Source organism: Heloderma suspectum, chromosome 1 (assembly GCF_057233095.1).
Source record: "Heloderma suspectum isolate Gila_16-S chromosome 1, 16-S_ref, whole genome shotgun sequence".
NCBI lineage: Eukaryota > Metazoa > Chordata > Lepidosauria > Squamata > Helodermatidae > Heloderma > Heloderma suspectum.
In genome coordinates this window covers 320,298,723-320,442,901 of record NC_139458.1, presented here as the reverse complement: position 1 = coordinate 320,442,901, position 144,179 = coordinate 320,298,723, and the positions used below count along the sequence as shown (strand labels likewise).

At 43.4% G+C, this 144,179-nt stretch overlaps 1 protein-coding gene and 1 pseudogene across 1 annotated transcript; one reads left to right on the top strand and one right to left on the bottom strand.

Moving 5' to 3' along the window:
* Positions 1–57,561: 57,561 nt before the first annotated feature.
* LOC146359394 (uncharacterized) lies at positions 57,562–58,690 on the bottom strand (annotated as a pseudogene).
* A 1,491-nt stretch (positions 58,691–60,181) lies between these two features.
* Positions 60,182–125,828, top strand: SCML4 (Scm polycomb group protein like 4). Its single transcript, XM_084827221.1, has 7 exons — positions 60,182–60,387; positions 77,975–78,104; positions 84,118–84,318; positions 93,364–93,555; positions 101,624–101,890; positions 114,698–114,843; positions 123,113–125,828. Exons 1-7 carry the CDS (start codon positions 60,187–60,189, stop codon positions 123,236–123,238), a joined length of 1,263 nt encoding a protein of 420 aa, XP_084683347.1. The 5' UTR covers positions 60,182–60,186; the 3' UTR covers positions 123,239–125,828.
* The last annotated feature ends 18,351 nt before the right edge of the window (positions 125,829–144,179 follow it).

Here is a 144,179-nt window from a genome sequence, read left to right as displayed (position 1 = left end):
AAGGAAAGAGAAGCCGTTTAACTGTTTCACTGCTCCAACTTGCTGCACACCAACTTCTTCCACCCCCCACCCCCACATGAGTTTCAGATGCATATTTGTGTTGAGAGGCTTGCAGGGAAGGTAGTGGGACAGAAAATGGAGATGGGAATGCAGCCCTTGAGAGAGAGAGAAATGTTCCCCAGCCCTGCTTTACATGTACACAAACCTGTGTGGTTGCTGCCTCCTCCAAAGTTGCTCCCACACAGGTTGGAGTCCATGAAAAGGCTTCCGGCATCTGCCCATGATTCCTCTAAAAGCATGTTTAGTTTAGTACACTACATCAGTAAACTGTAAGGATTAAATTCAGATTGAACTTTAATTGATTTAAATCTACCCTTCTTAAGCATGCAAGCCATCTACTGAAATTACGGGAGGTGGTCTATAAGAGTTGAAACTTGAATTAAAACAGTGAGCGGTGGGGCAGGGGCGGGGGCGTTTAGAAAAAATGTAATTTCTCTCTGCCACCTTAAAAAACAAACAAAATCAGGCTGAGGCTAATGCCATACTGCAATGCTGCTGCTGTGTCAGCCAGCTCATGTTACATGACACTGGTACCCTCGTGTGACATGACTGACATAACTGGACATGACAAGCCACAGCAATGCCACATCTGCTGAGGAAATGCAGAAAGACAGAGATGGCAGGAAAACATAGCCAGAAACTTTAACGGAATCGAAGGAAGAGAAAAACAACCTCTTTGCAAGATTCTGCTGAGGAATGTTTTTGCATGTTTGTCACTATGCTGATCTCGGAGAAGAGGAGAGGGGGGTTGTGGAGACCCCCACCCCCTGGTCCGGGCAGTCTGAGCAGGGACTGGTTGGTACAGCACAATGCACATTGTGGTGTTAAATAGGTAGTAATTGATTAAGCAAAGTTAACCCTTATGTACAATTAAAAGTACAATCAATCAATGTACAATAAATAAATAACTTGAGCACCTGGCACCTTTTGTTTGTTTAAGATAAAAGCCATAAGATTTGAAATGCACGTTCTTCACATTATTTTAATTTCAAGTTTGAATATGGAGTCAGTTGGGTGAATTGGCTCAGGAAAATAGTCTTACATTTACACCATCAGGTTTGTGTGACACCATGACAGTTGTAGAATGTAATTAAAATCTTTTGGTGGCATCATTGTTTCAGATACACTCACCACACAGACAGGCTGTTCTCAGTGGCATCCCTGTAGCCACGGTAATGAATGCTCCAGCCCTAGGAGCAGGTCTCTAGGGGAACAGTAGATGGGAGGAGACAGAGGTCTGAGGATACCAGCACAGTCATGAAGAATGGAGCAGCTAACAGGAGAGAGACCTGAGAGAAAATATCACAGGGGCTAAAGCAGCCTTCCTCAATGTGGTGACCTCCAGATGTTTTGGACTACAACTCCCGTCTGCCATGACCAATTGTCAAGGATAATGGGAGCTGTCAACCAAAACAGCTGAAGTGAAGTGCACCATCTTTGGAAAGGCTTATCTAAAGGTGGGGAAAATGATATATGGCTGATTAAGGAAAGGTGAGTGGGTAGAGAAGCGAGTGCTGGATAGGCACCATAATATATACAGGGACATTTTATCGGAAATAAAATTCTCCAGCCAGCATAGGAAGAGGCTTAAGTGCTATTCTGTCAGCAGAGAGCGAGGCCTGTCAGCAGGATTGTACTGCCTGAGGCCCCCTGGAATACCCACAGAAAGCTACACAGGTGTGAAAGTCCCACCAATGGTAGGGCCAAAACAGCGCATGTTTGGGGTGTTGGTGAGGATGGTCAAGGATCCCCACATTTCCCTGACCCCCACCCCTAAATTCCCAAAACTCTGTCAGCCATTTGGCTGACATAGTAATTTCCCTCCCATTGAAGTCAACGGGAGAGGGAAAAAAACTCACCTTCCCACTTTAGCAACAGTGAACCAGCAGGGGGGTGTCTCCACGGGGAATTTGCTTCGAGCTGGCTGCGTTTGGAGGTCGTTTGGGGCACATGACGTTGTAGCCATCCCATAGCCATCTTTGAGATTTTTGCAGAAAATATGGTTTTTCTGAGACTACTTTTAGTCTGATTGTATTCCTTAATTCAGCTTGTCTGCACTTCTGTTGCAGTGTGTACCAACCCTCCACACTTAATTCAGCATGATAGCCCTGCCCAGGGGTGTCTTTCACCTGGCACTGACCTCACTGACCCCTGTCAAGGGGTGTTCCCCCAATGTTACCCCGTCCAGTGTTTCCCCGATGTTTCTGCCATTTTGCAGCTGGCCCTTGAGGAGTTCTGAGCTACCTCTTGGTACTTCACCTTGTCTGCCACTAACCTCTGGCGGCCATCCCTCCAAGAATATAGGTGTGATCCACTTGGCGGCCTCTAACTTTAAAAAAAATCTTCTTAAAACAATACTGCATAAAAGCGCAATGTTGAAATACCACATTGCCGCTACTTTGTGAACCTGAAGTAAGCGCTCCAGTTTCACCAACCACAGCTGCCTGGGGAGAGTGGGGTTATTTACAAGTGGTGTATGGGGTGGGTGGACATAGAGAAGAAAAGGTGGGGAGACCAATGAGTAGTTTGTTTCCCACCCCCTTTCTCCTTTCCCCTGTTCGCTATGAGAAGTTACTGCGATAAAGCAATAAAGCAGAGAAGGGATTTTACATAACAGAGAACTACAGAACATCAAAGATGCACAACCTCGCAATAGCGATCTAAAAATGCATCAGAGAAGCGAAAGAGCACTTTACGGCGAGTTACCACAGTTAACCTTTAACCCTTTCACTGCAGGGGAGTGAGGTTTATTTCTTACTTTTGAGTAAACATGCACAGAAGGGCGGGGATGTTAAAGATTGAATGCAGGCTACCTAGAATGATTGAATGTCCCCACTACTGCGGCAATGTGAGGGGTCGCTGCTGCACTCCTGCGTTTTTCTCAGTGGGAATGGAAAAACTACTTCCACTGGGGAAACAAGGGGGAATGGGGCATAGCAGGACACTGCCAGATCAAAGAGGCACTGCCAGGATCCTAAAAGCTTCCCTTTTTTTTTTTTTTCATGCAAGCATTACCATCCTCAATGTCCAGACCTTCTGGGATCAAATGGAGGCTGTGGGGGAAGAAGAGAACTCAGGAGCAAAGCTGAGCTTCTGTTATTTCATTTATTGTTATATTTATATCCCATCTTTTTCCCCCTTGCAAGGAAACCAAGGTGTCTTACATGGTCCTCTTCTCCATTTTATCTTGACAACAACCCTGTGAGGCAGGTTAAGCTAAGAATCAGTGATTGACCCAAAGTCACCCAGTGAGCTTCATGGCTGACTGCAGACTGGAAGCCGGGTCTCCCAAGCGCCAGTCCAACACTCTAACCACTTCACCACACTGGCTGTCTTGGCAGACTGCCAAATGATAGTGAGATGTGCAGAACCAAACGTAGGCCCCCACTGAACAAAGAGGACGGAACTAGCCTCATGAGGTTCCTAATGGCACCCCAAAGATCAGCTCTCATTGCCAGGCACTGCTCCCTTCTGCAGTGGCCCCAGTTCCATAGAATGCCAGCCAGCACTTTAATTCCTCACACATACATGCACCTTTAGTGAGCACAAGGCAGCTTACACTGTTTGTGTCCCCCTTTTTATCCACACAACAACTCTGTGAGGTAGGTTTGGCTGAGAGGTAGTGAGTAGCTGAGGCTCAGCCAGAGAGCTTCCTGTCAGGGTGGGGATTTGAATGTGGGTCTCCCTGGTTTTAGTACGAGACTCTAACCACTGCGCCATGTCAGTGTTGCCAGTCCGAGCTTTCTGTGCCTTGCAAGCCCTAACCTTTGTAACTCGAGGTAGGTGGGGAGCTGATTGTGGTGATGCTCTGGTGGTGGGGAAAAGGCACTCTGCACATGTTCAAAGGCACCCCTTCCTCTTTAAGATAACATCGCATCATGTTCTATAAGCTGAGCCCTAGCACAAATTGCTGATACAAGGGTGCTAGTAAGGATTTCCTCAGCGCCTATAGCACCCTTGATGGTGGTGGACCCCCTTCCCAAATTTTCATTCTTTCTGCATGAGGAAAGAGGGTCTGGGTGCCTGGATGCCTGGGTTCTATAACCCCTCGAAAGCTAACAATGCATTGAAATGCTTGCATTCCAGAATGGTGCATCTTCCATTAGCAGACTGTCAGGGGATAGAGAGATGTGCAGAACTAAAGGGAGGCTCTCACCGGAAGAAGAGGAGGCTGACAGCTCTTGCTCATTTCAGTGTGGTTTGCACAGGAGGAGAACTCACCCCATGAGGACCTAATGGCACCCCAAATCTGCCCCCTGATAGGTACACCACATCTTGCCTTATGGTAGAATTGTGTCTATGACCACCACCCCATTCCAGTCCTTCCCTCCCTCAAATCTGCTCATCCCATCTGCTTATTTATATATTTGTCAGTCCAATAAATAACTCTGAATTGGGGGGTACCCACCCCCCACCCCTCTTAGCAGAGCTTCTGTGTCTTTAATTGCTGCAGGACAGGCATACATTCAACAAGTGAAGATGGCATTCTCCCTTCTCTGATTCGGGAAAGCACAAGGTGAATGCCTGCCTGTCCTAACAAGAACCACTGAGCCTTGCCAAAGAGAGCTGGGTGCAGTGGTTTGAGTCAAAATGCTGTGTCCTGAGGGGTCGCTTGAAGGAAATCAGGCTGTTTAATGGCTAAACAGAAGAGTGGGACTTCTTGGCAGCTTCTGGGGGTCCCAAGAAGGGAAGACGTGAGATACTACATGCCTGGGTTCAATTCTCTTTTTTTTTTGGCAGAGATGGTGCTACTTTGCTATCTTAGAGTATGGCAGCAAGTGTGGGGAGGGGAACTTTATGAGTCTCCAACTCAGTCTCCAACTCAGACAGAAGTGTGTGTGTGTGTGGGGGGGGGTATTGGGGGCTGGAAGCCAGGACTCATGAGTCCTTTCTAGCCTTTGTCCTGTGGAAACCATTTCCCCACTTGGCTCTGCCCCAAGCTAAGTGGGTGAGAGAGCAAGTGTGCAGCATGGGGGTTGGGGTGGTGGTGGTGGTACAGGACACTGAGTTCCTTCTTCCTTCCTTTTCTGGGGGTGGAGGAAGCTATCTTCTCACTCTACTCCCCTTGATCCAAACTGTTCATTTCAACTGTGGTGCAATTAAGTAATTTTATGCTGGATCTGAACTGCCCCCCACCACTTTATAAGGCTCCTGAAAGCTCCCCCCACCCCAGTTTTGCCACATCCCAGCAATCTGCTGCAGATTTATTGCTCTCACCCCATTTCCCCCATGTGTGCACTTTTGCCTATTGCTTCCCCCCCCCTTTGCCCCCTCTCTCCTTCCCCTTGCTCGCAATGAGCAAATATCATTACTGCGATAAAGTGATAAAGTAACTAAAAATGCACCGAAGCGGGGCGGGGGGTATGTTAAAGACCAAAAGCAGGCTATCTAAAGTGATGGAGTGTCCCCACTGCTGTGGTAATGTGAGGGGTCGCTGCTGCGCTCCTGGGGATTGTCTCAATGGGAATGGGAAAAACTACTTCCACCAGGGAAACAAGGGGGAACGGGCAAAAGCCCCCAGGAAAGAACTATTCCACCTGATGCTTCCAGCACCCCAAGTAAAATGAAATCAATGGGTCTGCGCATTTAGTCCTGTTGCTATTGCGCTATTTCAGTTTTAGAGGGAAAATAAATTTTTAAAAATTGGTTGGGGAGGGTCGGACATGTGAGGGTGCTAACACACACACTGGCCAAAGAAAGCAGAAAGGTTGGAACAAGGTGAGAGCGGGAGGGAGGGAAAAGGCTCTCTAAATGATGATGTGGACAAGACTCCACCTGGTAGCCACCCAAAGAATTCGCAGTAAACTACCGTGTGACCTGCCGAGAGCCCCAGACTAGCTTTGGGATAATCCGGGTTTTCAAGTTCCGTGTGTCCCCAGATGGAGCAGATTCAACTCCTGTAAAAAAAGTGCAGCAAAGTGGAGAGCAAACTAAACCTGTCGCTGTGGAGATCCCCCCCTCCCCCAGGACTTCAGAAGTGCTAGTAACACCATAGTATTGCTAATAACACCATTACAGATTGTTCTGTAAATTAAATTTGAGCTAAGTCCTCTTGAACTGTGCAATTTTTTTATTAGGAGCAGTCAGCGTTATCCATGTTTTTCCTGCTGGCCCAACCAAGTGACAAAGAAAATCTGGGTGGAAGCAGGTGAAGGAAGTTTAGTTTAATTTCAGGATGATTAATTAAAAGGAAGCTGAAAGGCAGAGTCAGGCAAGTCAAATCCCTCCAGGAAGCTTGGAGGTTTTTTTAAAAATAAGATAGGTACAAATCAAATAAGTTTTTTAAAAATAAGATAGGTACAAATCAAATAAGTTTTTTAAAAATAAGATAGGTACAAATCAAAAAATGATATTCCATGGATTAGAAAAAGCACAAACCAGCCCAGAAATATACCAACATGGTTGACTAGCAGAATCAAGGGCTGCTTCCAGGAGGGGGCAACCAAGGGCTAATAAATCATTGCTCTTCTTTGTAAGCTACAAGAGGAATTGCAATTGACTTTCCATGCTATCGGAGATATTGCACTTTTTCTGTTTGATCATCCTGCTATGTTATGTCTGCACCAGTGGGTGTGACATAGGGCATCTCTACATTAAGGAAAAAACCCGCACGCTTTCCAGGCGTTCTTCTTCTGGAGTCTTTCTGTGTTCACTACGGGCTCCTTTAGATGGTGACCAACAATGACCACATGATTTGTAATTGAAAACTTCCCCACTCGGCAATGCTCCATAAGGTTCAATGAAACAGTGCCATCTAATGGCTGTATTATAGTGCAACACTGACTTTACGCAGTGGGGATATCTCATGATATCCTGTGATAATTTTAAATAGTGCATTATCTCTGATCTTTTTAAAAGTGAGATTACTGGAGGAAGGCTCAGGAGATGTCCTGGAGGTTGTCCACATCATGTAAAGGAACACAAACTTCTGTGAGTGGCCAAAATCACAAGATCAGCCATTTGACAAAAAGATTTTTGACCAATTCTCTTTTAAAAAATAAAATCAATTATTTATTTAATGCAAGCACAAATTCATTTAAGCATGATTGCGCACTGCTATCTATAAAATGTCAAAAAAATGTCAAAAGTGTTTAATGTTTGTTTTGAATTGGAAGTGTAGATTTGAATATTTAATTAGGGAAAAAACATGTAGCTAAAATAGTGGTGACCGGAAGCTTTTTTAAAAATTGCAATATAGTGTTATAGCACTAAAACACTCTTTCATTTAAGTAGTGTTTTGTTAATATTTTTTAAAAAGTATAGCCAGAAAAGAATTTTAGCACTAATTAAAAGTTCTATTTTTAAAAAAATCTCAGATCAAGTATGGCAGTTTGTCATTACTAAAGGTCCAGCAATAACTTGCTGCTTAATTATATGAGAAAACAATTGCAAAAGTCTTTATCATTGGTATCCAAGTCCATCAAGATTGTACAATATTTATAAACATTTATAACATATCAACATTAGATGTGAGCAAAATTAAATGCAGATTTTTATCATATATGTTGGACTTGTCCAAAGAATACCTGAACTTGGAAAAAGTTTAGGTAAATGATTGAATTGATCTTAGGGTATAAGATACCTTTTAAATTCTCTCATAATGCTTTTAGGTTATGTTAAAGATTGTGTTAAGTCATTACAAATTGATCTGGAATCTTTAAAATGCCACAAAAATTATGGAGAAGTGATCAGACACCAACATTATATTATGGTTACCAATATATGGAACAGTGTAAAAATGGTTACTGAATATATTAAATTGTGAGTTGGAAATAAAAAGATGGGTTTTTAAAAATTACAGTTGGGTAAATTTATTCTGTTTATAAAGTTTAGTTATAATATGGACATTAATCAATAAATTCATCTGGAATGATATAATGAAATAATAATTTAAGCACAGTTCCGACAAACAGTGCACATATTGATAAGTGTTAGGTTTCTTAAGAAAATAGATTAGCTTTTTTCATACTTAATGGTAATCTCTGTACACTTTAAAATAACTGTAGATATTTATGTTTTGATTTATTCATGAAATATTACACACACACATCCACATATACACACATATATAACATTGATTAATTTTATATGTGTATTGCTAATTAGATTAATAATTTAGTAATCTAATTTAGTAATCTTATCTAAATTTTCCATTGTCAACGTAAGATAATAGGTTTTGTATTACATTGGCGTTGAATTGAAAGTCTTCAATTTCAAATAAAAGAAGAAGAAAATGCCCCTTAGCCTGTCCTACATCGTAGGAAAAGTCAGACTGCATGTATGTGTTTTTGTCACAACTCCTGATCAGGGTTCCAACCAGTAAGCCATGCTCTTTTGCAATCTTTTGCAAAAATAATCCATTCAAGACCACTGCCTGACAAGCATACTCTGTCTGTCCTCACTGAGCTGTTTTGGGGGGATTCTCCCCCCAAATGTTTTTCTACAAACCTTGGCATTTGCCCAAGCCTGCTCATATCTTCCTCTTCTTCACTGATGGTGCTGTTTTGGTTACGCAGTTGATAATTTACTTCACAGAGGATAGTTCTTCCAAAGTCTGTTATTCAAGGTAATCAGATGGAACTTCCATGTTCAGAGGCAGTTTACCTCTCGTTACCAGAAGACACGGGCAAATAACATGAAATTGCTATCACCATGATGTGCTTGCAAGCTTCTCGGGGATGGTTGGCTGGGCCACTAAGGTAAACAGTATATAGCATATTTTCATCTAAGGGGGCACACATTACAGGGGGCACCTTTGAACTGATAATATATCCAATGCAGGCAGCACAAGTATCTATATAAGCCTATGGAGTGGGAGGTGTGTGTAGCACTTTTGAAAAGAGACACAGTAAAACCTGAACTGCCACAGACATCAGAACAGTCCGTGGAAGGATGATCGTGGTTTAATTTTATTTGCTGTAGGCTTTCCTGTTCTGTGCCTTGCCAGGTGAATGGAGATAAGATCTCCCCTTCATTGAGGGAGACTGTGACGTAGATGGAACAGGGAGGCCCCCCCCCCCGTTTTGCTCACTGCTTTACTCTGCCCAGGCTCACCTGCTATCATTTTAATGGACTCAGTCTGTGGAGAATGTTTTGTGCTCACCACGGTTGCACTGTATGTACCCGAAACACTCTAGATCTGTGCACAAGCACTAGTGCATAAAACCGTGAGCCTGCATATACCGTGCCAATAACTGATGACAATATTTGTGGCGTCAAAAGCCGTTGCCGTCTGCTGTCGCTTGTCATGAGTCAAAAACGACAGATCCGTCATGTCGCTCATGTCGTCTGAGGCGCAATACTGGGCCACATTGCTGCATGACTGGGACAAAGAGATGATGATACAGTCTCGTTGCCATGGCAACAAAGGAGGGATAGTTTAAAAAGAGAGGTTCCAAACACCCATTCTCATCATTGTAAAAGAATTCTTGTTGCTGTAAGGAACATTGTTTTAAAAACCCTAAAGTGCAAATGCTTTTATACAGACTTTCTAGCATGACACCTTTTTTCTTAGTTTAGCTGCAGAGAGAGGAAGAAAACATAGCGCGCGCGCACCCGCGTGCACACACACGCACACACACGGGCCTCGTTGTCTGCATGTAAAATGTGTGTGTGTGTTCTTTAAAAGGCAGTGGTTGGCTGGTTTTCCGGACATGATGTGGTTGAAGCTGTCATCGTAATGGAAATTCATTGCTGTAGCTATGGTAAATCGAGTTTTCTGCCTGTGCTGAATGCATTAGTCTAATGAGATGTTTGCAGCTGGAGAGCGGAGCTGCTGGAGATGTACGGTGTGCTAACAGACAGGGAAAAGATGGCTTGTGCAATGGTCTGTGTGCACGTGCTCCGAGTCCTCTACTCTTTGGGCCAAAATACCTGGTGTCTGTAAAGAAGCTGATCCATCATTAAACATAAGCAATAGGTAAGGGGAGAGGGGTTGTGTGTGTTTTTTCTGTGCTTTGTGGCTGCTGTTGAGTCACCCTGTTATTAAAAATCAGCTGTCATTATATCTGCATGCACTGCTATAGACTTCAGTAATTCTAAAGAGCACTGTATCTTTATGTGATTCCTGCATGCATACATGCATACATACATGCATTCAAGTGTACAATTTCAGTGAACACTAAAGCCACATCTTAACTGTCTTAATGTTAATTAATAGTGCATTCTTTGGAACAGCTCAGTATGGAAAGACACGTCTTATTAAAGTCTTCTTTTTTATGTGTGCATGTGACTGACAGTCTCTCTGTGTAGTTGCTTCTGTGTGTTTGATGATAAATTTGAGTGTCTTGAAGATTTTTCATATGTCTGTCAAAGTGGACTTTCCCCATTTCTGACGAGTAGAGAGGTGTGTATATCTTTTGAAAGCTGCTTATTGCAGAATATAAACGGTGTGTTCATGTCATGTCATAGATTTTCTATTCGACTATAAATCCCTTTAAACATTCTGTCCAAAAATGATCTAGCTATACCTGAAAATTTATGCCGATTTACCCTGACTGAAATGTTCCAGGAGCTCTGTATGTCTGCATTTTTAAGCATAGCAATTTTAACTTGGATAGCATGAAGCATGTAACTTACAGAGAATACATTTTTTAAGTTTAGGATGTGTTTGCCACCCTTTATTCTTTTGCCTCTCTGAAATGTATTTTTCCTGTCTATTTAGTTATGCATCCAGAAACAAAAAGGGGTTTTCAACAGTCTTTATACAAGCCAGGTGAAAAGCATCTGTCGCTTGATAAAGCTATTTCAATATCACTAACACCATTACCTGCCACCTTAGACCAAGAGGATTATCAATGACAAAATGAACAATGAACATCTTTGGAAGTTGCTTTTTCTCTCCCCCCACCCCACAAATACTTTGTAAATAAGAGACTATGAATGGGGTTTAGGTGAATTGGTTCATCTCATTAAGGAGAGATATTATGGAGTTTTATGTTCACGTGTGACATTTTCCTGAAATTCTAAATTTATGTTTAAACAGAATGGCTGTGGATTTGTGGTCAAGTAGCTTCTGAGTGGTGCATGCTTTTTAAAAGAAAAAGGGAGGGGGGAAATCTTACTGTTCTCGGCTTCTAAGGCTCGATCCACAGGAAGGAGGGAAAAAAAGGACACAAACAGGAGTGAATGAATAGAACAGTGTGTTTGTGTGTGGATATAGACCTGCAGCCTGAATAGCAGCTGTACTGAAATGCTTGTGCCTTTCTCTCATAAGCAGTCATGACTATCCTGAGTTTAGGATAAGCCTTTAGGACAAATCCAAAGCTTATGTGAATTGGTGGCTGTGATCCTCAAACTAATAAAGCCAGAGAAGTTGGATTTAGGATGATTTTATGTCCAATAAATTCAGTGGGTTTGTATTGGCTTATATCTCACTATTTGGTATAACCTGTGTGTAAATCAGCCTGAGAGGCTTCAGAAGCATATGCCAACTTTAATCAGCCAAGGATCTGTTGATCTTTAGAATATCTGCTTTTAGAGATCTTTTACCAGTGTTAGATTCAATATATTTCTGTCTTATCCACTCATGTGTGTTGTAAATAACATTCTTCTGGTGGTTGTTTTCCCTATACATTTTTTTAAAAAATATTAAAGCAGTTTAGTCCAGTGTTGCTAGGGGGTGGAACGGGTGGTTGGTTTTATTTGCACTTATGGAGAAAAACGAATGGGACCATGTCCTGAGCTAGATCAAAAATTCAAAACAAATCTCTTGTCAGAATCAATCTTGACATGTAGCCTTGCACAAATGTGACAGCTGGATAAGTTTGATATCTTCAGAGCATCTTCAGAGACCTGTTTGAAGCATTTGTAAGCAGAATGCCTTGTAACACAAAGGTGAGTGCTATGGGGGAGCAGAATTAACATTACAAGCCGATATGTGAGTTTCAACAGCCTTCAGCAACAGTTTACATTGTAAATTCACAGTGACCACATAGCCTATAAATGAGCATTTTTCTTGGGCACTTACCAAGACAGCTGAACTATCACATTTACCTAAAACATGTCCCCTGTTAATTTAAACACCCTCCCTTCACTGTCTTCACATAGAGAGGATATTTGAGAGGTGACAATGTCCTTTCATGCAACTCCCTCCCTTGCAACTCCAGAAATGGTGTTTGCTGAACACTCTGCTTTAAGCTGGGATAAGGAAAATCCAGAAAGTGACCCTCCCCTCCTTTCGCATTATTTTGCTTGAAGCCTGTTTTGTTCAACTACATTTTAAACTGCTCTGTACTCGAGATTTTAGATATATTGGACTAGGAAGATACTATGATCGTTAGCTTCTGGATATCAAAAGTTCTGCCTCTGTCTTCTCACCAGTACCCATGTGAATTAATTTCACCCATGCAGATCTCTTTTGCTTTTTATTCTTTTTATACCTAAATTAATAGTAGGACTTGCTTACTTATTTATTTATTACATTTCTATACCTCCCAATAGCCGAAGCTCTCTGGGCGGTTCACAACAATTAATTGTTGCATCTGTATTGGTAGTATCATAGTGGCCTTTACCAACCTGAAGTCATCCAGATGTTTTGGGCTACAACTTCCATCATTCCTGACCATTTGACATGCTGTCTGGGGATAATGGGAGTTCCAAAACATGTGAAGGGCAACAGACTGGGGCAGGCTGTCCCATAGAATAGCACTAAGTCTTTCCGCCTCCTCTCCCCAATGCAATGTGCATTTAGGTTTAAAGGAGTTAGGTTATCTACAGCCATGGGCCATGTTAGCTAAATAGAATCGCCATGTTTGAAGGTAGTATACTGGGTGACAAAGAACAGGTAAGGGCTACTGTCTTCATGAGCTTTTCTACACGTGGTGTTTATTGTGTGTTTGTCATTCACTACTCACACAGTTGTTTACAGGTTCTGTAGACAATGTTGTGATCTCCCAGTTTAGCTTCTGTTTTTAAACAGCACTTTTGGCAAGGTTTTTTAGAGCAAGGAAAGTGCGGTATTATTTGTGACAGAGAAAGAAAACGCCTTTTCCACTTATGTAATTGCACTGTTCCACTATACTACAGTGCCACCTAGAGGTTATGTTGTGGAAAAGCAGGAAAGGAAATGCTGTTTGTGTAGTGCTCGGATCTCAATTCTGTGAGGAAACTGAAAGTCGATACAGCAGATTAAGAACCTTGTGTAGAAAAGCTCTTCACATCCTGTTTAGATGGCTTCCTGGAAGCACCTGGTTGGTCTCTATCGGAAGTGGGATGCTGGTCTAGATTGGCCTTTGGTCTGATCTAGCAGACTTTTCTTTTGTATGTCTCTTTCTTGTTTTGTCTTATGAAACAGAATTTTTCCTTTGTTTTGTTGAATGAATCTGGGTGGTTAAGGCAATTGGAAGACCAAGGTTACAACAAGAAGAGTCCAGTGACAAGACACTTTGCTCTTAAATGATATTCTTTTGTCATAGATGAGCCCATCACTGGTCGTAATATGTGTGTATCTACTCCAGTACAATTTGTTTGTTTTTTTAATAATAAACCAGAAGACAGACCTTGCAAACTTGATTCAGACTGAAAAAATGTTTGTATCTTTCAAGCAGTTAGTCAGATGTACAGTAAGAGAAAGTATTGTGTAGTGGCTAAGTGGCTGGGCTGTGAAGGAGCAAGTCCCTAGGTCAAGTCTCAGGTTTGCCATCATTTCACTAGCCTTAGGCAAGCCACTCTCTCTCAGCCTCCACCCTGGCCTTCTCCCAAACCTCTTACACATGTATAATAATAACTTTCTCTCACAGAATAGTAAGAATTGCTGAGAGAATGTGCTTTAAACTCTCTAGCGCTGCATTCCTATACACACTTGCCTGGGAGAAAGTCCCATAGAATTTAATGGACCTTACTTCTGAGTCGACATGTATAGGATTGCACTGTAAATTGCTATATAAAGTTGAAGTTGTTGTTATTACATTTCTAAAAACTGATGCTGGAGTTGAGCACAGCGCTCCACATTTCTCCACAAGCTGGAGCAGTGGTGCACTTTGTGGAGGAGGGGAGCTCATGGTGCTATACTTGAGTTTTTGGGTTGGACTGGTTCTGTTAAAGAAGGGAGATGATAAATAATGGTCCCAGTCCATCTCTCTCTCTCTCTCTCTCTCTCTCTCTCTCTCTCACACACACACACACACACACACACAAACACAAACACAAACACACACACAAAGTTTAGTAGGAAAATATGGATGGTGCTGGCTTCTGTGAAGATATTGTGAATACAGGTTCCTCTCCCTATTAGCCACCACTCTTTCCAACTGGCACTCAAAAAAGCATCCCCCAAAGATGGTCCCTTTTGACTTCAGTAGTATTGTATTTCTTTCCTTGGTACATTTAAACCTTGTTTTTCCTCCAGTGAGAAGCTCATGCTTCTCTGTCCCACCCGTATTGTCACAACAATCCTGTGAGGTAGGTTAGGTCAAGAGAGAGCCACTGGCCCGAGGTCACCAAGTAAGCTTCAGAGGTGAGTGAGGTCTCCCCAGCCTTAGTCTCTAATACATAATTCCCCAATCTAGTGCCTCCCAGATGTGTTGGACTACAATTTCCATCATTTCCATGCTGACTACAACTTCTACCATTCCCACAAGGTTGGGGAAGGCTGCTCTAACCACTGTACCACACTGACTATTGGTTAAAAAAATATTTTTTTTAAAAAAAATCATAACAGGGAAAATCCCAAGTGTTCAGTTAGTGGGCAGAAAATAAAACATTTAGAAAATAAAACAAATAAAACAATCCTATGGATTGAGCCTTTAAGGATTTCTGAAAAGGATTTCTGTGCAACTTCATTAACCCTAACACTGTTCAATTTTTTCAGAATTATTTTAAATTTAGTTACAGCAGTACAATGCATACTTAGAATATTCCACACAGATTCTTCCTCTGTCCAACAATGACCCTGAGAATTCTCTCTAAGATGCTAGCTCACTAGCAACAGCATCTGCTTTATACAATCTCGACTATGAATACTGAAAAACTACAGTGTTCTGCAATTCAGTCCAATAATTCAAAGCTCTGCCTTTACTCTTTCTTCCATAACATGAACATGGCATGTAGAACATCCTCAACGTCAGTTAATTATGCCTTAACAGATATAAAGATCCCTCTATAAGCTGAGTACTATGATGCTAAATGTGGGTGGAGTTGCAATGTAAAGCAAGCAAGCATACAACTGTTTCAGCAGCACACAATGGGCTTGACAGAGCCTCTCAACTTCCATGATCAAGGAGTTATTTGGGGGACAGGGGTCAAATTAATTTGTCTTGAAATGGGGCTTCTTGAAAGATGCACACTGCACCATGCATTCGTATGGCTATCTAGTTACATTACAGTAGGTGAATTACATTACAGAATTTAGCTCTTGAAATGGGACTTCCCCTTCCTCTCCTCCCCCTGGCACCTTCCTGTGCTGGCGGTAGCAGGGAGGCTGCAGGGGAGAGCGGAATTGGTTCCATTGGCCGGTGGACACAGTCAACCCAGTGTCCTACGATGAGTATTCAACTGCATTACAGTATACTGAAAACAAGGAATGTGTAGCAAAATGTCCACAGGGATTTTACCAAAGCAGAATGCTACTAATTATTACACAGTATTTCTACATGTCTAAATGGGAGATTTTATTCATTCATTTATACTCCACTCTTCAAACTTGAAGGGTTCTCAGAATGGCTAACAATTATCATCACTTAAACTAACCAAGTAAAAATACAGGTATATCAGGTAGATTTTTTTTCCAAATAATATTTCATAATATCTCCATTCCACTCCAAAAAATGGGAATAAAGAGAACAGAAAACATCTACTCCATTTGCCCAAGTGAAGTTAGGTACTGTTAATATATAGGAACAATAATAACTGCAGAGAAGAGCTGTGCTGATCACTGAAATCCCCCCCCACACACACACACACTCAGGACAAATGTTTAAAAAGACTTTTCCATGTGCATAGAAAATTCCCTCAAAATACAAATATCTCAATAATACAGAACAAGATAGCTTGGTGTATAATTTTTTGAGAATACAGACTGAACATAAATGTAGAAACAAAATCCCCCTGGAACTTTTTGGATGTACGTGCAGAGCGGGTCAATTAAAACATTACAGGCCTTTTGATGATGAAAACTGTAACATAGGGTAATTTAGGGTGTATCCATTAGTCTGTTATTAATTAATGATACAGTGACCACAAACAGTAGAACAATGTAATATAAATAAACATTTGTTACATAAAATGTAAACATGACAACAGTAGATATTCTTATATTACAAAACAAAAGAAATCATAGATGGTCTAGGTGATATCACTGCATTTTTATTTTATTTTTTGCAATTTGTACTGTAATTAAAATATTGGAGCCCAAGTCAATAGAAATTCTGAAGAAGAAATTGGAAAAAGTAGCGTAAGAATGTATAATTTGCTGTGTGTATATAAATCTGCCCCTCCCCATAATTCTGCTGTTTGTGAAGCAACTGTAGTTATAAGTATCTTGTCTGTTCACCTTTTTCTAGGCAAGTGGGTAATATCAGTGGACCTTCAGAATGAATCAAAAGGTTGCAAATGAAGGGTGAGAAAACCATCTTTTGAAATACTATTTTTGAAAGATAATTTCTTATTTAAAAGGATAGCAAGGCATCTCCTACAGAATCTGAAAGAGAATATAATATTTAGTACATGCACATATCCTATTGCATTGTATACTAGGATTATATTTGTTAAAGTTCTTATAAAATATATAGGAAATGGCCATTTTTCAGCAGCAGCTCTAGGAATTTCCCTCAGGATAATTGCGATGCGAGAGAAAAATAGCCAAGTCTATACCCGTGTGCCACAAGTGGACTTGCAGCATTGGAAAATGCTAATGTGAGGAATCTTCTCATCACAGGTATTACCTAGGTAACCAGAGATTGTGAAGGAACTTTAGAAAGATTAGCTATTGCAATGTTCATTGTTTCATGAAAGATGATGGACATCTCTTTATTACACACAAAAGCATACAAGATATGCGGACGGGTCCTGTGACTATATCGCAGAATGCTGGTCATCACATGGTTTCCTGTCTGTTATTAATTTTATGGTTTTTCCCAGCCTGCATACACAATTCCCACCAGATGCATTCAATCAGGAAGGCTGCCTGTTTGTGATTCCCAACACACTTATGGGGTGTGGAATTGAAATCTTCTGCTGTCTATTTGAGGGGAACACCCCTTCTTCCCTCAAAGGGCCAAAAGTGGAGCTAGAAGCTGTAAATAGCCTTGGCACATGCATATGGTAATTCCTATTATCACCTTCAATAGTGGCAACGCTTCCCTAAAGAGCTCTATCTGGCATTCCTCCTCACATACAGTAGGTCTACAGATGTGCTCCCCAACATATGGATGGTAGGGCGCAATGGAATTGCTGGGCCCAGCAGATATAGCTCTGCCTTCCCCTCCACATGATTGTTAATAACTTGAAGGGGAATGCCAAAAGAGGGCTAAAGTATGTCCAGGCTGGCAGATTTCTGAGTAAATGGCTACTGATGTTCACATTAGGAACAGATGCACTCTACTCTACATAACATCCTATCAATGGTCTCTGCCTGGACACCATTTTCTGGTTTTTCATACACTGTACCTCACGAATGAAGTAAAACTTCTATATGATTGGCATGCTATCCTCTTTTGGGGATTTTTTCATTTTTCACACATGAGGCTTAAATAACCTTTGAGCCTGTTTTCATCTATTTATGATGATGTCTGATCATTGTTTATGTGGAACTATAAGTGAAAGAAAAGCAGAGGTATTTGTAATGCAAAGTAATATTCTGGCCAATGTAGGTTTTACCTTCACATTACAAATGCCTTAAGCCTCATGTGTAAAAACATTCTTCCTAGCCAGCTTCTTTCCCCCCCCATATCTCAGTATTTTCCTCCCCCAAAGCCTGTTTTGACAATGGACTTGTGCCATTGGTCTTGTTCATCAGTTACCCAGACATCTGAACTTCCCATTTTCTTTGTCATAAGCTAAACCTGGCTACCTCATGATCCCAGAGCTTAGCCACGCTGCGCATCTTTTTCCAGGAAATGGCATCAATATATATATTTGGATGGGTATGGGGGGAATTCAATAATGAAACTATAGTAAGGGGTGCAGAGATATAAAGTATAAGCCTACAATTCCAGGAAGAGGAGGCATGTGTATGTGTGTGTATGAAATTAATAACATATCTGAGAGCCAGTGTGGTATAGTGGTTAGAGTGTTAGACTGGGACTTGGGAGATCTGGGGTCTAGTTGCCACTCAGCCATGAAGCTCATTGGGTGACTTTGGGCCAGTCACTGACTCTCAGCCTAACCTACCTCACAGGGTTGTTGTGAGGATAAAATGGAGACGAGGAGGACCATATAAGCTGCCTCGGGTTCCTGCAAGAGTAAAAAAGGTGGGGTATAAATGTAGTAAAGAAATACATAAATTGCATGCTTCTTTCCCCAAAATCACAATAAATATAACCTATATCAAAGTTCAAACCAGAGGTGCAGAACCTCAGGCCCAGGGGCCAAATCTGGCCCTCCTGGGATCCCAATCCAGCCCTCCAGGGTTCCACAGATAGCCACCTCACCTTCCCCTGGTCCCACCCCTTTCTTCCCAACCACCAATCATTTAGTGGTTTCCCACCTTAAGCGCAGTCCGTCCACCTCCCAGGTTGAAATGCCTCTTCTAAGGCTTATATGCTGGCAGTAAGAGCTTTAAGCTAAAATATGCTGGCATTTAAAAATATTTTTGGTCCTGACTCCTGAGCCTTTTGTCTTTGGCCCCACCTACCACTGGGATGTGGCCACGGACAGCTTCTCCAAAATGGAATTTGGCCCTCAGGCTGAAAAAGGTTCAACACCCTTGCTTTAAACACTATGGGTGGATCTAGTGTTTGTTCCCACCAGTGGGAGCACTTTTTAAGCAAAGTTCTGGCCAGGATGTTCCAGCTGGCAGGAAGGGTGGGCAATTTTCACCAATTTCCCCTCCCCCTGTAGCCCCTAGCATCACCTCGCACACTATTCTGGAGAGTCGCCCCATCCTGCTGTAGCAAAATGGGAGGAGAGGTCATAGGAGGATGACAAAAGAGTGGGGAATCAGCTAAAATGGCCTCCCTCCATTCTGCCAGTGGAAATGCTCTGCTGTATCCAAAGCCTTCTGTCGATGGAAAGAGCCCCCCTGTCCAGACGAGGCAAATTCGGGGTGGTGGTGGTGGCTCTGCAGCAGTGGAAGGAGACGGAAGGAGAAGCCAAGCATGGCTTACCCAGATTTTTCAAGGAGCCAGCTTTGCTCCGCACAGGGCTCCACAAGGGAGTGTATCATATCAGTAGAAGTCTCTTCACAGAACATACTTCCTGGGGGGAGGGGGTTGGAGTGAACGTCATCTGACTGGCAGGGGCTGCTCAACCAATAAGAGAGGCTCCCCCCCTCCAGGCTCCCCCCTTTTCCTTTGAGAATAAGAGATGCTCCCCCGCATTCAGAGGGCAAGCCTCATTGACCACAATGGGAGTTACTTCTGAGTAGACACTAATTGGTTTGTGTTGGGAAACACAGGGGAGACAGGAACAATCTCCTTCGCTCTCTCGCTCTCTCACCCCCTGCCCACTTTCTTCCTTAAATAAACAATCCCTTCCAAAACACAGTGTTCTTGCTACCCTGCTGCGATCAATTGAAGCTTCGAAGATTCACCATGAAGGCTTTATTCTAAATGCGTTATTTCTATTCAGGGAAATCTCTATGGGCATTTCAGGAACAAGCCTCATTGACCACAATGGGAGTTACTTCTGAGTACACACACATATGTTTGTGCTGGGAAACACAGGGACAGGAAACACCCCTTGGCCAGGGTCATGGTGAAAGGCACACCCCTGGGCAGGGCTAGCATACCCGAGGTAAATGCAGGGCTTAGGGCACACAACAGCTATACCGCAGAGAACCCAACTTACGGAAAGGAATCAAACTTTAAGCAGTCTCAGGAAATCTGGTTTTTCCCTGATAAGCTCCAGCATGGCTGCTGGATGGCCATGACTTTATATATCCCTAATGACCTCCAAACGCAGCCAGATCAATCACTCACGGAGACACCCCTGGATCCAACCCTATAAAACTAACACATTACAGAAGTCACTCAAGATTGCTAGTAAATACGCAATGGTCAGACAGATTCTATATGAAATAAATAGGGCCATACAAGCCTTACACAGAGCAAAAGAGAGGAAAAACCTCTGACCTCTGTGGTCAGAGGACCATTTCAGGACCATGCCATGAAGGTCCTGTCACTTTCCACTAATGATCATACTTCATAATAACAAAGGTATACAGAGAAAGGCCTGCCCAGTCAAATGCAGACAGCATGGAGGCAAATGCATGAAAATCTGTACCAAAACAGTGATGGACAGAATTAGTAGTGATCAGCGAGTGCTGGTCTTGATATACCCTGAGATCATTTGGGCCAGTATTCTATACCCCTTGTCCATCATCTGTTTATGAAGAGGCCTGTTTAGGTGTCAAAGGGTCATGCCCACCTGCATAGGCTGTAAATTGACAATGGATGCCCGCAAAGCTGCAATATTTGCCACCCAGTGGGGGAGAGGGCTTCCGAATGCATAAGCCTGCTCAATATGACCAGGCTCCAGCTATGCAATGCTGTGAGGTAAATGAGGAAACCTACATGAACTGCAGTGTGTCAGGAGGAGGGGAGGAAAACATCTGCATAACAAACCAACCCAGGCGACTAGATGTGCTTAGGGACACTACTGAAGGTGACAGAGGAGGTGTAGTTTGCAGCACAGAAGCTAAGTGAGTTTTAAAGAATTCCCTCAGGATAAATGCTGAGTGCCAGTGTGATGCTGTAGTGGTTAGAGTGTCAGACTTGGCCTGGCGAGATGGGGGTCCACCCCCTGTCACTCCGCCCGAGCCATGAAGGGGACTGGGTGAGTGTGCGACAGTGAATCTCTCTCTGCCTAATGTACCTCCTTAAGTTGTTGGAAAGTTAAATGGGTAATTCTCATATATGAAGGCTTGAGGGCCAAAACAGATGTGACCAATAAACACAGCTGCTAGCTATATCTTTAAAAAAAATTATATTCAGCTATTGGGCGGTATAGAAATGAAATAAATAAATACATATTTTTACCCCTGATCTGGAATAGGACCCCAGTGTTGGGGCAGGAGGGCTTTAACCCTTCTCCTCTCCTGCTTTGGACCCTATCTGGATCCGGTCCTTCGCAAATAATGATCATACTTCTTTATGAGTTATTATTTTGCTATAAAAAGGTACAGGTGAGCCCCACACCCCAATCTGGATTGGGCCCATTGTGAGAGAAAAAGGTAAAATCCCCTGTGACCCCACACTAGGGTCCCAATCACGATTGCCCCCTTGTGCCTACTCTGGAGTAAAAATGAAAGAAAAATTGCTTCAAAGTAACATTTGTCTTGGCCCTGAATTTCTTGAAGGAAGCATGGTTGGGATATAAATGTAAAGGGTGGGGAACAATTATGTTAGGCACAAATAACAACTTTATTTAAACACTGTCCTCTAAGTGTAATGTCAAAACACATTCTGGAGAAAAGCAAACAAAAAGTGAGATGTTCTTTCTTTTGTCTTTTCCATCATCAAATGTGTTAGTGAATACAGTTTAAGTCTGGAGTTGCAGATCCAAAGCATTAAAGGAAACAACTCAACTTGCTAGTAGAAGCAAGCTTCATTCATGCAGGTGGGGCAGCTGACTAGTAAATTGCCAAGCAAATCAGGAATCATCACTATTAGGGCTGTTGGAGAAATCAGTTTGGGTGTGTGTGTGGAGCTTGATGAGCTTTCATCGGCTTGGCCCCCTAGACTTCGTTCCATCTTCTGCTAACTGGGCCGACTCGGCCAGCAGTGAAACAGGCCAGCTAGCAGGTTTTTGGTGTTTTTTACTTGATGCAAATTACAGCCACGATTTGCACAATTATACATAATCTGCGTACATTCTGCAATGTATGTCCACATTTTGTGCATGGACACCTCCAAAATACATTAAAAGTCCCTGGAGTTCAGCCAAAACCCGTGGCTTGGCTCACAAATGCAAGCCAAGTCGGGTGAACTGCAGAACTCCGGCAAGCCCCCAAAGGGCTAGATTTCCCAGCAACAGACATCCCTAACCACTATACAATGGGGAACTCAGACAATTCTTCAGTTGTTGGTCCTTATATAGCCAAAATGGCATCACCCAGGGAGGAAAGAATCATAGGCTTGAGAGAACCCCAAGGTTTGCAGAAGTGAAAGGAATCTTTGGGAAGCGGAAAATGTTAAAGGGGAACCCCAAAACGGACTGAGCATGCTCCTTTGACACAGAATGCTGGCTGACTGTTAGGGGTGGAAACCTGGGAGGGAAGAAGCCATGGCTAACTGGTTGGAACTTGGAAATCTGAACAAGAACACTCCACACTGTAGCATTTTGAAACAGCTCCCACTCATAAATATTTAACTGAAATTATAGAGCACTGTTATGAAATTCTCCGGAGCTGGATGGGGAGGCTGTCCAGTAAATTTGCAATACAAGTGACTATATGATCTGAAAACAGTGCATCTCATAACTGTGTGTGCACACAGTGATAAATAAATCTGCATAAGAGTCTATCATGAAGAATCTATTTATCACTGATGTTACTGCAACTGCGTACTTTGCCATTGCAACAGAGAAATATTTTGCATACATCATATCTCCTGATTCCATTTGGTAGCCTCCCATCTATTTTCCTATCAGTGATGAATGAGAGATGTGCCTAGTAGCGCTCTCTCATGGCTCAGTAAATATTCAAATTCATTTGCATATTAAGTGAGCTGCACAGCTAAGTGTAGCGTTTTAAAATACTTCACAATGGGCCTAGTTCAACTGTAATGTGTGTACACTTTATGTTTTCAAGGCCCTTTAACATTTACAGAAGATAACAATATGCATTCAAGGAACTGGGCCATCATGTACATAAATATTAGTTTTATTGAGTCACTGATCCAAGGGGTTCTTAAGTCAAATGTGGTTAGTCAGTCAGTTCACTGCTGAAGAACCTTAACTGAATGACTGGGAAACATATCCAGAGAAAATAAGTACACTTGATTTCAGTAGAGTGGAGTTTCCATCATCTTGGCACCCATGAAGGCAAGAAAATTATTCTTTCCTTAAAAAAAAAAAAGGGCAAGCAGAGACTAACAATTCTGCTGCAAACTTTACAAAATGATACACACAGAAGATTAGGCTGTGAAACAAACTGGACCATGCTGTGTAATGGGTTTTGTGATTAACTTTGTTCGTACAAATGAACATTGAATGAACAACAAAATGGCTGCTCTAGGTTTCTTTTTCTTATTGAATGTCACCTAGAACTTGTTCCCTCAGTGCAACAACTCACAGGACTCATCAGTGCTTTATGTCACTATTACTGTGCAATGAGATTGATGACAAATATAATATAAAACAGAGCTCAGAGTGTATTTGTCAGCTGTGAGATCCGTATGGTTCTTCCTGGCTTCACAACTGAAATGACAAACTTACAAACCTGCCTGAAGAACTCGCCCTGCCATTAGGCAGTGCGAGGCTGCCACCTCAGTCAGCAGATGCTGGGGAGAAGAGAAGGGGGGCACAGGAGGTGTTGGAGAAGAGAACTGTGTGTGCACATGGCTTGCCCCTTGCCCCTAAGCTAGCCTGTTGCCATCAAGGGCAGGAGGATGCTGTCCTGTCTCCAGTGCTGAAGTAAGATTCAACTGCCAGTCCAGTCAGCTTCTGAACATGAAATTGGTGGTGGTGGTGATGATCTTGATGGTTCAGGAGAGCTGTCCAAGCTGCATGAATGTTCATGATTCATCTCTTCACTCACTGAGTACACTCCAACATAAATCCTACTTAGAGTAGACCCACTGAAATGAATGGGACTTGCGTTAGTCACGACTAATGTAAGTCCCATTCATTTCAGTGGGTCTACTCTAAGTAGGACTTACGTTGGAGTCTACTCATTACCTTGTTTTTTTTAAAGCTTTTTAAAAATGCAAAACTGCTGTGGGGATAGGGAGCAGTTTTACAGTGAGTTCACAGGGGGGCAGTTCATAGAATCATAGAATAGTATCATAGAATAGTAGGGTTGGAAGGGGCCTACAAGGCCATTGAGTTCAACCCCCTGCTCAATGCAGGAATCCAAGTCAGAGCATCCCTGACAGATGGCTGTCCAGCCTCGGCTTGAATGCCTCCAGTGTGGGAGAGCCCACCACCTCCCTAGGTAATTGGTTCTATTGTCGTATTGCTCTAACAGTCAGGAAGTTTTTCCTGATGTTCAGCCAGAATCTGGCTTCCTGTAACTTGAGCCCATGATTCCGTGTCCTGCACTCTGGGATGATCAAGAAGAGATCCTGGCCTTCCTCTCTGTGACAACCTTTCAAGTACTTGAAGAGCGCTATCATATCTCCCCTCAGTCTTCTCTTCTCAAGACTAAACATGCCCAGTTCTTTCAGTCTCTCTTCATAGGGCTTTGTTTCCAGTCCCCTGATCATCTTTGTTGCCCTCCTCTGAATCCTCTCCAGTTTGTCTGCATCCTTCTTCAAGTGTGGTGCCCAGAACTGGACACAGTACTCCAGATGAGGCCTAACCAGTGCTGAGTAGAGGGGAACTAGTACTTCCCGGGATTTGGAAGCTATGCTTCTATGCATGCAGCCCAAAAGAGCATTGGCCTTTTTTGCAGCCACATCACATTGCTGGCTCATATTCAGCTTGTGATCGACAACAATTCCAAGATCCTTCTCTCTTGTAGTGTTGTTGAGCCACGTATCCCCCATCTTGTAACTGTGCATTTGGTTTCTTTTTCCTAGGTGCAGAACTTGGCATTGATCCCTATTAAATGTCATTCTGTTGTTTTCTGCCCAGCTCTCCAGTCTATCCAGATCACTTTGAATTTTGTTGCTGTCTTCCAAAGTATTAGCTATCCTGCCCAATTTTGTGTCATCTGCAAATTTTATCAGCATTCCCTGCACCTCCTCCTCCAAGTCATTAATACAAATGTTGAAGAGAACTGGGCCCAGGACTGAGCCCTGCAGTACCCCACTCATTACTTCTCCCCAGTTTGAGAAGGTCCAATTGATAAGCACTCTTTGAGTCCGATTCTGTAGCCAATTGTGGATCCACCGGATCGTTGTTTCATCTAGCCCACTTCGAGCTAGTTTGCTCATCAGGATATCATGGGGAATTTTGTCAAAAGCCTTGCTGAAGTCGAGGTATATGATGTCTACAGCATTCCCACGGTCTACAAGGGAGGTGACTTGATCAAAAAATGAGATCAGATTTGTCTGGCAGGACTTGTTTTTGACAAATCCATGTTGGCTTCGAGTAATCACGGCATTGTTGTCAAGGTGCTTCCAGATGGATTGCTTTGTCATCTGCTCCAGAATTTTTCCCAGGGATTGATGTCAGACTGACTGGTCTGTAGTTCCCAGGTTCCTCCTTTTTACCCTTTTTGAAGATAGGGACAACGTTAGCCCTCCTCCAGTCATCTGGCACTTCCCCCGTCCTCCATGATTTCTCAGAGAGAACAGACAGCGGTTCTGAGAGCTGATCAGCACCATGCACAGGTGGCTTCTGCTTCAAACTTACAGAGTACCATTCCCTCCCCAAAGCTTGAACCCCCTCTAAAGGACAAGCATACTTGGACCGAACTTAGTGTGGGCACTTCCAGATCAGCCCACTGCTCTAAAAATGTTACCTGTGTAGTCATCCTTAGAATTCTGTACTGAAAGCCAGAGTTTACAATTACTGATGTGATTGTAGACATACAATGGTTTTCGTAATGCTTGCCCAAAATTACCTTCTCTATTTTGTGTTTACTTCATGTGCCCTGGCTTCATTTCTCTATAAAAACAAAAATGAATATGGTGCATACTTAAATTATGCACTTCAGATAGGGATGTTCACATGACACAATGTGAGCCTGCAGTGTGTGTGACTGCCATTTTAGATATGCTGTGTTGTCGGGTTGTGTGAGCCCAGTGAACATGGGTTATGTAAGGGTTAAACAAGCCTCGCATAACCTATGGCTGCAATCCTACGCACTGCCTCACTGACATCTTTGTTTAATCCTCGCATAACCCACACTCACCCAGTTTGCACAACACAACAACCCCTGAGTGGGGGTTGCATATTTAACCTGGCACTCAAATCTGGTCTGTTACTCTCTTTTTGAAGAAGCACAAAGTGACAGGAGTGCTCATAGTACACTACTTTGCACTGCAATAAAAACACTGCATTATAAAGCAAATTTAATATGATTTTATGCAACTTTCAGCGAAATCACAAGAATCATTTTGTGGTCCAGTCTTGTAAGAATTGCTTCATTAACCAAGTCACAGATGTGCAAAAAGCTGGTTTAAATTTCCAAGCTTCCATGTTTAAGGCTTGCCCACTTGCTGAGTTTAGAGACCTTCCCCTCCCCTTCCCCCCTTATAATGGTAATTACAATGGTTGTTTCAGGAGCATTCTCATGCTTGAAAGGATTTGTCATGTATTTGTAACAAGAGGCTTTTGTGATTTACCTTATTTGTTTTTCCCTCTGGCAGTTAGTTGGATTGCATCTGAATTAATCCCATGACTTTTCAAAGTGACAGGAATGTATTAATTGTCATGGATGTTACCCTTCTGAAGTAAAACAAAACCCCAGCACCATCCACTGAAAGTCAGTGCTGTGTAATAGATAAGACTTCGGACTGGAACTGAAGTATTGGATAAGGATTCTATTCTTAACATTGCTACTGAGTTGTTCTATGACCTTGGAAATGTCCTTGGAAATGCTGCTTACCTCCTTCTCTCACCATTTTGCCAATCTTAAATAGCTATTAAACAGCTCAATCTAAAGTAAGACAGCAGGGAACAGTAATTATACATCCTATGGAGACATTCTGTTTTGTTAAGATTTTGCTCTGATATTTAATTTAGGTTTTGAGTTTGACCATGTAGAGTGACATATAGGAAAAATGGGTGACCCTTAGGATTTTTGGTCTGTGTTTGAGAATGCACTGTCAACATACTGCATGAATCCATCATGAAATAATCACTTAAAAAAGAAATCTGACAGTCACGGTATAATCAAAGCAGTGGTGTTTGTCACAAAGTTGCATCTAGTCTGACGTTTTCCCCATTGGTCTTGCTCTTTTTAAAATTGAATTTCCTTAGCAAATGCATCGTAGACATCAGTGACAGAAGGATCAAAGTCCCTTGAATGTATCCCTAAGATGATTTTGCTAGTAAAGTGAATTGTCCACATTCCAAGCTTTCTTGGAGTTTGCTCTTCTTTTTACTAGTCCAGCTATATTAGTAAAAATATTTCAGAAGACATTGTTTTCTTTAGCAACTCAGCAGATACTGGTGGATACATTGATTTTCTTGCATCAGCATGTGTTACAACATGGCTTTCTTCTGGTATGAAAAGTTTTATAAAATAGATTACAAACAGAAAAATTAAAGGCTATATTTTACTTTGTCTATTGAGGGACGCCTGTTTATTGCCTGATCTTTTAATCAAATTTGTGGCCTGGCCTATACATACAGCAGAATGAGGTAGTAAAGTGAACTGTACTGCTGCAGGCTGCAGGTGTGTGAATGTATGTGACATTTTGGAATACTAAAAAACCACAACAAAACTGTGTGCAAGAAAAATCTAGAGCATCTTGGAGAAAGGTTCTGGTGTAGCTAGTGCTGGTTTTCTATTAACAGGGAGGTTTTTGATTGTAAGGCCATGTTAAAAGAATATGATTACCTACCTGCAATCTAAACTGGTACAACCCATTTTATCAGTTCAGAACCACCTTATTTTGCAGCATGTGTAGACCAGGCCTGCAGTGCAATTAAATAAGGAAAAGATTATTTGTATAGCATGGTTAAGATGAAAGCCGTATTCCTTGTTCCTCTAGGTTTGTACTACCAGTCCCTTCAGCCTCTCCTTGGGTTACATACCTTCTAGACCTCTTTACCCACTTAGCCCATCAACCAAACACATGCATTAAGGAAGGCCTCAACTGGGATTCAATTTATCCTTGCCATAAGTAGATTTAATTTAAATAACTTCAATAAAGCAGGGCTCATCCGAGAAGACTCTCTGGTTAGCAGTTCCTGTTCTATTTTTTAGCTGAACAGGTTCCCAGGAGGTTTAAGATGAAGTTGCCCTTGTAGCAAGCAAGCAGCTGGACACTGACTTAGTGTTAACAGGGTTTTTAACAGGTGTTTTATCCTGGCTTTTTTCTTTCTTTTTTATTAACAGGAATACTACAGATGGAACATTTTTGCAAAGTCAGGTATTTAGAGTGCCTGTATTAAATCTAGCTTCTCTGCTTGCCATGCATGATTCCTAGTTAACTAAGGTTGCTCAACCTGAAGACAATATTGTAAAAGGAAACAAAACACATAAACCTGTAGCATTAGCTAGTAATTTTTACATAGTTAGTAATGGCTGTTGCTGTTTATGACATGGAGCCAACATGCTGTATGGTGCTAGCAAGAAGACTATATTATTTGTCACAGCTAAAAAGCATGTCCAGGCAACCGTGCTTCAAATAACATCAGTATGTCAGGCCTTTAATCCTTGTAACATTTTAAAAAGACTACTTGTTTGCCAGAGCATTCAAAAAAGAGAATTCATATTTGTTTTCCTCCCTTATTTATTTTTATAAGGATGAGATATTTTCTTACTCTTAGGGGGCAATCCTATGGCTGCTAGACAGCGGCTAGACGGCCATAGGATATCCTGTTTTCTGGGAACTGACCTCCCCCCACTTCACACCCCATCCTCCGTGCTCACAAGAGGAGCGTGGAGTGGCCGGAAAGGGGCGTGTCTGGGGGCATTCTGGGGCAGGGAGGGTGGAAATGCCTGTACAACACATCCTATTGGCCGTCTAGCTGAAAATGCAGGGCACGAGAAGCACGGAGGGAATGATCACCTCCATGCTGCTCCTGCCCTGCTTTGGATAGGCAGTCACCTCCGAGTTCAGAGGCTGCCTATCTGGATAGGATTGTGCCCTTAGTAAAACAATTGCTGAAGATATACTGCAAACCCGTCCTGGGTTTGCACACATCTTCTCCCTATCCACATAAAAGGTATTTTCCATGTAACAGAGATTCACATATGATTTGGTAGCTGCAATCCAAAATCCATGCTATTAACTTTATGCCTCTTTCATCATTTATCAGCCAGTACTGAAAGGGCAAAACAAAAAACAAAACCCCTTTCTCTTCTGTTCAGGAATGGGTAAGCTAAAACAGAGATACAGTTTATCATTCTGCTTTAACTCTGGTTATATTTGGATAGTATTAGTAGCACTAGGAGATGTATCTAAAGGTACAGGGTTTTTTTTTTTTTTTTAAAGAAGCAAATCAAGAAATTTTGCATAATTCTTTATTTCCCTAATATGGAAAATGTGAGATTCCTGCTTTCAAGATTTTGGAATTCTGTTTCTGCAAGACCCCCTGGGTGGTTCCTACTTTCACCATTAAACTTTTTAAAGTTTTGTGCTGTACGCTTGCCCGTTTCAACAGCAGTGGATTTGCTGACCTGCTGAGCAAAGCACTTCTGCCTGTCTGATATCCCAGGCAGGCACTGTGCCCTCATGAAGGGAATAAACCAGTTTGTCCTTACAATGAACCGGTAAGCAAGGTAATAAATGTCACATCACACAGATGTTTCATCAAGTGCTCAGTAGGTAACATGTACTGGATATGTCCTCATCACATCTGTTTGTAGGCAACTCTGCAAACTAAGATTTGCCATTTCAGCAGTCATTATTTTCATTAGCATCTTTCCTTGTAGTGAGAACACCAGTGCTTTTAACATTTACTTTTAAATTTTATTTATTTATTTATTTGTGGCATTTATATACTGCTGAATATAATAAAATCTCTCAGCGGTTCACAACATTAAAATACAATATTAAAACACAGCATTAAAAACACTTCCAACTACAGTAAAAATCGAGGAGCAGTGAAATGTAGCAGCATAATTAATTTACTTACAGTCCAGGGAAAGCCTGGGTGAACAAGTGTGTTTCAGGAGGCGTTTGGAAGATGTCACATTTTCTGCCTCCCGAACTCCATGAGGGAGGGTTTTCCAGATGGTGGGTGCCACTACAGAGAAGGCCTTCTGTGTGGGTATTTCACGGTGACATTCCGTTTGTTTTGGAATGACCAGCAAAGGTGGTGTTGGTTCTTCAAAAGCAGAAGTCAACAACTGCTCTGTGGCAACAGTAAACGATAAAATATACTGTACTGCAGCGAGGGCCACGTGATTCTATGTAGGATGGCCATGTGTCTACTTTATAGAGGACACACCTCTATTTGAAGGGGCCAAGTTCAGTTTAAAGATAACCATAAGGAGAGAAAAGAGGGGACTTCAAGTCACCCATCAATAGTTAGCATCTGGACAGCAGACTAAGGTCACCTGGTCACAGTTGTTCCCTGCTGTGGTGAGATGGCCTGTTTCTATTGAAATTATAGTAATTATGTCTAAATTTGCATCTAGACATCAATTAGCATATTCAGATTTTATGCAAATCTGTGTCTTCTTTGTGGTTTTGTTGTGATTATGCATTTCCTCTTTTTTAGCAATGTGTAAGTGGCCATCTTAACAGTGTGAGAGTTCAATTGCATAGAGTTGAACCACTGGAAACATGATGGGTCTTACTGACCTTTCTACAAAGGTAGAAATGACTACTAATATACTGTCATCAGAATAAAGCAGTTTGAGTTCTAGGCTGAAGTAACCCATGCAATCACAGAACTATAAATATCCTTTTTTGTACAATAGTTTTAAAAAAACAAACAACCCTGAATAGAGTCAAAAGTTATGCTTTCTGGGTTTTAAGCCAATGCTTCTTTTCTGAATGTAAATGGAAATCATTCTCCCCTGTCCTGGATCTTTCACCACTGCATGCAAACTTTCCTATAGAAACATCCAAGTCATGTTTAGGAGAGAGCTGTAACTCAGTGGTACAGCACATGCCTTGTATGCAGAAGGTCCAACATTTAATGCCCAGCCAGCATCGCCAGCAGTGCTGCGAAAAACTTCTGTATGAAACCCTGGAGAACTGCTGCCAGTCCATGTAGACAATACTAAACTGGATGGGCCAAAAGAGTGACTCAGTACAAGGTAGCATCCTCTGTTTTTTCCTATAATCATAATTGTCTTAATAAGATTCTTAGCCATTTTACTGCTCTCAGTGTTCTTCAAAGTTTAAGCATTTAACAGCAAATGAGACTATTTTTAACTTGAAAACTTCACAAGACTCTAAGAGCATTTCTACACCAATGCAAAATCCCGCATTTAAAATGGGGCTTTCTGCTTCCATTTTAAATGCAGGATCAAGACAGACTCCTTTGGCACACGCTTTCTTTCCCCCCCTTTCCCCCCTTACCTGAGTCTTCAATATGTTTAATTATACAGTCACTAGATGGCGCTGTGGTCTAGCTCCTCTTATTGCCGGTTTTCTTCTTTTCAGAGGGAACTCAAGCAGAACTCAAGTGCTGTAATTTGATAGCTCATTATCTCCAATCTTTTAAAAAATGGAATAAAGGTCATTTAGTGCGGGAGTCGCCCTGGAGGTTCATGATGTCATCTAAAGAGCATGCAAATTTCCGTGAGTAACCAATCTCAGTAGCAGGATAAAAGCTCCATGTGAAGAAGCCCTAAATATTTCACATGGGATTGTGACAAATCTCTGTTTAAGAGGATGCTTGGAAAAAGAAAATGTTCAGTTGCTCAATGCCCCTCCCTTCACCTGCTGGTTTTTGCCTGCTGAAACAGACACAACATTGCTTTTCAAGAATAATGGAGGTAAATGTGGACTCTTGACTTCTCACTTCCTATTGTATCCTAAGTTCTCATTTTTAGCAGTGGTTGCTGTCTTATTATCATGCCTCAGTAATATCCATAAATAATAAATAATTTCTCTATTTTTTCTTAATATATCTTACTTTGCTTGATAGCTCTTTGTTGGTCCTTAAGTTGTTCAGACTCCTTGCTACCCACAAAGAATTAAAATCATATAATACAGAGTTACAAGTATTTCAGGGTTCTCTTATGAACTGGTAGCCAGTTAAAAACACACGAAGCAGAGGGTAGGAATAAATGGATAGTTCTCATGAAGGAGGGATGTAAGAAGTGGTGTCCCCCAAGAATCTGTTTTGAGACTGTTGCTTTTTAACTTGTTTACAAATGAGGGGATAGCAGTGAGGTGGCCACATTTACTGAACATACCAAATTATTCAGGGTTGTACAAACAATCAAATGGATTGCAAAGAACTTCAAATGAATCCCTCTAAACTGAGCGAATGGGAATGAAATGGCAAAAGTGATTCAATGTAAGTAAGTATAAAGTGATGCACATGACACAAAAGGTTACAAAGGCTAGGGCTTTTTAGTTTAGAAAAATGGTGAGTAAGGGGGGGACATGCTATAGGTGTATAAAATTATATACATGGTGTGGAGAAAGTGATAGAGGAGTTTTCCCCCACTCTCATAATGATGAACCTGGGTTATCTCATAAAGCTGACTGGCAGAGATTCAGGACAGACAATAGGAAGTACTTCTTCACAGAGCGCGTCGTTAAACTGTGGAATTTGCTACCACAAAATGTGATTATGGCCACCAACTTAGATGTCTTTAAAAGGGGATTAGACAAATTCATGAAGGATATCAAAGGCAAGGAGTTGTGATGGCTCTATGCTTTCTCCAGGATCAGAGGCAGCATGCCTCTGAATACCAGTTGCTGGGGAATAACAGTGGGAGAAGGCTGTTGATTTGCTTGTGCACTACCCGTAGCCATGTGGTTGGCCATTGTGGGAAACAAGATGCTGGACTACAGAGGCCAGTTTTCCCCCAACCTGGTACCCTCCAGATGCTTTATATTACAACTGCCATCACCCCTCACCATTGGCTAGGCTGGCTGGGCTGAGAGGAGGGAAAGCTAGGATAAGCTTTTGCTCTAATCCAGCAGGTTATCCACCAGGACTGGCTTCAACTTTGGGGTGGGGGAGCTTTGGGCAACGTTGTCTAATAGTGTCCCATAAGTGTCTGAGAGGAGCAAGGGCAGGGCTGGTGGGAGTACAAAGAGGAGCAGTATGTACAAATGAAGAGAAGGGGGCAGAGACCTTAGCATTGTCACAGGCGATTAATCCATGGGACACATAAAAACACATAAGAACATAAGAAGAGCCATGGTGGATCAGACCAAGGGTCCATCTAGTCCAGCATACTGTTCACACAGCTGTCAACCAGGAATGTACAAGCAGGGCATGAGCACCCTTCCACCCACCTTCCCCAACAACTGGTGTACATAGGCTCACTGCCGTTGGTGCTGGAGGTAGCACATAGCCATCAGGACTAATAGCCACTGATAGCCTTTTCCTCCAGGAAATTGTCCAACCCCCTTTTAAAGCCATCCAAATTGGTGGCCATCACTACTTCCTGTGGTAGCGAATTCTATAGTTTAACTATGCGCTGTGTGAATCATAGAATCATAGAATAGTTAGGTTGAAAGGGGCCTACGTATAAGACCATCGAGTCCAACCCCCTGCTCAGTGCAGGAATCTAAGTCAAAGCATCCCTGACAGATGGCTGTCCAGCTTCATCTTGAATGCCTCCAGTTTGAAAGAGCCCACCACCTCCCCAGGTAATTGGTTCCACTGTCGTATTGTTCTAACAGTCAGGAAGTTTTTCCTGATGTTCAGGCGGAATCTGGCTTCCTGTAACTTGAGCCCATTATTCCATGTCCTGCGCTCTGGGATGATTGAGAAGAGATCCTGGCCTTCCTCTCTGTGACAACCTTTCAAGTACTTGAAGAGCGCTATCGTGTCCCCCCTCAGTCTTCTCTTCTCAAGGCTAAACATGCCCAGTTCTTTCAGTCTCTCTTCATAGGGCTTTGTTTCCAGTCCCCTAATCATCTTCGTTGCCCTCCTCTGAACCCTCTCCAGCTTGTCTGTCTCCTTCTTAAAGTGTGGTGCCCAGAACTGGACACAGTACTCCAGATGAGGCCTAACCAGTGCTGAGTAGAGGGAAACTAGTACTTCATGTGATTTGGAAGCTGTGTTTCTATGAACGCAGCCCAAAAGAGCATTGGCCTTTTTTGCAGCCACATCACATTGTTGGCTCATATCCAAGATCCTTCTCGCTTGTAGTGTTGTTGAGCCACATATCCCCCATCTTGTAACTGCATTTGGTTTCTTTTTCCTAGGTGCAGAACTTGGCATTGATCCCTATTAAATGTCATTCTGTTGTTTTCTGCCCAGCGCTCCAGTCTATCCAGATCACTTTGAATTTTGTTTCTGTCTTCCAAGGTATTAGCTATCCCACCCAATTTTGTGTCATCTGCAGATCTGATAAGAATTCCCTGCATCTCCTCACCCAAGTCATTAATAAAGATGTTGAAGAGCACAGGGCCCAGAACTGAGCCCTGTGGTACCCTGCTAGTTACCTCTCCCCAGTTTTAGAAGATCCCGTTGGTAAGCACTCTTTGAGTCTGATTCTGTAGCCAACTGTGGATCCACCTAATAGTTGTTTCATCTAGCCCACCTTTAGCTAGTTTGCTAATCAGGATATAATGGGGCATTTTGTCGAAAGCTCTGCTGAAGTCGAGGTATATTATGTCCACAGCATTCCCACAGTCCACAAGGGGACCTGATCAAAAAATGAGATCAGATTCGTCTGGCAGGATTTGTTCTTGACAAATCCATGTTGGCTTTGAGTGATCACTGCATTGTTTTCAAGGTGCTTACATACAGTTCGCTTTATAATCTGCTCCAGAATTTCCCAGGGATTGATGTCAGACTGACTGGTCTGTAATTCCCAGGTTCCTCCCTACTGTCATAGATGGAAGTGGGAAGAGAGGATCAGGACCGGCCCAAGACATTTTTCTGCCTGAGACAAAGGACAAGATGGCACCCCATCCCCATTTCACATGCAGAAACTAGTCTGACAGGCAGATTAATCTTATTGTAACACTGGAAACAGGACAGCATGCTCCACCACACCTGAGGGCAACACCTTACGGGAGGCCACATGGCATACACAGCTCTGTCCTTCGTGGCTACTCTCTGTCCACCCCTAGCATCTCCTGCCAGAGGTGGCCGCCTCACTTTGCCTAATGGTAGAGCTGGCTCTGGAGAGAATATAATCTAATGAATATTGCTAAAGCCAAGGGCAATGTGGTATGGGTTAACCCAGTGCTAACACCGATTGTGAGAGTTCAGGCAGACTGAGAAGCCACACAGGACTTAGCGGTTGCAGAATAATGCAAAATTAACAAGTTTATGGACTTACTGGAATAGTGTATAATTGCACCAGGAATTCTTTACCATTGAAACAAACACAAATAGTCCCACTCAGACTAGGTCCTTTTTCAGACATTCTGTGTACTTGGCTAGCCATTTCTATTCCAGCCTGAATTATTTCTGCTGGTTTGCTGGGCAAGAGAAATACTTCCTATATAACTACTTGTAATGCGCAAAACAACACTAGTTTTCTGCCTTGAATGTGAACTTTTAATAAACACAAGTCATGAGTAAAAGTTATTCACAAACATGTTAGAACATAATTTCCCAGACCTTTTGAAGGTGTGTCCCTATTCTGCATCTATCCACTCACATTCAACCTAGAAACCTCATCGGGCACACACTTGGTCTCTTCTTATACACCTGCATCTTCCCAATCCATAGCTCCTATACTATCCCGGGTTCAATTCTGTTCCAGTTTCTAGGTACACCATTATCCCCGGTCTGAGGTAAATGAGTCCATAATAGTGAGGGCCTTCTGACCACACTCCTTTGTTTCAGTAATCCCGGTGGTATTATGAAGCACACCTGAAGAAAACATAAGCCTTGACTATTCGCAGTTCTGTTACCCTCCTCCTATATATATTTTTTGGTCATCTGAGGAAAAAAAAAACCTTCAAAGACGCTCATGGGAGGGTGCGCATTCCATAGCAAGCTATGTAATTTAACAAAACCTTTCTCGAGAGAGTACAGTATGTACTGAAACCTCAAACTACCAAATCTTCCCTCATATGCAGTATACTATTATTCAGGAGAATGGCTCCATCCATTAACATCACTGGGATAGGTCATTTCTGTCGGAAGTCAGTCATCGTGATGAATTAAGACATGTCCCATTGTGTAAACGCTTAGTCCGTAACTGACTTCTGCAGCTGAACCATAGCCCTTGCCTGCTGTACATACATTTCATTCTGAATCTGACCCTTACATTTTAGTGCCATTCAGGAACATACAGAGGAGAAAAAAATTCAGTACAGTATTATCACAATGATACATGAAGGGTAGCTGAGAGCAGGTTTGAAACAAAGTTTTGTCTACATCTAAACCCTGCAAAACGTGAATACATTTTTCCTGAAAATCACCTATTTTGCATTGCAACTCAGTACCTTTCCAGATAATGTGAGAATGTGGATAGGGAGACATTTTTCTCCCTCTCTCAAAATACTAGAACCTGGGGTCATTCTATGCAGCTGATTGGTGGGATTCAGGACAGATAAAAGGAAACATTTCTTCACACAATGCCAGATGACTGGGGGAAGGCTAATGTTGTCCCTGTCTTCAAAAAGGGCAAAAAGCCTGTAGGGTCAGTCTAACAAATATGCCAGTTCATACATACAAGCAGTGGTTCAAAAACTGAGAGAATATTTCCTTGGCATAAAGGGAAAAATATAAGGTGAGTGAAGACAGGATTGTTGTAGTCCTAAAACCTCTTATAGTTCCAGCTACTGTGTGTGGTAGTTGGCAAAAGGAAACTGATCTGTGATCACAATATGTTATGTCTCCCCTCCCATTCACCACTAGCAAAAGTAGGGAGAGAAGAAGCTATTCCTGGGAGTGGCTCAGAATTAATTCAGAGATATTTCTACTCCCTAGGTGAGCAGGTGTATTCTGTTAACCTGTGGTGGGAAGTGTAGTTTATTAAAACAATATACTACAGTAGACTAACCTGAATGGGATGGCTTGTGTGTTTGTTTTGCATTTTTAGCACATCATATTTCCAATCACTTTCTCTGAGAAGACTGAGGGGTGTCTCCACAAGCATTTACTCCAAGCTGGCTGCATGTTGAGGTCATTAGGGATACATGACATCGTGACCATCCAGCAGCCACCCAGGAGCTTATCGGGGGAAAACCAGGTTTCCTGAGACTGCTTAAAGTCTGATTCTTTTCCTTAAGTTGGGTTCTCCGTGGTATAGTTGCTGTGTCCCCCAACCCCCGCATTGACCTCAGGTATGCTAGCCCTGCCCAGGGGGGTACCTTTTACCATGACCCCAGTCAAGGGGTGTTTCCTGTGTGTTTCCCGTCCCTGCACAAACCAATTAGTGTCTACTCAGAAGTAATTCCCATTGTGCTCAATGAGGCTTGTCCCCTGAATGCCCACATCAGAATTTACAGAGATCCCCCTCAACTGAAATGGCACAGTTTAAAGCACATTCCCTAAATGCTCTAAAGTGTGATCTCGAGGCTCCGATTCTCTGTTGTTTGGTTTATTGCCTTAGGCAGTAACTACTTCACAGCTTCGTTACAGAGATCCTGCACAATATTGGTTTGGTTAGAAAGGGGGCTGGTTTCCCATCCCTGTGTTCTTCCCCCACCCTTTCCCAAGTATATGTGTGTCTACTTGGAAGTAACTCCCACTGTGGTCATTGAGGCTTGCTCCTGAAGTGCAGGTTCATCTGGAATTTCAGGGGAAAGCAGAAAGGCAGGGAGAGGGAGGAAGCCTCTCTTATGGGTTGAGCAGCCCCTGCCAGTCAGTTTACTCCAACCCCTGCCCTACAAGGAAGTAGTTCTGTGAAGCTATTTTTACTGGTGCGGAGCACTCACTCATGGAGCCCTGCATGGACCAAAGTGCAGCAAAGCTGATTCCTAAAAAAAACAACCCCAGTACTCCTCCATTCACTTCTCCTTCCATTGTCATGGAGACACGATCCTGGAGACAAAGTCCATATCAGAACACAGAATATTTTATGTGTGCATATAGAAGGAAACTGGTTGAATTGACAAACAGGTAGCAGGTGTGATAGCTAACTATAAATGGCCCAAATGGAGATTCCTCTATTATGTTTCATTCTCTTTCTCTGAAATACTGTGTAAACTCATTCAACTTGTAGTATGTTCTTGAAGGTTTTAGACAAGTATTTATCTCCTGGAATTTCTCTCCCTTCATCTGAGGCGGGGGAAGGAACCAGCACAGCTAAGCCTGTGGAGCAGCCAATAAGAATGGGGAACTGGATTCTGCCCTGTGAAGTGCAACTAACAGGAAGTCATGAGGTTTTTAGCGCAGTTTGCTATCCTCCCTGAATGGTCTCCAGGTGATGGTGGCAATCCACCTTCCCTGCCAGATTATGTCAATGTGAGAATTAGCTAGTCGCTTCAGGGCTGAATAAGATATTTTCCCTTCCTGATCTGAATTAGCAGTTGGTCAAAGGTGTTGTTGTTGTTTTTGCTAACCTACTCTGCAGAGTCAATCTGAAATAGCCTCTAAATAGGTAATTTACTTTAGAAATCACAGTGGGCAGGGCTGAGGAAAAGCAATCAAGGGATAATAATGAATATCTGAGACATCGTAAAGGGGTGGGAGTTGCTTCCTAAATCAGACTGTCATGGCTTATCACTCGAAGGGGAGGGGTGGGAAACAAGTGGAACAGGAAGGAACCTTATTGAGACCTGTCAGATTCTCCTCCCCAGGACTTCTGAGCTTGAGGAAGGTGGGATTGGGGCATTGGCAGGCTCTCGTTGACACTCCATTTGTGGACTATAAGTGCCTATGAGCAGCATGCATTAGGAAGGCTGTCTTCCACAACCTGGTTCTGGCCAGAGGATGCTGGGAGTTGTAGTCCAACACCTCCAGAAGGCATCAGGCTTGGAGCCAGGGTGGGTTTGCTCAAGCAAGGGAACCAGTAATTACATGGCAGCTCCACTAGTTCACCAGGGGATAGTAGGTACCTGTACTGGTTAAACGGATGTCCTTATTTAAACTCAGGCTATGTCTCCTGTGTCTTCATCCCAGGATCTGAGGGGAAAGAAACCTGTTGCAATGCACACCATTTGAGAAGTGAAATAGAATTGTATCCCCCTTTTTTATTTCTATAAAGCAAGACCAGCATGTATTCGGTCTCCTTACTAATAAAGACTGAGCTTATGTTGGTCAGACAAAGAATGAAAAGGAAGGTGCCCTCTGGGTTACTGTTATATCAAAGGCTGATTTAAGCGTCTCCAGTTCCAGCAGTGTTTCTTCAGAGCACTGTGTTTCCAGATTAGATTAAACACTTAATCTTGTTTTCAAGGTCAAGCAGGGTTTGATTAAGTTTTCTGGTTCAACTCTATGAGATTGAAGCCCACTATTGCTCCTTCGCTCCCAGTTCAGAAAATCATTGCCTATATCTCCCCTGCTAACAGAATGGAGTGATTCTGATGGAGTGGTTTGAACTATGTGAAGACAAGAGCTATGGGCGCTATCTGGTTTTTTTTTTAATGGTGGCTGTGGTGGCTTTAATTTTGTCCTAGAAAATGTTTAAAATTTATTTTTCAAAGTCACCTCTGGAGAAAACCTCTTTAGAAAATAATGTAACTTTGATTTTCTTTCTACTTCAGTAATGTAGTTTAACTTTAGCTAGGATCTAAAGAACTGTGCAACTTATTCTGTGCTGTAGAACTATCCAGTCCGGAATCTCCTTGGATCCATATAATTTATGCACTCAAGGAGATTCTGGGCTTGAGTTCTCAAAACAACTGTTCCACATTGTGGTGTTGGATGGGAGTCTGCTTTTCAAAAGTGTGTGTGTGCACGTGCGTGCGTGCGTGTGATGGGGTAGATTTCAAATAGGTCTTGAGATCCCGGCCTTCAATTAATCTGATGCTGAATCTGTAGCAGGGCAATACCTTCATTAAGGGATCAAGTAAAATAGCACAAAATAGTGAGCAAGCTATTACATTATGTTGTTCTTAATAAAGGTATCTCTCTACTGTAGAATTTGAATATTTTTCTATGGACCAAAATGACGATGCCTTTTTTATGCTGAAGTAAATTTGCTCAAAAATCCAGGGGTGTTAAACTTACTGACAGAGCTGGCCCAATAAGGGGAAGGGCTTTGCCTCAGTGGTTGAGCACATGCATTGCATACAGAAGGTCCCGGGTTCAATCCCCAGCATTTCCAGGTAGGGCTAGGAAAGAATCCTGCCTGAAACCCTGGAGAGCTGCAGCCAGTCAGTGTTGACAATACTGGGATAGGTTGACCAATGTTCTGATGCAGTATAAGGCAGCTTCCCCTGTTCCTAATATATTTTGCTGCCCAAACAGCTATGTCATATGATCCAAGAATTGTGTGCCAAGCTCTCTTTCAACGTGGCAGAGGAGGGTGCTAGACTAGGATACAACATAGCTATGCACAGTCTGAAAGCTGCACCCCAGAATCCACTGCCCCATTGCGAGGGACCCCCAAGGTGCATGTCTCAGACAGCACCTTATAGTGGCTCAGCATGCTGCATGCTCCCTTCTGTGGCTCAAACTGAAAAGGGGTTTATGTATTGCTAGATGCTGAAGTGCTGCCATTTAAGTTTATTAATACAAATCATGGGGATGATCAATGTATGCAGGTGGGAAGGGGCAGCAATGCGCTAGTGCACATTAGCGCTAATGTGCATTTGCAAAAACGAAATTCCCCCAGCCTATGTGTGTTTGTTTCCATCTCTGAAATGAGCCTACATGCATACAATTAGGGATATATGGATTTCGTTATATCCTTCTGTCTATGTTTCATGGATTGTTAGGCGTCTTTCGTTTTGTCATCTGCTCATTGCCAGATTTTTTTTAAGGGCTGTATAAGAATTTTGTTCCAGCTTGCAAATGCACATTAGCGCTAATGTGCACCAAGACAAATGTCTACTTCTGCAAATGTGCATTTGTGCACACACACACCCGCCCAAAATAAAAAACTGGTTCATAAGTCCACAAAATCTGCTTGACTTGGAAAAAGCCGGTCCGCTGTGGAATCCGTAGGCTGAATTCATAGAAATCTGAACACATTTGAATACGTTGCAGTATACACATAGGCCCAGTTCTCATGATTATGGTTGGGGAAATACGCCCCCACTGCATGTGCTGGGAGATTTGTATAATTACCCGTGCTGCCACAGCTTGCCATATCATGTGAGCCCCGCGAGGGTGGCTTGTTGCCATGGTTAACAAGCCACCCAGAACCCATGGCCTGTTTTAGGGTTCTGGGGTGGCTTGTTAACCATGGCAACAAGCCACCCTTGCCAGATTCCCCAACATGGCAAGCCACATTGGCAAGGGTAATTATGAAAATCCCCCAATATATGACAGGCACATGGTGGGGGAAATAAGCCTCCGTGGCTTACTTCCCCTGCCATGATCCTGCAAACTGGGTTACTGTCTCATTTCATACATGGAAATGAATGTGCATAGATTGGAAGTGGAGCCTACTGCTGTGAGGTCGCCCCTACTGCACCAGCTACCTACACATAAATTGATAATCCATTCAATTCACTTCTGAAAAGTGCTCTCACAAACAAGAAAGCTTATGCCATAACAGAATCTGTTAGTCTTCAAGGTGCTGCAAGATTCTTTGTTCTTTTTTGGATAAAGAGATATTTCTCATGCCTCTTCATTCTCACCATTATTTTGGGAAGGGTACTGTGATGCTATTGTGGATTTTTTGTTACGTTCACCCCACTTTATGGTGAGGAGTTCCAGGGGCACTTGGCACTTACCTAGGTTTGGTTTCCTTTGGAAGGAGGTCACTGCAGGCTTATTGGTGTTTTTAATATTTGTGTTTGTTTGCAAATATACTGGATGAGCATAAGTGGAGGCACAATGGACACACACAAAGCCCACTGCTCCACATTCCATCTTTAGAGAGGCAGCCAGCACCCTAAGATGTTTTCAGAGGCCAGACTCAGTTCTATGTATCTCTTTCTCAGACACAAAAGTGCAGCCTGACCGCTGGGTTTCCAGAACAAAACACCTAGATTACAAAATCTCCAGCCAGGAGTGTGTGTGTTGCATATTGGTATCCTCCTTTCAGGTAATTCCTGGCCATTGTGAAGGCCAACTAGTCCACTAGGACTATTAAGACAGTTGTCATCAGCACACCACCTTCATGGATCACTGCCTTGTTGTGGCGAAGGGGCTTGCATAACTCAGTGAAGCCATAAGCTATGCCATGCAGGGCCACCCAAGATGGACAGGTCATGGCGGAGAGTTCTGACAAAATGTGGTCCGCTGGAGAAGGAAATGGCAACCCACTCCAGTATTCTTGCCAAGAAAACCCCATGGAATGTATCACAAGGCTAAAAGAGATGATGCCGGAAGATGAGCCCCTCAGGTCGGAAGGTGTCCAATATACTACTGGGGAAGAGCAGAGGATATTTCCAAGTAGCACCAGAAAGAGTGAAGCGGCTGGGCCAAAGCCGAAAGGACACTCAGCTCTGGATGTGTCTGGTGGTGAAACGAAGATCTGATGCTGTAAAGAACAATATTGTTTAGGAACCTGGAATGTAAGGTCAATGAATCAAGGTAAGCTGGAGGTGGTCAAACATGAGATGGCAAGATTGAACATCGACAACTTGGGAATCAGCGAACTAAAATGGACAGGCATGGGCGAATTTAATTCAGGTGACCATTATATCTACTACTGTGGGCAAGAATCCCTTAGAAGAAATGGAGTAGCACTCATAGTCAATAAAAGGGTGGGAAAAGCAGTACTGGGGTACAATCTCAAAAACGATAGAATGATCTCAGTACGAATCCAACGCAAACCATTCAACATCACAGTAATTCAAGTCTATGCCCCAACCACTGAGGCCGAAGAAGCTGAGATTGATCTGTTCTACGAAGACCTACAACACCTTCTAGAACTCACACCAAAAAAAGATGTCCTTTTCATCATAGGCGATTGGAATACTAAAGTAGGAAGTCAAGAAATCACCGGGATAACAGGCAAGCATGGCCTTGGTGTACAAAATGAAGCAGGACAAAGGCTAATAGAGTTTTGCCAAGAGAACACACTGATCATAGTAAACACTGTTTTCCAACAGCACAAGAGGCGACTCTACATATGGACATCACCAGATGGTCAATATCGAACTCAGATTGATTATGTACTTTGCAGCCAAAGATGGAGAAGCTCTATACAGTCAGTAAAAACAAGACCTGGAGCTGACTGTGGCTCAGATCATGAGCTGCTGCTTGCAAAATTTCGGCTTAAATTGAAGAACATAGGGAAAACCACTAAACCATTCAGGTATGACCTAAATCATATCCCTTATGAATATACAGTGGAGGTGAGGAATAGATTTAAAGGATTAGACCTGATAGACAGAGTGCCTGAGGAACTATGGACGGAGGTCCATAACACTGTTGAGGAGGCAGCAACTCAATCCATCCCAAAGAAAAAGAAATGCAAGAAAGCAAAGTGGCTGTCTGAGGAGGCTTTACAAGTAGCTGAGGAAAGAAGGGAAGCGAAAAGCAAGGGAGAAAGGGGAAGATATACCCAGCTGAATGCAGAGTTCCAGAGAATAACAAGGAGAGACAAGAAGGCCTTCTTAAATGAACAATGCAAAGAAATTGAGGAAAACAACAGAATGGGAAAGACTGGAGATCTCTTCAAGAAAATCGGAGATCTCAAGAGAACGTTTTGTGCAAAGATGGGAATGATAAAGGACAAAGAAGGCAGGGACCTAACAGAAGCAGAGGAGATTAAGAAGAGGTGGAAAGAATACACAGAAGAACTATACAGGAAAGATCTGAATGTCCCTGAGAGCCATGATAGTGCAGTCACTGAACTTGAGCCAGACATCCTAGAGAGTGAAGTCAAGTGGGCCTTAGGAAGCATTACTAACAACAAAGCTAGTGGAGATGACAGTATTCCAGCTGAGCTATTTAAAATCCTAAAAGATGATGCTGTTAAAGTGCTGCATTCAATATGCCAACAAATTTGGAACACTCAGCAGTGGCCACAAGACTGGAAAAGGTCAGTTTACATTCCAATTCCAAAGAAGGGCAACACTGAAGGGTGTTCAAACTACCGTACAATTGCGCTGATTTCACATGCCAGCAAGGTGATGCTCAAACTCCTACAAGCTAGGCTTCAGCAGCATGTGAACCGAGAACTACCGGAAGTACAAGCTGGGTTTCGAAGAGGCAGAGGAACTAGAGATCAAATTGCCAACATTCGCTGGATCATGGAGAAAGCAAGAGAATTCCAGAAAAACGTCTATTTCTGCTTCATTGACTACACTAAAGCCTTTGATTGTGTGGATCACAACAAACTGTGGCAAATTCTTAAAGAGATGGGGGTACCAGACCACCTTACCTGTCTCCTGAGAAACCTGTACGAGGGCTAAGAAGCAACAGTAGGAACCGGACATGGAACAACCGATTGGTTCAAAATTGGGAAAGGAGTACAACAAGGCTGCATATTGTCACCCTGCTTATTTAACTTATATGCAGAGTACATCATGAGAAACGCCGGGTTGGATGAATCACAGGCCGGAATTAAGATTGCCAGGAGAATTATCAACAACCTCAGATACGCAGACGATACCACCCTAATGGCAGAAAGCAAAGAGGATCTAAAGAGCCTCTTGCTGAGGGTGAAAGTGGAGAGTGCAAAAGCTGGTTTGAAACTCCACATTAAAAAAACTAAGATCATGGCATCTGGCCCCATCACTTCCTGGCATATAGAAGGGGAAGAAATGGAAGCAGTGACAGATTTTATTTTCTTGGGCTCCAACATCACCACAGACGGTGACTGTAGCCATGAAATTAAAAGATGCTTGCTCCTTGGGAGGAAAGGTATGGCAAACCTAGACAGCATAGTAAGAAGCAGAGACAACACCTTGCCGATAAAGGTCCGTATAATCAAAGCTATGGTTTTCCCACTACTAACGTATGGCTGGACTATAAGGAAGGCTGAGCATCGAAGAATCAATGCTTTCGAACTGTGGTGCTGGAGAAGACTCTTACGAGTCCCCTGGACTGCAAGGAGGTCAAATCAGTCAATCCTAAAGGAAATCAACCCTGACTGTTCATTGGAAGGACAGATACTGAAGCTGAAGCTCAAATATTTTGGCCACCTAATGCGAAGAGAAAACTCCCTGGAAAAGACCCTGATGCTGGGAAAGACTGAAGGCAAAAGGAGAAGGGGACAGCAGAGGATGAGATGGCTAGATAGCATCACCGATGCAATGAATATGAACCTGAGCACACTCCGGGAGTGAGCGGAGGACAGGAAGGCCTGGCGTGCTATGGTCCATGGGGTCACGAAGAGTCGGACACGACTTAACGACTGAACAACAACATCAGCACACCTGTTTCTGTTAACCCTCTCCTATCCAATCCCCAGTGTTACAATTTTATGTTGAAAACATATGTATTTCCTGACATAATCAGACCAAAACTCCATCTAGTTTGGCAACCTGTCTTCACAAGCCAAGCAAATAAATGCTTCTAGGAAGATCACAAGCAGGATATAATGCTCATGGGATGTCCCATCCCTTGCTGTTTTTCATCAGCATCTGGAAATCTAAAGTATATTATCTCTATTAGTTTAGGGATAATTATAAAACAAGTGCCATTCAGCCTGTTCCTCCGATGCTTTACAGAGCTTTCTGCAGAAGCAATAATGTGTGGCTTGGCTTTATACGGGAAACACAATGAGAAGCACATAGCCAATAGAATTGATATCGATAGATAGATAGATAGATAGATAGATGAGAGAGAGAGATATGATTTCAGAAATAAGTAGGAGGCATTCCATCATGAAAATAAAATGGACAGAATAAAATCCATCCAGATATTTGCACAATTCAATCTCTTGTTGGTGACTCACCAAACCACAGATCCTGCAGACTTGCTTGTGTTTTTTTGCAAGCATGGAGGACGTGTCTGAATGAGGTACGAAGAATTGATTAAAATCTTTCCTCTACCCTTCCCAAGGGTGATAAAAGAGCTAAGAAATCTTTGTTGAGTGGAGGAATGATAAACTGTGTGAGGGAAGAGAAAAGGAGATAGCTTTAAATAACAAATTTGGGATATAAATATGACTGTGTATAAATACGATTCACAGTGATACCCAATAAATCGTTTTTTGGAAAATCAGCATGATACAAATTGATTTCTTGGAGTTGGATCCTCTGTTCAGTTTAGTGACAACCTCCCCTTTGACTGTAATGGTTCAGGATAGATTCATAGCATGGACTTCAGGGGAACAGCACTTCTTCTCCACAGGATGGAGACAAAGCAAAATAAAGATGCAAAATAAAGTGTGAGTGTGCGTGTGTGTAGAAAATGAAAGTTATTTTTTATTTGTTTTAAATATTACCAACAGTATAATCTAACTATAATTAGGGATGTTAAAAATCTGCAATGAACTCAAATGAGTTTGGATTTCTTTGACACTGACCTATGGATTCTGAAGTGGACCAGCTTTTCCTGAGTCACACAGATTCCACAGACCAGGTTTTTTACTTTCCAGAATTTTATGCAAATTTAGTCGTAGAAAATTACATAAAATAAAAAAATCCAGCCAACAATGTGCATTTCCCCCATAGGCTAAATCATGAAAATGCACATATAGGGGGGGATTTGTACATTGGGGCTGTTGGTTTTTTGCACATTTGGGGGAATTTGTGCATTTTCAGAAGTGAGAATTTGCACAAATTCAGGAAATTGGGAAAAATCCCATTTCATCAACAAACGGAAGGCAGAATGAAAGGCACCTGACAATCTGCGAAACGCTGATGGAACAGATTTTACCAACTCCGTACATCCCTATCTATAATCATAGTTTGTCTGTTATTTGCCTTCTTTTTGTAACACACACATACATTTGGCTCAGTCCTGTCAAGCAGTGTCCACCTGCTATGGAGTGCCACAAGGCTCAATAGAGCTCAATAGCACATGCAGGTGGTGTGAGGAGAGTGGCAGGGAATGGGAGGCTTTTGTGTATTTCTTACATCTTTATTCATCCCTCTGTTTCTGGGTCATGCAAGCTGCTTATGCTTAGGAACATGACTGGATCAAACCCATATTCAATACAATATTAATTTTATTTTAAAGGCATACAGTCTGCTCCCTTTCTTGTTTTACATATTTCTTGTGATGCCATATTTTGGAGGCTTTTAGATTGTGCAGGTCCTAACCTAACCTAAGATTGTGCTCACCAAAGAGTGCAGTTAACTGAGACATGAATTGTGATGTCCTCAAAAAAGGAGTGAGAAAAAGAGGAAAGGAAGCCAGTGGTTACTGAAGGAGACAAAAACATGTAGCCTTTATGTGTATATCGTCATTCATTGATGCTTTTGCTTTTATGTCATCAGTGATGTTCTTTATAGAGGACCAAACTACATATTACATTATTCATGTGGTTTGCCCTTGAGGGCAGGATTTTTCTTTCACCAGAAGTCAGCATGGGAAGCCTGACACAGATTAGGTCCCTTGAGTGGGGAGGAAAGGGTCTTTAACACACACCCCCCCACAGTCTTTATCCAGATCATTCCCCGCCAGGCTATTTGTGAAAGAAAAATACTGCCCTCAAGGGCAAACCACATGATTAACTTAGCATGTAGTTTGCCCTTCATTGAGCACAGTATTGATATTGGTACATGCTCCCTGCTTCTCTAAGAGATGGGAAATGTAGGGATTATTGAAATTTTTGAATTTGCACTTGTCAGTTTGACCCATCCCCCAATGTATTTAACATTTCCTATTGAATTCTTGAAATAAACCAGTGATCATGGATCTAATAATTCTGTAACTAGTGGTTTGTTCAGATAATTTTTAATCACCTTGCATGTTTAGTACCACAGAGCCAAAATGTTGTTAATCTAGGATAGAAGGGGAAAGAAATACATATTTAAATTAAATATCTGTTCTTGCCAGTAGAGCCATTAGACAATATGACAAGTATTGCAAGAAGAATTGCAGAATTACATCATTGTCAGGATGTTTGACTTTTATCCCAGTGGGACTTGGATTCAAATTCCCTCTGGGTTACCATCGGCCAGCTACCATCTCACACCCTAACTGTTATCCCCTGACATTGCTGTTGTGAGCGGAGAGAAACAAGATAAGGAAGAGCAAGTACAAATGTACAGCGGTGCAACCAGGCCTGGATCATGAGGCCAAAGTCCAGGGCCCTGCAGCATGCCCCCACCCCGTGACTACCCAGAGAACAGTAGGTGATGGGAGTGGCAGCAAACAGGCTTGGCCTTGGCACCATGGCCAACATGGCCATGCTGGGTCCCACTGGGGCTGATGCTGCTCACTGCAGCATCCTTCTGTTCTTTAAAAAAAACAAAAAAAAAACAAAACACACGTTCACATGTCATGCTAAGCCACCACAGGTGTATTAACCCTCAAGGCTTTGCAGTGCATGCAGGTGGCCATTTTGAATATTCAAGCCGCAACCACAGTTTGTTCTGTCATTCGAACATAGTGAAGCTGAGTTGTTGGTGTGGTTAACAAATAAGAACCCATGTTTTAGGATTGTGGGTGGTTTGAAAATGTCACCAGCAACCCACCCTTCCTGGTTTCGCACAACACAACAAGCTGTGGCTGGGGCCTGAATAGGCAACCTGGTGCCTGCAGTTGCTGTGGCTCATCATGAGGCAAACAAACCATGACAAGTCATGGTGATCATGCGAACCTGGTCAACAGGTATAATCATCTGAGCATGTACATGGTTACAGATGCTTATTTTATTATTTTTTACGTTAAATACATATTATCCTTTTCCACAACAGAATGGTGCTTATTCCCAAACAAGTGTGTTTAGCATCAGGGTTCTAGATTCATAATTCATGTTCACATAGGCAAAGAAAAATCCCAGCATTCTGCAGGTATATCTTCAGCCATTTACTTTTCTGTGCTTGGAGAAAGAGACTTTCAAAATAGCGCTTACCAGCACATGCTTACATTTGTTTCACTGAAAGCAATGAAAATGTTTAACAGTGTTTGGATCATATCAACACACTTCTTCCATGCCACCTAAATTATTCAGCCCCATTCCTCGCTATCCAGAATGGGGAAGGCTTCTCATAGCAATTTTATTTTATAGAACTTTAGGACAGAGACCACTTGTTCTGTGAACACTATTAGTCACTGTATTGCTTAGGGACAAGACTAAGATTTGCCGTTCAAAGCACAAAAAAGCCCTACATTTCAATCAATCCAGGAAGGAAAATACTTTCTTCTATGGGTTGAAAAACTTGACTAGCAATCTCTTTTTGTCATTTCACAGTTATTTTGGTGTTCGTTTTGTGCTTGTCTTTTTTGCAATATGGAGAAGGTGCTGTATTTTTTTAAAGTATGAAACCTGAATTCTGCCTTTTCTTTTTCTATGTACTCACTCTGCTTATTTATTTATTTATTTATTTATTGCATTTATACCCCACCTTTTTTCCTCTTGCAAGGAACCCAAGACGGCTTACATTATCCTCCTCCTCTCCATTTTATCCTCACAACAACAACAACAACAACAACAACATGCTTGGCAAACACGTGCCCTTGTCAGCTACATTTTACATATATTTACTTTTTTAAAAGAAATGTCTGCATCTTTCTTGTCTTATACCATCAATTCATTGCCGAAGGCTGCTAGTCTTCAACAAAAATGTCAGACCAAATGAAGAAAGGTAAGACTGAAGTAGTGGAAGTTGGTCACTTCTACCCCTTTGGGTCCCATTCTCTCAAAGACTCTTTCAGGTTCTTCTGGCTCATTAACCCAAACTGAGTTAGCAGCATATTCAGCTACTGCTCTTCTTTCTGTCACTAGAGTGTCATACTTCAAAGAAACATCTCCTGAAGGACAGCAAAGTGTCGCTGCTGGTGAATTCAGTTTTAAAAAAATGTACTGTGAAATGACACCAAGGACCCATTTGCCTCCATTCTCCTTCGTCCCTGAAGTGAGGAAAAGAGCAGAGGCAATCAGTACTAATTCTGAAGTCCTGATGGATTTAGGGAGAATTCCTCCTCAGATAGCTATGACTCCATTGAGGTGCAACCAATGACTGTAAGAAAAACATAATTGTGAAACTCTGGGTTAAGCTTCAGTACAAATACAGCCAAGATAATTAATGACCTGTGAAATGGTGACCATGAAAAGCTAGTAATCTGAGCATGGGCCAGGTGTGCGCAGAGTTAGAAGAGCAGTATGGTGTCAATTTGTGAATTAACCCTCTTGCTCTCTGTCATTGCCATCCAGTCGACAGTTAATAACATGAAGCAGCTCCTTTTGCTTTGCAATGATATAAGTAATTGAAATGTTGTTCATGTCTGCCTTTTGCCCACTGTGACAATATGCTGCTGCTTTTATTTTTTTTATTCTTTCCAAAACAAACAAACAAACAAACAAACAGATAAATGTGTGAACAAAAATAGCTAGTCCCAGTAGGAGACATTTTCTCTCGGTGAATTATTCATGATGGCCTCGTCTACATGTTTTGCACTTCACTATTCTACACTAATTTGCAGGGAACCATGCGCATGCAGGAACGTTAAGATCTGAAGTCATCCATATGGCATCAAGATGTGTGTAAATTGCCAGTCAAGCATGCAAACGTAATGTGTGTCGGCTATTTAGCATTGCCTTCGGATTTCAACTCTGCTCATTTCATTGTGCACAAGCCCCATGTTACTCAGCGGAGGATGGTGGTGGCTCTGATGTCTGTGTGGAGGTGAATCTGCTCTGGTTTTCAGTCAGAACCAGTCAGAATTCCAAAGCTCCTTTGGAGTTCTGACTGGTTCAGACTGAAACTCAGAGCAGATTCACCGCCACACTGACATCGGAGCCTCCAGCCTCCACTGATGTTACTTAGATTAGAAGAAGTAAAAATAACAATGATAAATAAGGAGAAGCCCACTGAAGGTGCATTTTCTCCATCTATAAATTGCTAACATCATATTCTCATTTGCCATGTTTGTACTGTGAATTTTCTGTGAATAGATTTAGATGAACAGCTGAAGTGGTGGGTGATGTGTGCTAAAAACACCTGTGAAATGAAATTCCAAGTGTGGAGACAAGTCATTTGAGTGCCCTGACATTTCAGAGATGTGCGGTAAAATCAAAGTCACCACCTCCTGGGAAACGTATGAAATCTGCCTTGCACCAGGAGGCGGCAAGTCACAATCTCACAGTGGCTGCACATCTGTCACATATCAAAACAATCCATTACATCATGCTGAAACAAGGAAAACATCACCAGTTTCATCATTCCTTCTATCCATTCAGTTGACCCTTTGAATTCACCAATGGAAAATTCATAGTACAAAGGAGAAGAATGCATGTAAGATGCTATTAATGACAGAACAGGAGCAAATGTACTCAAATCTATCCATCATACAGTGTGAGATTTTATAGGAAAAGATGGTGATTTCAATTACTACTTCAAAATTAATTTTCTGAAAAAATGACACAAAATAAAGAAAATCTGCATCTACAATAGCCACAAAATATCCCTTTATAGCCAAACTATATGCACTTTTCTTATACACAAGTATAACCTTACAAGTATAACCTTTTTTTACTTGCTAGTATGATGCAGGAAGCAAAATGGCAGCCACAAGCAGATTTCTTTAAATTTCCCCCTCTAGTGTTATCTCCACTCAGTAACCAGTTAACAGGCTGTAATGCAGATAATTTTATTTTATTTATTTATTTATTTATTTCATTTCTATACCGCCCAATAGCCGAAGCTCTCTGGGCGGCTCACAGGGTATTTTTCCAGTTCTACCACAAGCACTGATGTGGAGAAAATCCACTCTGTCTGACATAGGGCTTCTTCACACGGAGCTTTTATCCTGCGATTGAGATTGCTCCTTCATGGAAGTTTGCAGGCTCTTTACATGATGCAGTGACCCTGCCGTGACCCTCCTGCACTAAATGCCCTTTGCTCCGTTTTTAAATAGATCGCAGATAAGGAGCTATCAAATTACCCTGTTGTGTTCCACTTCAGTTTCCTCTGTCAAAAGAGTTAAAGCGGGAAGAAGAGGAGCGAGATCAATGAAAGATAATGGAAGATTCAGATATGGGGAGAAGAAGGGGGAAAGGGGAGTGGGGAAAGGGAGCATGTGTAAAGGGAGTCAGTTGTGATCCTGCATTTAAAATGGAAGCAGAAAGCCCCGTTTTAAATGCAGGATTTTAGGCTGGTGTAGAAATGCCCATAGTGAGCCCTGCCCATAAACAGAGGCATCTGCCGTGGGAGAGCAGTTCCAAGTGGCTTCTGCTTGGCAGCCATTTTGTATAAAGCCTTTGCTATGCTTTGCTCTGCCTGCACATAGTTATATGCAGAGTAGCCCCATAGAAATTAGTCAGATATTATTTTTTTTGCTGTGAGGGGTACCCATGAGCAAGCCTGCGTTTTCTAGGGGTGTATGAAATCCCTCTTACCTGGCTCCGCTGGGTTCCGTGGGGGGGGGAAGGCAATCCGGTCCCCCCACCGGAATCCTGCCCAGCCAGCTCCACTCCACGGCCAGTCTGTGGAGCCGCTGGCCAGGCTGATCTGCAGCAGGGTCCCCATCCACTGCCGGGCTGCTGCAGATGCAAATGGCGTCCTGCATCGGGGATGCCATTTGTGTCCCTACGCTAGGCCGTGATAGGCTACGTATATATTTACATAGCCTATCACGGCTAGGGATGTACGAAAGTCACTTACGTTTTCGCAGGGGTGCTTCGCGGTGGGGGGGAGGCGCTTCGCTTCTCCCCCCGAAGTTCAGGCGAGGGGGGGGAGCCGTCCCGCCTTGCCTAGCCGAAATTCAGGCCAGGGGGGGAGGCTTCCTGCCTTGCCCGGCCGAAATTCAGGCCGGGGAGAAGCGCCCCATCTCCCCGGTCATGAAACAAAGTGTTAAAAAAAAAAAACTTTGGAAATCTAGCCGTGATAGGCTACGTTAATCGTTACGTAGCCTATCACGGGGTGGGTTTTTTTTTTAACACTTTACTTTGTAATGGCGGCGGCGGCAGCCGGTCGGAAGACCGGCTGCTGCCCTCGCCCCCGACGAAAGGCTGACGAACCGCCGCCGGGAGGGACATTCGCCAAAGGTAAGTCCCATCCCGGGGAGGTGGCGTGGGGGGGGTGGCGGAGAATTTCACCGCCGATTTCGGGGGGCTGGATGCATTGGCGCTCGGCCCCCCGAAGATTCGGGGAGAAGTTCTCCGCCATCCCTAATCACGGCAAAAGCAGGGATGCAAATGGCATAGCAGCCTCCATTTGTGTCCCCACTTTAGCTGTGATAGGCTACATAAATATTTACGTAGCCTATCACAGCTAAAGCAGGGACGCAAATGGCAGCCGCTATGACGGCCGCTATTTGTGGCCGCAGCAGCTCTGAAGACGACCCGGAGCCGCTGCCGCCGGGTAGGTCCATTCCGGGGATTTTGGGGGGTGGCGGGGGGTTTAGTCCGTTCCGCCACGGACTCTGGGGGGCCAGATTCTAAACAACGTCCCTAGCATTTTCATGGGTGGTTTTTCTACTGCTTCACAGGGTATCATAAAATTTGAGTAGTTCATTTGCTGGTTCCACCCTCAAATTTAGGAACTGGTGCCCTGGAATGTGGTTGAAAGTTGAAAGATTAATATAAGCTGTAGCAGAAGGTTAATATAGCTCATTTTTAACTCCACAATCTTGACCTTTTGCAAATGATATCAAAAAACCATAAAGGCTTTAAAGCTGCCCTATTACTACAGGTTAATTTATATAGTACTTCTCACATTCATGAGGCTTAGAAACATGAAAGGAACTCTCTTTCTTTCAGGTATTATCTCCTGCATATGAAATTTCTTGTCCTTCACAGGAATCTTTAACTCTGTTAAGCTAACTATATAGCAAACCATTATTTCCCACACCTGAATCTCAAAATTAACTGCTTTCTCCTTACCAGCCTGATGCTAAGGTATTTTATTGAGTAGGTAGATTATATATGGATCTAGTATGCTTTATTTTTTTAGCAAGATGTGGAAGGTGGCCAATAACCTAGATGCTTTGTTTTGGTGGCTACGGAATCAAATCGACTACCACTAGACTAGAGATAGTAAGTATTTTTGGTGGGGGATTGCATTTAAATTAGTCATTAATACTTTCAAAGAACTGAGTAAATTGCTGGTGCAGTAGTGCCACTTTGCACATTTTAAGCTTCCTCAACCCTTTTCTGCATTGCTAATAGGCGAGTAGAGGGACTAATGCTGCATTAATGATTAGTCATCATTCTTTCTTCTTGGGCTGCTGGAGTTTGGAGTCCTGGTGTATGTTTTCCCAATTGATAAACGAACAGCTCTTCTCTTTTTCTATGGCTCAGTAAGGATGAAGCAGGTACCTTTGGTGAGATGGGGGCAGTTTTGTGGCATTTTGGTTGGTCCTAATAAAGATATTGCCCAACTGTGGATTTTTGTTTTTTTCCCCTCATGGACCAGCACAAATATCTTTGCTGTTGTTGTTATTAAACAAGAATTTATTTTGTAAAGAAAATTGAAGTGGCTAACAATATAACCCAACAATTTAAGTATGTAACAATACATATATAGCAATATGTATATTGTAATCAATTTCCAATAATTACAATCAATGTAAGCTAAAAGCAATAAAACCATAATTAACAACAAAAGACCATCAATAATGGTAACAATAATGCATAAAATACAGATAGAAATTCAAATAAAAATACAACCACAATCCCACTCCCAAACCCCCTGCACTCTCTGGCCACTAGATAGTGAATTTTCTAGGTGTGACTATATCTGGATGTCGGGGGTGGCGGGGTGGGGAACTTGCAGTTATAGGAAATGTCTGGCCTGAAAAATAAGAAATTGTGTCAATAGAAAGTGTGTGTAAAAAGCTAGTAGTATCTATCTCAGCAGCCTTATCACATCATTCCTAGACAATCTATTAATTTAGGCTCGTTGCATTTATCATCCTTCTCTGTAGCATGTGCTTTTATACAGGATTAGACCTTTTATCATACGTTTGAGAGTTTTGGGCACCTGGTGTTAATGGTGCAACCAGTCTTCAAATCTTACAGAGTATAATGGATCTATCTGAGTAGAGTAAGTGCATGTAACTAAAGATCTGTTATGAATTATTTTCAAAGTATTTGCTTCAGCACAAAATTAGAGGTATCTCTGCTTCTAAGGATAATTTTGTGCAAATGTATTCAGAAATATGGAAGCATTAGTGGCATGTTGTCAAGGTTCCCCTTATGACCTGAACCCCCTGAGCAACTCCTTAAGGATCTCTTACCTCCTTAAGAGTTCAACCTTGTTTCTTTTAAACTTCTCCTTCACAGTAACATGGGGTTTAGGCTGTAAACATGGAGTGATTGACCCTCTATACCCAGAGTTTAACCACAATAGTTTACTAGTAAACTGAAACAAGCAAATCACAACTAAAGGTATTACACATAGAGCTGAGTGATACAAAGGCATAAAAAAGTTGCAAAACACAAGTTCCTTTACCCTAACTGTCCTAAGACTTTTCAAGGCTGCTTCTTCCTGGTCAGTCTTCAGACTCTGGTCTCACTTCAGGCTCTGGCTGTCTCTCTGACTCTCTCTTGCCTGGCTGCAGCCTGGTCTTTCTGATTCTTACTGGCGTTCTCCCTTGCTTTATATACCCTCCTCCCTCAAAACTGAAAGTACTGCGTAAACCTGAAGAAATGAAACTTAAGTGGAGAAATGAAACTGACACCCAACTAGAGAAATGAAACTATTCTTCTCAGGGTTACCCCCTCCCAACAGAAAACTCCAGGCCTCCAACCCTGACATTTTCCCCCTTTGCCTCTCTAGACCTCAGACCTTTACACATGTACTATCCGTGCCAAATTTAATGGCTTCTGCAATGCATTTTAACCTCACATATAATAAGGACAGTTTCCTGACCATGTGCAGAGTGCATTTTGCTCACCACTGGGGTACTTCAGCTAGCCCCTCCATATCAAGGATGAAGAGGAAAGGGTGCCAGATCAGAGGGTCTGCTTTAGAGGTGAACCCAAACTTTTCTGCCTCTCATTTTAGGGTTTAAGGATTGTTACCAGAACCAACAAATGTTATCTGGAGGAAAGTAAAATGGAGCTGACTGGAAAGGTAATAGCAAAGTGTGCTCAGGGATAGATGCGGGTGATAGCTTCACCTGTATATGTCGAAGTTATACATATTTAAAAAGATGGAGGAGTAGCAAACTGTACTTGTGGAGATTGTGTTAATGTTCTGTCCTTTAAGGAGTTTCTGCAGTGTGAGAAAAGAGAGTAAACCCAGGGGAAATGCAGGAGACATGGACGGGTTTGCATGACACACTAAGCCACCCCGGCAAAGAAGCCATGCAGCGTGGGTTGTTCGTGGAACAACCCACAATGTGCCTGAGAGATGATCGGGCTTGCCACGGCTTGTTTTTCCCCTCAGTCCCCTTCCTTCCCTGCCCCCAGTCCTCCTACCCACTCCAGCATGTATCCCAGCTATCTTCACGGTGGAATCAATATCCTGCCATCCCTTGCTCCTTTGCTACGTCAGCAGCCTTTTTTCAATTGGTCCACTGCATGGTCAGGGCGTGTTCTGCCTCTGCTGGCTCCCATCGGAAATTTTTCCCATCTCCCCCTCCCCCCATGCCTGCTGGTACCTGCCTATACTTGTATTTTCTAATGAAAGCTGTAAACCTTCTCATGGCCTTCTGTGGTTTTTTAAAAAAATACTTATTTTATTTTATTTATTTACAATATTTATATACCACTCCACATCAAAGATTTTGGAGCAGTAAACAACAGATAAAGAATAAAACACGATATTAAAACAATTAAAACATTTTAAAAGAAAAAGATTTTTTAAAAGAAACGAATTTGTATTAGCGCGCTGCTTTCTTCCCTTGCCGGTGCTGTTGTTTCATTCAGCCAGCCTCCCCCGTCCCCCTCCCCTCTCTGAAATGCTCTCACTCTGTTCCACCCTCCCTCCCCATTCCATTCTCCCACTCCCCAGGTGCCAGCTTTTGGCTGCTGCTGGCCCCATCCCAGCCCGCCCCAACGCTCCCTCCCCGGGTCCCAACATCCCAAGCAGTTTCCCAACTGAAGGCTCCCTCCTCCCTCCTTTCCTGTACCAGCCAAGTTTTTCTTCCAGAAAACCCAAATGTGTTTTAACTCCAAAGAAGTCTTTTATTGAGAAACTTTCTTTGTGGCTTCTTTTGCCAGTGTTACAAGAGCTACACATCTGTGTTACCTTTGGAAGGCACTATAGGCATCACTTGGATGAGGGTTGCTGGTGGCTGCAGAGGGGGCCTTATGGGGGAAGGCTCTGTTTCTACAGATGCTTCTACAGAGGGCAGGGATGCTGAAATGGTGGGAGTGGAAGGGGTGCTTATATTGGGGTTGGAAAGGTGCTTATATGTGGGGGAGGGTTTCACCTACATTTCTCCCGCAAGGATAGCATTGCCTGATGGGAAAGGCTGATTTGCAGCTTTAAGTGCCTAGCAATGGTACATTCGTGGGTAATGGGTCCTAGCTTCCTTGCGAGTGGCTGATTTGGATGCTGGATTCAGGGGAAGTGGTGAAGGCGCTTTCCCCCGTCCATTGGTGGCAATGGCATTGTTTTCAGCCCCTGGTCCTGGGAGGCTGAGGTTGTCCTGAAGTAGCACATCTCCCCTTGACACTCAGATGTTGTGCAGGATGCAGCAGGTGACAATCACATCTGGTACAAGGTCTTCCTCCACATCCAGAAGTGTGCAAAGGCAGTGCCACCTTTAAGTGACCAAACGCACACTCCATGAGCATGGCTGTGGTAGTAGCTGAAGTTCTTCTGTTTGGCCATCCTAGGAGCCCAGCATGGTGCCATAAAACATGGATGAAGTGCAAAGACTTGGTCACCTAGAATGAGGGGGGCATGCGCAGGCCACTTACCATGGTGGGGGCGGGGGGCAGTAAAGAAACTTCCTGTTGCTAGCTTGTCTGCCAAAGGCAAATTTCAAAAGGTAGCTGTGTCATGGCTTCTCCCTGATATCGCAGCATAAATGTCCCTTTTGCATCCACAAACACTTGTAGGATCATGCTGTAAAAGCACTTACAATTGTAGAACTCATTACTCCTCCCTGGCGGGCCTAAGATACACACATTTGCTTCCGAGGGAACCCCAGAACACAGGAACCCTGCATATTCTTTCTCTCGTCCCCCACCTTTATGACAGCTGTGAAGTACAGCTCATTCAGAATGCACACTGTCTCCCTGAAGGTGTTGCACACATGTTCAGACTTCCCCACTCTGAAGGTAGTGCTGAGTGGCAGATAGCCAAGGTTGAAAGGAAGTTTGTACAAGGTAAGCCCCAACCTTATTTTAACTGATATAGATTTCCGCATTATGGTGTCTGAATGTTGGATTATAGGCCAAATTTCCAATGTTATGATGTTGAAAGCGTCCCATGACATACAGAAACTGCCATCTGACATCATCCCAAGCATGCACATCCAGAAGCAATGTCCAGACAGCTTCAGTGTGTGGCAGCCTCCAAGAGTGCCTGGAGCTGATCGGCAACCGCTTGCTTGAGCAATTTGCCCAGGAAGGGATGTTAGCAACTGGCCAATAGTTGTTGGCTGTGGGCTTCATCACATGGAGCTTTTATCCTGGCATTGAGATTGTCCTTCTTCACGGAAGTTTGTGGGCTCTTTACATGATGCCGTGACCCTGCCATGACCCTCCTGTACTAAATGCCCTTTGTTCCGTTTTTAAATAGATTGTGGATAATGAGCTATCAAATTACCCTGTTGTGTTCCACTTCAGTTTCCTCCCTGAAAAGAGTTAAAGCGGCAAGAAGAGGAGCGAGATCAATGAAAGATAACGGAAGACTCAGATATGGGGAGAAGGAGGGGGGAAGGGGAATGGGGAAAGGGAGCGCATGTAAAAGGAGTCAGTAGTGATCCTGCATTTAAAACGGAAGCAGAAAGTCCTGTTTTAAATGCAGGATTTTAGGCTGGTGTAGAAATGCCCTGTCTCTAGGTCCAGTTTAGGACCAGTTTGATTATTGCCTCTTTCAAAGAGGTTGGTACTGCTCCTACTCTTAAGGAGGAATTTATTATTTTATTGCTTTGTACAATCTGCAGTACAGGTAGGTCTAAGGTTTTTCCAGATGACCATTATCCAGTACAACAAATGCACTGTTAGTGTAGGATTTAACTGTCTTTCCTCAAGGAAAAGCATTAAGATATTGCAGTTTCCCAGCTCCCTAACTGCAAAGTTGGGAACTTGAATCCTTTCCTCACTTAGTGGGCCCATTGTGAATTGTAGTGTGACTGTGATCATGGATCCCGTAGACAACTCCCATGAGCTCTCCCCCACCACATTCCTGTAAAAGCTGAAAATGGGCTAGAGGCATGGTTTTACATATTAAAAGCAAGGAATTGGTCTTTAGAGCCTTTAAAACATGATTTGCTTCTTTGATTTCTTAAATATTCAAACTGCTGGGACAGCCCTCTATTTCAAGGGCTGACAGAGGACCATCCTCTATTTGAAGGTGTCCTCTGTTTGAAGGGGACTCCTGTCCAATTCCAATTTAAAGATAAAGAACCATAATAACTGTTACCCATCAACAGCACCTGGACAGCTGGCTGAACAGACAGGCACACAGGTCACTGTATTCACCACTACGGTGAGATGTACTGTATTTCTATCTAAATTATAATAATTATTTCTAAAGTTGGATCTATACATATAAATTTGCATGTGCAAATTTTATGGAAATTGATGTCCTCTTTTGTTCTCTTTTTTGGTGAGGCATAAGCAGCCACCCTAGCCATTTGTATAATTATGAAATTTCATGCTAACCCCCACCCCCACCTCTGTAGAGTAGAGAATTTCAAATGTCTGTAACAATATATGCAGCACAAACCTATACATGTTTACTCAGAAGTCACTGTGTTCTATGGGGCTTATTCCCTAGAAAGTGCATTTAGGATTGCAGATCTGTACTATATTTCCTGTTGATAGTAAATGAGATTCCTAGCACATGACGAAATTAAAAACAAAAAAAGAAAATTGTGTCTGCGTTTCTTCCATTTCCAATAACACATCTTTTTCTTTTTCTTTTAATTGCAGCTCCTTTACGTATGAATCACTTGCCATCATTGCCTCCAAGACTGGATACTGCTGACATGCAGTCTCCCAGAATACCAGGTAGAAAAAGAGGAAGGCCCCCACTCCATTCTACTCCTATGAAAATGGCTGTTCATAATCTTTATTCTGCACCAGCTGGTTCTTTGCCAGTTGTGAAGATCCCAAAGAAACGAGGGAGGAAACCTGGATATAAGGTATGAAATTTTTCCAAACCAGTTGGTGGCTATATTTCTTTCTCTTTAGATATATCCATATGGCTACATGGCCTGAACATGCCAATTGCTGCAGTGCATTAGCAGCGCATGGGTAGGTAATGTAAGGCCTGCTATCTGGCCTGCCAAAATCTTGGCTCGCACAGGCCTGCTGGCATCTTTAATAGTCCTCCTGTGGGCCACTTGTTCCAGGGGAATGAGTGCTGCAAATTCTGGCCACATGAATTAAGACAAATGAGAAAAGTTAGGACGCTTGCCACAGTTGAGTGGGTGAGGAGCAGGAAGGACAATCCTGCAATGTGGTACTACTGGAGAACCCATAGCAACCTGCTCAGACTAGTGACGTCATTGGTTCATGCCAGGGCAGCCTTCTAGAAGATGCTGTATAGATGCAATGTAGCAACCTATTCCACATGAACCAATCTCCTCTCTTCCGCGCCCCCCCACCCCTTCCCCTGCCTCCTTTGATGCTGTTCAGTCATGTGCCCAAGCATTTCAGATGGTGCCTTCTTTATTTTGTTGCAGCATCTCTGAGTGCTGAAGAGGCGAGCCACTGCTCATCACTTTAACCATGGGAATGTGGCAAATATATCAAAGAGAGCTCTGTCTTCTATCCATGATTCTTGCTTATGCAAAGTATTTCTTTTGATTCAATGTGTTTAGAAAGAAAGACACTGCAAAAAGATTACATGAACCCAGGCATTATTCTTCCTAAGAAGGAAGACCTTCAGAAATGTACAATTTTCTAATATACTAGAAATGGTAAAATAAACTTTACATGCATCTAGCTGCACTCTAGAACAGGGGTAGGCACAGCAGTGCAGCTAAGTAATTTTAATAGCCTTATGTGTGTGTATGGGGGGGGGGGTGGCAGCTTTAGATGGCCAGGTGAATTTCTTCCATTGTGAAGCACACAGCTAAGATTTATCTTTGCCCTGCAGGCTGCTATTCCATGTTTTATGACAGCTGCTACATTCCTGATATGTTAGTACAATAACAACAAAACTGTTTGCCAATCCTGATTTAAAAAAAAAATACTCTGAGCATGTGCAGTTTTGGATTTTAAACTCTCTTGTATCATAGCACCCTAAGGTCTACAGGAATAAAATGGAGTTTGCTTCTGCTGCCCTGCTGCCCTCTTCACCTGCTGCTCTATGGATAATCATTTGGCCCTGATGAGCTCTGAGGCCTGAACTTTGGCCCCAGGGTCCAGCCCTAGCTGCACCACAAGGTGGGCAGAAGGTAGATCTCCAGGTGTTTTGGACTTCAACTCCCAGAAACCCCTGCCAGCATGGCCAATGGTCGGGAATGCTGGGAGTTGAAGTCCAAAACATCTGGAGATCTACTTTCTGCCCATTCCTGCTCTAGAACATGGAGTACTTGACAGCATCAAAGAGATGTAGACTGCATTGTAACTGTGCACAATGAGAAAGTTGTGCTCCAGAATACTTGGTGACATGGCAAGAGATCTCTCCCGCAGTAGGCCCACTGGATCAGTTGTTTCTTCACTGGCATCCTTGTCTGTCTAGGGAGACCAACCAGACTTGGTGCTTTTTGCCATTTAGGAAATTTCTGTTCTGCCAAGCTCTTTTTTTCCCCTGGTGTTGATTTTTAGTTTATTATTCTTGGCTGCTGTTTCATTGGTTGGTTTTAGATGGCTGTTTAATGTACTTTAGTTGTTGTTTTAAAAATATTGTGAGCCATCCTGAACATCCAACAGATAGGACAGAATATTTACAAATCAATAAAATAAAATATATATGCACTTTTGCTAAACTGCAAAATACATACGAACACAGGAGGCTGCCTCATACGGAGTCAGACCATTGGCCCATCTAGCCCAGTATTGTTGACACTGACTGGCAGCCGCTCTCCAGGGTTTCAGGCAGGATTCTTCCCCAGCCCCCCCTCCCCACCTGGAGATGCCAGGGATCAAATCTGGAGCTTCTGCATGAAAAACATGTGCTCTGCTACTGAGTAGCCCTTCCCCATATGTGTAGGTCACTGAATCAATCTTGATGCAGACTTTTATTGTAGTGCAGGGTGCAGACTTCTATGAAAACAGCTGACACCAATGGGCTGGTTCGCACAATCAAGCAGCCCACTGCAGTGTGTGCAGGTGGCCATTTTGAATATTGACCGTGACTTGTCGTGTCATCAGAACCCAGCAAGGGTGGGTTGTTGGCATGGTTAACAAACCACCCACAACCCTAAAACAGCCCATGGGTTCTGGGTTGTTTGTTAACCATGGCAAAGTTAGGCAAGGTGGCCTGCGGTGATTGTGCAAACCCAGTCACTGACCCAGTTCGCATGATCATGGCATGGTTAATGAGTGACATAACCCCGCCATGTGTGCCGGTCATGTCCTGGCCATAATTTTCTAATTACCCTCACTGGCATGGCTTGCCATGTCATCCAAACCCAGGTAGCATGGGCTGTTTAAGGGGGCAGCAACGCTCAAATAACCCATGGGCTGTTGTTGGGTTACTTGAGGGCTGCTGCTGCCCTCCCCCAAAGCCATGCCGCTAGGTTCAGACAACATAGCAAGCTATGGCAGTCAGGGTTATTAGGGAAAACTGGCACGACTGGCACATGCAGTGGGAGAAACAAGCCATCGTGGCTTATTTCCCTCGCTGTGATAATGAGAATTGGCCTATTGGGTTTGAGCCCAAGGTTACCTTTGTCTGGAGTACAACAAACCTGAGCCATTATTGAACCTTTTCTGAGTATATTGGACTGTTCCTGTGCTCCTTCAACTATAATAGGTGGTGGGAAAACCCCTACAAGGTCACATGTCAACTCCTACAGCAAAAAGAAAGTTTGAGATGTTTCACATAATTGTTTCAGTATTTCCTTTTCGACATTATATTTGCTGGCAACTCTAGGAGAAGTGAAGGAAAAAAGGGGGAGGAGAAGCAGTAAATTGAAGATCATTCATTATTTATAGGGTCTGGTTTAATGCAATCATTTCTGTCATCCAGTATGTAAGAATGACATGTTCAGGGGTAAGGCCGTTGGTTGATGAATGAAGACCAGAAGTAAGACATCCTTTAGTAAGCAATGGCTTCAGATTCTGAGGTTGACATCGGCAATCTGTAATACTCAGCACATCTGACTTTGTGCTTTTCATTAGCATTGGAAGATTTGTACACCGAAGCAACATTTCTGGAAGAAGGCTTTCTGTTGTGTATGGCCCCCACTGTTAAAGCATACAGCTCTCAATCAAAACACTCTTGCTGCTCGAGTCAGAGAGTATATTTTGTGATGGGTAGATCTCTTGATTTAATTAGCTCACAAATGGCATGAGCTCCTGCTACTGTGAGACTTTTATGTGCATTTCTAAAAGCTCCAGCACATTCAAATGGCAGGCAACCCACTTCTTTATGGCAACTAGAAGCCAGGTTATTACAGAACAGATGGATCAAATTGTGCCTGCTTTTCATGAAAAAATATGAATTTACAATTTGGTTTAGAATTTATTTTGATGGAGATTTGCTGCTTTATCTCCAAAGATGCCAACAAAGGCGTCTTTATTATCCCCAGTATAGATCTGATTTTGTTTCCAGCTGCCATTACACCTTCATGTCTGGGATAATCAGCTCTTTATAGATACATAAAAGCAGACATGGATTTTTAGATTATCTCAGTTTTTGTCATAGTGGTTTTTGAAAAGTGTCTCTGAACTACTCTACTTAGTTGTGTTCACCCAGCCAACCTAGGCTGCAACCCACAAAACTATTGCTTGGTGAAAGATGAATAGCCATGATGTACCAACAGAGGCTGAGATAAGTGATCTCCATGAACGTCAGAGCCTATGAAGCCCATGGATGTCCATTACTAACTGAACTCACTGGGTGGGGTTATGGCCCCAGCATCTGGGTTTGATTGCAGTCTCCATCAGTTGCACGTGGTACAGTTGTCTGAAAGTGTCCACAGAATTATATTTTTCATGCTTTCCATTCCTCAGCTGGTCAGGTAACTGATCTCCATGGAGACTAATTGATCAGGTAATTGATCTCCAAGAAAGCCTATGTCGATAACACAGATATTGTTGGGTCAATTTCCTTTGGAGGAAAAGACACCAAAGACCAATGGTGTCTTTGTAACTTTTTAACAAATCTACAAGTTGAGCATATACTATGGGGATGCGCCACAAGCAAGCAAACAGAACCCCCAAAGCCTCCCCCATCAAGCAAAACTGTATGGCAAGAAGTAAGTATCAAATTGTTCTTGAACACCTATTCTCAGACAGCATACAACTGAGTCCTTCCACTGTGGATTAATGTGACTTCCACTGAAGTTCTATGCATGCCAGATACCTTCTAGGTAGGGTTGCCAGGTCCTCATCTTATACCTTTCCAAGCAAGTGAGGAGGCTGCAAGCATCTCTCACCCACCCTATTAGGACTCTAATTTTACCTTATATCAGCTGGATCAGGAGGATGGATACTGCGCAGAAGAACTGGTGGAGGAACGGAGGGGATGTACAGGGACTGCAGCCTTGCGTAGTGCTTCAGAGCACTATTAAAGGTATAAGCAGGTTCTCTGGGTGATGACATTGCAACTCTAGTTCCAAACGGTCAGGAACAAAGGCATTTAGCATTTCTTGATACAGCTAAATACACACCTAGATTCTTAGCCATATTTAAAGTGATCCATTGAAATCCATAGGGCTTAAGTTAGTCATGACTAATTTAAATCCCATTGATTTCAGTGGGTCTCCTCTAAGTAGGACTAAGCCTGGATCCAACACTTAATGTTAATTGTAGGTCAGGTCAGTTTAGTTTAGTACTTATACTCTGCTTTCCTACGTAAGTATTTACAAGTGTGTAATATACAGTATAAAGTAAAAATCATGTTTGAACAATCAACCATTACGAACAAATAATCCCCAAAACTACAAATCAGGCATTAAAAGAATCAAAATGACTACAACAGAGATCAATAAGAATTTAAAGCACCAGTAGTGAATTTAAAACCTAGGCAGCAGGAAACAAACAGGTCTCCCCTTAATGCCTGAAAGCAGGTAAGGAAGGGACAGGATGGATCTCCACTGGCAAGCAGCTCCATAGTTTGTCATTGCCAGTGACAAGGCCCTGTCTTTCTTATCTACCCATCTGGACTCATGCATGGGTGATGAGACAGAAAGCAGAGCCTCTGCTACTTATTTTAAGGGCCAAGCAGGTTCTTATGACAGCGAGCGGGCAGTTTATGGGATAATCTGGCCATAAGTCATTTAGGGCTTTAATGGTCAACACCTGTGCTTTAAACTCAACCCAGGAACAAAGAGGCAGCCAGTACCAAATATGAAATGGACCTGCAGCATTATGAGTCCCATCATACACACAAAACCATAAATGGTTCTTTCCTTCTACAGTACAGAAAGCAGCGTCATTGCAACATCTTCCCAACAATGCTATTACTGCTGCTTTGTTGTTGTTCAGTCGTTCAGTCATGTCTGAGTCTTCGTGACCCCATGGACCATAGCACGCCAGGCCTTCCTGTCCTGCGCTCTCTCCCGGAGTGTGCTCAAGTTCATATTCATTGCATTGGTGATGCTATCTAGCCATCTCATCCTCTGCTGCCCCCTTCTCCTTTTGACTTCAATCTTTCCCAGCATCAGGGTCTTTTCCAGGGAGTTTTCTCTTCCCATTTGGTGGCCAAAATATTTGAGCTTCAGCTTCAGTATCTGTCCTTCCAGTGAGCAGTCAGGGTTGATTTCCTTTAGGATTGACTGATTTGACCTCCTTGCAGTCCAGGGGACTCGTAAGTCTTCTCCAGCACCACAGTTCAAAAGCATCAATTCTTCGGCACTCAGCCTTCCTTATAGTCCAGCTCTCCCAGCCATACATTACTACTGGGAAAACCATAGCTTTGATTATACGGACCTTTGTCGGCAAGGTGATATCTCTGCTTCTTACTATGCTGTCTAGGTTTGCCATAGCTTTCCTCCCAAGGAGCAAGCATCTTTTAATTTCATGGCTACAGTCACTGTCTCCGGTGATGTTGGAGCCCAAGAAAATAAAATCTGTCACTGCTTCCATTTCTTCCCCTTCTATATGCCAGGAAGTGATGGGGCCAGATGCCATGATCTTCGTTTTTTTAATGTGGAGTTTCAAACCAGCTTTTGCACTCTCCACTTTCACCCTCAACAAGAGGCTCTTTAGATCTTCTTCACTATCTGCCATTAGGGTGGTATTGTCTGCGTATCTGAGGTTGTTGATAATTCTCCTGGCAATCTTAATATGACCTGTGATTCATCCAAACCGGCGTTTCTCATGATGTACTCTGCATATAAATTAAATAAGCAGGGAAACAATATGCAGCCTTGTCGTACTCCTTTCCCAATTTTGAACCAATCGGTTGTTCCACGTCTGGTTCTTACTGTTGCTTCTTGGCCCTCGTACAGGTTTCTCAGGAGACAGGTAAGGTGGTCTGGTACTCCCATCTCTTTAAGAATTTGCCAGAGTTTGTTGTGATCCACACAATCAAAGGCTTTAGCGTAGTCAATGAAGCAGAAATAGATGTTTTTCTGGAATTCTCTTGCTTTCTCCATGATCCAGCCAATGTTGGCTATTTGATCTCTAGTTCCTCTGCCTCTTCGGAACCCAGCTTGTACTTCCAGTAGTTCTCAGTTCACAAACTGCTGAAGCCTAGCTTGTAGGATTTTGAGCATCACCTTGCTGGCATGTGAAATGAGCGCAATTGTATGGTAGTTTGAACACTCTTTGGCGTTGCCCTTCTTTGGATTTGGAATGTAAACTGACCTTTTCCAGTCTTGTGGCCACTGTTGAGTGTTCCAAATTTGTTGGAAAATTGAGTGCAGCACTTTAACAGCATCATCTTTTAGGATTTTAAATAGCTCAGCTGGAAGACCGTCATCTCCGCTAGCTTTGTTGTTAGTAATGCTTCCTAAGGCCCACTTGACTTCACTCTCTAGGATGTCCGGCTCAAGTTCAGTGACCGCACTCTCATGGCTATCAGGGACATTCAGATCTTTCCTGTATAGTTCTTCTGTGTATTGTTGCCACCTCTTCTTAATCTCCTCTGCTTCTGTTAGGTCCCTGCCTTCTTTGTCCTTTATCATTCCCATCTTTGCACAAAATATTCCCTTGATATCTCTGATTTTCTTGAAAAGATCTCTAGTCTTTCCCATTCTGTTGTTTTCCTCGATTTCTTTGCATTGTTCATTTAAGAAGGCCTTCTTGTCTCTCCTTGCTCTTCTCTGGAACTCTGCATTCAGTTGGATATATCTTCCCCTTTCTCCCTTGCTTTTCACTTCCCTTCTTTCCTCAGCTACCTTAAAGCCTTATAAGACAGCCACTTTGCTTTCTTGCATTTCTTTTTCTTTGGGATGGATTGAGTTGCTGCCTCCTCAACAATGTTACGGACCTCCGTCCATAGTTCCTCAGGCACTCTGTCTATCAGGTCTAATCCCTTAAATCTATTCCTCACCTCCGCTGTATATTCATAAGGGATATGATTTAGGTCATACCTGAACGGTTTAGTGGTTTTCCCGACGTTCTTCAATTTAAGCCGAAATTTTGCAAGAAGCAGCTCATGATCTGAGCCACAGTCAGCTCCAGGTCTTGTTTTTACTGACTGTATGGAGCTTCTCCATCTTTGGCTGCAAAGGACATAATCAATCTGATTTCGATATTGACCATCTGGTGATGTCCATGTATAGAGTTGCCTCTTGTGCTGTTGGAAAAGAGTGTTTAGTATGATCAGCGTGTTCTCTTGGCAAAACTCTATTAGCCTTTGTCCTGCTTCATTTTGTACACCAAGGCCATGCTTGCCTGTTATCCCGGTGATTTCTTGACTTCCTACTTTAGCATTCCAATCCCCTATGATGAAAAGGACATCTTTTTTTGGTGTTAGTTCTAGAAGGTGTTGTAGGTCTTCATAGAACAGATCAATCTCAGCTTCTTCGGCCTCAGTGGTTGGGGCATAGACTTGAATTACCGTGATGTTGAATGGTTTGCCTTGGATTTGTACTGAGATCATTCTATCAGTTTTGAGATTGTACCCCAGTACTGCTTTTCCCACCCTTTTATTGACTATGAGTGCTACTCCATTTCTTCTAAGGGATTCTTGCCCACAGTAGTAGATATGATGGTCACCTGAATTAAATTTGCCCATGCCTGTCCATTTTAGTTCACTGATTCCCAAGATGTCGATCTTGCCATCTCATGTTTGACCACCTCCAGCTTACCTTGATTCATTGACCTTACATTCCAGGTTCCTAAACAATATTGTTCTTTACAGCATCGGATTTTCTTTTCACCACCAGACACATCCACAGCTGAGTGTCCTTTCGGCTTTGGCCCAGCCGCTTCACTCTTTCTGGCGCTACTTGGAAATTCCCTCTGCTCTTCCCCAGTAGTATATTGGATACCTTACGACCTGAGGGGCTCATCTTCCAGTGTCATATCTTTTAGCCTTGTGATACGTTCCATGGGGTTTTCTTGGCAAGAATACTGGAGTGGGTTGCCATTTCCTTCTCCAGTGGATCACATTTTGTCAGAACTCTCTGCCATGACCTGTCCGTCTTGGGTGGCCCTGCATGGCATAGCTTATGGCTTCACTGAGTTACGCAAGCCCCTTCGCCACAACAAGGCTAAAATTTATTTAGCAGCCACGGTATATTACGCACCAATACTTACTCATTTTGGCATCAGCCTTGTTACAAGATTTTTATCAAGATTCCTTCAACGGACAAATATAAATGTTTGCCTCTGTTTAGCTTAATAGATAATCACTGTAAATGCCTGCCTTTGTTTGGCTTCATGGCTTTTATTTTCCTCCATTGCCTAAACCTTTTCTTAACCAAGGCTGAAGGAATGTATTGGCTTTTATGGCTTCTGCTATGTGTCATTTTATTTCCCTTACCATATTGCTTTTCACTTGACTGGAGCAAGTGCCTTGGGTTCTGTGTGCAGTCTTTTGTGCTGTCATTCTCTTCACAATATAAACTTATCAAAAATTAGATCCTATCAGCATTAAAACAGCAAGATAAGCCCCTTCAAGTAATGGGAGAAGTGTTCCAGCCAATGCTAGGGTCATTAACTTGTGGTACGCTAACCAGGTTTGTTCTGGTGTCTCTTCATGGCCACCATATTGGAGATCATGTTTTTTGTATTTATTACGCCTATGGTCATTAACTGCATAAGGCGTCCCTCAGATTTAGGAAACCTTGTTTTTGACACCACCCTCCATGAGCTGCTCCCACACAACCTGTATTCATTTTGCTTGGTAGCCATGTTATATAGATTTAATAGATTTTCCTGTTGGAGTTATGGTCAAGTACCTATCAGTATAGAGGTTAAACAGGGCCCCACAAAAATAAGAGAGAGTCTCTGTGTACTTGTACATATCCCTAAGTATGTAGCAGTAAATTTAAAGGAAAATACAATTTTTAATATTGCCCAGATGGGCTGACAGTGACTTGTGAATGTCTAGCATGAATGTATAGAAATAAAAAGATGTTAGAGTCATTCATCTCATTATCTGGAGAAGGAACTTCCAGGTTCACACTGAGCTCTACAACAGGAACTGTTGTCTTTGCTGCTACCATTTGTTTGGCCAGAATGGGACAAACACTATCCAACCCCAGCTGCTCTAAAATCCTGATTTCTTCATGTTTTTTATGGGCAGCCCTCATTTCCACTTTGGAAGTTAAAAAAAAGTTTCAAAGAGCCAGAAGTTTGGAAGACTATACAAGTCCATCAGCTTAGTCTGTGAATGAGCAGTTGAAACATGGAACACTAGAGGGCTCCTTCACACAGAGCTTTTATCCTGCAATTGATTGAGATTGCTCCTTCATGGAAGTTTGCGGGCTCTTTACATAACGCTAGACCCTGCTGTGACCCTCCAGGGCGTCTCCTGCACTAAATACCCTTTGTTCCGTTTTTAAATAGATCGCAGATAATGAGCTAGCAAATTACCCCGTTGTGTTCCACTTCACTTCCCTCCCTGAAAAGAGGAAGACTCAGATATGGGGAGAAGTGGGGGGAAGGGGGTGGGGGAAAAGGAAGCACGTGAAAAAGGGAGTCGTGATCCTGCATTTAAAACAGAAGCAGAAAGCCCAGTTTTAAATGCAGGATTTCAGGCTGGTGTAGAGATGCCCAGAGTGTCAGTTGAAAAAGAAGTGTGTATAAGGGAATGGAGGGCAGATTGAGAGCAGCTGAGACAAAGAAACTTGCATCCTAAGATAAATTAGGGAAGTTCATGGAAGGAAAAATTCCCATCCCTTCCTTCCTCTTGCAACTGCTGGCACCTCCTAAAAAGCTTCTTTGTAAGCTCAGGAGGCCCTCCTGAACAATGTGGGATAGGATGCAAAGGACTACTGTGGGAGGCTCTGCTTCCAACCTGGCTGGAACCCTGAACAAGAGCTACCCTATTGGGTGAGACATATTGTGGCAGGTCCCACTTGTGTATATGTGTGTCTAGAGAGAGGGGAGAGGGTAGTGAATAAAATATTGAACTCAGCATTATTTTCTAATTTCATTCAGGGTCATATTGAAATGACATATTTATTAATTATTCCATTGCCATATTGTTGAGTCTTGAAGAGATAACTGGACAAATCATTATCCAGCTATAGTAAGAGATTCTTTTAGTTAAAATTTCTTGGAATGTATTATAAGCAGTGATGCACTTGGGTAATTTGAGAGTCTGGACTTAACAGCCTTTGATCCTCACTCTGGGCTTAGTGGTCTTACACACACATGCACACACACTTTAGATGGTGATGTATACTGCTTTGTTTACTTCAACATTTGGTAAGCCAGACCTGCAGGATTTGGGAGGTAGGAGAGAGATTCCTGCTCATTCTGCTTAGGGGACCCCTGAATGTTTGCTCTAAGTCTTGCCCTATTTGATCCACTGATTAAGTGAAGAATTCTCATATAAGCAAAAGGAGAAAGCAAAATAGGGTTAAATTTAAAATACTTTTGATTATTTTTTTTAAGTATCTGAGAGGTAGTCAGGAGCACACAAAGCTGATGCAAAAGCATGCTACTTATATCTGGCGATCTCCACTTTCGCAGACAAAGGGATCACTTCACTTATTGATTTATTGTGCTCTGTAAAGATCAGATCAAAATTAGGACTTCCAACACACAATTTTCTCCTCCATTGCTTTTGATTGTCTTCTTGAAAACTCTCTTTACATCAGACAGCTTATTTTCCCAGCTTTGTATACGTATACCTTTATTACCGGAAGGTTTTAGAAAGATATTATTACTTTGAATCAGAAACAAACCTGCTTCTAAAACCCACTCCTGAGTTCATGAGACGAGGCCTTAACTCGCAGACAGAGCCTTGTATCTGGAGCCCTCACAATGAACCTCTGCTAGACTTCGGTTCAAGCTTCTCATTTCTTTCATTAGGACAAAATTAAGAAGCAGTTGCTTTGACAGATGCACCCTCCCCACCTTGCTCTGGATAAGAATGCATCTTCCTTTAGTTCACCATAAACACTGTAGGTAATAATAATTTCAAGCTGGAGAAAGAACAGGTCCGCCCCTCCCCTCCCCGGTGCCTGAAAGTTGAAGGTGCTTTGAAAGAAGCATTACTGCTTGTGGTGAGAACACCAATCCTACTTTTTCCTTCGGGAACAGGTTTTGCAGATTTAATGCATCAAAAGATGCCTCTTGCATACACCGTAGGAAGTGATCTCTTTCACTCACACTCTCTCTCTCTCCCACACACAACTTTTAAGTGCTTAAAATTTTAATTAGGTCCATATAAATGTTTGCCATTCACTTTTTTCTAGTAGATGGTCAATATTGCAGCCTAAGGGTGCAATCCTATGCAGGTTTAGACAGAAAAAAGTCCTACAATTTACAGCATGCCCCAGCCAGCCTGGGGCATGCTGTGAATTGTAGGACTTTTTTTCTGTCTAAATATGCATAGGGTTGTACCCTAAGTACCTTCGATCCACTAGGCATTTGAAGAGAGATACCTTTTGCCCTCTGTTTTGCTATTGTGCGGAGGCTATGCCTTCCCTGCAAATGAGTGCATGGTGAAAAAAGCACACAAATGTCCACTAACAGAACCCACTAGTCTGCCCCTTTTTAGTGTAACGCAGAGCATTGGTACCTTTTCACACGTTTGGTTCAATGCTGCTGTCATACCTGCAGTTATCACACCAGTCATCAGTCTGGGCTTCAGTAAAGTACAGACCATTATAGCCCACTAACATAGGACAGTCGAAACAGAGAGCAGGTTCAAGCTAAGCTGAATTGCAGGTGTGAGGTGGGCATGGCCCTTCGGCACCTGTAGCGTGGCAACAGAAGGCAGTGGCAGGGAAAGAAGAAGCTGCTGCACATGGGTCCAGCCAGATGTGGAGTTGTGCCAGCTGGTGAGTGGAAAGGATGGGATTAAGGCTCAGGCATGTGTATTTGTGTGCAGCGGTAAATTTGGAAGTGCAGAAGCTCATCATGACAGCCACGCCCCCTAGGAATGTTCAAAACTGCAGGGAGCTGTGTTGATCCATATCAGCACACCAGTTCTAGCAGTTTTCATCATTAGCAGGGCTTTTGTAACGCTAGAGGCTTAATTGCCCATTTAAGACCAGCCCCCCCCCCCAATACTTTGCATTACAACAGGGAACAATGCTACATTGTTGCTGGGAAAATTCATATCCCTCCAGCTATTGTGAGCTCAGCTAAGCTTAGAAGGAGCAGGGAAGTCTGGGGCAGGGGCAGGGCAGGGGGGCCCTTGCAGATGACATCAGTGTCCCTGCTAATAAAAAAGCACCAGCACTGCATCCCTGTGAGCCCTGGCTCCCTTGCCACACTGTTTGTGTGTGTGCCTTTGCAATGGGCTGGGTATCTCCGTCTGCATGCGCTGCCAAATTCCATCCGGATAAATTGCTAAATGCATCTAATGTCTTCCTTGCCCGTTGTTTACAAATAACTATATCTTGTAGCTTTTCTAGAAAAAGCAAGAGGGATTTACTCTCGTGTGCTTTCGTAGTATTAATGTTGACACTTGTGGAGGTGTGGTGAAATATATTTACAGGAACTTTCATTTCAGAAGGATAGACAGCTTTAAGTACACAAGCTTCATCTAAGTGGAATATTTCTGTTCCGAGAAATTCATTGTGGTCTTTACATGCTGTGCCAGGAATGGCATTTGAAAAGTGGGGGGAGAAATGTGCCTTTGAACATGTAGATTTCAGACAACTGACTTTTAAAATGTACCTTTTCATATGATCTGTCGTCATATTACTGTTTAATGGGTTATAAATAGGGGAATAAATTTTGTTGTCAGGCAATGACAGGAAAGTGATGGGGAAAATAAAATGAAATACGGCATGTCATTTTCTGCGTGGGCTTTTGACACTAGCTCTGGGTTTGTGTTTAGAAATGCACTCAGTGTAGCAGTTTTGTAAGGCCACCCTGGAAGGACGGAGTGCCCCTTTTTAGTTTAGAAATAGCCCTGTTCGCAGTGGGAGTCACGGAGTTGGAAGAAAGGAGCGGTGAGGGGCCTGTGAGTGACATCTAGCCTCTTTCCTTCCCCTAGAAGAATGTGGCTTCTTCCAGTCATCACAGCGGGAGGCCGCCTGCTCTTTGCCTGTTAGAGGCTGGTGCGGCTATGGGAGATCAACTGGTAGGCATGATAAGAAATGGCGCCGTAAACCTTAAGAGAAGGGACACCAGGTGCTTTCAGCATACCCAGAGCACTGCTTATTCTACCACTGGAGAAGGAGGCTTCACAAAGAGAACAGGTGGAAGAAGCTGCAGCTAGCTCAGAGCATTTGAAGATACCATGGGGTTGCAACCTGGCAGCTGAAATAGATTAATTTAGAGGAGGAGCTGGCAATGACTGATGATACATGTAAACTGACAGTGGCTAGGGTGGCCACATGTCTCCTTTTACAGAGGGCCATCCTCTATGTGAAGACGTCCGCTATTTGAAGGTTGTCCAGTCCAAGTCCAGTTTAAAGATCAAGAACCATCAGAACCGTTGCCCATCAACACTTAGCACGTGGGTAGCAGACTGAGGAGGCCGGCTGACAGGTCGCCTGGCCACAGTCTTCTGCACAAGAGTGAGATGGACTGTATTTCTCTTTACATTAGAATAATTACTTCTATACATGCATCTATACATCTAAATATGCAAATGTTAAGCAAACTGGTGTCCTCTTTTGTCCTTTGTTTTTGGTGACGCATTTCCTCTTTTTTGCTGATGCACAAGTGGCCATCCTGACAGGGGCTGTTCATACATAACACTCAACTACAGTTTAGGGTTACATGCATGAGCCGTAGGTTCATGTGCTCACCGCTCCCCTCCCTTCCTCTGGTGCGGCCACAAGGAAGAGATTGGAAGCTTTTGCTTCTGTTTTTTAATGGTATTTTGTTATTATGTCCAACTCTGGCTTAGCATCTGGGGACCTTCAGGGCCGCCTCTTCCATATGTCTTTCCCCGCATGCTCTGATCCTTGGCTCTAAGTCCCAAGTAGCATGATGGGAAGCTACCAGGGATAGGGCTTTCTCTGCAGTAGAACCTATTCCATGGATTTCCTTGCCAAGTGACTCTCATTGGGCCCTGTCACTTCATTGTTTTAGGGAGCTAGCAAGAAATCATTATTTAAAAACACCTTCGGATTAAAGTTTTCCTGGTTTGTTTTTAATGTTTCCCTAGTTTTGGATGCTGTTCCATGAAACTATTGTTGTTGTTGGTCTATTTCACCAATGCTGTGTTTTTACGATTGTTCTTATTAGGAATGGAGAGCATTATATACAAGTTTTTATATATTATATGATGTTTTCTGATTTGTTAGTTGCCTTGAGTTCTCCTTGGAAATAAGGTGGGAGATATGCTTTTAAAATACATAGTCTGAACTATAGTTTACAGAAACAAGCCAACTTCAAACCCTAGTTTATGATTGTTTCCCTAAACCAGGAATGCACAACCTTTTCAGTCCTAAGGGCTGCCTATGATGCTGGCTTGGGGGTTGGAGGCCTCAAACACGTACACACACACATGCATACACATATGAACACACACACACACACACACACACACACACACAAATATATGCATGTGCACACACATATACACAGATGGACATACACATCTCAATGATCCTGATACAAATAGCTCTTTCCTCCCTGCTATCAGCAGAGAGGAAAGGAAGATCTGTGTGAGGATTGCTGGAGGAAGAAGTGGAGAAACCTCTCCCCATCCCTCCCTCAGTGATCCTTATACAGATTGCTCCTTCTTCACTGGTGCTACAGCAAGGAAAGAGCGACCTGTAACAGGATTAAGGATGTCGGAGAAATCCACAATGGAATCAGATGAAATTTGGATTTTTATGAATCCAACCTGAGGATTCCTCAGCATCCTGGCGTTTCCCCAGTCAGGTGGATTCTGTAGACTTGTGGACCGTTTTTCTAACTTTCCAGAATTTTGCATAAATTTAGTAATAGAAAAATATGCATTAAAAAAAAGCTGGCCGAAAATGCACATTTCCCCCATAGGCTGAAGCATGAAAATGTGCATGGGGGGGATTTGCACAACTGTGAATTTGTGCAAATTTGGAAGCGCAAAAAAAGTCTGATTCCATCACTGAGCAGATGACGGAACGAAAGGCGGCTGACAATCTATGAAATGGATTATACACATCCGTACATCCTTAATCAGGATCGCTTGGGGAGAGAATTCAGCAGTGGCGGTGGGAGGGTCAGGGAACGCATGGGAGATTCACAGTTAAGGCCTTGGGGGCCTGCAGATTACACACCACTGCCCTAAATCCTAGTTTAGATTGGGGTGGGCAATGCACAACCTGTGGGCCACATGTGGCCCCCTGGCCTTTTTTTGCCTCCCCCACAGTACCCCACCAATTTGGCAGTGCTGCAGCGGCAGGGGGGAGAAAGCAGAAAAATAGCCTATTGGAAGCCCCGGAGCAGGGCATGAGTGCAATAGCACTTCCCTTCTGTTCTCCAGCTTTGAGAGTTGAGAGCCATTCTGCCTCTACTGGAGGTAATATATAGCCATCATGACTAGTAGTCATTGCTAGCCTTATCCTCCATGTATGTATCTAATCCCCTTTTAAAACCATCCAGGTGGGTAGCCATCAGTACATGTTGTGGCAAGGAATTCTGTAGTTTAACAATGTGCTGTGTGGTGAAGTACACATGTCTCTGTTCTGAATAGTATTCAAAGACTAGTGGCTTTTCATACCCTGGTGAGACAGCTGATGGGCAATAAAATTTCTTTTAAAATGTAAAGGTTAAGAAATTTGCTATCAAACATAACGTGTGTGTGTTCTTCAGCGTCATTTATTTTGGCATTTGTAATAAATGACAAAAATCATCTGCTAGCCAGATATTTTGAACTGAATGTGAAATTCACTCTCAGAAATGCTGAGAAAAGTTCAATCAATGTTGTGAATTAGCTTTGAACCCCAGAAGAAATGAGATCAAATATTTCATGTAAAATATGAAATAACTAATTGACATTTGATTACACAAGCATTTCTTTTTTATTGCCAGGAATAGTGATAACATGATCTTATGGTAACTGGTGGGTAGTTTAGTGCATGTTTCTAAACCATTTGGGGTTGGATCCCAAGAACAATGAGACAGTGAAGGCTGGTAGCTCCGATGCCAGTGGGGCAGTGAATCCACTCTTGAGTTTCAGCAAGAAATACCTTGGATAGCTCCTTTAGGGTTCTGACTGGTTCTGACTGAAACCCAGAGTGGATTCACCGCCCCACTGACATCAGAGCCACCAGCCTTCACTGCAGTGAGGGGAGTTGTGCTCACAGAACAGGGGTTTCCTATGTCCACTCTTCTGTTGTAGATCCCTGTCTCTCCCCCAGCTTATCCTGAAGGTGAGTTGACCTCTGGGAATGGTATGGGGTGTGGCATAGGGGATTCAGCTGGGTGGGGGGAGGATTGGCAAAAAATCAAGAACCAAGAAGTCTAGTGCCTTTCACTTGTGCAAGCAGCCTTTGGACCCAGCCCATTGTAAGTTAGAATGACTAAGGTCCCAATCCAGCTATTGTGACTAAGTCCTGTTGAAAGCAATGGGGGTTTCATCACAACTAACTAGCTGGACAAGGATCTACATTCCTGTTTACTGTGTAAGGACTTGATTACCCAAGGGCCCCCTTCTGCTCATGGCTGAAATGGTGTGAAAACAGTCACATTTTTATTGAACCAAATGGCTAATTTTAAGACAGTTGCACTTGTATAGGGTCAAATAGTAAGTAGGAACTTTATATCATTAATTAATCTGATATTTCTGCATTGCACTTGGTGTCTGAAATAAGTTCTTAATAAGCAATACCATGTTAGTTCTTTCCTAAGGTGTAAATAACTATGCTGTGAATTGCATAATATTTTGTATCTTGCAACATAAAACGTTAATGCATAATGCAAGCTATTTCCATTTGCTGTATTCCATTTTCCTTGGAAGCATTAATGTGTCTAGAAATAATGTGATACTATAGCAATTTGCTAAAGTGTGGGAGTTCAAGGAGCTCAGAAATGTAGTATAATAGAACAGATTCGGTGTGTGTTTTCATTACCCAAATTGGTTCTGTCTTCCAGCTGAAATCTCGTGTTCTAATGACTCCTTTAGCAATCTCCCCACCAAGAAGTACACCAGAACCAGACATTAGTTCAATTCCACAGGATGCAGCTACAATCCCCAATTCAGCAGCCCCACAAGCACTCACAGGTATGTGGAATCAATTGGTTCATCAAAAAGGGAGCATTTGTTTTATGGTTGCATTTTTTTCAGGGATTTCTAAAGGGGCCGGCACCACTCCCTCTCTCAAGGAGGAATTTAAAGAGGCAGTAATCAGACCATTCCTGAAAAAGCCTAACCTGGATGACATTAACAATTATAGGCCAGTGGCCAACATCCCCTTCCTGGGCAAAGTGCTTGAGCGTGTGGTTTCAGGACAGCTCCAGGCATTCTTGAATGAAACGGATTATCCAGATCTATTTCAGTCGGGCTTCAGACCTGGTTTTGGAACGGGAACTGCCTTGGTCACCCTGTGGGATGCCCTTTTCCGGGAGAGGGACAGGGGAAGTGTGACGCTGTTAAATCTTCTGGACCTCTCAGCGGCTTTTGATACCATCGACCATGGTATCCTTCTGGATAGATTGTCTGGGTTGGGAGTTGGAGGCACTGCACTGCAGTGGTTCCATTCCTACTTGGATGGCCGACTCCAGAAGGTGGTGCTGGATGATTACTGCTCTGTGCCATGGCAATTATGCCATGGGGTTCCATAGGGCTCTATTTTATCCCCCGAGCTGTTGAACATCTACATGAAACCGCTGGCAGAGGTTATCCAGAGGTGTGGGCTGAGGTGCCATCAATATGCGGATGACATCCAGCTCTACCTCTCTTTCTCATCAAACCCAGGTGAGGCAGTGGCTGTTCTGAATCAGTGCCTAGGCACAGTAATGGACTGGATGAGGGCCAATAAACTGAAACTCAATCCAGACAAGACGGAGGTACTGTTAGCGGGTGGTTCGTCTGCCTGGCTAGGTGATATTCAACCTGTTCTGGAGGGGGTTGCACTCCCCCTAAAGGATCAGGTTCATAGTTTGGGTGTGCTCTTGGACCCAGAACTGTCACTTGAGGCACAGGTGAACTCAGTGGCGCAGAGCACTTTTTATCAGCTTAGGCTGGTATACCAACTATGCCCTTATCTGGACAGAGATAGCCTAGCTACAGTTATCCATGCTCTGATAACTTCTCGTCTGGATTACTGCAATGCGTTTGCCTTTGAAAATGGTCCGGAAACTTCATCTGGTCCAAAATAGGGCAGCAAGGTTGTTAACAGGGACTGGCCAATGAGCTCATATTACGCCAGTACTTTTCCAGCTGCACTGGCTGCCAGTCCATTTCCGGGCCCGATTCAAAGTGCTAGTATTAACATTCAAAGCCCTTAACGGCTTGGGGCCAGGTTACCTGAAGGATCGCCTCCTCCCATATGTGCCTGTCCAAACTTTAAGATCATCCTCAGCAGTCCTTCTCCATGAGCCCCTGCCAAAGGAAGTGAGGCGGATGGCTACTAGGTGGAGGGCCTTTTTTACTGTGGCACTGCGGCTGTGGAATGAGCTCCCCAGTGAGGTTTGCCTGGCACCTACATTGTATTTCTTCCTGCACCAGGTGAAGACCTTTTTATTTTCCCAGGCATTTTAGCATTCTAGACTTTTACCTTTGCTGTTTTAAATCTGTATTTTTAATCTCTGCATTGCTGCTAGGTTTTACTCTGGTTTTATTCTGATTGTATTGTTATATTGTGGTTTTAATGTTTTTATATTTTATATTGTTTTACTGTGTGCTTTTTGGTTTTAATTTTTGTGAACTGCCCAGAGAGCTTCAGCTATTGGGTGGTAAAGAAATGAAATGAAATGAATAAAATAAATAAATAAATAAATAAATTCTACCCTGCCCTTCTACTCCCAGGGCAGCTTATAAAAGTAGGCCAATAGATTACCTTCTAAAATGCAAAACTGTATTGTTTTAATTGAATAAAGACAACTTAGGGTGCAATTCTATGCATGTTTAGACAGGGAAAAGTCCTACATTTCCCAGCATGCGCCAGCCAGCCATGCTGGGAATTGTAGGACTTTTTTCTGTCTAAATATGCACAGGATCTCACCCTTAATCAATGTGTTTGCTCACAGTCTATCTGAAGTCCTTCACTCTCTTTACTTTCTCAGTTTTGTTTTTCATCAGCATGACTGTAATTTATAGAAATCGACGGTACACACATAAGCAAGGCATGCTAGCTCTGAATTAAGGAACACCACATCACGGGCCGAAAGTAAAGACTGTGCTGTTTTGTATTAATAAATTTGTCATCAGACCTCTGTAATGCAGTTTGTGTCCCTCATTCATGCTAGTAATGGTTTCTACTATTTGTTTGTATGGCCTTTTGATGGCTTAAAGTGCTATGTAATGCTAACTATTATTGCCATTATGGTCCTATTTACCCAGAATAGATTGCTTTGAGTCTTTTTATTGTTCAGGCTGAGTGGCTGTTAACACTTCAAGCACTAGATTTTCATTATGGTGATACTAACTGTATATTATCCCCAACACTGCACAGCCATCATCCACGTCCTTCACTCTCTTATAATTTCTTTTGTCACCTATCTGATTTCTGTCACAGGGTAATGCTATATGTTCTGAAAGATGACAACTCTAGCACGCTTGCAGCCAGCAATAATAATGTGTCTTACTTTAGACTGACTAAGGCCATGACTGTAAGAAGCACGCCCATGCACTACAGATGCCAGAAATGCTGGAGTTTCTGTTATCCTGTTAAAAAACAAGGTTCTGCTATATACATTCATTCATTATGTACATTCATTCTGTTATGTACATTCAAAAACAAGGATCTGTTATGTACATCGTTAACATGGGTTCACTTGTTACAGAAGAGGCGTAATTGTGTTACAAACCGTTTTATGAATTCATGCAACCATCTGTAAATTCTGGATTGAACTACTTCTTTCCTTTCAGCCTTAGCAGTGTCCTCTGTTGATGCTTTAAGCTCTGAGAGTGCATAACATAAGATATACTGATAAATGAAGACAAAATCTTTCTACCGGCTTCTGTGAAGTATAAGGAAGCATCCGGGATGGGATCATGAGTAACAAGATGACCACGAGGCTCCCTACTCCTCAGGAGACCAGTCTTGATTTTTTTTTCTCGAGCACTTCATCTTCATGGACTCTCAGAAGCGTCGAGTCCTTGAGAAGGATCCAATGGTGTCACAGCGCTAGTGCTGTTGATGGTGCGATAGTGTAAACCAAACCAGGAAACACAATCCTAGGACACCCATTGTGCTAGCAAGGGCTACTGATGTTGCACTAACATTCGTTTACGCTAGCACATCAGTAGCACTAGCGCCAATACACTGTTAGATCCATCTTCTAGATTTCTTGGATTCTTCTAGATCTCTCGGAGGCGGCCGCCTATCCAAAGCAGGGCAGGAGAAGCATGGAGGGGATTGTTCCCTCTACGCTTCCCCTGCCCTGCTTTTTTGTGCGTGTCTAGCTGCGGGAGCATGGAGCGGGGAAGCCTCCTGCTGTACGACACAATGGATGTGTCGTACACGCAGCTACAGTCTCCACACCCCGGACCACCCCCAGCCACGCCCCTTTCTGCCCCCTCCACGCTCCTCTTGCGAGTGCAGAAGATGGGGCTGTTCCGCGCTGCCTCTGAAGCAGCGTGGAAATGGGGGGAGGTCAGTTTTCCAGGAATCGACCTTGGAGCATGGGCTCCAAGGTTGGTTCCTGGAAAACGGCATATCCTAGGGCCATCTAGCTGCTGTCTAGCAGCCATAGGATTGCTCTCTTAATTATTTTTTTAAATTGCAAAACTGAAAATGTCCCTCTCCACCCCAGATTTGAACAATTAAAATATACAGCTTGCATTCTGCAAACGTAGATACATTTCTGACCACCACTGGAAATCCTCCCTTGTTGCATCGGGGACTTTCTTTGAAAATGAACCCCAGTGCCTACCAGTTAAGAGAACCCCTTCTCAGAGAAAGGGGTTGTGCTTTTTTATGAGAGGCTGTCTCTTATTCAAGGAACTAGATGTACTGCAACTAGATCATGGATGGAAGATAACCACTTCAAGCAACTTAAAATGTATTTATTTCCAGTTGCGGGGTGTCTCCACCAGCGATTTACTCCAAGCTGGCTGCATTTGGAGGTTGTTAAGGACACATGACGTCATGGCCATCCAGCAGCCACCCTGGAGCTTATTGCAGAAAAACTGGATTTCTTGAGACTGCTTATAGTCTGATTCTTTCCCTTAAGTTGGGTTCTCTGCAGTATAGTTGTTGTGTGCCCCAACCCCTGCATTTACCTCAGGTATGCTAGTCCTGCCCAGGGGTGTGCCTTTCACTGTGAACCTGGTCAAGGTGCATTTCCTGTCCCTGTGTTTCCCAGCACAAACCAATTAGTGTCTACTCAGAAGTAACCCCCGTTGTGGTCAATGACGCTTGTCCCCTGAATGCACACTTCAGAATTTACAGAGATCCCCCTCAATCGAAATAGCACATTTTAAAGCACTAATTCCCTAAAGGCTATAAAGCACGATCTCAATTCTGTGATTCTCTGTTGTTTGGTTGATTGCCATTCGGAAGTAAATACTTCGCACCTTCGACCCTGCGCTGCATAGGTTTAGAAAGGGGACTGGTTCCTCACCACTTTGCTTCCCATCCCTGTCTTTCCCAGCACAAACATATGTGTGGCTACTCAGAAGTAACTCCCATGGTGGTCAATGAGGCTTGTTCCCGAAATGCGCACTCCCGAAGTTACTGAGGTTCCCATGACTTGAAATAATGCATTTAGGAGCCTTAATGTCAAAGCTTCAAAGCTTCGATTGATCACAATAGGGCAGGGAGAACACTGTGTTCCTGTAATGATTGTTGCTTTAAGGAAATATTTAATGCAGGGGGAGGGGGGTATAGAGAGAAGAAGAGTGATTTTTGTCAAGACACAAGAGGAAACCTCCCAGGATTTTATCGAAGAAGAAAGAGAGGGGAGAGCCTGGATAGGAGAGGGGAAGCCTCTCTTATTGGTTGAACAGCCCCTGCCAGTCAGATGACATTCACTCCTACCCCCCCCACCCCACCCCACCCCACTCCCCCACCCCCAGAAGTATGTTCTGTGAAGCGACTTATACTGGTGTGGTGCCCCCGCTTGTGGAGTCCTGTGCAGACCAAAGCACACCAAAGCCGATCCCTTGAAAAAATCCTCCATTTGCTTCTCCTTCTGTTGTTGTGGAGAAACCTCCTTAGTTAACGGTGATAGGAGTGACACAAGAATGCAAGATGTATTGCGAACAGGTGAGAACAGAAGTCAAGGTGGTATTATTTTATTGGTGAGCAGCCTTTCAGGGGTAAACTTAGTTTTGCAAATTAAAGTTGTTGTTTTTTTATCAGTAGTCTTATCTGCAGACTATTTTGTACAGTTTAAGTGCTCCTCCCTTTCTCATAATACTAGAAAATGGGGTTATCCCATGAAGCTGATTGGTGGGAGATTCAGGACAGATAAAAGGAAGTACTTCTTCACACAGCACATTGTTAAAACTATGGAATTCACTACTACAAGACGGAGTGATAGCCACCAATCTGGATGAATTTAAAAGATTAGACAAATTCCTGGAGGAGAAGGCTATCAGTGGCTACTAGTCCTGATGGCTATATGCTACCTCCAGTATCAGAGGCAGTAGGCCTATGTGCACCAGTTGCTGGGGAACATGGGTGGGAGGGTGCTGTTGTACTCATATTCTCCTTGTGGGTTTCCCATGGGCAGCTGATTGGCCACTGTGTGAACAGAATGCTGGACTAGATGGACCCTTCGTCTGATCCAGCATGGGTCTTCTTATGTTCTTATGTTTACAGAAGCAAGTCCCACTGATTGCAGCCTAAAGCAAATATAGATCCCATAGTGTGATATAGCGTACACTCAGCTTTCAGTATTTTAATTAATTCCTTATGGTTTGCTATCTGGGCCCTGTCCCTGGGTCTCTACTACTACCTGGTCTTATTATCAGTAGCAGATTGCATAAAAACCCCCTGGTCCCAACATATCCCAGTGCTGTTTGCCTTTGCTCAAGTCAGTGCAGTCATATAAAAAAGAGACATCATTTTATGATGCCTCTTGATCCCTCCTTTGATAACCATACTTGGGTTTTTCTCTGTCTGCAGTCTGCATTTATGTCAACAAGCAAGCCAATGTGGGGCCATACCTTGAGAGAAAGAAAGTGCAGCAACTTCCAGATCACTTTGGACCTGAACGGCCTTCCATGGTGCTACAGCAGGCAGTTCAGGCTTGCATTGACTGTGCACACCAGCAAAAGACAGTCTTCTCACTTGTCAAACAGGGCTATGGAGGCGAAATGGTGTCAGGTAAAACAGCACAAGAGTATTTTGTGATAATGTTATCTCTGGTCTTAGGAGCGTTAACAAAGACCACAGGCTGTGAACTAGTCTTTCATCTAACTTCTATGGATAAAAAATAGCAAAACTGTCCTAAGGGCTTCACTTCAAATGTTGCATTACATTAAATTTTGCACCCCACCTTTGAAAACCAGTGTTGGGAATGAACTGGTCTTCGAACATGAAAAATAGAATGGCTTTCCAAGCATGCACACCAGTTTCATTATTGTAATCTTCAAAGGAGATATCCCATTGCATTGTGTTTGCATCCTTCATGTCTCTCTCTGAAATAGCAGGTGGCCCAAAAGTAGGTATACAGTTGTTTAGAATGTTGATGGGAGGGGGAGAGAATGTGTGAGTAGAAGATGCGTGGGTGGAGTCAGAATGACAGTTGGGAAGAGAGAGTGACAGTTAAATCAGTTAAGTATAGAGAGTGAGAGGAGTGAGGCCCTTAAGTAGGTATACAGTTGTTTAGTTGTTTAGTTATTTTTTTTACTGATATTGTGAATCAGTAGGGATGTACGAAAGTCACTTACCTTTTCACAGGGGTGCTTCGCGGTGGGGGGGGAGGCGCTTCGCTTCTCCCCCCGAAGTTCAGGCAAGGGGGGGAGGCGTCCCGCCTCACCCGGCCGAAATTCAGGCCAGGGGGGGAGGCTTCCTGCCTTGCCCGGCCGAAATTCAGGCCGGGGAGAAGCGCCCCGTCTCCCCGGCCGCGAAACAAAAAGTGTAACCCCCCCAAAAAAAACCCCGTGATAGGCTACGTAACGATTAACGTAGCCTATCATGGCTAGATTTCCAAAGTCAGCCATGATAGGCTACGTAAATCGTTACGTAGTCTATTACGGGTGACTTTGAAAAAAAAAAGCGCGTATGCAAATGGCGGCGCCCTATGGGCGCCGCCATTTGCGTTCCTTATTTGGTCCCGGTAGTCTACGTAAAGATTTATGTAGACTATGGCGTAGTCTACGTAAATCTTTACGTAGACTACTGGGACCAAATAAGGAATGCAAATAGCGGCGCCCATAGGGCGCCGCCATTTGCGTACACACTTTTTTTTTTTCCAAAGTCACCCGTGATAGGCTACGTAACGATTTACGTAGCCTATCACGGCTGATTTTGGAAATCTAGCCGTGATAGGCTACGTTAATCGTTACGTAGCCTATCACGGGTTTTTTTTTTACACTTTACTTTGTAATGGCGGTGGCGGCAGCCGGTCGGAAGACCGGCTGCCACCCCCGCCCCCAACGAAAGGCCGACAAACCGCTGCCGGGACCCGCCGCCGGGAGGGACATTCGCCAAAGGTAAGTCCCATCCTGGGGGGGGTGGCGGGGGGCAGAGAATTTCACCGCCGATTTCGGGGGGCCGAATGCGTTGGCGCTCGGCCCCCTGAAGATTCGGGGAGAAATTCTCCGCCATCCCTATGTGAATGATGGCAGCGAACTTGAGTCAAGAACAAAGAAAGTGGATTCTAAAGCAGTACTGGAAGACTGAAAATGCCAAGCGGGTGCGCATAGCTTGGCAAGAAGCATCTGACACTCCTCCACCAACACATCTGACAATTTATCGTCTTAGAGATAAATTTGAAGCAACAGGTGCTAATGCACCGAAATCTGGCCGTCCTAGGATGTCTGTGACAGAGGAAAATGAGATGAGAGTCACTCTGACATTTGTGAACAGCCTGAAAAAGTCCACACAATGTGCGTCTAAGCAGCTATCCATACATAGAATGTCCTTGCAACGCTTAATGCGTAAATTGAAATTGAAGCCGTACTGTCTAAGACAGTTACATGGTCTTCTGGAGGAGGACCCAGACCGTCAGTTGCAATTCTGTGAGATGATGCGTAACCAAATCTCTAACGAACCAGACCTTCTTGATAAGATCATCTGGTCAGATGAGGTTTCTTTCAAGATGTCAGGCCACGTGAACAGGCATAACTGTGTGTATTGGGCAGATGAAAATCCTCATTTGACTATCATATCTCAACTGAACCAGCCAGGCGTCACAGTGCGGGGTGCACTGTCCAGCAAAGGTGTTGTAGGGCCGGTTTTCTTCGATACAACTGTGGATAGTAACAATTACCTAAACATGTTACGTGATGTGGTAGTGCCAAAACTCAGAACCAGGGCTAACTTTGCCGAACTGCACTTCCAAGAAGATGGGGCACCTCCTCATTATGCTTTTGCAGTAAGGGACTATCTTGACAATGCCTTCCCACAGCATTGGATCGGACAACATGGCAGCACTGAATGGCCGCCACATTCACCCAACTTAACACCAATGGACTTCTTTTGGGGGGGCGTAGTAAAGAATAAAGTTTTTGAGAGGAATCCCCGGACAGTGGACGAATTAAAAGAGTTCATCATGGAAGCATTTATGGGCATTGATGCGGACCGGAATTTGTGTCGCACTGTGTGTCAGTGTTCTGGACAGGTTCGAGGAATGTTGCAACGTTGACAGAATACATTTCGAGCACTTGCGAGATTAAACAGTGTTAAACAAATGTAAATGTAATAAACATTATAATAAAATGCAAATAAACTATACTGTATACCTACTTTTGGGCCACTCTGTATGTGCAGGGTCAAGCTGAGGTTCATTCTTGAAATACAGAATGTTATTTTGAACTTGCACACTAACTTTCATTATTGCTAATATCTCAGACTTCAAGGGACATGTGGTGTTGCATTGTATTTTGCATTTGACGAAGAGTGAAGGGCTTGAGCTAGTATTTGAACTTGTAACATTGAACTGTGCCCTGAGTGTGTGTACCAGATTTTGTTCCAAAATCTTACTGTTCAAGTGGTGTTACTCCATTAGAAGCAAATAGACAAACAAATGGAATGCCAAATGGCAAATTGAACTAGAGGTATCACTTCATTCCACCAGTTAGGCATGGTCCCTTACTTGAAGTATGAGTCAGGTTCTGAAATTGTGGAATGGACAGGACCTCTGGCTGGACAATGCTGCTATAGGACGTTTTTCTGTCTAAACATGCATAGGATTGTGACCTAAGAGTGCAATCCTATGGCCGCTGGTCAGCAGCTAGATGGCCATAGGATAGGTCAGAACCCACACTCTGAGGTCAGTTCCCTGAGAACTGACCTCCACCCCATCCCATGCCGCATCATAGGCAGTGCAGAATGGTCTCCCGCTCCGCGCTCGGAAGAGGAGTGCAAAAACAGGGCGTTCCTGGTGGTGTGCCGGGGTGGGGAAGTTGGAAATGCCTCTCCGACACATCCTACGTGTCATCTGGCTGCTGCTTCCCATGCTCTGAGGTCCCACGAAAGCTGGGTGGGCGGAGCAAGGAGGAGATCTGTTCCTCGCCAGTCCTCCCTCCCTGCACTAGATTGGCGGTCGCCTCCGGGCTCAGAAGCAACCATCAACCCAGATCGGATTGCTCCCTCGGTGAAGTAACTAAGTAATCATCAATTACTGCTGTTCTGAGTGCTCACTGCACTTATTTTGCATACATTTAAGCTTTAACATAATTGTCACGGACTTATTTTTTTGCAGTGCATTTCCATCTGATCTCATTGTTAATTTCTCTCTCTATACCCATGAGTATACATACCTGCTAACTAATAACACTTCTTGAGTCTAATGAAGTGGACTCTAGTGCATAAAAGCTTGTGTCATAATAATTTGTTAGTTTTTAAGATGCCACAAAACTCTTATTTTGAAACTCCTGATGAGTGCTGACAACTTCTGTGAAGTGGATGGAACAAGACATTCACTGAAATGTCTAAATATCTATATTTTTGATCTTCCACTTAATTTTTCACTTAAAGAACTGTAGTTATTATATAACTGTTGTAAATCACCCACAGAGCTTTGGCTATTGGTCAGTGTAGAAATAAAATAAATAAATAAATAAAACTAGTATGGTATTTTTCATTTTTGAATGTTCTTTTGACTCATATTGGTTTATGGGTTGTTGTTTTTAAAAACACACACATGTGTAACAATTCATGTTTTAAAAAATGCTTGGAAATAAGGGATTAAAAGCTTTTGGTCATCTTATCTGAATAAATCTGAAGAACAAATATACTGTAGTAACTATTTAGTTCATAGACAGTGAATCTAGATAAAACCTGTTCTGCTGCAGCAGATCATACCATTTCTACTGCATCGCTGGGACCCTCCATGCTGTGCAGCCCTCAGCTTTATCCTGCTGTGCAACATTTAATTCTATTTCCAGTTTCATTTCTCCTGAAGGCTTTCTGATCCCAGTTTGCACCCATGATGAAAGCAACAAAAAGCTACACATGCTCAAGGAATTATTTTAGCTAATTCTAAAATATGATTGAAAGCATGCCAGTTTGTTTGTTTGTTTGTTTATTAATTAAATTTATTAATTGCCCACCTGGCTGGTCACCCAGCCACTCTGGGCGATGTACAAAGTATATAATAAAACAGTTTAAAACAATAAAATTCTACAGCAAAAACATTTTCTAAAATACCCTAACCCACCCCAAATGCCTGCCTGAACAACCACGTTTTTAATGCATAGAGGAAGCTCATTAAAGAGGGGGCATGGTGGAGTTCCCTAGGGAGGGAGTTCCAGAGAGTGGGGGCCACCACAGAAAAGGCCCTCTCCCTTGTCCCCACCAGTCTAGCTGTCCTGGCTGATGGGACAGAGAGAAGGCCATCCGAGGCTGATCTTGTTAAGCGGCCTGTCTGCTGTTGCTGGAGGCACTCCTTAAGATAAGCTGGGCTGGAACCATATAGGGTTTAAAGGTCAAAACCAACACCTTGAATTTGGCCCAGAAAACAACTGGTAACCAGTGCAACTCCTTCAGCACTGGAGTGATGTGAACTCGCCAGTGGCTGCCTTTAATCAGGCAAGCCGCTGCGTTCTGTACCAGCTGCAGCTTCTGAACCGTCTTCAAGGGTAACCCCACGTAGAGCGCATTATAGTTGTCTAAATGAGAGGAGACCAGAGCATGTACTACCGATAGGAGCAGATGGTCGGGAAGGAAGGGGCGCAGCCACTGAATCGGATGGAGTTGATACAGCACTGTCCAGCTCACAGCTGACACCTGAGCCTCCATGGACAGCTGGGAGTCCAAAATGACCCCCAGGCTGCGGACCTGGTCTTTCAAGGGTAGCCATACTCCATTCAACACCAGGTCAACATCCCGCAGGCTCCTCTTGTCTCTCACCAAAAGTACCTCGGTCTTGTCAGAGTTCAGCTTCAGCTTATTGCTCCCCATCCAGGCACTCACCGTTTCCAGACACTTGGACAGGGATTCTACAGCCCACCTTGGTGAAGATTTGAACAAGAGGTAGAGCTGTGTGTCATCCGTATATTGATGACACTGCACCCCAAACGTCCTGATGATAGCCCCCAGCGGCTTCACATAGATGTTAAATAGCATTGGGGAGAGGATGGAACCCTGCGGCACCCCACAAGTGAGCGGCCACGGGTCCGAAACCTCCTCTCCCAGTGCTACCCTCTGGTACCTGCCAGGGAGGAAGGACCGGAACCACCGCAATACGGTGTCTCCAATGCCCAACCCCTCCAGGCAGTCCAGGAGGATACCGTGGTCAATGGTATCAAAAGCCACTGAGAGGTCGAGGAGAACAAGGAAGGAGCATTCGTCCCTATCCAGAGCCCTCCTCATATCATCCACCAAGGGCGACCCGGACCAAGGCCGTTTCTGTCCCATGCCCAGGCCTGAAGCCCGACTGAAATGGGTCTAGATAATCGGCTTCTTCCAAGTGTGCCTTCAACTGCATCGCCACCACCCGCTCAATCATCTTGCCCCAAAATGGCAGATTCGAGACTGGGCAAAAGTTGTTCAGAACTTGGGGATCCAAGGAGGGCTTCTTTGAGAGTGGTCACTCCTCGAGGGCTGATGGCATCACTCCCTCCTCAGGGGAGGTGTTCACCACCTCCCTGATCCCCTCACCCAGTCTCTCTCTGCAGCCCATAATGAGCCAAGATGGGCAAGGATCAAGTAAGCAGGTGGTCGGCCTTACAGATGAAAGCACCTTATCGACTTCATCAGAAGGAAGAAGCTGGAACCGATCCCACAAAACCAGTTTGCCACAGGCCACCTCTTGCTCACTAACTGTAACCACAGCGCATGGAATAACGCTCCTAATCCGATCAATTTTATCTGCAAAGTGCCTTGCCAAGGCCTTACAGGAGGCCTTAGAATGCTCCGGTGGTTCCAGAGCCACTGGACTGACCAGGCTCCGGACCACTTGGACAACACTCTGCAGACACGCTAGAGACAGCATAATATTCCTTTTTTGATGCGATAGAGGCAGCATAATATTCCTTTTTTGCTGCCTTCACCGCCACGTGATAGGCTGAAGATACAGCTCTGTCCTGTGTCTGATCGTCTTTGGAGTGAGACTTCCGCCACCGGCGCTCTAGCTGTCTCACCTCCTGTTTCAAAGCTCGTAACTCCAGATTGAACCATGGTGCAGTCCAAGCCCTGTTCAGCACGAGAGGGAGTTTCGGATTCACCCGATCCAATGCCCCAGTGATTGCGGCATTCCAGCCACCCACTAGGGCCTCGACCGAGTGTCCGTTTGCATGCTCCAGAGAATCCCCAAGCGCGTTCAGGAATCCATTCAGATCCATAAGACGTCTGGGGCGGACCATTTTAATGGGTCCTCCACCCCTGCAGAGGGGTTGTGGAACCGAGAAGGCCAACATCACCAGATAGTGATCTGACCATGACAAGGGGGTGGTGGATATACCCCCGACTTCCAGATCACTCCCCGCTTCTCCAGAAAAAAACACAAGGTCTAGTGCATGACCGGCTACATGGGTGGGCCCAGTTAGAATATGGTGCAGCTCCCAGGAGGCCATGGTCTCCATGAAGTCCCGAGGTGCTCCTGTGAGGATGGCCTCTGAATGTACGTTGAAGTCCCCCAACGCCAATAAGTTAGGGGACTGTACATGCACATCAGAGACCACCTCAAGCACCTCGGCCAGGGAGTCAGACATGCAGCAGGGTGGACGGTACACGAGCGGAATCCCCAGACTGCCCTTAGGGCCTAAGCTCCAGTACATGCACTCAGCAACCTTGGTCTCCCAGAGAGGGGGCCTGGTGAAGACCAAGGACTCTCAGCAAATAACAACCACTCCTCCTCCCCAATCCCCAGCCCTCGGCTGCTGTGCATACGAAAATCCGGCTAGACACATGGCTGCCAGAGTTGGAGCAGCAGCCTCGGCCAGCCAGGTCTCCGTAATACATGCCAGGTTTGCACCCTCATCCAGGATCATGTCATGGATGAGGGATGTCTTCTGGGTAGCAGACCCGGCATTGCAGAGCAGCAAACGAAGGCTGGAAGATGGAGTCACGCCTTCCCCAGCCATCCTTTGGCTCTGGACAGGCCTGGAGCAGGGGACAGATCCTACACATCTCCCCCTTGTTCCCCTTATCTGGCATGGCCTGCCCCTAGTGCTCCGCCAGCGCCTGCCACCCAGCCTCAGTATGTTCTGGCCCCCAACGCTCCCCCCACTGCCTCCATCAGGTGGACACATGCCCCCTCGCTCCCGCCTATCAGGCAGGCTACCCACCCCTAAAAACACAATAGAATCCCCCAGAAATTAAAAAAAAAACAATTAAAAAATTCCCTTTAAAAATACTGCCAGGCAGGAGTCCACGGTAGTGATGGCGGCGGCGGCAGCACCGGAGGAGGAGGAGCTCTTCCCCAGTGGTGACAGCTTCTCCTACAGGCCCTGGCTCTCCCAGGCCACCTCAGCCAGCCAGCTTATGTAGCCCTTCCAGGAAGGGGCAGGTGGAAGCAGCACAGCTGGCTCGGTACCTTGGGGCCTGGTCCTGCAGGGACTGGCAGTCTGCCAGGCAGAAGTCCGCAGGGAAGGCCTGGTGTTGGTGGCAGCAGCCACAGCAGGCCCAGCAGCAGGAGGCATGCCTCTTCCCTGGTGGTGGCAGCTTCTCCTGCAGGCCCTGGTTATGTCCAATAAGATCCTTTCTTTTCTTCTAGTATGAATATGACTGAATTTCTGTTAACATCAATAAGTTGATAGCCTTATGGGGTCAGGCTACAAATTCATTTGCCTTGGGTCCTGAGACTAGACTCAGAATTGAACCACCAAAGCTGAAAGATAAATACATTTATTGAGATTAGTGTTTTTTCTTTGCCAGAAGAGAAAGTACAGGAGCCATCAGTACAAACCCCGGGTTGTACTAAGAACTTAGTGCAACATCAGCAAAACAGAACAACTTCCCAGCATGTCTAAAACTCAAACAGGCATGATGAACTGCTATAGATCTACAGCAGCAGATGGCATAGGTTATGTCTCCACTACATAGAAGTTATAAGTTTGTTCCCATTCAGATCTGGGCCCAACCACTGAAGTGTATGCTATAGATCAGTTGACACAACCAATTTTAGGGCCATTTCCCCATTTCATTGTAACATTTTCCACTACAAGTGGGAAATAGGGTCTGTTTGTCTGTCTGTATGCAAGCATTCTGCAATGCTTTCAGCTCTGATTTATTGTGCCACTATAAATTCTTCAAAAAGACAGTTAGCAGTGGCATGCTCTTATTTGTCACTTGTGTGAACAACAACAACAACAACAAGAACATCTCCATAGATTGGGATGGGTGGATAGAAATTCCCCAAAAGTAATTGTGTAAATTAGTCCTATGTTCCAGGATTGCAAATTCAGAGTAGAGCTTTCATCTGATTCTGGTGATTTAGTTTAGCTCTGCACAAATAGATGAACTAACAGGTAAGTTTGTATATGGATTTGGAGGAAATCCACACTGGGGCTCTGGAACTCGCCTTTTTCAGTGAGATATATATAGAGCAACAACAATCAATGCTATGCTGTGCCACTTCTGGCCTTCTTGTATTTATTTAGTGAATGGCCCAAAGGCCCAGAGGTCACAGTTACCAGCGTTTGCTCAAAAGCCATGAGACTCTCAGCGAGGCCAACAAAAGGACAGTTCTCAGTCTGTTTTATATATGGCACTATTGCTTATATTGAATGACTCCCTAATTCTTCCCCATTTCTCCCTCAGTTTCTGCTTCTTTTGATGGAAAACAGCACCTCTTGAGCCTTCCAGTAGTGAACAGCATTGGTTATGTTTTGCGGTTCCTCAAAAAGCTTTGCCGCAGCTTATTGTGTGACAATCTTTTCAGCAATCAGCCTTTTCCGCAATACAACACTTCTGAAAACCCAGAAGAGTATGAAAATGGACGGATGGAATCAGGTAGGTTTGATCAGCTATGGAGGAAATACTTTAAAATTGACCTTCAGTTTGTATAAAAATTTATCATTTTTATGATAACTGAACCTCACTAACTGAATCTTTTAATGCTTGGAAAAGTTGCATGCCACATCCCAGAACGACCTTCCTTTCTAAGGGCCAAATCACATGTGATGCAGGACATCCATGATCAGATCTCTCCACATGTTTCTTACTATAAAACAAGACATTTGTTAAGGCTGCCTTGTTCATTTGCCTCTTGCTCTTTGTTATTTGTTTATTGAAAAGATTTGCACCTGCTTTTCTCCATAATATTAAAGCAGCTTTCAATAATCAAAATAGTATATAATTAATTGATGTATAAGCCTTCCCACCTGGGAGAAGGACAGGGGAGAACATGAAATTCTAAACACTGGCAGATCATGAGGTATGGAGAGTATATTGCATGAATATCCATAGTAGATTTCAGGAATAACAGCTGCTGTAGGCACATCACAAGAAGGTACAGTGTTATCACTAGTATTCCCACTACTTCATGTGGAACAAGACATTACATCAGCAAACACATATTTCCCAAATGTGTGAGGACTGGGAGGATCTTCACAACAACGGAATGAGAAGTGCACTGGAGTATTACCCATATTTTCATGGAATCGAATTTGGTCCATCAGGGACACACAAAGCAAAATAAGCTGAGTGTTTTGGGGGGTCACACAGCACTCAAAAGGAACATACTTCTGGGTGAGGTGCAGGGAGTAGAACTGAATGTCATCAAATTGGCAGGAGCTGCTCAACCAATGAGAGAGGCTTGTTTCCCACCCTTGTCCAGGCTCCCCGTCCCTGCTGCTACTACATTATGAATGGAGAGCAACTAATTTTCCCTGTGTGTGCAGATTTCCCTGAAGAAACTAAAATTGCTAGCTCTCCAGTGCAGCATCTGAATGTTCCTGAGAGCTCCCCCACCCCAATTTTGCTGCATCCCAGCAATCTGCTGTGGACTTATTGCTCCCACCCCATTTTTCCCCATGTGTACACTTTTTTCTATTGCTTCCAACCCCCTCTTTCAACCTTCCTTTCTCCCTTTCTCCTTCTCCCTTCTCACAAAGAGGAGTTCCCATAAACCTGAAAGATCGTTACTGTGATAAAGCAATAAAGCGGAGAAGGGACTTTACACGATAATGAAGAAACAACTTTACATCAGAGAAACTACAGGACATCAAAGAAGCACAACATCGCAATAGTGATTTTAAAAAGCAAAAGAGAAACGAAAGAGCGCTTTAGGACAAGTTACTAAAGTTAGCCTTTAACCCTTTAACTGCAGGGGAGTGAGATTTATTTCTTACTTCTGAGTAAACATGCACAGATGGGGTGATATGTTAAAGATTAAAAGCAGGCTAGCTAGAGTGACTGAGTGTCCCCACTACTGCGGTAATGTGAGGGGTCGCTGCTGCATTCCTGGGGATTTTCTCAATGGGAAAAACTACTTCGATTGGGAAAAGCAGAGGGCATGGGGCATCCCAACCCTTTGACCACATCACTGCCAGGTCACAGAGGCATGCCCAGGATTTAATGTGGAGAGGAATGGCACACTGTGGCAAAACTGCCAGGGAGCCATTTTCAGAAAAACAGTCTGAGTAAAAGGAGTTTCAGAAAATGTGGCTTTTTCAAGTGGGAAGCGGCTGCCGCTGGTTGGCAGTGGATTGGTGATGACGTCATCTGTTGCGAAGGAATTCAGACTGCTCTAACTTCTCGCTAAATTGTTCATGAAGACAGCCCCCTGGGTAACATGATTGCAAGGCAGAGAGGCATGTTCAAGAGAGAATCAGCAGATCGTGGGTGCTTAACTCTTCTCCACCTGTGTCAATTCTTCTCTGCAAATGCCTGCTGATTCAGCAAAAACTGTTTTCCCTCCACATGTAACATTTCAATGTATCATGAATCCTGGATGATTAAAAAAAGAAAAGAAACCTCATTTTGCAAAGATGAAAAGATACTTTCAGTTTGTTGTGGCATGATTTTGTGGACTGCTTTTTCTAGTTACGCCTTCAGATCTGTCAAATGTCAGGGCGTTGTAGTACAAGTAGTGAAGCCTTGAAAAAAAAAACTGGACGAAAACCCAGAAAAAATGGGGCAGGGGAATGTTCCCAAAGTTCTCAAAAATGTCTGGAAAAACACAGAGAAAAAAACATTTTCCCCTAGTTTTTCTGGGTCCAACCCTCCGGCCCACCAATTTTGGGGTTTTTTTCCCCAGACCTTCACATCTCTAGGTACACACTAGGAAAAAGAGTGCTTTGAGAATTAAGCTTTATAATGTCATTTAATATTTTGTTCTATCATAAAAAGTTATTAATTTTTAAAACCCATCAAGGACTTTATTAAAAACTTTATAATGGCTGGACATAATAGTCATGCATGTCTCTTGCCTGTCTTCAAAGTGATCTTCTAAAAGGAAAAAAGCAACATGAGTTCAATCCCTTAAATGCAATAAATATGCTGTGTTATTCTTTCTCTTATCCAGTCCTGTAGCAGACTCGATCTTGTCTTCCCCCATGTAATAACTGCAGTGCATGGCTTTGGAGTATAGTCAAAATAAATGGCTTTTATGGTTATCAGTAGTCCCGGCTTTGGTTCAGCATTTAATTACCTGCACAAGCCATTTATTGCCTCATATATTCCTCTGCCATGAACATTATCCCTTAAACAATAAATAAAATATTAAGGTCAGATTTAAAGGGGGAATGGGAGATCCGTGCAATCCACTCAACCACAACAAAATTTAATAGAAAACTATTTGCCTGATCTAAAAAGGTTTGTGGAGAGGAGGTCATTATGTTGTCTGCAGCATTTGAAATGAGATGGAACATGATGATTGTATACATGGATTTTTCATTCTTTTTGACAGCTGAGCTGCAGTCAAAAGTGGGGTTATGGCACTGCCGCCTCTACACCCCCAGTTCAGGCACTGGTTGACAGTGATTCAGTGAAGGAGACATTACATTAACATAATATGCCATTTGTAAACATCTACTTTGCACAGAGTAGAAAGCGACATTTATTTACTGTACTGCTTTCAATTCATGACAGCTGTCTCGTGCCTCCGTGGAGGTACACTGGGATGCTGCTTGGAAGATTTTAAACCAGGCTGGGCAATTTTTGCTAATATCAAGCCATGTGACGGTTCTGTTTTGTTTTGTTTTGTTTTGTTTTTTGGCTCACAGCACATATTCACAATGCTTATTTTCAGTATTGTATGCAGTCATGCAGTATGCTTGCTCCCACATTTCAGATACACTGGTGGGCTTTGGTCTATGCTCACGCTGTGGCTGTCCACACAGCTAATACAGGACCAGCAACCTCAGGACTGACTCTGGGCTCCTTCACATGGAGCTTTTATCCTACAATTGAGATGGCTCCTTCACGGAAGTTTGCAGGCTCCTTACATGACGCCGTGATCATCCAAGGTGTCTCCTGTGCTAAATGCCCTTTGTTCCATTTTTAAATAAATCGCAGATGAGTTCCATTTTTAAATAAATCACAGATAATGAGCTATCAAATTACCCTGTTGTGTTCCGCTTGAGTTTCTTCCATGAAAAGAGGAAAAGCGACAAGAAGAGGAACAAGATCAATGAAAGATAATGGAAAACTCAGATATGGGGAGAAGGAGGGGGAAAGGAAGCGGGTGAAAAGGGGAGTTGTTGTGATCCTGCATTTAAAATGGAAGCAGAAAGCCCCATTTTAAATGCAGGTTTTTAGGCTGTTGTAGAGATGCCCTCTATAGCTCCTAGGCAATAGAATTATGCATTGGCTGGCATAATTCAAGGGGCAGCTAACTTCCCCACAGGGATGATGGTTAGACCAGAGCATGGGATGGAAAGGAGGGGTCCTATTCTCCTTCCTGTGTCATCTTAGCTTCCTGGGGCTCCCATGGCTAACACAGCCATCTGTGCTGATAGAGCCAGCGGCTCTCCCTTCTGTCTTGGTGGGCTGGAACCAAACATGCTCAAGGATTTTGAAGCAAACTGACCTATTTCTCATGCCTTTGACTTGCGTGCAGATCAGAAATGCAGCTCTTCCTCCTATTTTGCACCTCTATGGATTTTCTGATGCAGTTCTCAGCTAAAATAAATACCAATATGTGAATTAAAATGCATATTTTAAGATAAAATACTTTTAGAATGATGTACTTTGAGAGAAAGTATGTTTAGAAATTTGTATTTTGTGAGAAAAGACATTCAAAATATGTATTTAAATACATACTTAAATACTGTTGTAGACAGACAGACAGACAGACAGACATAGAAAATGGGACAAAATGCATTTGTGAATCAACATGTGCAAAACTGACATGACTTGGAAATAGATGAATCTATCCATCCCTAGTCAGATCCTGGTCTACGTGCTTCCCAACACTGTACAGGAAGTCAGCTGGCAAGAAGGCAACCGACCAAGGGCACAGGAAGGAAGAAGGCAATGCTTTAAATGTAGTGGCTGAACATAGCCGCTCACTCCCAATAATCATAGGAATATAGGAAGCTGCCTTATACTGAGTCAGACCTTTGTCAACACTGACTGGCATCAGCTCTCCAGGGTTTCAGGCAGGAGTTTGCCCAATCCTAGCTGGAGAAGCCAGGGATTGAACCTTTGACCTTCTGCATGCAAAGCAGGTGCTCGAGCACTGAGCTACGCCCCCCCCCCACTCCCTGAAGAGCAGGTTTGGAGAATATGCAGGGGGGGGGGGGAGGCTGCCAGAGGGAAGAATTCAATCTGCCAGCAGTGTCTGTTGTGTTAGTGGAAGGACACCACTGGCTACCCCTACATGGTTCCAGGGCCTGTATCCCCTGCAAACAAAGTGTTAATGGTCTGCCTTTGTTGATCAAAGTAGTGGTAGTAACTAACATGGTTCCTCTTTGAAGACATTCCTAGTGTGGTATGGAACCACTCAGAGGCTTTCTTCACACGGAGTTTTTATCCTGCACGGAAGTTTGTGGGCTCTTTACATGACGCCGTGACCCTCCAGGGCATCTCCTGCACTAAAAATCCTTTGTTCCATGTTTAAATAGATCGCAGATAATGAGCTATCAAATTACCCCGTTGTGTTCCACTTCAGTTTCCTCCGTCAAAAGAGGAAAAGCGGCAAGAAGAGGAGTGAGATCAATGAAAGATCATGGAAGACTCAGATACGGGGAGAAGGAGGGGGAAAAGGGAGCAGGGGGGAAGAACGTATGTGAAAAAGGCATTCATGATCCTGCATTTAGAACAGAAGCAGAAAGCCCCATTTTAAATACAGGATTTTAGGCTGGTGTAGAGATGCCCAGAAGCAGCTCCCACACCACCACATTTATTTATTTATTTATTTATTTATTTATTTATTTATTTATTTCTATACCACCCAATAGCCAAAGCTCTCTCTTCACATGTGTGGTGAATTGTCTGGCAGAATTTGTCCAGAAGAGTTATGTTGTGTAGGAGGGAGGAAGCTGACAAGGACCCCCAGTAGTTGCAATACAAGATGGGAGACATGCCCGGATTCTTATTTTTAGCGGTCATCCTTTATGTGCCAAACTACATATGGTGTTTGCATCTAACATCGTTTTTAAAAAATGCAACTTGCATCAGCTGTTGGGGGAATGGGATCTCAGAGCATGTGTGAGGTCACTGTTGAGGTCCCTTCAGGGTTAAATTCCCCATTGGTGCCATGTCATGTGTAGTTTGGCCTATCAGATATTTGAACTGCTCTGCAAACCAGATCAAAACAGCATTTTGGCTGGTTAGTGAGAAATGGTTGTATATTATGGTTATATAATAGTAAAATGATACTTATTCTAGGGGAATTTTAGACTCAGAGATGAAGCACAATTATGAACCTAATATATGAAACTTAGATTAAATAGTTGGGTGTTTTTCTTTGATAGTTAATAGATAGTTAATGTACAGCTGTTCCTCAGGGAGTGCCTTCTCCTCTATCAGCTACCTCAGGCACCTTGGTCATCTGATGAAGTTCTTCTCCAAGTGCAAACCCTGTCAGAAGTGAAGCAGGTGGCAACAAAGGAGGGGGCAGTTTTGGCTGTGGCACACTGACTATGGATCACCCTCCCCAAGGAGGCCCGCCTGGTGTCCACATTGTTTCCTTTAATATACCAGAGAAAACCTTTGTTTAGTTCCCTGGGCTTTTTAACTTGCTGAAGGGTTTTTACCTGGTGGTCTATTTAAGTATCCTACCGTTTGGGCAGGTGAGTGGGTATTGTACTTTTTAATTTTATAAACTGCCCTGGAATGAATTGTGATAAAGGGCAACAATGAAATGTTTTAATGACTTAATTAAACAAACAAACAGGTTTACAGAGTCCACACCTTGAAGTAATTCTCGTTGTACCTCGCTGTGTCATTGGTGTGCCTCACCTTTATCCCTGTGGGGGAGATATTCATCTTTCCCCTTGGTGTGAAAGCCAGAAATGGAGAAGCAGGGGTGGAAGGAGGACATGTCAGCCATGCTTCCTCTCTTGAAGCTCTGGTGGAATGCACTCAGGGTAGCTAGAATCAGTTGTACACCTTGTGAGGGGCCACCAGGTCAAAATAAAGACCATCCAGGAAGAATAAAAGCACTAGCAAAGATCAGCTGGGGTTGATGTTTGTTGGCCTGAAGGAGTGGTAAGGCCATCTGTTGCTTCCGTAGATCATCATCTGATACACACTTCAATGAGTTGTCTGTCCTAGGGTGAGATCAGACCTGACATAGATGCTAAATCACTGTCAGCATTATATACAAAATAAGAAAAGCTGATATTAATTATTTAGGCTGTCTTTAAAATAAGGCTTTAGGGCTGGCAGGGCAGGCAATTAGATAAACCCATTGCATAGCTAAAACAGAAGAGAAGGCTGAGTGACCATGAGATCATGATGCTGAAAATGGATGGGTCACATCTGGTCATCCCAATATTATATTAAGAAAAAATATGCACACATTTGATCACTAAGTTTGGGCTGCCTTTCCCCACCTGACACCTGCCTTCCTTACTCCTGATGTCCATGTACTGGATATCATAGTTGTCTATTAGAGACAGAGTGGGTGAGTGAGAGGGAGGCATAAAGGACAGCATGAGAGAAACCTAAGAGATAGATGTGGGAAATGGAGATATGGAGCAGTATCCAATCCTGACAGTCTGCAAGTGCTAACCACCCTGCACTAGCAGGAACAACTGCTAATCCAATGGGAAGCTAGCGCTGGCTAGCGCTGCCAGATACTTGCTGAAATGACCACTTCTGGAATGGGACAAGTCAGCTGAGCTTGTGGAAGGAGCTCTGCTGACTTTACCTGTTCCAGAAGTAGAAGTTTCAGCTAGTTTCCTTGGTTGAACTAGCAAGTGCTAGCTTCCCATCACACTAGTGGTTGTTCCCACTAACGCAACGTGTTTAGCAATGGTGGATTGCCAGCAATGGATACTGCCCCATCTCTGTCTGTCTGTCTGTCTCAGTCTCTGTCTCTCTCTTTCTCTCTGCCATGCCCATTTTGTATAATACAAAATTGTCAGGTACTTTGCATGGACTTATTGTATACTCTGTAATACATGTGAGACAGAATCTCACATGATTGCGAGAAATGTCATGCCTGGCCACACCCAATCTTTATTAGCAATCTGTAAGGACACACAAATATTGCAGTAGGGGACAATGCCATTAGACATAACAATTTCTAATCCTGGGACAAATTTATAATGTTTTGTCCACCACTGGGACACACACTGAGCGCCAGAGCTCCACAAAATTCAAGGGAAGCAGCTGCCTATCTTTCAGCTAGTTCATTAATATAGTTTAGTAACAGAATATATATTTTGCTCACAGAACGTTTCAGATTTAGGGGCAAGGTAGATATGATGCTAACCTTGAAGTTAAATCTCACATAATAGAGTTATTTCAATTTTGTTCACACTTCAGTTTTCTAATGGATTTAAGCTGTTTGTCTAATATTTAAGACTGAGTGAAAACAGAAAAGATAGTTTAAAAAACTAATTTATCTTTTGTAGAAAATCAATCATTTTATTTCATTAACCCCTGATCCTTTCCTTTTGAGCAGAAACAGTCATCCCTGAAGACTACCTGGTTGATCCAGTGACCACAAAGCACTACAGCGTAGACCCCTCCGATTCTGCCTTTAATTGTATGGGATCTGTGTACTCTATGAGGCAGAGTTCTGGAGATGGACGTCATGGTGGAGGATCCTCTTCCTCTTGTAGTCATCGTTCTGGCCAGATGGCTTCCGGGGGGCCATCAACTGCTAGTTTGAGGCATCAGACATCGAGCCCAACCCGAAATGGAACCTATCTGGAAGGAAACGGAAGTGGTAACATAATACATTTAATTTATCTAAGATTGTGTTGAGTTCCATATCCATACAATGAGTTTCATATTTCTTATGATTTGGTTCTTGGGGAAGGACTTATGATAATTGCATATACAGTGGATGCATGGATGTGGAAGTGGGATCATGGCAACAAGCCCTGTCCCAACCAATATGCAGTCACGAGACCATCTGTAGGAATCCTATGCATGTACAGAGCCTGCGTGCTGGGGGGGAGACCCCTGGCGGAGCATTTCAGGGGCACTGTAAGGCATGGCACCAGCAGCTTTGGATCTACTGGTGCCTCCTTGGCCATTTTAAAGTCATTACTATCTTTCTCTTTGTAAGTTATTAACAGTTCTATAGAACTCCTAATATTTCTAATCTATCTGATATACCTGAAAGTTTAACCGGGAAAATGTCTTCCCTGTACCACATAATCCCTCTGGTTGGCAGTAGCTTGCTGCTGCTTTTCACCTCACTATCAATCTTTCATTTGCTTATTTTCGTAATTGCCATGGCAATTTTATTCCCCTTATTTTTTTAATTGAGTCTTCATGCATGTCCTTTTTTGGATCAGGGTGATTTGTGTGCTGCACCAACACTGGAGAAATCTGAATTCAAGTCTAAACTCAGCTTTGGAGCCGCTGGATGGCCTGGTGCACTGTCGCTCAATCTACACTCTTCCCATGTAAAATACAAATAGATAACTAGCACTGTGCTAACCATTGTGACAAAAAAACTGTAAAACTCTTGAAACATTTAAAGTGTTCTGTAAATATCAACCTGATTTATTATTTGTGTGCCTTTAATTAAGAAGCAGAGCCAGCCCTGTCATTTCACAAGTGCCAAGTTGTCCATAATCCTTGGCCTATAAGGGGCACCATGGTTATTTTATACAGTCAGTATCTCAAATGTTCTAGTTTCCACTTGCTATTTTGATTTGGGGGAGAAGAAATACTTGTCCTAATGTCCTATCCAAGTATTCCAGCCCCAGACCAGGGTGCAGCAGAGTAGCTTGGAGGGGAAGAGGGAAGGTTACATACAAATTTATCCATTCTGCAGCCCTCAGCACCTGCTGCCTGAGGCGGCTGCCTCACTCTGCCTAATGGTAGGGCCAGCCCTGATTTCTGAGATCCAGCCTCCCAAAGCTAAGCTTCTAGTTAATAGTATTTGAGAGGCAGAAGAGTGGAGGTCTAGGCAAGCTGACACCAGGTGGACAGGCTGGCTTAGGCCTACTTTTTCCCCAGTGGGTGAAACCAGCTACAATGGCCCTCCTGAGGAACTATTTATTTATGTATTTATTTACAATATTTATGTACTGCTCCATATCTAGAACAGATTTCGGAACAGTGAACACAAGAAATGAAACAGTAATAGAATAAAAAATTAAAACACCACATTAAAATTATACTTGCTTTTAAAAACCACAATGCTAATAAGGACGCACCAGAAACAACCCAGTGTTGGTGCCTGACTGACCTCCAGGGGCAGGGAATTCCAAAGAAAGGGGGCCGCCATGCTGAAGGCTCTTCTCCTGGTGGACTCCAGTCAGGCCATAGGTCCATGTGGAACCACCAGGAGCAAGCCCTCCGATGACCTCAGTGATTGGGCAGGTTGGTAAGGGAGAAGGCGCTCGCTCAGGTATCCTGGTCTCAAGTAGTTTAGGGCTTTGTACACTAGTGCTAAAACCTTAAACCTGGCCCAGTAGCAAATAGACAGCCAGAACTAGAGACAATTGCTTTATTTAGTTTATGACCCAGTGGACTTTCTGGATAGGATCCCCATCTTTCCAATCACATAACTATATATATTTTTAAATCCCCTCATCTTGGATTTCTGAAATAGTATTACACAAAATTATTATTACAGTATTACATTTCACTTCCTATGCTGAACACAGATATCTTTTTGTTATTTCACTATTTATTAGCCCTTTTTTCTCCTTAAATCTGATGGAATTACATGTGGCATAAGCAAAGTAAAATTCATCAAAGTAAACCTCAGCTAAGCAGTGGTGTTAATGAACACAGCAGCCTTCCTCACAATTTATATGAGATTTTTTTTTAAGTCCTCCCAAGTGTTACTGTTTTTCACTGGTTCCCATGTTGTTTAGTTTTAATGAAATAAATGTGTCCTTGGAGCAGGGTGCAATGATTAAGTATCTAAAATAACATTCCCCTCACCTCCTCCCTGGAACACTTCCTTGAGAATCAGCCCTTGATTTAGTCCTAAGGAAAGCACAGGGCCTGGCTTGTAATGAATTTGTGCATGAGGTGCTTAGTTACAGTGAGTGTCATTAGGAAAGTGGCAAAAACCTGTGTTCTCCCAGAAAGCTCAGCCAAGGTTTAAGGCTCCTTCACTACGCAGCCTGAGCAAGTTTTTTTTCAATTCCCTCACAAATGCAATGTCTGGGTAGGACAAGCATCCTGGCGGGGGAGTGGGGGAAGCAACATCATGGAAGGCTTCTTTGCCCTTGTTCTAAATCAGCCTTCCTCAACCTGGTGCCGTCCAGATGTTTTGGACTTCAACTCCCATCAGCTCCAGCCATCATGGCTAATGGTCAGGAGTTCTGGGAATTGTAGTCCAAAACATCTGCAGGGTAGCAGATTGGGGAAGGCTGACCTACATGGATTCATGTAAACATCTGAAGAGAGCTTACATTAGTACACTTGCTTTAGGATATGCACAGCTTAGGAGTAGAGTCTGCTGCCACAACAGGTCCCCACTCCCATGTGCATTCATTCTACCCAAAAGGAGCATGTGCAAGAAACTTAAGAGTAGGAAGAGCCCAGCAGCAGGTGTCATGTCCCAGAGCCCAGCAGTGACCTGGACACAGACGCAGAGGATGAGGAACCAGCGACAGGCCAGCACACCCACCGCCAGAGCTCCACAATCCATGGAGTCAGTGTGCCGATGATGGCAGTGTGCCCAGCATGAGCTCTTGAAGAGAGACAGAGGGCTAGGGCCCAGGCGGGAGGCTGTCTACTTTACAAGAAGGGGTGGAGACTGAAAGGGGACTCTGGCAGCCCAGTCATGGGAAGCTTCAGTATGGTCTCGGAGTTTGTTGGATCAAGTTGCTCACCAGAAAACTCTCCTTGGTGCTGTGATATCTGGCATGGTGTGCTGTACTGTTAGATAAAAAGTCCTTGCTTTCGGTTTAGAAGAAAAGAATGCCAGGCAGGCAGCAGTGGATCCAACACTATTTTATTGAACGTTTTGCAAAACGGGTGCAGAGCAGTCTGGACCCCGAGACACGTGTGCAAAAGCCTTTTATATCATATCGCTTCTATTGTTCTCACCAGTAACCAATGAAACAGTTAGTACATCGGCTCACTAAGTTAATATCCAATAAACAGTCACTATCAGCTTACCAAGCCGTTAGTCATGAGTGCGTCAGTATGATTCCCTTTTTGCTCCGCCTATATTTTCCCGCCACTCGGGCTCTTACGTAACTTGAGACGCCAATGGTTATGGAGTCTCCTTTTTCTAACAGTACTGAGCCCTGTGGGCTCCCCTTGGGACCACAACACAACAGCAGCAGAGTTCGCCTTACCTTAACATAGCAAGTCACAGCTGAAGTATTGGTGGAGACGCGGTAGGGGGAAATCTCTCATTCTGCCCTTTCCGTTATTCTTTGCTGAACTTGTTGCTCTGAGCTGGGAAGCAGAAGGAAAGGGACATCCTTGATCATTCTTGGCAAGGACTGATGAATTTGCTAGGAAGTCTCTCATTAGGATAAGTCAGTATTCACAATTGATTTAGGGCTGTATATAATCACAAGGATTTGAACCAAAATCTTTGAGTTTTCAGGGTATCATCAGTTTTAAATGTAATCCAATGAATCATCTGAGTAGGGAAGAATAATGCACACTTTGAGGAAGCAGCTCTAAAATGCTCTCAAGCCACAAGAAACTGTTTTAAAATTGTTGCAGAATAAAAGCAAAAACCACCTAATTTAGCAGCAGCAATGTTTGAATTTTGGTACAAGAGTCTTATTCACTGTGGTGCTGTGCCAAATATCTGTGAGGTTCAGTTTTTATGGCGAAAGTTCCCATGGGAAGGGAGATCTTTGCAAGAAAACAAAAACCAAAGATACTATTCCTTGCATTTTTGATTACACTTTTTCATTACCACTGTTCCCTACCTACTTCTACTTAGGCATGATTTTTTTTCTTGAAAGTGCTTCATAATCTCAGCAAATCAGGATCCACATCACTATGGTGCTGTGCAGTTGGTCAAATTTAGCTGTGTGATGCCCTCACTGGGGCCAGTTGAAGGTCTTCCACTGCATTCCCCTTGCCAATTCAACCAGACTGCTACAACTTGTCCTGCCATACAGCCCTGGCTGTTCCATTGCTTACCAGCACTATGCAGCAAAATTTGCACCCAGATCTAGCTCTTATCATATATATTTTCTACATGATTTGTGATACAGATCATGGATGGAGATGCGCATTATTGTGGATGTAATAATGCAATTACAATTTCATTTTCCTATATATTTGTAGAAGCGTTATCCTAAAACTCTCTCCTAGAATACTGGAATTCTGATGGTACTTTTTGTTAGGATGTATGGCTCGGTCCTGTGTTCTAGCTTCCTGCTGCCTTGGGAGCACATGGGATCAAGATTATGATTTGGGAGCAAACTCCAAAGTGTGGTAGATCCATGCCAGAATCTCCTCTTAATCTTCATGGGAAAGCTGTTATTAAACTGAGCAACAAGGTTTAAGGAGATTTGTACACCCTTAAATATTGTGTAAGGGGCCGCGGTGGCTTAGTGGTTACGATGCTGAACTGGAGACTGGAAGGTCGGCAGGACAGCAATTCGAGACCTGAGTGCTGCGTGACGGAGTGAGCTCCCAGCTTCAGTCCCAGCTCCTGCCAACCTAGCAGTTCGAAAAGAAATTGCAAGTAGATAAATAGGTACCGCTTCGGCGGGAAAGGTAACAGCGTTCCGTGCACCTCGGTGTTCAGTCATGCCGGCCACATGACCACGGAAGCATCTTCGGACAGCGCTGGCTCTTCGGCTTAGAAACGGGGATGAGCACCGCACCCTAGAGTCGGACACGACTGGTTGGGGCACCTTTACCTTTTTAAATATTGTGTGGTCTAGAATTAAAATGAAAATTATGTTTAAGACCCCACTATGATAAAAAAAAAAAAAAAAAGCACAGGCAACTGGAAACCTGAGTTGAATGGAATTTCACAAAACCAGTTTTCTTCTGCAAGAGAAAATTGCACAGCTTATTGAGCAGGACAGCTAATCTAATCTGACATTGTTTGGTCAATAGACACTGGCGCGTTGAACATAAGGATAAACTAAATCTTCCACAATCGACTGTAGGTAATTACCTGGGAATAGGTAATAACAACAGATCTTAGCTGTCTTCTATTAACCCTTTTCTTCTGGGCTTTCAATTTGTCCTACCCACACCACATCCGATATGACTAATCCCATCCCCAGTTTCTAATGTCGCATGTCTCCTTTCCACCTCTGATAAACTAGTAGACTCCTTCCATCCAACTCAGTTCCTCCTTCTCTTCCATGTTAAACTATTGAACCCAATGCAGATCCAAAGACCTTTAGATTCCTTTCTGCTGCCACCTGAGCTATCTCCTTTGCTCCTTAGTGTTTTTATTGCATTATGTAACATTTTATTTGTATTTGTATACCATCCTGGTATCCGGAAGGATGAAGGGTGGTTTAAAAATGTCTTAATAAATAATTAATTAATGAAATAATAAATGAAAATGGGCTAAATTAGGGTTATCCTGTTGTGGAAAGTGGCCACTGATCCCTTACAGCATGATCATATGCATGTTTACTCAGATGTAAGCCCCACTGAGTTCAGTGGGACTTGTGTTCACGTTAAGTGGAACTTGCTTCCAAGTAGCCTTAATATAAGGATGTTCATAGACGGTAGAGACCTGCCCATTCATTCTAGGTGTGTAGTCCCAAAACAGTCACTAAGAAAAAAAACCCCATTGACTAGTTCCTTACAGAAAGGCAAATGACATCACTGGGGAAATGCTTTCTTTTGCTTCAGTTGTTCTGTCAAGTCTTGAGATGGAATGAGCTGAGTGACTGAACTTCAGTGCATTCAGCTGGCCAGCACTGTTATATAAATCTGCTAGTGTTTTACCTAAACCTTTAACAGTACCAGATGCTACCAGGCCTTCCACATGCTGTGTTTAAGTTAAGAACAGTTAAATAGGTTCACTTTCCCTCTGAAATGCTTCCTGAGTTTCTAAGCACTCAACAGTTCATTTACATTTTTTCTTGCCACCTGCCAAAGCCAGGAAATTGGATTTTACCTAAATTATGATCTTTAAGGATAATTATTGGTACCAAACACTCCTCTCCCTTTGTAATCTGAGCATTCTTTATCATCTTGATTAATTCTGATGACACAATGCCCTAGGATACCTTTGACATGTGAGAGATGAGATTGTTATTAATGTATTTAATCCCTGGTGTGAATAATTTCAGATGCATAAATTGCAGGATTTATATACAGGTAGGGCTCCTCCAGAAAAAAACCCTAACCACATAAACTGGATAAGAAGAACTGAGGAGTCAACCAATTTTGCAACAGCTCTAGTGACTACCATTTAGCTTCTGAACCGAATTCATGGTGCTGGTTTTAATTTGCTAAGCCCTTTATGGTGTGTGTCCAACATATCTGACATCTGTACAATTCCCACTAATTAAAATTGTCTGGGAAGGCCCTGCTTAGAGACCCATTTTTTGCATGAGTTCAATAAGGAACAGAGCAGGGGCTTATTTGTGTTGGCTCTTATACTTAGAAATGCTCAAGTACTGTGTTCTGTCTTAACCCATTCCTGCAGGAATATAGAAGGGGTGTAAAGTTGGTCCTCTTTATAAGCATTCCAGAAATAATAATCAATAGATGGCTGAGGGTTTTAATTCTACCTTGTCCCTGAAGCTTTGGAAGAAAATACTGTATTTAATTGTGGGCTTAGATTACATGTTTGCATTATTATATTGCTCACCACTATGACTATTTAGAAAAGTAGGTTATAAGTAAATGTTTGATTTACAATAATATTAGTGATTACCTCTACTCATGTGCAGTTCTTTTTTGCATCTGAATTTTTTTTTATGCTTCTGAAAGGTATCTTCATTAGTCACCTGCTTCCATTTCCATTGTGGCATTTCAGGAAGCTGTAATTTAACACAATCTTGGGGGCCAAAAGATGCTCTCCTATAGATTCTTATGACTCTGAAAGACTCTCTCCCCCATGGGCTATAGTATATATTTATATATGAAAAATAAAGTGGAATTTGACCAGCTGTTCCTAAGTTCAGTGGAGGCAGACAACCCACCTATCGACAATAGTCCCAACATCCTAATATTGCCAACCTATAGTGTAATGGCTGTAGGAAATAAAACACCACTTGAATGCTGATGCTAGCAAAATTGAGCTGATTAGAAGACTGGGTAGTTTATCAGTTTTGAGGCATGGCACTTTATAGCTTTCTCTTCCCCTTACCCACCTGTTAACATCTGGAATAGGCCTTCAGATATATTTAGTATTACTAAGGATCATATAGTGGAATTTCTTTTACATTGTTGCTCTTTTTTTATAGCTTAATGACACAAATTCCAGATGGCCTTTTAGCTGTTGAGTAGGGCATTTGTTCTGCTAGAATCCTAGAGAACTATTTGACTCCACGTGAGCACCATTTATGGCTTTCTAACAAGAGGATTTGTGGCCACTCCTTTACTCCTAGTGCAGAGATCTCTTCAGGCTGTAATTATACTTTTATATTTTACATCAGCCCCAAATACAAAGGCCCATCAGCCCATATTTGCACATCTATAGCACTGCAACATCCTGCAGTCCATTCTTTGTACATTCAAAAATATAACTTGTTTGAGTTTAGTCTCCGTTATTGTAGCAAAAATAGTACTGTTTCACAGGCAACATGATTATTAGGCACTATTGAGACAGATGTTCAGCCAATGTACACTAGCCCAGCTTCATACATTTTACTGTGGGGGAACATCATTGTATACAAACCCTTCATTAAACTAATTCCAGTTACTTTATGCTCACAACAATCTACACACCGTGAATCCTGTGTGTAGGGGAGGTTGAGAATAGTAGAGATTTCAAACCCCTACAGCCAGAGGAGAAAGTGCACCAGTTACTGTATCTCTCCATGATTTATGTGAATTTATATTCCCTTGAAACTGAATTAAAATCCAATCAAAAATCTAAACAGTCACAATTATAGGAGGATCCGTAGTTCAAAACTAGAACTTGCGAGTTGGATATAACTCCCAGCATTTCCAGGAAAATAATCTTAGGTAGCAAGCCTGGGAAAGACCTGTACCTGAGATTTTGGAGACTCTTTGTAAATCAGAATAGTCAGTGCTCCTAAGCCAGATGTACTAATGGGCTGAATCAGTAGAAAGAAGCTCTGCATATCTTCTAACTTCTGCTACTACCTCCAAACTGCCACCAGAACTGTGACAAAATAGGAAGGTCTTCTTACATTATTACTAATGAAAAATATAAGGATCCCTAATTTAAATGTTTGGGCTTTTGTACACAAGCGTCATTTCCCATCCCACCAACTGCTCATGTCCCACAACTGCACTACTGCGCCGTAATAAACAACTGGAGCAACATGTGAGCATTTCTGCCCAGAAGCACCTAAGGAAGTTTGTGGGAGAAGTTGTGGTTGTAGGAAGTTGGGTAACTTTGTTAGACCCTTTGATGATCAAATTCACCCTCGCAACACTTAAGTGTCAAATTGTAACTGTTAAAATCAAACCGGTTTTTTATCCAGACACTCCAGACATGAACCTTATATCAAGTTTCATGAAATTTGGTCATTTTTAACTTTAAATATCTAATGAATATTATGATTCATTACATGCATTTTATTTATTTTTAGATGCTTCTATGGTGTTCCTGAATCCTCTTGCATCAGTACCTTTGAGTTTCTTGGCTTCCATTTTTTAAAACTATTCTGTGTTTCAATTGCTCAGTGCCTCTGGCATAGGAGAAATAGAGGATAGAGGAGAAATTTGTTCAGTCTGCATTTTAATGCAAACTTACCTAATTTCACACTTTTGAACTATTATGTGAACCGAAACTCAGTTATCCTTCGAAATCTGCACTTCTCTGAATTTTGCAATGGATTTCTCCATTTTTTTTTAAAAAAAGACATTTAACAGGGAACGTCCACACAAAAGCACATATATTTATGGAAATAGTGTTAAAAATGCATTATATTAGGAAATTTGCTTGCAAAAATGTGTATACTTGGCAAAAATGTGTGCAAAAATTCGTGCATTAGGAGAAATGCACCAAAATGCATATGAATTTTCAAGCAAACTTAAAGAAATGCTCAAAGTTCAGTATGAACTGAACTTAAGATTGGAAAAATAAGAAACGGAGAGAAATTGAAATTGAAAGATTTGTCCATCCCTATGAATCTGGCATGCCTAATCTCTCTCTCTCTCTCTCTCTCTCTCTCTTTTATTCCCAAAATGGCTCAGATTGGGTGTTTCACTGCATCAAGGAACATAGGAAGCTGCTTTATACTGAGTAAGACCACTGGTCCATCTAGCTCAGCATTATTGACACTGACTGGCAGTGGCTGTTCAGAATTTCAGAGAGGAGTCTCTCTCAGCCCTACTTGGAAATGATGGAGATTGAACCTAACAGCTTATACTTACTATGTGTATGTCAGGGGTGCATAGCCACAGGTCACATGCAGCCCTCAGCCCTCTGGAGAGATCGGAGATAAGGAAACAATTTCCCTTGCTAGAGCTAGTGTTAGCTAGGGAAAGCCTGGAATTTCCCTTGCCAGTGCAAGCGCTAACAAGGGAAACACATCCATCCCTTACCTTTGATCTCTCAAAAGAGATTGAAGACAAGGGAACTGTTTCCCTTGCTAGCACTTGCTAGCACTAGCACCAGCAAGGGAAAGCCCTGTTTGGGGAGTGAGGGGGGAGAATATGTGCCTGTAGAGGGCGGGGGGATAGTGTCTGCATGTGTGTGTATGGGGGGATATGGATGAAAGTATGAAGGTAAGCATATATGAGTGTATCTGTATGTCTGAGTGTGAATGAGTGTGTGTGTGTGTGTATGTGCATGTGTACGTGTATGTATGTGAGCATGTGTGCCCATGCACACACATGCATGGCCCCTGGCACCCCGGCAGACACCCGATGTGGCCCTAATGGCTGAAAAGGTTGTGCACCCCTGGCATATGCTCTACCACTGAGCTGGAGCCTTTCCCCCTGATCCTTATAAGCTGTATGCACCTACGCTGATCTGCTGAGCCCCTGATAATCCACATAGCTAATCACAGAAAGTACAGGGCTAACATATGAAGTAAACAGAGTAGAAACTCCTAAAGATGCCATCCCTCCCCCACCTTTTTGTTACTGCTTCCTGCATGTCTAGCTGCGCGCTATGCCAAAAATTGGGAAGTTCCTGTGCAAATTGCTTTTGCTGTTTCCAAGAGCTGCTTATTCATATGATAGCAAGGCGTGATAAAGTAAAACATGTCAAATAAACTATACCTTTTTTCACATTATGTCACCTTCTCTGAGCTCATCCGCCTTCCCTTCTGTATGTGCACGTGTGCACATAAACAGACATACCAGAGATGCAAGTAAAAACCAAGCAGATACCATTTATGCTAACATAATGTAGCACTTTGAAAGAGGACAAGAGCAAACAAAGGAGGTAGAGTTCGGGAGGGGAACAGGGCATAGCCATAGCAGCTGAGATGTATAATTCTACAGAGATTAAAAATAAAAACATAAATGCATTTTCTTCCCAATGTGCTTTATTGCCTCAATTTAATGTTGAAGGGGGCTGATGTGACCTTAAATCATCTCAGCCTTGATGCCACTAAAAGGTCACATGTGCAACATTCATCTTAGTGCAGTTTTAGTAGCTCTCCAAATAGGTGTTCTTTGGGGACACTGCTTCGTAAAAGCCAGTGATTAGGAGGATACCAAGCAGCAAAACATCCTTTCATTGCAGAGGGAGTTAGGGCTGCCCACATGGAACATTTGTTTTCCTTCACAGACCAAATATCAATGTCAGGAGAAGGGTGCACACAGGTACCCCATCATTTGTAGAAAATCCAGGAAATGCCTCCTTCTCCGTGATGGCATGAATCTGGATGTGGCTGTCGCTTCAGCTTCCAGACGTACATAAACAAGCAAAACAGACTTATCCTATGCAACCTCACACCCAGGTGTTGTTGTTTTTCCCTATTCTCCTCTAGGAAGGAATATCATGTGTGAAGCAGCCTGTAGTCTCGGTACACTGAAAGAAACAGTTAGCTAAAGCCCTACTTTGCCCTTCTAATTTGCTAGCTAGCTAACTTTCTTTTGTTTGTTTAGCATCTTCGTGCTTTTAATTCCAGATGCAAAGATGGTGTTCTCTTGTGCCACTATCTCAGTTGCCTCTCATTATGATAGCAGGGGTTATTCCATTAAGAGTATGGCAACTGGCATATTTTTCCTTCCCCCAGCAGGAGACTGGGGCCTTTATATTTTTACAACCTGGTTCACCAGATGAGGGGCATGGCTTCTGTTAAGCAGCCAGATTCAAAATTGCCGACTTCCTCTCGGCTTTCCCTCCTCCCATCCCTTAGCCTCTGTCTGTCATAGATACTTATTTGGACGTAAGTCCCATTGAACTTAGTGGGACAATTCCAAGAAAACATGAATAGGAATGGACAGTAACACAGGAAAATCAATGGTCTGAGCTAATTTAAACATTACTGCTCCCTGCTTGGAGGCCAGAGAGATGCATTTCCCACTGGTGGTTCTTCCCCGCTCTCTCAGAAGATGACATTAAAATAAGTCATGTGTGGATTCCCCAGAGCTCTTTCCAGCTCTGTTTCTTACTGTGCAAGGCACCATACTCTCTGTCACTGAGATGCCTCAGCACTCGTCTTCTTGCTGCTACAAACTCTTGTGGCTTCTTTTACTATATGCTGTGTCACCCTGAACATCTCTGTGCAAGCATTAACCTAGCTAAAGAATAGAGCAGTCCTGTGTCATTGTATCAGAAGCATCTAGGAAGAGGACAAAAGCCCTCTACTCTGTGATGCCTGTTGAATCTGGATTACTCATTCAGGCTCCACACAGGTGTTAGTAACATAACATAACAAATGTATTAAACAGTGTTATACACACCTCCCTAGCAGGGAACCTGAAACACAGCCCTGCAGTACGGTTTCTCCTAGGGCAAGGGGAAAGTGGGAAAGGGGAAGAGTGGAGGTTGGGCTATACTTTAGGGTACACAGTTAATTCACTAAGCCTAGATACAGCACATATTCACATTCACATACTACCTTCCTCACTTCAACTGTTCCCTCATGTGAACAGTTCACAAATGAACACATACTAATAATGTAAACTACATGGGTTAAACTTAGGGCATTTCCAAGGGGTCCTAAGCATGAACAGTCAAGAGACACTGCAGCTATTCTCTTTTTTCCTTAATGGATTTTCCCTGGTAAGAAAAAAGACAGAACAAACAGTGGGAAAACATGAGATGGTTACAGGTGGAAGATGTTGTCATCTGGGCACCCCCTCCCTAAAATTCCATGAATGAGGTAGGGTGATATTGGGATAAAAGCCTCATCTAGAAGCACTGCTACTGTGAACATGGCACAAGTTAAACGGATGACAAGTATTCTGGTTCTTCAAGTAATGGCTGGAACATTGCTATGGAAACAACTTAATCAGAGTGCTGATTGGTAATGCAGATTTTGTTTGGTTCTTTTCACACCAATAGCCTCAAGTCCTTCGCCAGAAAGACAGGATGTCACTCGGCCCACAAGCAAGAATCCTTTGACCTGGACTGTGGATGACGTGGTTTGGTTCGTAAAGGATGCTGACCCTCATGCTTTAGGACCCCACGTGGAACTCTTCAGAAAACATGTATGTAGGAAGTTGTCCATGATGGAATGAGATTATCCAAATTTAATCTTCAGGTGAATAAACCAGGCCTGCATACCTCGTGATGCACCAAGCCAAGTGACACCCACCAGGAGAGTACGGCGATGCACCAGGTCCTTGATAAACTTCCTGGTCTGCTAACTGCTTGGCTGAGAAAACAGAGAGATTGTGAAGCTCCTGGCAGGCCACAATACAGGGCTGATGTGCTGCATTTGGGTCAATGGGACAGCAATTGCACAGGCTGTAATAAACCCATGGGTCTCTGAGGTGCCACAGCACTTGTCTTCTTGCAGCTACAAATTACGTGGCTCCTCTTGCTATATGCTGTGTCAACCCAAACACCCTGTGTCAGTATTACCTTTGCTAAAGGGAAAAGTACTCTTGTCTGGGCACATTTGTAGGCCCTTCCAGTACAGAATGTCTGTCAGCTGAATGGTGGATGATTGAGGACAGATAGAAGGAAGTACTTCTTCACACAGCACACAGTTAAGGAATTTGCTACCTCAAGGTGTAGTAATGACTGCCATTTTGGAAGGATACAAAAGGGGAGTAGACAGATTCATGGAGGATAATGTTATCAGTGGCTACTAGTAATAATTGCTAAATTTTACCTCCAGTATTGGAGGCGTTATGCCTGTATATGCCAGTTGCTGGGGAACATGAGAAGGAGGGGTCCTATTGCGCTCATGTCCTGCTTGTGGGCTTCCCATGGGCATCTGGTTGGCAATTGTGTGAACAGTGTATCTTGAGGATGTGGAAGGCCACCACCTCTGCATTCAATTCTTGCCCTTCTTGCCTGATTAAATCAGCCAAGATGGGACTGTTGCCATGGTGAAGCGAAGTGATTAATGCCTCTTTGTGGGAGGAGGTTTATTTATTTATTAGATTTATTAGCTGCCCATCTGGCCAGCTACCAGCTGGCCACTCTAGCTGGCGTACAATACTAATAACATGAAATATAACAGATTTACATAATCAGCTGAACAAAACAACATAACAAAACAACACTGCTCTAAAAAACTCCAACCCACCCCAAATGCCTGCCTGAACAGCCAGTTTTTTAAAGCCCAGTGGAAGCTCGTCAAAGAAGGGGCATGGCGGAGGTCACTGGGGGCCACTACAGAAAAGGACCTGTCCCTAGTCCTCACCAGTCTAGCTGTCCTGGCTGATGGGACAGACAGAAGGCTCACTGAGGCTGATCTCGTAGAGTGGCATCCCTGGTGTTGTTGGATGCACTCCTTAAGATAGACTGGGCCGGAACCATATAGGGTTTTAAAGGTCAATACCAACACCTTGAATTGGGCCCGGAAAACAACTGGTAACCAGTGCAACTCCTTCAGCACTGGAGTGATGTGATCTCGCCGATGGCTGCCTTTAATCAGGTGGGCTGCCGTGTTCTGCACCAGCTGCAACTTCCGAACCATCTGCAAGGGTAACCTCATATAAAGCGCATTACAGTGGTCTAGGCAAGAGGAGAACAGGGCATGAACTACTGATGGGAGCAGATGGTTAGGGCGATAGAGGCGCTGCTGCTGTATCAGATGGAGTTGGTTCACTGCTGCCCGGCTCAGGGCTGACACCTGAGCCTCCATGGACAGCTGAGAGTCTAAGATGGCCCCCAGACTGCGGACCTGGTCCTTCAGGGGTAGCCACACCCCATTAAACACCAGCTCAACATCCCCCAACCTGCCCTTGTCTCCCACAAAAAGTACTTTGGTATTGTCGGGGTTCAGTTTCAGCTTAGTCCTTTCCATCCAGCCACTCACCAACTCCAGAAACCACGAACAGGGTTTCTGCAGCCAACCTTGGCGAGGATTTAAATGAGAGGTAGAGTTGCATGTCATCCACATATTGGTGACACTGCACCCCAAACCTCCTAATGATAGCCTCCAGTGGCTTCATATAGATGTTAAATAACATCGGGGAGTGAATAGAATAGCTATCAGGGCTAGTAGCCACTGATAGTCTTTTCCTCCAGGAATTTGCCCAACCCCCTTTTAAAGCCATCCAAATTGGTGGCCATCACTACATCCTGTGGTAGCAAATTCCATAGTTTAACTATGTGCTGTGTGAATCATAGAATCATAGAATAGTTAGGTTGGAATAGACATCGAAGACCTTGTGCTTTGTAATCTGGCCTTCTCCCTACATGTTTCTGAAGACTATTATTGGGTGCTATTAGAGCTGTTCGCTCCGTTGCGGTGCATGAGTCTTTGTCCACTGTTATCCCCAACTTTATGTCTCCCTTCCCATAGGATTCAGTTTAAAGCCCTCCTGATAAAGTTCTTCATGCTGTGGCCAAACACATTCTTCCCAGCCTTTGTGAGGTGCAACCCGTCTCTTGCCAACAGTCCATCTTCCAGGAAGTATAGCCCGTGGTCCCAGAATCCAAGGGCATTTCTACACCAGCCTAAAATCCTGCATTTAAAATAGGGCTTTCTGCTTCCATTTTAAATGCAGGATCACATCTACCTCCCTTTACACGTGCTCCCTTTCCCCCCTCCCCTTCCACTCCCCTTCTCCTCCTATCTGAGTCTTCCATTATCTTTCATTGATCTCCCTCCTCTTCTTCCCGCTTTAACTCTTTTGAGGGTGGAAACTGAAACAGAACACAACCAGGGTAATTTGCTAGCTCATTATCTGAGATCTATTTAAAAATGGAACAAAGGGCATTTAGTGCAGGAGGGTCACAGCAGGGTCACTGTGTCATGTAAACAGCCTGCAAACTTCCATGAAGGAGCAATCTCAATTGCAGGATAAAAGCCCGATGTGAAGGAGTCCCAAATCTCTTGCATGGGCACCACCTTCATAGCCAGTCATTCACCTGTATTGCCCTCTCTTTCATGCTGTCTTTCCTGTGATTCAGGATTTCTCAGGCAACAGCATCTTGTGTATTTTTCCAGCACGTACATTATATCTGAAGTGTTCTTGTTTGCTCGGTTCCATTTCTCCTCTTGTGCTTTATTTCCCTTTCTATCCCTCTTCTAACTACTGGAAGGATGGATGAGAAAACTATCTCTAACTAGAGAGCTTCGGCTATTGGGCGGTATAGAAATGAAATGAATGAATGAATGAATAAATAAATAAAATATCTGGGCCCCAAAGTTCTTGAGTTTCCTTCCCAAAGCTTCAAAGTCTGATGTGATTTCTTTGTAGCTCCACTTGGCAGTATCATTTGTTCCCAGAAGAAAGGGATACCTGTCAGTGGGCTTTATGAGTGTAGGCAACCCTTCAGTCACATCTCTAATCCATCCTCCCAGAAGACAGCATACCTGACGAGTCCATGGGTCTTTGTGACATACTTGGGTTTCGATCCCATACATCAAGGAGTCTCCCACTACTACTGCTCTTCTCTTCTTCTTGTTGTAGGCCTTGGTTTCATTGCCTCTGCTTGACTGACTTTCAGCCTCTTGCTCGCTCTCATGAGGGTTCCCCTATAATTCTTCTTCTGCAGGCTGTCCTCCAGTCTCATCCTCAAGTACCTGGAAATGGTTCCATAGTTCCACTGCTTCCACTGGTGTAGGGTGGCTTCTAGTTCTTCTGCTCCTAACTGTCACCCTTTTCCAAGGAGTATCCTCTACTTCATTTTTCCTCACCTCAGCATTTTCCTCTTCTGCCTCAGCTTGCTGTTGCTGTTCTAGCTTCTGTTCTTCACTTTGCTGCTGTAGTTCCACCGTTCTGTCCAAGAACTCTTCATGTTCTCTTCTTCCCTGGAAGGTCACCACTTGCCACTCCAGTCCTCTTACTTTTTCTTCCAGCAGCGTGATCAACTTGCACGTATGCCATGTTGATCTCAGGCAAGAAAACAAACATTGCACAGACCTTGCAGGTCACCACCACTGGAGAGTCTTGTCCTTCCATAGTCTCCATTCCTTTTTTGTTTCTAGCTTTCTGACTGTACTGGGATAGCCTGTGATTTGTCATCTGTTCACTGGAGGTTAAAAACAGAGTCCCACTGGTATGGAAGTGTGTGTTCCAAGAAAAATATTTTTTTTAAAAAATGTTAGGGGCCTCCCCCTTGACCTCCCCTGCCGAACTCCCCTGGCCAGCTCCTGTTCCTCTCCCCATTCGCTTGCTCTGGTCACTCGCTCTCTGGGAGCTTGCTTGCTTCTATACCCCCTAGACCAGCTGGAGCAGCTTCCCCTGCTCTGCTCTGCTCAGCTCAGCTAGGAGGCAGGCAACAGCTTCTTATGTTCTTCTGAGAGCAACCCGACAGAATTCTGGCATTCTGTGCAGCATGACAGGGCTTGAGAACTGTGCTGTGGATTAAAAGGTGTACGGGTACTAAATTTTCCATACTGAAGCACCCGCTAACCTGCTGCTTATAATTCAGTCAGCTTCACAGGGAAACATACAAAAGGTCTGATGCTTGATTAAGGCCATCACACAATTCAGCTCAATTACACCTTTAAATTACTCATTTCCCTGCAGTTGTTCAGCCTTCATATCTAAACTGGATTAGCAGGAAGATTCCAGAGGTGAGAGACAAGTGATTACTCCATTAACCTTAGCCATGTCTTCCGGTGAGTTAAATGATTCTCTGGTGCAGGTGCGTAATTTAGTCTGAAACCCTGGATGATGATTGATATTCCCGGCTAGCACCTGAAATCCTTGCTTTTTCAGCCAGCTAATTTGGCCCTGACATGCCAGGATTACAGAACAAGAGGTGATGACCCTTTTAAGTTTAACTTCCCAGTGCCCCTCACTCGAGACCAACAACATGTTTACTGAATTTCCAGAGGGGTGGCCGTGTTAGTCTGTTGCAGCAAAAACAACAAAGAGACTTGTGGCACTTTAAAGATGAACACATCTATTCTGATGAAATGGACAGTGTCCACGAAAGCTTATGAGAGAATATATCTGTTTGCCTTTAAGGTGCCACAAGACTCTTTGTTATCTTTACCAAAAACAGTTCTCTTTTATGTTAGAATACTTCTGAGTAAGTAGTGTTTCATTTCTCCAGCGGGATGGGATGCAAAAGAAGACAGCCTGTATCTGGCCCAGAATTCCCAAGTGGCTTTCTTTGCCAGCTAACAGCTCTCTCTGCATTTCTGAGGGAAGTATGTTAGTATTTCAGGGGAGTTTGGACCTAGAAAAGGAGCCTGAGTGAAATTTAGAGAGGAAGTGATAAGGAATGCCGATTAAGACCAAAGAAGACTAACAAATAGGAAAGCCAACCTAAGAGTGAGCAAAATGATGCCATGGGGCTGATCATTTAGTTCTGATCTGTAGCTGGAAAATGAATATTGAAGGGAGAGTAAAGGTATCGAGTTGAGGCCAATTAAATCTGCTCTTTCACAATTATATCCTGCCTCTTCCAGTGATGGATATTAAAACAGAAAGCGTGCATTGTTTCATGGAGCTGAGCCATCTCTGTATTGATTATTCTAGCTTTCTTCCAATTCGCTGACCAGCCTTTACATTCTTTCTTGATCAGAGTGTTCTTGCTGCTGGACAAGTCAGTCTATTTAGCTTCTATTGAAAACCAGAGCAGAAGAATGGGACAACGAAACTGGGTTGGCAGAGAAATCCTTTCATTTCAGTTTCATTACCAAGTAGAGTGTGTTACACTTTAAGCAGTCACAGTGAAGCCACCCTTCTGATTTAGTGCCCATTTGTGTTGGTTGGTGGGCCTTTTTCACAGTGCTTAACACCAAGCTTGAAATATTAAGCCTGGCAGTCAGCATTTGCAGGATTAGATCTTAATAAAGCCACATGAAATATTTCCAGCTGCTGTATACTTTTTCAGTCTTCCAGCAGCGTGTGTGAGAAGCTAGCATTGGTCATAAGTCCTGGAGCATCTCTACACCAGCCTAAAATCCTGCATTTAAAATGGGTCTTTCTGCTTCTGTTCTAAATGCAGGATCACAATAGACTCCCTTTACACGTGCCTCCTTTTCCTCATGCTTGTGGAACATCTACAGTAAAACAGCCTAAGTAGGAGTTCACTATCTAATGAAAGAATGAAAATACAAGTTATACAGCATATATAAGGAGTTTGTGTGAATGTGTGTTTATTTTTTGTGTGTGTGTATTAGTCAGAAAAATTATAGGCAACTGTACTTGCATAGAATTTGACCAAAAGTTTGAAAGGCTTCAGCATAGGAAATAAACAGAAACCATGGTGCCTCATGATATCTTTCTTAAAATTGGGATTCCTTGCTTGCTGCACTTGCTGAGTAAGTTTGTACATAGTCATAGAGCCTGCTCACACATCGCATTAACCCATGGTGGCTTATAAGCTATGCACAGTAGCTTCTTTTGCAAATAGCCTACTGTGCCCCATCACACGATCTGACAAATAAGCTACACAGCATAGTTTATTTTTCTTCCCTCTCCCTTCCTCCCCCTATAGTCCTCCCACCCACCCAGGCAGGTGTCCCAGCTTCTTTTGAGGTGGAAACCATATTCTGCCATCCCTCATGCTGCCACGATGTCAACAGCCTGTTTCTGATGGTCGGCTTAGCACTAGGGCATCTTCCTCTGCCTCTGCTGGTTCTTCCCATTCTCAATCCCATGTCAGTCTTTACCTGCTAGCCTGTTTGCTTCCCTTCCTGTTCCTATCCCCTCCTCCCTAGTCCTTATTTCTTACCTGCTTCCCCAATTTCCAAGCTTTTAATGGCTCCCCTCTCACCAGGAGCAAACCAATAACACAGAATAAAAACGTATTTTTATTGGCATACAAAGCTGCTGCTTCTTCTTCTTCTTCTTCTTCTTCTTCTTCTTCTTCTTCTTCTTCTTCTTCTTCTTCAGCATCTTAATACTGGGCTTGCTTAACACTGCTTTGAATCTACTAAGGCACTATTTGGCATCAGTTCTGGGTGGGTGGGGTGTTGGATGGCTAGCTTGGGGGCTGATGATGGTGGTGAAAAGTTGTGGGGAGGTTCAGTGTCAGGTGTTGTAAGGAGGGGAAGAGCATCTGCTGAGTTGGAAAGGGGTGGCCTGACTGGAAAGGAGGGATGCTTACATGGTGGGAGCATTGCACCAAAAAGGGGTGGAGGGGTGTCCTTCAAATTTTTCAGGAATAGGATGAAATTGAATATATATTTTCCTTTTATGGAAATTTTAGATTTTAGGAGTAGATATTACTACTGGATAATTGTGCAACTTTGCTTTTCCATGGAAAAGTGAGGATGTAACCACAGGTGAAACCTTTGGGGAAGCGCACAGGAGTGGGGGAGCTTATTTGGAGCGGGAGAACAGCTGAATGTGGCAGAAAAACAAGTTTGCTCAAGGACGCTCTGCTGATTAGACACACATGTGAGTGAAAGCAACTTTGCAGAGTGCATCCCCAGAGGGAGGGTGAGGGTGAAGTCAGGCGGTGAAGGGGTTGGGCCACGCAGTCTGTTGCTATGCAGACCTTCCGAACAGAAACGCTCAAGAGGAGGAGAGTGGCAGCAGCATTTTTTGCTGCTCTTGCCGAGTGGCTCTGTAGGCTATCACCATAACCCACGCTGGTGCAACAGATGACACACCAACCCACCATAGGTAAAATAACCTTTACTGCAGAATGTGGGTTCTTTGGGGGAAATAAGCCACCGTAGATGGGAAAAACAGTAGTAGGTGGGTGACATGCTAAGACAACACAGGTTACTCCAGAAAATAAACCATTGTGAGTTAGCATGTTGTGCAAGCCCAGTCTTTGTCTCCTAAATTTTATCATTGCATTGCTGTTTAGTTGGATGCTTTGGAGACTTCCAATTATGTACTATACATGACTTTGCAGCTGTATACAATTGCTTAAGAAGGTGTTTATGAAGGAACTCAAGGTCATCAGGGTAAAAAAGACGAAGAAGCATAGCTTTGAGAGTTACTAGTAGTTTAACATGGAGAAATTCCTGGCAGTAATCAGCAACAATGTCCCAAACTTCTGTACTGTCAAACATTCCTGCAAAAGACAAAAGTGCGAACCAATCTGACTATAGTCCAACAAGATTGACTATATTTGGATGTATTAGGTGAAGCCTTGCCAGAGTAACGTACCACATACTGAGAACTTTGTATTGTGCTTCCTTTATATTAGTATTGATTGATAAAGATTCAAAAGAAGTCCAGATACAATGCTAATCATCTTCTTCCAAAGACTCACCCAAGTCAGTCTCCCATGCCCATACATAGGATGGCTTGTCATCCAATAATGGCACAATAAACCAGTCCTTTTGAGTTCATTGCAATAGCCGCTTTCCTCCCATGCAACATAGCTCAAATGTATAGCTCCTGGTTTATGATTCCTTCTTTCTTTTTAAACTAGGAGATTGACGGCAATGCTTTGTTGCTACTGAAAAGTGACATGATCATGAAATATTTGGGCCTGAAGTTGGGACCAGCACTGAAACTCTGTTATCACATCGATAAACTGAAGCAAGCCAAGTTCTGATGTTTTCTAAAAAAACACCAAACAATCCCAATGTAACTCCAGAAAGTCGATGAAAGGTAATGTGTTGCCTTACAGAAAGATGTCCATTTTCAAGCTGTTTCCTCCCTCTTTTTGTACTGAGAACTCGTTCTTTATACAAGTGTACATCTTCACCTTTTTTTAACCAGTGGAGGGGGGTGGGGAATCTGTTTTGCTGGTTTGTGTTAATAATTTTTCCAAAAAGTATATAATGATGCTTATTTTGTATTATTCATATTGTTATTATTGTTAATATTATTATTGTTAAGTCCTATTTTTGTAATCACAAGTGGAAAATCAGACTACTTTTAGGGAAAGGAGTTTTTGAAAGGCTTTATCAAACCTTTCTCTGAGCTGCTTCACATCTGCAAGTTCATCACTTGACTTGATCTGTGCAGCATCAAGGTGACTTGCCTTTGTTAATAAGCTATCACAGCCACAGGACTTTTATATCACCCCAAGTACATTGCTTTTCAATGCAATCAATTAGCACATTCAGCAGCCAGCAAGTCATCAATTGCTGAATAATCTAGTGATGTGTGAGCATGTGTGAACCAACTCATAAACTAAATCTGTCATGTAATCACTGGCATACCCCTGCCACCAGAGGTCCGGCTTCTTTTATTCCGGTGGTCTGGGTGGGTCACAGAGAATATCTTGGGAATATGAAGATAGGAATGTTGTTTACACAGGCATCAAACTGGTATGCATCTACATGGGAGACTTACTGTGAATGTAGGCATGTTTGCATGGCATCCAGTCCTTCAAAGCTGATCAGCAATTGTGCTGATCTTCTGCTAGTCCAAGTTAGTACCATCACGTGCTTTCCAATGTAGTAATACACATGAAAATTTTGAGACATGCAATGTGATCTCTGTTTTGTAAGATGATGAGTATGCAGCATTCCTCTGGGTGAAAGCAGGAATGGGAAGTGATGTAGAGATTTAGGATTGCCCAGCATCTGAACCCAGCTCTCTTGACCACACAAACTGGGTCAACATCTAGAGTCTATAGGTTGTGAGCTTCATGTTGTTTGAATTTGTTGTTTGACAAATGTTAGGGTTACATCACTGGAAGCAGGGATTCACACATTTTGATTTGGCTTAGTATCTAGCCACACTTTGTGGTTGTCACCAATCTTTTCACTCCTGCAAATCCCTCTGGCACATGCTGAGGGGTGGAAGGTCTCTCATTTCACACTGAGCAGAGCAGGAAGTCATATTTTGTGCAGAGCTTTGGAGTATGCATAAACGCCTGTCTGCTCCAAAGCTTGGTGTAACCTGAGAGTCCTTCCCCATGTTCTCTGCAATTTGTGGAGAGCTCAGGAGAGTGGAGGGGATTTGTTCGCTGCTGAGCATCCTTGGCCAGGGCAGGAATGACCACCAGGGGCAGCTTGGCAACCAAATTTGTGGAGGTCTGAGTGCAGTTTTAACAGCATTCCTCTTTTAGCCACATTTCTGGTTCAGTAAGTAGTCTGAGTGTCCCTTGTTCTTTCCTTAAGGAAGGCTATCCTGTACATGTAGATTTGATGCAGGCACATCGACAGTAGCTGGTGAGATAGGGGCCAAGAGACCTAAAAAGTTTTTCCAGTTCACCTATTATCTTGTGGAGAAACATGTCTGATGTCTTGCACTATTTGGAAAACTTGAATTCTTTCACTGGAAGCAAGACATGGGGATTTTTGCAAGCTCAAGTACCATGTTTTTTCCACTAGAGGGACTGATGATGCTAATAAACTCCAATCTTGAGCTGTGATGGCATCATGGCTTTCTAAAGAGCAACTTCCCCTTGAGCTATATCTCACCTTCAATCAAATACGGAATTGCACTCCCACTCTAATCAAGCCTTCCTGATTCACAGATGGTGCATTCTGCCCTTCAGCCCAAGAAAACATTCTTAGGTTGATGCCACAACAACATATAATGAGCCCTGTTGCCAGGACTTGTGGGTAGAGAGCATACAAGCGAACAAGTACCTTGACCAGCCACTTTCCTTCTTAATGTGGTCCTGTTTGACAGGTATTTTGTAATGTATTTTGAAAAAGAAAATGAGGGGAGGAGGAAGGAAGGAGAGGAAAAAATTAAGTGCTGCATCATAGATTCCAAATGGCATTAACTCTAGAAGAAACATAGGTTTTTACTAGGTTTCTCTTGCAACTGAAGCTGCACTTGCAGACAACCTTGTTAAATGTCAATAGACATGTTAGCCTATAAAACTGAATTGCATAACCCCGGCCAGTCCACATAACAATAATATGATTTCCTACATCTAATAAAGCCATGGTTGGAGGATGACAGGAGGTAGAACTTTAAGAGATATATTGGGGGAGATGTATACTACCCTGTTTTTCTTGTTTTGAAAATTTGTATCTAACTAATGATCTTTCATAAGAAACTGGTGTTTTGTCATAACCTAGAGAATGTACTCCTAAACCTTTACATTGTGCCATTCCACTCTTCGTGTAGCTAAATGTGAAACCAAATGTCCTGGAGAATATACAGAGTATTGGTGTACAGTAGTAGAATGAACTTCACAGGCATATTAATTCAAGGTCTTATCCTGATACACATTATTAACATGAATAGCTTTACATCTTTATGCTGCAGTCTGTAGATCCTCGCAGGTCTACCTAGACTCCTCTTGCTGCTAGACAGATGCTCTACAAGAGAGGGAAGTAGGGTACTTGGAGTGTGCTACAGACACAACATCAGGATGGGAGAGTATCCACAAATATTGTTGCTCAGCGATCCTTGGCTTGGGACCGTTTTAGCATGACTGCTGGATGTGTCCCACACCAGCCTGCTGCACGGAAAGGAGCAATCATCATGCAGAAACCTCTTCCCATGGGCTGATCATCTCCTCATTGGATTGGGGCCATCTACGATTATACCCAGGGCTGAGGTTCCTAAGTTGTGGAGCACATATTAAACAGGTTAAGTTTGCAAATGTCTGGTCAATTTAACTGTTGATACATGTTTGAATGAAGTTATTGGCATAACAAATGCTTGAAAAATGACTAAATCAGTAGTACTTTAGGTCAATCAACAGCACATGATGTCTAAGGTGGCACATAGGGGTAATTCCTTTAAACTAATTGTATTCACATGAACAGGATGTTTGTACAGTTATGCACAATTGTTGCTTTTAAAGAGCCAGATTATTTGTGGTAAAACAAAGGTGTTCTGTATCTTCTGTGTCTTCTTGAATCTGAGTGTATATAGAGTTTAATATAGCTGTAATAATGTACTCTAAAATCCTATGACAATCTTGTCTTCTACACATTCTCCAAGGTAGGCAATTTTTCTGGAGGAAGCTTTCTGTCTCTCCTTTAGAACAGCAGAACATCTATGATCTCAAAACTCTTATCCCTCTGAACGCATTCTCTGCCTTCTATGAAGCCCTGTCTCACTGAATCGTATGTAAACATTGTTCCGGCTGAACCATTTGGTTTTCAAAACATTTTTAGATGTCACCCTATATGGTTAACTGTAGCTGAAAGGCAAAATTCCAGTGACTTTTTATTGCCCAAGATGGCCACCTGATTATGTTAGTTCACCCTACATTAAAAAGCAGTGTTGTCTTCTCTGGACCTGGATTTGACTTTCTCTTTTTCAACAGATGGCCCAGGAGCTTGAGCAATCCTGCAAAGCCTTTTCTCACCCTATCCACTCCCATGATCCTCATAGCTCTTTCAGCTTTTCCAGTGACTGCCAACTCCACAGACCCAGCTGCTGTCTTAAGATACTGAGGGTGTGATCCCATGCTTATGTATTTGAGAGGGAGTTCCACTGAGCTTAGTAGACTTACTTCTAAGTAAACTCAAATCTAAAAATGCATAGCAGATGCATAGTAAACATGCATAGGGTTGTGCTGTGCATGGACCAAGGGTATAAAATGACTACCTCCATAAACAAATCTGATGGCACTGTTTAGATGCGAATGCACACAGTTTCATAAAGCAATTGGGTGTGTGGAGCTGGGAGCCATCACCACAGCAAATAGAAGATGTGAGAGAATTGTGGTGATGCCAGTACAGGGAGTTGGGATCACTGCAGTTGGCCACAGAGTAACACAAGGCCATTGGCACACGCTGTGTGTCTAAGGAGGGACAGAGGACATCTCCTTTTCCATATGCCAGTACCTCAAAATATTCTTTAGAGTTGGATTTACATTACTACAGTCCACATCATCATCATTAAAAAAAAGGAGAAGAAGGTGCCAGTTTACTCATCGGTTCATTAGTACTGTTCCACTGAAATGAACACAACTTGATCAATGTGAGCCAATCTTCCCCAACTTGATGCCCTCCAGCAGTGGTGTAGTGGAGCCAGGGCTGGCAGGGTCAAAGCACCAGGACCTTTTCACCAGCAGGGATGATGACATGATCTGCCACCACCCTCAGGGTCCTTGTTCCCTCTGAGCTTAGCTGCAATCCTCACAGCAGCTGGAGGAAAATGAAAACGAATGTTGTTCCCAGCAGCAATACATTGTTTCCTGTTGCAATGCAAAGTATTTCGGGGCAGCTTGTTCTTGAATGGGCAATTAAGACCCATTCATTTTACAAAAGACCTGCTTGTAGTAGAGATGAAAATGGCTAGAACTGGTTTGTTGATATGAACCAACACAGCTGCCTGAAGTTTTGCCATTCCTTGGGGGGCATGGTTAGGGGGAGTGTCATGAAGAGTGCCTGTACCACACACCACTGCCCTCTGGATGTTTGGGATTACAGCTCCCAGCATTCTTGACCATTGGCCCTGTTGGCTGGTGCAGATGAGAACTGAAGGAGGGAATCAGATTCGGGAAGGCTGGTCAGCAATCAGTTCCTTTACCCCCTTGGGTGATAAGTAGAGAAGCATACATGAAGCCACAACCTTTTATTCTGGATGTGTAACTCCTGCATACTTTCTACCACCTGTTTGGTGTGATCAGTATTATAGAATAAAGTAATGCTCCATTCAAATGCTCTGAAACAGTGGGGGAAATGAATCCTTTTGATTTCTATGTACAAAGGGGCGGCTGAAGTATACTTGGAGGTGACTTGTTACCACTGCTTATATGGCCCCTTATACTCATAAAAACTCTTTATTTTCCTTCTTGCCTTCCTTCTGATGTCTATTTTATTCACCAAATGAAGCTGCATTCAGAGCAATGGAAAACAGCAACACATTTGTGAGCTGTAAGAGAACAAGCAGGTTTTGTAACCACTGTGCACAGTTTTTTTAATACACAATTGCTTTTGTACAGACATTTAATGGTGCTATTTTTAATCTTTGGTGAAGGTTTGTGGAACTGTCATAAAGCATGTGGTTTTGTCCTGGACCAAGGAAAGCAAAGCAGGCTTTCATGGATTTCACTGCTAGTAGGGCCACGTCCTTACATATTTTGAACTGATAGGCATTTAGGAGCCAAAAAGTCTAGTAGCAATATAGCAATTATCACACTCCCTCCACCCCTGTGAGCCTTGTCAAAGGCATTTGTTAACTTGCTGTTGTGTAAAAAATGTGTCAGACCTTTCATTGTGAATGGATGCTGAAGAGTCAGAAACCCCCCGCCATTCACTTCTAAATGAGAAACTATTTCAAATACTGCTTGTACAAATTACATTGCTTGTTAGGCCACCTCCTTCACTTTCACTTCAGATTGCAGCCAATCAAGTGACGTTTTTGACTTGTTCTGAACGGGTCTGTGCCCTCCAATGCAATTATCTGTGTCTGTTTTCTTTTTATGAAAGAATGCTGCTAGATCAAAAGCTATTGCTTACAGCATTTTTTTAAAAGTTATGAACGTTGCATTTCCTATAGAATGTAAGAGTTAGTGCAGAGGGAAGGGGGGGGGGTCTGTATGACCCATCTGTGGTTCTGCAACTAAAGCAGATATCAGTTTGACTGCTCCACTTTTTCAAAGTTTGGGCTGTTCATCTTTGTTCTGTCTAATTCAGGGAAGGGCAACTGGTAAATGAAAGTTCATATCTGAACTTCCAGTCCCATGTTTCAGGGATCACAATGCAGCAGTGAAATAAATTGGGGTGTTTGCACAGTCTGGGTTTTACCACCCCTGCTTTCATGGTTTCTTTGTTCTTATTTTGTGAAACCTCCTATCCCATCATTGCTCTAGTGGGCAGATTCACCTGGGAAATTTTTTACCCCTTCCCCCTTTTACTGTTTTTAAATCCCTAATACATATACACAGAAGTAAAACATTCAGTCCAAAGTCTTTAAGCTTTTCAGGCCACAATCCTATACTCACTTACCTGAGCTCATGTCCCATTGAACTCAGTGGGGTTTATCTCTGGATGGACATGTATAAGATTGCATTGTCAACTAGCTCTTAGCAAGGACTGTTTCTCAATTGCTGCCCTAGCATTCATTTATTTATTTTTCTATCAAGCACATAAGAGACCCTGGAAACAAAAGTCCCAGAAAAAGGCCCTTTTCAAGAAAGCATGTAACGAAGCAATCTAGGCAAACTCTTTTACAAAATGTGGGTGCAAAACTGATTCCCTTTTAGACAGAACTCCTAGTAAAACAAACAGTATTGTTCTTTATTTCTGAGCTAGTCATTAAGATAAAAAAACCCAGAAGTTTATTATAGCAGACACAAATAGCCTAAGAATAGCGAAATAAGGAATTATTTTGATTCGGAGTGCTGAACATCAGCCCAGGGGCCAATCTGGCTCTCCTGGTCCTGATCCAGCCCTCTAGGGTTCCTCAGAAGGCCACACCCCCTTCCCCATGTCACTAAGTGGTTCCCACTTTTCTTCCTCACCCTCTGATAGCTGGGTGGTTTCCCCGCTTTTGCATAGCTATTTCCTCATTCTGAAAGGTTGAAATGTGTCTCCTTAGCCTTAAGTTACTGGCAGTCAGAGCTTTCAGCTAAAATTTCAGTGTTTTGGCCCCACCCCTTTGTAGCCCCCAAGCACTTCTCTGAAATTGAATGTGGTCCTCAGGCCGAAAGGTGTTCAGCACCCCTGACCTAGATGGATGCCTTTTCTCATCGTTGACTAGTACCAGGCAGGTTGTACAGGTTCTTTGTTTCAGGTCATTTCACCCAATCTAATATGGGTCTGACCACATGGCTTCTGGACCTCTCCCCCCTCAGCCAAGGCATGCGTACCTTGTCCAAGCATCAGGTAGGAAGGAAGCTGAATCCCTGGGGACATTCCCACCCTTGAATGAATAAAACCCTTGAGAATTAATGAAAGGAGAATCCCCCATCCCTTGTGATGTGAACCGATCAATATCTTTCACATCCCAGAGACAGCAAAAAGCGGATAGGAGAGGTTTTTGATTTCCTAAGTGAGATGCAGGAAATACACACAGGACTGACTGTTATTGTTCATTTGTTTTTGTTTTTGCAGGCTCCCATCATTTAAATTCTGGGGATTGTGCAATGGCAGTAGCTATGTTGATCAGGCCAGCAATATCACAGTGTGGTTAAGCCAGTGTCAGGCACTTAGTGTCTGACCCAGCTGTAGCAAGTTGGTGGAACTGCAGCAGATTTTTTTTTTCCCTTGATGGATAAAGAGTGCTACAACCGGGGGTGTGGAGGGAGAGCAGGTGTAGCAGCGTTTTATTTTAATATAGAAGCATAAGCAGCATGAGGTGTGTGACAATTAACAAACCTAGATGATCTAAGATTAGATTCTATCAACCTGACTGTAGCCAGGGGAAATGGGAGGGGGAAAGTCTAACCTGAGGTTTCAGCTCTCCTCTTTTCTTTTTTAAACATATTCCATACATTTACAAAGATTTAAGGAAAACAGTTCAGGCAGTATTCTACCACCATACTTAGGAAGGAGCAAACCTCTTTGTGGCATCCAGTATTCTAGGATGTGGGTTGAATCTAGACGTGATTAGATCATGACTAACCTAAGTTCCATTGATTTCAATGGGTCTACTCTAAGCATGACTAAGTCTAGATACAACCCCATGAGTGCAAGCATCCTGGGATGCTTGACAATTATTTGGGCACTGAGAATTCTAAATTATATTAAGATTTGATTTTTAATTCGTTAGATCATTTTTATAAACACATTAAAATAATTGTTTTTGAATATTTTGGTGCTTCATAAGAGCTGAAAGACACCCCCCCTTTTCCTGGCCATGGCCTGTTTCCCCCAACCACTGTTCATTTGGTGGTCTTCCAGCTTTTGTGCAGTCCCCCCCCCCATTCTAAAAGGTCAAAATGCCTCCCCTAAGGCTCCGTTGCTGGCAGTAAGAGCTTTATGCTCAAATACGCTGGTATTTTTGGCCCTGTCCCTTTTGCCTTTGACCCCACCCACCTCTGAAATGCAGCCCCTGAGAGCTTCGCCAAAACTGAATTTGTCCCTCGGGCTGAAAGAGGTTCTCCCATCCCTGTGGTAGGGTCTGTGACTATTTCTACTCCAGGCTAAAATCCTGCAACTTTACCGGAGCTTTCTGCTTCCGTTTAAAATGCAGGATTACAATGGGCTCCCTTTACATGCGCTTCTCTCCCCACCCCTTTCCCCCTTATCTGTGTGTTCTATAGGTTTCATTATACAGCCACTAGATGGCTGTATATTGCCATCTAGTGGTCTAGCTCTTATTGCATGGCTTCCTCTTTTCATGAAGAAACTCAACACACTGTAATTTGATAGCTGATTATCTCCGATCTTTTAAAAAATGGGATAAAGGTCATTTAACATGGGAGACACCCTGGAGAGAGATGACATCACGTAAAGGACCCACAAACTTCTGTGAGTAACCAATCTCAATAACAAGATAAACGCCTCATGTGGAGAAGTCCTGTGTAACTGTCTATGAGAGCACAGGCACTTTTTAGCAAAAGAAACAACCAAAGGCCCTATGGAATGACATTTGGGCATCTTTTCTCCAGTGCTTTCAAACTGCCTACCTCTTGCCATAATCATTGCTGAGGTTTTGTGTGGCTCCACCACCCTTCCTCATTCTCTACTATGTTTGGGGAAGGGGCATAGCTCAGTGGTAGAGCCCATGTTTTGTATGCAGAAGTCCCACATTCAATCCCAACATCTCCATGTAGGACAGGAAAAAAAACACCTCCTGCCTCAAACCCTGAAGAGCCACAGCCAATCAGTGTTGACAGTACTGGGTTTGATGGACCAAGTGTCTGACTCAGTATAAGGCATATAAGTATGTTCCTGTGTTTAGTGTGCGCTGTATGATTGGATAACCGTAGATCAGATGAGGGGGTTGAACTGGTAATGGAAACAGTGGGGAAATACAGCTAAAATGATGGATGAGGGAGGCATAGGCAGGTGGGATGACCATCAATATCAGCTGTTCACTACAAAGCAATACATTTGGAATTAAACTCTTGTTTTTTAAAATGCTCAAAACAATTTGAGAAAGATATAATGTTTCCAGAAAGTTTGAATTAAGTGTGAACAGCAGCCTAAATATCACTTTATATTTACTTAACTATATTACATACATTCCATTCCAGTAGTCTGTGGCATGTGTGTGTGTGTGTAAAGCAAAGCAGACAGCGCCCAGAAAAATAGATATTATCAATAAGTGGTACCAATTTGATGGTAATGGCTAGGGATGTCAGAGAATTTCTCCACGAATCTCGGGGAGGCCGAATGCCAGCGCATTTGGCCCCCCGAAATTGGTGGAGAAACGGTCTGCCCCCCCCCCAGGACGGGACTTACCTTGTGCGAATGTCCCTGGTGGTGGTGGCGGCGGCTCCGGCGGTGGTGCAGCGACGGTGCGGCGGCAGCGGCCGGTCTTCCGACCAGCTGCCGCCGCATCCATTTCAAAGTTTAAAAAAAAAAAAAAGGTGATAGGCTATGTAAAGATTTAAGTAGCCTATTACGGCTAGATTTTTAAAAAACACCATGATAGGCTACATAAATGTTTACGTAACCTATCACAGCTGAGTGAAAGAAAGAAAAAAAACCCGCGCATACGCAAATGGCGGTGCCCATGGGCACCGCCATTTGCATTCCTTATTTTGGCACATGTAGTCTACGTAAACATTTACGTAGACTACGGCGAAAATAAGGGGAACGCAAATAGCGTTTGCATCCCAGCAGGACAGGAGGATTCGCGGCCGGAGGGATGGGGCGCCTCCCTCCCGGCCAGAATTTCGTGGGGGAGGGACAGGGCGCCTCACCCCGGCCAGAATTTCAGGGGGAGGGACGGAGCGCCTCCCCCCCACCACGAATCAAGCTTCGGGTTCAGGTAAGGGACTTTCGTACATCCCTAGTAACGACACACGTGATAGCCACTGCTTATATAGTTTGTAGTCATTACAGTGGTCTTTCAGTTGTGCAGAACTTGCTTATCCCACATAGCTGGGAGACCATCTAAAGGGAACAAGTTTTGCTTTGAAAAGAAGTCCTAATAACCTTTCCCATGATTCATTGCACGAACCCAAGTGTTGCCATTTTTGCACTCTGTAATTAGGCCAGAGAAGGTGGCAGAAATGGAAAAATCCATCCACAAGAAATATGCGCTGGTAAATCTGCACTGGGTATCTTTTCTTTTTTCTTTTTTTGTGCACGGGCCCTAGGAAATTACAGCACAGGCAGCCTTTGGGCCGATCTACATTTTGATCGCTAGCGCAAAGAAGTTGTAGAAATTCGGTCGCATTAAAACGCGATTATTCACATTCACTCTGTTTCCCCGTTTCAGTAATTCCTTGAAAATGTAACCTTGATTCATGCTGTTCAATCGGAGAGTCTTCAATTCTGTAGAAATGGGCGGATTGCAGAAGGGGAGCAGTCTCTTTTTACTGGTTCTCCCAATTCCCAGCCCTCTCCCCGTCCTTCCTTGTTCCTTGACCTCAACATTAACTGTTTCAGCACCTGGCCCCATTGATTTTTTTCCCCTGCCAGCTTAACTCTCCAAAACTTCACTCCTTTGGAGGGACTGCTCCTTCCGTATGCCATATTTTTTTTTGTATGATATGAAGACCAGAATCTGTACATGGCTGGCTGTATTTTTAGCTGTCAGTCTTCCCTATTTTCTGTGTGTGTGTGTGTGTGTGTGTGTGCGCGCGCGTGTGTGACTTCCTGTGTGTGTGCGCGCGCGCCTGTGCCTGTATACGTGAGACCCAGTGAATCCTCTCTGGAATGGAAAATATTGCTACTGCTCTGGGTTACCCTGGCAGAGGTGGCCGAGAAGGTGCAGTTCCTGGAATTTCATATACTTTAATGGGCATGCCAGAGAGATTGTTTGCTGGGAGGTTCCCTGCAGAGAGGAAAAACACCTGTTGACAGCATTCTTGCCTTCATACACACTTACCTGAGAGTAACTCTCATTGAAATCAAAAGGACTTACTTTTGAGTAGACATGCACAGGCTTAAGCTGTAAAGTCCACAAGGTTTCTCCGAGATCTAGGGATGTACAAAAATCACTTACCTTTCGGGGATTATGCTAATGGTTGGGGGAGAGGCGTTCCGTCCCTCCCCCCGGAATCCTCGCCGGGGGGGAGGCTCTCCGTTCCTCCCCCCCCGGAATCCTGGCCGGCTGGCTCCGCTCCGCAGGGATTCTGCGGAGCCACCGGCCGGCTCCGCCAGCAGCCGGACATCCAGCCGCTGGCTAGCAGGGACGCAAATGGCGGCGGCCGTAGCCACCGCCGTTTGCGTCCCTGCAGTCAGCCGTGATAGGCTACGTAGCCTACCACAGCTACGTTTACGTAGCCTATCACGTTTACATAGCCTATCATGGGTGTTTTAAAAGTTTACGTAGCCTATGTTTACATAGCCTATCACGGGTGATTTAAAAGAAAAAAAAACCATGCGTATTCAAATGGCGGCGCCCATGGGCGCTGCCATTTGCGTTCCTTATTTTGGCACGTCTTAGTCTACGTAAACATTTACATAGACTAAGATGTCGAAAATAAGGGGAACGCAAATAGCGTAGCGTCTACACTATTTGCGTTCCCCTTATTTTCGCCATCTTAGTCTACGTAAATGTTTACATAGACTAAGACGTGCCAAAATAAGGAACGCAAATGGCGGCGCCCATGGGCGCCGCCATTTGCGTACACGCGCTTTTTGTTTTTTGTTTTAAAATCAGCCGTGATAGGCTACGTAAACATTTACGTAGCCTATCACGGTGTTTTTTAAAAATCTAGCCGTGATAGGCTACGTAAATCTTTACGTAGCCTATCACTTTTTTTTTTTAAACTGGAAATGGCAGTGGGGGCAGCCGTTCGGAAGACTGGCTGCCGCCGCCGCCGCCGCCAGGAAGATCCGCCCAAGGTAAGTCATGTCCCGGGGGGGGAGGGGGGGCAGACCGTTCTGCCACCGATTTCGGGGGGCCGAATGCGCTGGCATTTGGCCTCCCCGAGATCCGTGGCAGAATTCTCTGACATCCCTACCGAGATCCGACTGAACACAGCAGTGCTTAGTTCTGAGTAAACACATTGGGAAGAAAGTAAAATGAGGATCCATGCAATCAAATCCTCATTATTTCATATGATTTTTAAAAGGGACACCCCCTCCCCCAAACCACCATGTGTGCAGCTACAGCCCCAAAGCAGGGATCTGAGGTAGGGATCCCCAGTGATCCTCATGATTTTAACGAGACACAGACCCCCAAACACCATCATATCACGGAGCACACCTGCCTCCATGGGCTGAAGTTGAAAAATATGGCTCTTCCACCAGCCTAAAATCCTGCATTTAAAATGGGGTTTTCTGCTTCCGTTTTAAACTGACTGCCTTTACACATGCTCCCTTCTCCCCCTTTCCCCCCTTCTCCCAGTAGCTTAACTTCTGCCGTACTGTTTTCATGTGGCCCCCAATCCTGGGCACTTACTTACTTGGGAGTAAGCCACATGGAACCCAATGGGACTTACTTCTGAGTAGACATAGGATCACCCTGTAACTCTGCATCCCTCCAGTAAGTCCCATTGAACCTAATAAGGGGCTCTGAAACAACAGAGGACGTTGCTTCTGCGCTTGATGGGGTGGGAGATCAGATGTGTCTCCCATCATTGCAAGGAGGCATTTTACTCTCTTCTCCCTCCGACTGAGAAATGCAGAGGCAGGAGACGCTCGGGTTGGGGGGGAGGTGTCTTCGAAGCTTCAAAGAATGCCCTGTTTTTGTCCCCTGCTCATGAGATGACATTGAAATTTTTATTGATGTTAGTCCATGAATAGTGATGACTGTCTGCCTGGATGTGTGAGTGTGCCTGTCCTGCTGCGTGCATGGCGGGGACTGCTAGTGTGCAGAGAAATCGGTCTGGAAAAGCTACGCTTCTTCGAAGATTCGAAGTTAACCCCTTAATTTAAAATAAAATAAGCCAAAGCAGGGGATAGAAGGAGGTAAAAGTTAGTGTTATTTGAAGGGAGAGAACAACTTGCTGCTCATTGCAGGAAGCCTGATTCCCAGGCAGTCTCCCATGCAAGTTCTGACCAGAGCTGACCCTGCTGTGCTTCCCAGATCAGAAGAGCAGGCACCTCCAGCCCCTTGCTTGTTACTGAGAAAACCTCCAGTGCTGAGGAGGCTATGCTATCAGTAGCAAGAAGACCAGATGGGGGCATTGAGAGCTGTGATTGGACAGGAGGGAAATTCAAACACCGCCGTATGTGGACAGGCATGGGAGGGAACTACGACCTTGGGAGGTGGGAAATTGCAGCTCCAATACGAAGCGGGTATGGCGTAATGTGAAACACGGGATGAAACCTGATTGGAACCATAAAAAACCATAAGTGTAGATCGGCCCTTTGATTCCTTGCAGTGGTAACATGCTGCGGTGTAATACTCATTTGTTCACGGGCAATTGGAAATGGATTCTCTTGGAAACCAGAAGTTTTTGCCTGACTTAAAAAAATCTAATTTTTATTCATTGCCATAAGTTAAATATGATGGAAACAAGTCTGCTTACAATTTGCTTTGTAAAATTCACGCTAATGCAAATAAGCAACAGCTGTAAGGCCTCCTCTTACAAGTTCTTTTGTGGCTGCGGCAGAATTATCACACATGTTCTGAGAAAATATGAAAGATGAAAAGCATCCCTCCCTGGGACTCTGCATGAATTCCACAAATTCATTCAACCCCAAATCAGGTTTAGGAGATGTTTAATTTCAAAGATGGATGTCTTTTTTCTGGTCCATTTCCTTAACTAGATAGTTGATGAGGAACTCCTGTTGACTTTATATGCAAGAGTCAAAATAGTTATCTGGGGGCTCAGTCTGTGGCCAAGAGTTATGTGTGCATGCTACCGCGCTCTCTTGCTCTAGCTCTTTTTTACACAGTGCCTGATGAATTGTTTTGCCATAGACTGCGGAAATGGTCATTTGTATAAATGCCTTTAAAAATTAGTTCTAAGACAAGGAGAGTAGATCACCAGTGAGTACAACTAGTTATGGCAACCAAAAGCACAATCTGCATTTCCCAGAAACAAAGTATACCTCCGACTATTGGATGCTAAGAATTAACCAGCATTGGATATGTTGTGCCTTAATTTTTAACTGTCAGTCAGCTAACTAGAAGCACCATTCATCTTGATGCACCCTGGCAATCCTTAAGTATGCATCCACTAAGATTGTTAACAATGGAGCATTAACAGAATGCTGAGAATAAAATGCCTCTCTTTCCATTACATAGCTAGGGATGTACAAATCCCTTACTTTGTTCTGTTCCGGGGATCTGCGGTGGGAGGGGAGGCAATCTGTCCCTCCCCCTGGAATCCTCCCCAGCTAGCTCCGCTCCGCGGCAGGGCTACGGAGCCGCCAGCTGGGGCCGGCCACAGCCAGACTTCCGGCCGCTGCCAGGCTGCTGCGACTGCAAATGTGTCCTTGCATTAGGCCGTGATAGGCTATGTAAGTATTTACGTAGCCTATCACGGCAAAAGGCAGGGGCGCAAATGGCAGCCACTACGCCATTTGCGTTCCTGCCTTTTGCCGTGATAGGCTACGTAAATACTTATGTAGCCTATCATGGCAAAGAGCAGGGATGCCGCCATTTGCGCCCCTGCTCTTTGCCATAATAGGCTACATAAGTATTTACGTAGCCTATCAAGGCCTAATGCAGGCACGCAAATGGCGGCCACTATGATGGCCGCCATTAGCGGCCGCAGCAGCCTGGCAGCGGCTGGAAGACGAGCCGGAGCTGCTGCCGCCACTGCATTTGCCGCCGCATCCGCCGCCACATCCGCCGCATCCGCCGCCAGGTAGGTCCGTCCCGGGGGGGATTAAGGGGGGGGGAGGCCGTTCCACCACAGACTCCAGGGCATCCGTGGCAGATTTCTCCAACATCCCTATACATAGCAACCTTCCTCTCTTGCTACTTCAAGCATCCTTCAGACACACAGACCAGTTTTGTCTACTAGGACTAGATTAGAAATATCTCCATATTCTCGCCTTTACTTCCAGCTTCCAGGCTTCTTGAAAAGTGCCAATAGCCCATTATCTCTCTCAATCCCCATCCCCTCTTTCTTTTTGACATGCCATGTCCCAAGTGTCAAAATTATCTCCTTAGAAGTACACCCATTCCCACCTGGCTGTACCTGATTTGGGCATCTACCTCCCCTGTCAATACACTCCCCTGATTTCACATTGGGATGGAAGAACTTGTCGATTTCAGTTTCTCATGTTTTCATTCTTAAATTCCGTTAATCCTGAACTTTGAGCATTTCCCCAAGCTTAAGTTTGGTTCGTCCCAAACATTAGTGCTTTTAGGGTTAGTTCATTCACTCCAAGGTACTTTCATCATGCTATGGATTATGCCTGTGATTGGGTGTATGTATATATAACCTGGTACAATTGCAGTTTCCTCGTGGTGATTTCCATGGTAGTGGAAATTTGTTTTTAACTCATTGGTATTATCGCCAGGAAGCTGGGTGTATCTGGGAATGCAATGGGCCACACACGACTTCCTCCATGTGGTTACCTCCCCTGAGATGGGTGGGGTACATCATATGGCTCTTTGAACCATGTAAACTAGCACATTGTGTTCCCTACATTAGTCAGATGAGGAAACTCAGTAAGTCTGCTCCCAGCTAAGATTGTGCTCCAGCAATAAGACTGACAGATTCTAACTCCTGGGTTGTTTTCTGCCCAGTGCTCCAGTCTATCAAGATCACCTTGAATTTTGTTTCTGTCTTCCAAGGTATTAGCTATCCCGCCCAATTTTGTGTCATCTGGAAATTTGATCATCGTTCCCTGCACCTCCTCCTCCAAGTCATTAATACAAATGTTGAAGAGCACTGGGCCCAGGACTAATCCCTGCAGTACCCCACTCATTACCTCTCTCCAGTTTGAGAAGATCCCATTGATAAGCACTCTTTGAGTCTGATTCTGTAGCCACCTGTGGATCCACTGGATCATTGTTTCATCTAGCCCACTTTGAGCTAGTTTGCTCATCAGGATATCATGGGCACCTTGTTGAAAGCTTTGCTGAAGTCGAGGTATATGATGTCCACAGCATTCCCACAGTCCACAAGGGAGGTTACTTGATCAAAAAATGAGATCAGATTCATCTGGCAGGATTTGTTCTTGACAAATCTATGTTGGCTTCGAGTAATCACTGCATTGTTTTCAAGGTGCTTCCAGATGGATTGCTTTATGATCTGCTCCAGAATTTTCCCAGGGATTGATGTCAGACTGACTGGTCTGTAGTTCCCAGGTTCCTCCTTTTTACTCCTTTTGAAGATAGGACAACATTAGCCCTCCTCCAGTCATCTGGCACTTTCCCCGTCCTCCATGATTTCTCAAAGAGAATAGACAGCGGTTCTGAGAATTCTTCTGCCAGTTCCTTTATTACTCTAGGATGCAGTTCATCTGGCCCTGGAGATTTGAACTCATTCAAAGTAATTAGGTGTTCCTTGACCATATGCCTATCGATCCCAAGCGGCAATCCTGCCCCTTCAGCCTTTACTTTGCCTTTGCCAGGGGGGTCATAGACCCTCTTTTGGGAGAAGACTGAGCCAAAGTAGGAATTGAGCACTTTTGCCTTTTCTTTGTCCTCTGTTATCATTTTGCCATCCTTATTTAATAGCTGAACCACCATTTCTTTCCTCTGTCTTTTACTATGCACGTAGCTGAAGAAAGCTTTTTTGTTGCTTTTAGTATCCCTTGCTAACCTCAGCTCGTTCTCAGCTTTAGCCTTCCTGATTCTGTAATCTGTAATCCTGTGCTACCTGCCTGTACTCTTCCTTTGTTGCTTGGCCTTCCTTCCACTTCCTGTATGTGTCTTTTTTGTTTTCAGGTCATCTCTAAACTTTTTTTGAAGCTACATTGGCTTCTTCTGTTGTCTTCCACCTTCTTTTCTTGTTGGAATTGTTTGTAATTGTGCTTTGAGAATTTCCTTTTTTAAAAACTCCCACCCATCCTGGTCTCCTTTTCTTGTTAGAGAAGCTTTCCATGGGACCTTACTTATCATTGTTCTGAGTTTATTAAAATTGGTTTTCCTAAAATCCAGGGTACGTGTTTGGCTACACTTGACTTTTGCTTCCTTTAGAACCAAGAACTCAAGTACAACATGGTCGCTTTCCCCCAGAGTTCCTATAACTGCTACTTTATCCACTAAGTTGGTTAGGATCAAGTCAAGGATAGCCAATCCTCTAGTTCCTTCCTCTACTTTCTGTAGGAGGAAGTTATCTGCCACACAACTCAGGAATTTCCTGGAGGGGCCATGTTTTGAAGAATTTGTCTCCCAACAAATATCGGGGAAATTGAAGTCCCCCATTGCTACTGCATCATGATTCCTTGAAACATTGGCTATTTGCTTTTCAAAACTTTCATCCTCGTCTTCTCCTTGATTGGGTGGCCAGTAGTAGACTCTGACCACCATGTTCTTTTTATTCTTTGCTCCATTTACTTTAACCCAGATGCTCTCGATGTGGCTACCGAGGTCATTCTCCTGTATTTCTGTGCAGAGGTATGTATTTTTAACATATAGTGCAACCCCCTCCTTTTCTGTTCCTCCTGTTCTTTTTGAACAAGTTATATCCTTCAATTGCTGTATTCCAGTCATGACAGTCATCCCACCAAGTCTCAGTTACACCTATCAAGTCATAATTTCCCCCCTGTATTAAGAGTTCAAGTTCATTCTGTTTATTTCCCATACTCTGGGCATTAGTATATAGACAATGAAGACCATGTGCTTCATAGTCTGGTTTTCTTCCTACATGTTTGTGAAGACTATTATTGGGCACTATTAGAGCTGTTTTCTCCATTGCGGTGCATGAACCTTCATCCATTGTTAACCCCAACTTTATGTCTCCCTTCCCCGTAGGATTCAGTTTAAAGCCCTCCTGATAAAGTTCTTCATGCTGTGGCCAAAAACATTCTTCCCAGCCTTTGTGAGGTGCAACCCGTCCCTTGCCAACAGTCCATCTTCCAGGAATTATAGCCCGTGGTCCCAGAATCCAAATCTCTCTTGTCGGTACCACCTTTGTAGCCAGTCATTCACCTGGAGTATTTTTCTTTCCCTTTCTATCCCTCTTCTAACTACTGGAAGGATGGATGAGAAAACTATCTGGGCCTCAAAGTTCTTGAGTTTCCTTCCCAAAGCTTCAAAGTCTGATGTGATTTCTTCGTAGCTCCGCTTGGCGGTATCATTTGTTCCCACATGGATGAGAAGAACGGGATACCTGTCAGTGGGCTTTATGAGTGTAGGCAACCCTTCAGTCATGTCTCTAATCCGTCCTCCCAGGAGACAGCATACCTGATGAGTCCACGGGTTCCGAGTAGATATGTATAGGATTGCACTGTAAGGGGATTGTAGTGTTCACTAGGAAGGACCATGCACACTCTGCCAAAAGCAAGAATTGAATAGTAATAGGGCTGAACCAACAGCAGTAGCAAGGCTTGTGCAACCACTTGGGTAGTAGCTTCTGTGTTCTTATGATCTTACAGGGATATGAGGGTCCTCTTTGTTATGGCAAAAGGAAGAATAATATTTTCTATACAGTTTTGAAAGATGAAGCTTTCATCTTCAAGCCATCAATGGAATTGTTTGTGTATCAGGCCTGCGTGATTAGGTCTTTAGATGAGTTAAGAACCATCCTAAGGAGCCTATCACAGTAGCAGAGCTCACTTCAATTCCCTCAAATGTTGAAAGAAAAGATGTGTTTATTGTGGAGTCGCACCAGCTTGCTCACCTCCTCTACTGTGTGCGCCAACCATTTCCCCCATCAGCTGTATACTCAGTGGCTGTGTGAAGTGTCTCTACCAGTACCAACGTATTTGCATAGAGTTCCTCCAGGTAAGCAGGGCTCCTCATCCAATAATCATCCCTTTCTTATGTGGAGGAGTTCTGTGCATATACACATGGAAGGCCCCTTCTGTTGAATGGCTGGCTGGTGGGGTGTGTGGTGGAGATGGGCCAGCTGGCATGACCACACAACCCCTTCACATTTGGGGTAAATGCATGAGTGGGGTTGTGTGTACCCCTCTAGTGAGAGGCTTAATGATAACTCTGATTTTACTGGATTCTAGATGCATTGGGGTGGCAAAATAGTACTTTTTTAATAGCAAGAAATTCAGAAGTATTTTCTGAGGTTGCTGAAGCAATATGGGAGTAGTGAAGAGTGAACCAGAAGCAATTGCTTATAACCAGCAATGTATTGCTTAGACAGAGTGGCCTGGCTGCACAGGCAGAAAGATAAATTAGTTGAAGTAGATGTCGGCAGCTGTGCAGTGTAGGTTTCAAAAGGAGAGAAGGTCTGGTCTCATCGATACTCTCACTCTGTGTTAGAGTATAAGAGATTTGTAATGAATTCTTTGGACATTAATCACTGGTTCCTTCTAGTTCCATATCCCCATGGTCACCAATATGAGACTATCCAACCTTTGTCTTTTTTGAAGATTAAAAATACAAAGCATTTCCTAAGACAAGTACTTTGGGAAATAAGTAGCATAAGTAAAAGCAACTGAAAAAAAACAAAACAAAAATAAGAAATTGTAATAAATATTCTCAATCCATTGTTCTGTAATTTTCCTAATCTTTGGGAGGAGAAAAAAATGAAATGAACACATTGTGAGACTGACCTGAAGTGGCATGAAAGGCAGCAAAATGAAATGGCCAGTTTTGTTTCTGACGTCCTGAAACACAATGTGTTTTATGACCGTTTCCATTTGCTGTAGTGGCATTATGTTGGGTATATTAATGAAGACACCTCAGAAATGACTCTCTCTCTCTCTCTCTCTCTCTCTCTCTCTCTCTCTCTCATCTAACTTCTTGATGGTATTTCTAAAATACTGATGCATCCAGGAATCAGCTTAGTAGCTAGGCAGCCATTTTATTTAAGCAGGAGAGGGCTTTTTATGAGGGAGTTCAAAAATTCAACAAAGAGTGGGTGTAATGGATTGTGGGGGCAGACTCTTCTTACTGGTAGAACCCCTTCTTTACAAGGGTCTCTCAAAAAGAATTATGACAGGCTGCCACCAGTTAGGTTAAACCTCCTGACACAGCTTGATGAAACCTTGTGACATATCTTGAGAACACAAGGGGTAACTTTTCAACTGTGTAGTCTTGCACACGGGGAAGATTTTCGTTACCTACTTGGTTTTTGGTTGTTATTGCTTTTAAAGGTTTTTAAAAATATTTTACTATGTTTTTATTTGATTATGGTTTTTCAAATATTTTTCATAATGATATACAATATTTGCAAATGAAGCTCTATACATCAGCCTTACATTAAACCTTGACCAAATTATCAAACTCTTTAAAATACTCATTTATTCCCATTTCAAATATTCTGTGATGGTAGCCCTCGAAAAACATATTATAGGATTTCAGTGGAGCTACTCTGACATACATATCAGTTCATTCTCTGAACAGATTTCTGAAGAATTAAGAGAAACTTATATTTGTGCATAAAAGTCCAATGAAGTTAACAAGTTTCTATTGGCACAGTATTGGGGATTAAAATCTATTAGAAATCAAACTGATTATATGTTAGGTTATTGGGAGATTTTACTGTGGATTTGTATATAAAAATGTAAATAAATAAGATTTCC

Bases quoted from the DNA above. Each gene is read 5' to 3' on its own strand.
- SCML4 (XM_084827221.1), top strand. From the start codon at position 60,187: ATGAATCACTTGCCATCATTGCCTCCAAGACTGGATACTGCTGACATG. The intron at 60,388-77,974 runs GTATGAAATTTT...TCTGTCTTCCAG, and splicing joins GGAGGAAACCTGGATATAAG to CTGAAATCTCGTGTTCTAAT. The intron at 84,319-93,363 runs GTAAAACAGCAC...TTTCTCCCTCAG, and splicing joins TGGAGGCGAAATGGTGTCAG to TTTCTGCTTCTTTTGATGGA.